The 144,179-nt window shown below is 40.7% G+C and overlaps 3 protein-coding genes and 2 long non-coding RNA genes across 8 annotated transcripts; 2 read left to right on the forward strand and 3 right to left on the reverse strand.

Moving 5' to 3' along the window:
- Positions 1–5,353: 5,353 nt before the first annotated feature.
- On the reverse strand, positions 5,354–16,044 carry LOC107306083. Of its 2 annotated transcripts, XR_004305698.1 has the most exons (4): positions 15,760–16,044; positions 9,346–9,526; positions 7,903–7,997; positions 5,354–5,462 (listed from the first exon to the last, which is right to left on the reverse strand). It is a non-coding gene; the product is annotated as an uncharacterized LOC107306083 (long non-coding RNA). The 2 variants fall into 2 exon arrangements; XR_001551972.2 differs by lacking the exon at positions 7,903–7,997.
- Positions 16,045–40,344: 24,300 nt separating this feature from the next.
- On the reverse strand, positions 40,345–43,661 carry LOC107306096. Of its 2 annotated transcripts, XR_001551983.1 has the most exons (3): positions 43,578–43,661; positions 42,452–42,682; positions 40,345–41,842 (listed from the first exon to the last, which is right to left on the reverse strand). It is a non-coding gene; the product is annotated as an uncharacterized LOC107306096 (long non-coding RNA). The 2 variants fall into 2 exon arrangements; XR_004305572.1 differs by lacking the exon at positions 43,578–43,661 and adding an exon at positions 43,168–43,275 and having other exon boundaries at positions 40,345–42,682.
- VLDLR (very low density lipoprotein receptor) lies at positions 43,295–58,530 on the forward strand. 2 transcript variants are annotated; one of them, XM_015848917.2, is made up of 19 exons: positions 43,295–43,979; positions 47,975–48,094; positions 49,054–49,176; positions 50,053–50,175; positions 51,514–51,885; positions 51,990–52,112; positions 52,193–52,315; positions 52,677–52,796; positions 52,872–52,997; positions 53,403–53,574; positions 53,900–54,124; positions 54,290–54,408; positions 54,794–54,933; positions 55,046–55,187; positions 55,496–55,642; positions 56,565–56,654; positions 57,044–57,118; positions 57,223–57,392; positions 57,871–58,530. In XM_015848917.2, exons 1-19 carry the CDS (start codon positions 43,310–43,312, stop codon positions 57,904–57,906), a joined length of 3,216 nt encoding a protein of 1,071 aa, XP_015704403.2. In that variant the 5' UTR covers positions 43,295–43,309; the 3' UTR covers positions 57,907–58,530. The 2 variants fall into 2 exon arrangements, with proteins under 2 accessions (XP_015704403.2, XP_015704404.2); XM_015848918.2 differs by lacking the exon at positions 56,565–56,654.
- A 37,259-nt stretch (positions 58,531–95,789) lies between these two features.
- Positions 95,790–102,203, forward strand: KCNV2 (potassium voltage-gated channel modifier subfamily V member 2). Its single transcript, XM_015848898.2, has 2 exons — positions 95,790–97,546; positions 101,516–102,203. Exons 1-2 carry the CDS (start codon positions 96,104–96,106, stop codon positions 101,792–101,794), a joined length of 1,722 nt encoding a protein of 573 aa, XP_015704384.2. The 5' UTR covers positions 95,790–96,103; the 3' UTR covers positions 101,795–102,203.
- A 16,259-nt stretch (positions 102,204–118,462) lies between these two features.
- Positions 118,463–141,765, reverse strand: PUM3 (pumilio RNA binding family member 3). Its single transcript, XM_015848923.1, has 18 exons — positions 141,630–141,765; positions 141,295–141,401; positions 139,278–139,454; positions 138,123–138,258; positions 137,336–137,411; positions 136,600–136,693; positions 136,339–136,405; positions 135,607–135,781; positions 133,964–134,067; positions 133,410–133,488; positions 132,131–132,229; positions 131,056–131,109; positions 128,805–128,885; positions 125,867–126,009; positions 125,097–125,319; positions 123,745–123,832; positions 121,833–121,923; positions 118,463–118,701 (listed from the first exon to the last, which is right to left on the reverse strand). The coding sequence occupies exons 2-18, from the start codon at positions 141,392–141,394 to the stop codon at positions 118,572–118,574; spliced, it is 1,917 nt and encodes a 638-aa protein (XP_015704409.1). The 5' UTR covers positions 141,395–141,401; positions 141,630–141,765; the 3' UTR covers positions 118,463–118,571.
- Positions 141,766–144,179: the final 2,414 nt, after the last annotated feature.

Genomic DNA, 144,179 nt, shown 5'->3' on the forward strand with positions numbered 1-144,179 from the left:
GCAAAGCAAGCAAGCTTCTCTCAAGCTGTGAGCATGTATAATGCAACAGACAGCTCTGAAAACCCTTGGCTAAACTGTTTTAGCATGACAAGCAATAATGAGAAGAAGGCAGAAGACCTGCAACAAACAATTTCAGAGCATTTTTTTCTGGATTCTGAGCAAAGGGAGTATCTGAAAAACTGTGTCTGATGTTTCTACAAATAAAGCTCATGTGATCTACAGTTCAGGGCTCATTGGGGGCACCAGAATATCTTCTACAGAAAAAAAAAAAAAAGTCCTTACTTAACACAACTTATAAAACACCATGTACAGAATGACATCCCAGAAATTACCTGTGAACATAGCATTCTCCTGTTGGTTGTGGAGACAGGCAAGACACTGAATCTGTTTTTCTTCAGACAGCAGTCTTGCCAGGCCAACACCATGTAAGCACCACACTTTTCATAGTACTTTACACCTTTGCAGAAGTTCTCACTAAGGGATGAAGGGCAAGGGTGCTATTCTTCATGTGCACATTAAGGGCTGGAGGAGAATTTCTTCCTAATACCACTAGCTTTTATCTCTGCATAAAGACTTATAGTTGGCTAGATGATACACAAACACTTTGCACATTGAGTAACATCTTAATTGAGTATGAACAGACAATACATGTTTTCAGAAGTAGGCAACACTACCAGGAGATGAAATGACCTAACAGATGAGACTACCCCGGACAGAACCTAATGATAAATCCCTTAACCTCAGTCAGAGACCCAGATCCTGCTTTACTCTTGCCTGATCACTGAGTCACATTGGTCTGTGCGGCAGTCTGTATTCAGCTATTCTTCTGGCCTGAATATAAAATACGGAATTTGTAGTATTTAAGAACAATTTTGAGGTTGTTTTAAGGGATGTGATTTAGTTAGAAAGTATTGGTGGTAGATGAACAGTTGAAATGGATGGTCTTGGAGATCTTTTTCAACCTTGGTGATTCTATGATTCTGTGATTCTGCAGACCAGAAAACCACGCAGAGCAAATCCTTCTGTAGATGAGATGTGATATAGTGATTTCCCTCCAGCTTCCAAAAAGAAAACATAGGTAAAGGTGAGAGGGAGCAAAATCATCTGCAGACTTTCAAAGCTAGTGCTGATGCTGCATTCTTTTGCATTCTCAACATTATCCTGTCAGAATGTGGGAAAAGCATGTGGGTACCTGCTTTTCCACACACTGTCTGCTCTACTGCATCAATGACATAGGACTGTGAACCTATAGGTCAGGCCAGCACATTCATACAACATTTTGCCCATGCAAGAGCCATTGTCAGTGCTGGAAGAAGAAAAAAAAATAAAATAAAAGACTGGTAAGATGCACAATGAATGCAAGGTAAGTGTGGGAGAGCAGGAGGTAAAGGTGGCAACAAAAGACACATCTAGGAAACCTTTCTCAGATAACATGCAGTTTCTTGGAATGACTGTTATTCTGCTCCTCTTTACCTACTGCAGCAGACACCTGAGAACTGGAGTAATAGCCATTATACTCCACACATTATTTCTTAGCAAAGGTCATTACAGCAAAGATTGCTCCTGGCCCAACTGCAGAAAAACATTATTCTTTGCCCTGCAAAAAGTGCAGTTATTGCTTTCTACAAGACAAGGCAGCACCTCTGGTCCCTAAGAGACCATACGTGGACTTAGAGAACTGACTAGTGCTTGCAATGTAATTATTTCCCCACACAAAATGAAAACAAACTATCCTGAGTGTGCAGCCACTTTGAAACTAGGGAGTAAAGTATGCTGATGAAAAGCTGTTTTGTCTTTAAAGTACAATCCAGTCCTATTGGTAACAAAAATTTTCAAATTAATAGTCATTTTTTTCGTAACGTTCAAACCTGATGAACTTGAGAAAGTGGGTGGGTATTTTTTGTTTGTTTATTTGTTTTTTAACAAAGATAATCTGCAGATTTCTCTCCAAGAGTTCCAGGGAAGAAGAAGAATTCCGAAGGCTCCACATCCACAAACATACAGCTTTTTCAGATTTTTTGGAAAGCAAACTGCCAAGTTTTGCAGTAATCCAGCTGGTCCGTGGCCAGGAAGACCAGTGTTCTTCGCTGACCTCTGGCAAAGGCAAACTCTATGTATTTACATGCAGAATTGTGCACTGAACAGGCAAAATCAAGGCCTTGCATGTAAGAAATAGTGTTGCACTGTTGCGTGAGCCTAATAGCAAATCTCAGCATTAGATCATATAGGTTGGCAAGGGATTTTTACTTTAAGATAGTTATGAAGCAAATGTGATTTTACTCTCTTACATCCCCTACCTCATGCTTAGTGTGACAACTGTGTCAGAGTGGCCTGCCAGCAGGCAGGCATCAAACCATCTGCATCAAGATGTCAGACCAGGACTCCTTGCAGTGTTATGGAGGATGGTTGGACACTCACTGTTGTCCTCCTCCTGTGCACTGGATTCTTCTGAGCTTGTAAACTGTCTGCCAGTTTGTGATCTGTTCTTCTGCAATACTTCCTCTCCAGCCTGCTTCATCTCTGTGGGTCATCAGAATTTTCTCATTGTCCCTCTTATTTATTCTGGTGTCTTTTGGCTTCTATTCCGTCTTCTGCCTTCTATCTTTGAATGTCTTGAGTCTTTATTATTCTAGCATAGGAGTAGGATCTCAATTATTTTAGAGTTTTCCTCACTCCTCACACTATGTGCTATAAGAAGCTGGATGTGCTGGTGCTGGAGTCTGGGTGCCATGATAATCTAGATGTCATCAACCAACACAAGCTACTGTTGTAGCCTTTCTCCTCCTCTTTGCTCCTTCTGGTGCTCTAACAGCCACACACAGACATTCATGCCAATATGCTACTGTTCATTTCTTTTATAATTCTCTACACAGCTTTGTCTTGGTAATGCTACCAACATTAAAGGGTCTTATGGATATCTGGGTAGGAAGGGAAAGCCTTTAACTTTCTTACAGATTTTGAAAGCTTACTTTTAGCACTCTTCAAAATCCTTAATCTTCACTGTAAGATGTACATAAATAAAGATGGCAATCAGTTTACGTTCTGTCTCAATTAACTATAAATGCCTAGGGAAACCAGCTGATCAGTAGGGTGTGACATGGCACTAGCACAAAGTACAACTGATTTTTAGCAGGTATGTCACAGTGCTTTGGACATACTGAGCTTTTGCCAGGAGGCAAAGACCTCCCTGGTGTGAGGTTGGACAAACCACACAGACCCAGTGGTTTTATTTCAAGGTACTACCATAAATGTTTAGATTAGATTAGTAAATACTGGCAGATTATTATTACAACTTCTGTGCAACCACAGCTTGCCATCCTCCACACTATTTTTAATTTAAGTTCAAAGTAACTTACAGTGTTACTCCTTTTACTTTCCTTGTTTGTTTTGTTGTTGTTGTTGTTTTGGTGCTGTTTCTCAGTATACATTCCAGATAGGATGTTTGAAATGTTCTCTTTTACTAACCACTTTTAATTGATTCTAGTATCTGAGTGTTAGAAACAAATAAAAAGACAACTCATCTATGTGATCCCAAGTGCAAATTCATTCCTAACCTTAAGAAGAAGCCTTCAAAGCATCAAGGCAGTGTTTATTTTCTCCACATTTGAGCCTGGAATTCTACCAAGGGGTGGTTCTCTGCAGTAGTCATTTTACTCTCAAGTCAATTGAGTGATAAGGAACAGACTGAAAGTACCTGATAATCTCTCTGGCTACTGAAAACTCATCATCAAGAACAACTTTTCATCACTGCCAACAGAGGCTGGAGGCAGACAACAGGATATCCAGGTTATGCCAGGTCCAGTCCCTCCAGTCATCAGCTCTCATTACACACAAGTTATAGCCACTAGTATTCTACTCACTAGAGATGGATGCCCACCCAAACCTTGCTGTTTTTGTAGAGCCTCAGGTATGGGGGGGTGGCAAGGAACAGAGAAAGGAGCAGCAAATAAAAGCAGTGACAGAAAAATCCATTTTGGGTTTTATTTGTTTGTCAGATATGTAGCATATTAGGATTTCCAATATTTTTTCTGTGTTTCTTAATCTTTACCACACTCAAACATTCTTCTCCATTTGAAAAATTTCAGTGCCATTTTCTATTGCAATGTTTAACTGTGATTTTACTCTTGAAGCCTAGAAAAATGAAGTGGTATAATTTTGACCATGCGTTGAGTTGGATGCAAAGTAGGTGTGAATCTTTCCAAGGTACTGGTGCAAAGGCTTGCAAAATGCAAGACTTGCAAATATTTGTGGGACCTCCCTGTCTGCACTGATTCACATGGTCATCCAAAGATAAAAATCTGCTCTGCAGAGTCAAAGTGCTCAGGGAAGGTCTCAATACACAAAATAACTGAAAATAATTGTTTTGGTTTTTTGTGTTTTTTTTTTTTTAATCCTTTCAAAGTATTGCCAGAGAAAAATTCAGAAGTGTCAGAATCACAGTACTTAGGGTGTAAGCAATAATTGGGTACTCGAAGCAGGAATATCTTCTGTGATACTGTCGAATAACTCTACTTGAACTTGAATTACGTTTATAGCTCCATGTAGTTAGCTCCACGCACTTAGTTCAGTGCAGCAACAGAATAACATTGCCTTACTGCAGCCAAAAATATATGCTGAGAATCTGTTGAACAAACTTGGTTTGTTCCACTCAGAATTGTTTTTGAAAGCTCAGACTTTGATTAGCATTCACATGTAAGAGACTCTACGTGATTTTTCTACAGGCAGTTCATCCTTATTAAATCTTACAGGAGTAATCTTCTGAAAGTTCAGCTTGTACCTGCACAAGTAAACACATACATAAATGAAGGCTAAGAAACAGTGTTCAGTATTCCTCATCCTCTCTTTGGCATCTGGAAGAATATCCAATCTGACCACTACAATTAAATGATGGATGACATGAAAGGAACTCTCTGAGTTCCCCTGCACACATACAGCATATTCAAAGTGTCATTATATGTATGCCATGGGGATACTGTGTACTTTATTTAGAGTTGTAATAACTGTTTCTTCATAGACTTTGAGAGGTGCACACATTCCTCTTAACATGAGTAATAACTTTGCAAATTTATTATCCAGAAGTAGCCGTGCAGACAAGTCTGACTTTTCATATAGCTTCTCTTGATGCAGCCCAGCATACAGTTGGCCTTCTGGGCTGCAAGCACACACTGCTGGCTCATGTTGAGTCCTTCATCAACCAACACCCCCAAAATCTCCTCAGAGCTGCTCTCAAACCATTCTCTGCCTAGCCTGTGAGTGTGCTTAGTCAGTCAGAGCAGTTAGAGAATCCTGCATAGGAATAGGGTATTACATTCTAATGCGTTTATATGTTACTACACTCCACAGTACAGAAATATGTGTTGCCAGTTTTATGTATTTGAGTGTTTCTTTCTCTCACAAAGTGATCTATCACTGCTGTTGGCACGGAGCAGATTCTTCCATCCATTTGCCGCACGTAGACAAGACTATTGAAAAGAAAGAAAAATAAGAATTGCTTTTTCAGTGATACTTTTCACCACTGCCTGCTCTGCCAGTGTCTCTGGACACTTATAAACAGAGAGAACCAGACTCAGTCAGTTCATAGCTCTCATTTACAGAACCTGAGACGATGCTTATTCTGTAGGAGTTCCCAGTGGTGTATTTTATGGTTCACATTCCTTTCATCTAATATCAACCCTTTTTCTAAATAAACCAGTACTTATTTGACATAATTGATCTCCCTCAGTGAAAATGCCAACAGGGAGGACAGTATGCTTTGTCTGACTCCAGTTCAACCTTCTAAATTGTACCAGAAATACATCCATGACCTAGAACATTTTTAGAGATCGGAACTCAAAAAAATTGAGTGACAGCACTTACAGAATATCCTTCCCTCATAAGATTCTCACAGGTAACATAGCTTTAATAGCAAAAGATCTGGAAACAACATTTCAGATGACAAAAATCATATCCTATGTAGCTCAGTGCTAGGTTATATTCACATCTACTACCTAAACATTGGAGTTCAATAGCTTCACTGCATGTTGATGAAGCACTGTACTTACACCTGCCTTCAGGTGTACGCAGAATAGTAACATAACTCAGTGTAGGCACAACACACAGGCATTATTTCTATTCCTTCTTTATCTCAAATGTTCATCCCTAGGCCATTTTCAGTTTTGTATTTATATTTATGACTAATGCTTCTGTTACTGCTCAGGTGGACAGCTTCTTTAAAGAAAGAATATAGAGAAGAGGTAATTATGTATTTTGTAATTACAGAATAATAGAATCACAGAATCACTCAGGTTGGAGAAGACCTTAAGCAGACACAGTTTGCTATTTCACAACCACAAAATCTCATGAAATATCCTCTAGAATGCCTTAGAGAACCTTAGAGTTGAGACAATACAGGGCATTAGATGTAAAAGTCTAATGTGATTTTATTATCCAATAATTTTAGCACTGATTTATATAATTCACTTAATGGTTATTTTATAGTAAACATAAAAGGAAACTGAATCTCCTCATTATACCTGGCCTTCCCGATGATTTAATAAGCATACCCTTTCTATTAATTTACAGGAACATTCATTGCCTTGATATTTAACATACACAATTGCAAAATTTGGTACACATATCAATTTCTTAGGAAGTGAATCATCCTTATCTTGCTATAGAAATTATGTCATTATTAAGAGAAGCCCTGGCCAAAGGGTAAACTCTGTACAAGCAGACACTGGTAACTCAATCTTCCTGGAAACCCTGCTCTCCTTGGAACACATGCTGCTTGCATCAGAACTCAGCTTGGGCAGAAATTCTGCCCAGTGACTAAAGTATAGCAGTATGCAATGGCTCAACACAAGGTTCACACAACACTTACCTTCAAAGCAGGGCACAAGAAGAGCCCTAGTCTTGTTCAGTGCCCTTCTGCAGAACAGACATTATCAGCACTGAATGGAGAAGAAAACTGATAGTCTAAATACCACATTTGATAATCCGCCTTCTCTTTTCCCCTTCCTACTACATTCCCAGTGCTTTCCCTTTAAAATCTGTCTCCTTGTGTCAAACTATTCTGACATCATTAAAAGCTGTTTTCTCACAGTAGAGTTTATATTATATTGAACAATTACGTCTTAGCAAAAACAAAACACATGTTTTTTCACTTAGCTCCTCAGTAATAAATTTTATCTTGTATTTGTAGACCAAAAGTCCTGATCTGATCAATTCTTTATCCTTTGAATAGTCCACTCTTCAAATTCATATCTCTCCAATTTAGAGATAAGGATGTGGTATTGGAGCATGACGAAGACCTTGCAAAATAAGTTCTACTGAAGCCATAATTTCAAACCTGTTTTGGTTAGTATTCCACTACTTATGAGTCTGACAAGTTATTCTGAAAATCATTGTCCTAGTCAAACACCAACCCATAAATGCGATAGTATAACAAACTTCGTATAATAAAAAAAAAAAAAAAGTGTATTTGACCATCTGAAGAATATATTGGTTCTCAGTCACCTGTTACAATTTTCTCTTCAGTACAAAGCATCCTTTACTTTCACAGGTTTTCCCAGAATGCAGTTTTAGACATAAGAAATGCTGGTGTCTTGTATATAAAACCAACAGTCTGTTCCCTCCTTTGATGTTGTCTTCAATGGCTTATCAGTTTCTGGAGGGTCAGTCTACAATGTCAGTTTTCAAAGGGTTAGTCAATTAACCACTTATTACCATTAAAACCAATTAACAAACACCCTAGTCTGCCTACTTTCTAGGATGGAATTTCATGAGTTGTAACAGAACTCATTTTTATTTTGATCTTTAAATATTTAGAAATTATGAAGTGCTCTACATGGAAAAATATTTGGAAATGAGTACTGCCAAATGGATTGGAAATTGATAGATGAAATACAAACTCCAGATAATTACCTGAATCAGTGAATTTGTCTCCCGAGAACTTAAAGAGACAGATGTTGTAAGAAGCTTATCAGATCCAGAATCTGGCATAACATTTGCATTATTGGCTGGAAAAGAAATGATAGGATGTACACAGCTAATACCGGTATTCATCACATCTATCACTTCAGTGAGGGCAGATGAAATGGAGGAAGACTGAAGAGAAGAAACTAAAGCAGAATGTACAATATCTTGTTTGAAAACAAACAAAACCAAGTAAGCTAATAAACACTTTCTATGTAGGAAGTAGCCCAGAATCTTTTACAGCAATTCCCTGAGGATGACCACAGTGCCTTAAGCATGGATTAATCAGAGAAAGAAAGGAAGAAAGTCTGGCTAACTTAAGTATATACTAACTCTAACTACAGTGTTTCCTTAGGGCACAGAGCACCAGTCCTGATACTGGCTCACAGTTGCATCTTCCAGTTGCCAGGAGAGAGCGCTATGAGGTTTAGTCTGGTACAGTTGAGGGATAAAATACTCCTACAAATTCCACTAGTAACTGTGCCAGTTGACATGCCATGAAAAAACTGAATGCTTTGGGAAAAGATCCTAAGTAGGTGACATTTCGGAAGGCAAATGGTATCCTGGGCTCCATCAGGAGAGGGGTGGCCACCAGGTATAGGGAGGTGATTGTCCCTCTCTACTCTGCCCTTTTGTGTAACCTGTGACACCTTGTGGGGCCCCATCTGGAGTACTGTGTCCAGGTATGGAGCCCTCAGAACAAGAAAGACAGAGAGCTGTTGGAAAGGGTCCAGAGGAGGGCCATGAAGATGATCAGGGGGCTGGAGCACCTCCCCTAAGAAGACAGGCTGAGGGAGCTGGGCTTGTTCAGCCTGGAGAAGAGAAGGCTGCGGGGTGACCTCATTGCAGCCTTTCAATACCTGAAGGGAACTTACTCCCGGGAGGGGATTAAACTCTTCGAAAGGGCTGACAATAGCAGGACACGGGGAAATGGTTTTAAGTTGAAAGAGGGAAGATTTAGGTTGGATGTTAGGGGAAAGTTCTTCACTAGGAGAGTGGCGAGGTCCTGGAACAGGCTGCCCAGGAAGGTTGTGGATGCTCTGTCCCTGGAGGTGTTCAAGGCCAGGTTGGATGGGGCCCTGGGCAACCTGATCTAGTAAACATGGAAGTCTGGTGGCCATGCCAAGCAGGGATGTTGGAGCTTCATGATCCTTGAGGTCCCTTCCAACCCGGGTTATTTTGTGATTCTGTGATTATGTGATTCTGTGACATCTGTCATTCGTTTGCTGTGCAGGCCATTGATAGTAGAGATGGACCAAGTAAAGATGGACAGGATTTCAAATAACCCTGAGTTCCATGTCATGATTGCTGTCTGTGCAACTCCACTCTGAGTGTGCACCACCACTCAGTACTGTTTCATTCTGGTCATGCACTGAACAGGATGTGAGGTACCTTGCTCTTGGTCCCAGATGGAAGGATGTAGGATTGGTGCAGAGGTACTGAGGAGTCCAGTAGAGTAGTTTGGATATGGTTGACTCAGTGACTCAGGTGTTGAAAGGGGTAGTGAAATTTAGAGAGCAACAAAGCATCTTTAGAACCGCTGACCTCCACTTTGTGGATGAGATGAGATAGCCTGGGAAAGAAAAAAAAAAAAAAAAAAAAAATTGGAAGAGAAGGAAGAAGGACACAGGACACAAAAGGGAACAGTTCTGCACAGTCTTGGCTAATTTAGCTGAACACAGTATCCATTTTTAATCCACACGATCGCTAGCTATTCTTGATCTCTTATGTCTCACTAGGGTTCCTTCACTTAAGGAGATATGCTCCTTTGGACCTAATAGAAAAAAAAAAAAGTAACTTTGTTTTTTGTTTTTGTTTTTCCTTTTTGGAAGGCCCACTTACATACCTGTAAGTCTTCAAGTACCTCAAAAGCCCTCAAGACCAATCCAACAGGAGGAAATAAAAGAACATTCAAGGTTTACAATAAACCTTTTCCGCAAGAATGGATAGAAACATCAGATGTGGATGCAGCTTTCAGTGCATTATTAATACAAACCACCTGGCAGCATTTGTTTCTGTGAGATAAGTCTGATCTGTGAACACAAGAGAAGGAAGACAGCTGGTCAGACTGGTCACAGGAATGCCTGCTGAGCCCAATCAAAAGCCAATATTTTTACATAGAGAACCGTGAAATATTGACATAAAACAAAATGAACGAAATGTGACCAATGGTAAATGTTTGAAAAAGTGCATTCTGTTACAAATCTGAAAGAACAATTGCAATGCAAACTACAGTAGAAGTTCAGCAACAGTGCAGACTAATTGAATTATTAATTCATTATTTATTTATTTATTTATTTATTTATGTCTACTCAATGAGAATCACTAAAAAAATAATGATGAAAAACTTCTGTCAGATCTCACTGTAGCATTTGATGTATGTGTGCCACACAGTGACTCTGGAAATATATCAGTTTAGGCTATAAATTAAGATCATTAGCCCTTCACCCTGGGTGAGGACTCCCATTTACTCTGTTGAAGTTGTTATTTGAACACAATAATTTATCCTTCCCTGAAGCTGGAGAAAACTGCTACAAACTAATAATATGTTACACCATAATGGGAACTTATACCACGATGTAACAAGTTTGGATTTAATACCTTATTTTCATACCCTCGGTCTGAGAGTAGCTTTCCTGAAAAGAAATTCATGTGTGAACTGTTTAAAACAGTGTCCTGCTTAACCAGATGACACTGATGTCTGTGTATGCAGAAAGAAGAAAGTGACAGGAAAAGAAGTGGATCACAGAGTCTGGAAGTAGGAGTGGATACAGATCTTCCTCCCCCCTCACAGAGAGGCCCTGCACTGTCTTGAGCTCTGCTATCTTTGGCAGAAGACATTGTTTGTCCCAGCACAGGTACTGCTGGTGCCGTGATAGTGCAATCTGCCTGTCTCACCAGGTCAGGGTGAACTGCAGCTCCACTATCTCCAAGGTCTGAGGAGATCTGTGGTCTGCCTCTGCCTGAAACAGCTTCGGGAATTCAGAGAATTAGAGAGGGAGAAAATTGCCCTAAATACTCACTCTTCTAGGATTTGTTCTGTATTTTCGTTTCCCTTACAGAAAGGGGGTAATCTAGGTCAGTTTATTCTATGCTGAATGTTTTGGGTTGTTTTTTTTTTTGTTTTTTTTTTTTGTTTTTTTGTTTTTTGTTTGTTTGTTTGGCTTCATACAGCTCATATCCCTGGTCATTCAACTGTCCTCCGGTAGCCATTTAGTTAATGGATCTGGTATTCATCTCCTTCCTCCTTCCCTGTGCTAGATTGCTGGGAAAAACTATCAGCTCAGTACACCACCCTACTCACACAGATCTTCTGCAAGCAACATTTACATAATCACCAAATGACCTATTCATCCCTGAGGGACCTCATGCTTTCTTTAATCAAGTCTGCAGTTCCTCTGTCATGTCTTCTTTGTTAAGCAGACCAGACTTATCTCAAAATGTCAAGAGCCACCATGACCAATTAATTATTCTATTTTATCAGTCTTATAAGAATGACTTCAAAATCATTGAAGAGTCTACTTTGAAACCATATTGTCAACCATGAAATAAAAAATTAGTGCACAAAAGAGAAGAAATAAGAAAACTTACTCAATACAGAAGTTCACTCAGGCCAAGAAATGTTGTCTAGTAGCCTATCATCAGCTTTACGTACATTATAAGATTTTTTGGTCCCAAATAATCCTGCTTTGTTAATTGTGGTTTGCTGTGTTCCACCTTGCTGAGCATAGATTTGAACTTACATTTGATACTGAGAACACAGAGCATCATCGCTGAGAACAACTGACAGAGCTTCTTTTTCTCTGAGAGGAGCTACCATTTTCTCTATCTTTGCAAATCTTTCCCATTCCCACATGATTTATTTATTTATTTATCTATTCCCTCACCCCTTTCAGGTTCAGGAAGCATGCCATGTGCTTCAATCATCAGTCCAAAAATCCCTTTATAATCCCTGTGTATTGAGAGCTATCAGATTCCAAATTGGATAAAAATAACGAGTGCATTTGTGCATTTCTCTTTTTCAAACCACTGTAACTAGCTAACTCGCTGGCTACGTGCAAAACCCGGGTCCATTCAGCTATACTTGAGGAAGGAATTCCATGAGCTGTAATGGTGAAGATGCCCTTTTATGCATGTCTGCCTTGAGGAATGAGTAAATGCAAAGACTGATACAGAGTAGAATTTCAGCTATGTTTAATAATGTTTCTAAAACATTTCAGACCAGAGGGTGTCTCACAAAATAAGGTGAATTACACAGATTTCCCCTTAAGTGGTTTTCACTGGAGTCCACTGAACCCACGCTGTGGCTGATACATGTTCATTTGAAAGTATCCTGAGCCATTCAAAAAGATCAAAATAAATGCCACAGCCTTTAACAAACATAACAGTATTTGCAATTAGTGTGCTATTTCATACTTCTCAGATTATTTTGTATTGATGATCTCAATTGACGGGGAGGAGCAAGGCTACGTTAGATACTCCGAAGTGAACATAACTCATCTTAGAAAATAAAGCAAATGATACTCAAACATTGTCAAAAACTAAAAGATTGTTCTTTTGTCTTTCCAGCTCCTTCACAGTGAAATTATTTTCTTTTTTATACGCAATAAGTATCTGGAAATATGCATTTTCTTCCATACAGAAAAATCTCATGTAGTCTTTGTGGAAAGATATTAACTAAAATAAACCTTTGCATCTGAACATTATTGCAAAGGGAATGCACTTTGTCCAGTTTCCTCCCCTTCTTCTCCTGTCATTGTCCACTGCTGTTTTTTCATATTTGCAAAATGCAAAAGCCTATTCTTAGATTCCCAAGAGATTTTCATGCTGGAAAATCACACTGCACACCGAGGACATTTCCACTGCCTTACAGATACCTGCAGTAGGAATCATCTGTATACTAAACAAAACACTACCCTTTTTCCATGCATGCTGGCACTGTAGAAATCAATATACTATGTTAAATTATCAGAGTTGTGTAGTATGTTTAGTTCACATACTGCAGCCAGAGGAAGCTGAACCAATGTCACTCTCCCTGCAAGTATAGACAAAAAACATTGACTGGACTGTTAAATATTTGAGAAAGAACTGAAAGCATTTAATTTAAAATTAATTCCCCCTGCTATACCAATTTGCCATGTGAAGTGATGAAAATATTTTCTTTAAATAATTAACAACCCATTTTTTGTTGTTGTTGTTTAGTTTTTTAACAGAATTAACTTAATTTCCATGATTAAGCCTGTATGTACCATACCCTGTTCTGTCCAGCTGCTCCAGCCTGTTATTGATTAGAAATGAGGTAAGCCACCTCTAGCCCTATGCTCCTGAGCAATACAGGAAAAAGGAGAGCAGTATATGCTGCTGTTCCCATTCACAGAACTTTGATGTGGAGTGAAAATGGTGCCTCACATAGCAGAAGAAATGTCTGTCCAGTAAATAATTGTATGCTGAGAAAACAAATTATTATGATAGGGCCTGTTAGCCCTACATGTGGTGGGAGTTGCAGAATGTCAGTGGTCTGAACATACACAGGACTGCTGGGACTGCCACGCTGACCAATGAGAGCAGCAATGGGGAACCTGAAAGGTAAGTGGTGAATGATGAGAGCTTAAGGAATGAGATGTTCCAGAGGAATGGGGAGGGGGACAACATACCCTTGATGGTGTGGAAAACTACCATATCTCTTGCCATGCTGGAATATTTCAAGCTGTGCTGGGAATAGATACATGCATCCCCTGGAACAGATGTGACAGGAAAACACCAGGCCTCAGGAGCATTAGTAGCCTTAGTTCTCCTTTGCTGCAGGGAGCATCATTTTGCTGCTGGCTGTGACTACCTTCTCAGTTCCACGCAGATGACCAACAGCTTGCCTGGGAACATAACTCAGATTTTGAGCAGAGTAACTGTCATGTAGGCAGATACTGCCCTTGTATGCAAAGACCTAAATACTAGTCCCAGAGGGAGCACAGCCAGGATTGCTTCAGGCCTCTCAATAATGGAGCTCAACAGGATCTATTGCTGCTGCCAGCAAATACTAAAGTGTGTTCATCACCAGTAATCTCCCGCAAGATTTCAGTATGCCTCCGAGGCTGATCTCAAGAGGAGCCAGTATGGCTGAGGTACTGCTGATTAGTGGGTAGAAATCCTTTGAAGAACTATACAAATGACAGACCTTATCCTCCATACAGCATCTTTCAAAGTACATCAAGTTAAGCCCTCAGGCTGCTTATATTAAGTCTGGAAGAAGGCCTTTTATCACCTCCAGCCAAGCAAGAGTCAACCCTTCTCCCCAGATAAGCAATGGTCACAATGACACTGGCATGAGAACTTTTGAGCTGCATTACTTTAATTCATTGTATCTGAGGCTCAACACAGACTGTACCAAACTATTCTGCTTCTTAGGATGTAAGAAGTAAATGAAGATCTTGCTCAGTTTTATCTGCTGAACTCCAGTCACCTTCGGAATACGATCTACAGCTTTTCTTCTTGTATTTCTCACAGTGAGAACATGTGAACCAAACAATTTATAAAGAGCAAGCATACCACAAAAGGTATTTTTCAGCCCACTATCTGCCTAGACAATTTCTCAAGGCAATGCAGCCCTAAACAGGCAGTGGACAAATGAAAACAAAAGATAGCCAACAGGGGACCATGGTCTGAACGAAACACTACAGAAATGTGGTTAAATGTGGAGTCTCATAGCTTTCAGGAAATATTAAGAAACTCATTAAAAATGTTCCCTATCCTGTCAGTGCTGGGGATATTTTGTGTATAAATGAGGAGCATCTTTTCATCAGAGATTTCACAGCCTTTTCCAGAGTTTGGGAGAGTTTGTTCACCCAGTGCAAAAGCCACCTCTGTGCATAGAAGTGGAATTATTTTGCTCAAGTAAGAAGGATTTGTTGAGACTGTTCAGCCTGGAGGAGACTCAGGAATGTCTTATCAATGCCTGTGAACATCTGAAGAGTGAACACAAAGAGGATGGAGCCGTAACATTTTCAGTGTTGTACAGAGCCTGAACAAGAGTCACTGGTCACAAACCGAAACACAGGTTGTTCCCTCTGGTCAGCAGAAAACACTTTGTTACTGCACAAATAGTAGAAAGAGCACTGACACAGGCTGCCCAGATGATGTCAGATCACCTTGGCAGTCTTCAAACATCACACAAATGTGGTCCTGGTCAGCCTGCTCTTGGCAGCCCTGCTTGAATATGTGTTGGACCAGATGAGTTTAGAGAAGAAAATCTCATGTTCTGAGGTTCCAGAGCACATTTTTACAAGCAGGAATGTAGCAGGCTGAATTGCAGTGACAGATTTTCTACCAGATTACTCAGTCCAACATTTCTGTGACTTGCAAGGGAAGGGCACATAGCATCTGGCAGGACTAGCTCATGTCTGGCCATTGACCCCAAACTGTAGATTTACAGGTTTCATTGGAATGAGCTCCAGGATCTCCATTAGCTGTGCAGATTACCTTATAATGGAGTCAAAACTTTGTCCAAAAAAATCATCTTCTTTGGCTAATATGTCTTCAGGACAGATACCTTCTGAGAGGGCAGGCTTTGTTTACCATTACCACACATCATCTATTCACAAAGAATTATGCACAGCAGTTCTTGATTTGGGAGACTTCAAGCAAGTAACAAACACTGCCTGTTTACTGCCTGTGAACATTTTACTTTTCATTTGCAACCTGAGAACCAGCTTTTTGGTATTTTCTCAAGATTAAGACTGTCTGTACCTCTGATTGTCCTAAAAGAGTGAGAAATGTCCATCATGCCCTTGGCCATAAATGCAAATAGATCACCTGCAAAGTACTCCTCTCCTCCTCACTCTCTTGTCTGCAAGCTTCAGATGCTACATTATGATGTCACAAGCTGAGAATATCATCGTCACAACCTGAGAATATCATCTTAAATGTGTAAGGTTTTTGAGTAGAGAAGCAATCTCTTCCTTGCCAGGTTCCAAAACCCATTTTGTTTTCAAATCTCATTTTTTTTTCCTGAGAAAAAAAAATTCAAATGCATCATTTACTGTGTGATTTCCTCATTCTTATAAATGATGTCACGCTACAGGAGCTTATGGCAGCACTTCCAAGAATAAAGTGTGTACTACCTTACTACTTTTCTTTCTTAGTACTTTCTTCTGTTGACTTTAAAAATCTGATGTATGTGGGTAAGCTGTGGCCATTTTCAGGTTTTCCTTGTCTTTCTACCCATTTAAAACATTTTAAATGTCTGCACTGTGAATGTCCTTTGAATATTTAAGAACCAAACCAAAAATGCTCTGCAACAGTCAGCAGCAGATACTACTAAATAAAGATGCTTGTTCCATATCATGATGATGCAGAATAAGCAGAAAAACTTACCCTGGTACTCAGATTCTTACTTGGTGTATGCAGGGGACTTCAGCAGATGTCCTGAACCAAGGGACACATTGCCCTGCGACCAAAGTGACTGGAGTTGCTCTGTTAATTGTGATTGAAAGATAGGGATTAGAGACAATTAGGTTTGTGTGATGTTTTAAACTGCTAGAGTTTTATGAAAATGTAATTGTACTGCAAATGTTCACATTTGGCTAGAAAAAATGCTGTAGATACTAGTTGGTCTACCAAATGCTTTGGAGTTTAATATCAATTATTAATATCAACCATCTTTCAGTTTAATTAAACAGGAAGCAGACTTTCAGGTACGGTTCCTGCATAGCCACAAATACTTGACATTTTAGCTGCCTACCAAATAAATTTAGCCAAATTAGAAGCAAGACAGATCCTCCTAGGCCTGAGTTACTGCCCCTCTGCATATATATTCAAAACTCTGTGTGCTGCTATCTCATTCCCAAAGGGTATAAAGAATATTTACAGCTAAGTACTGCTATCACTTATGCATTTAGCAAGCAACTTAATGGGTTACAGTTCAGAGAGAATGAACAGCACTATTCCCTGAACAGCTTACATCTGACCAGCTATCACACATTAGAGCCCATGCCACTGGGTGTGCTCTGTTTTTATTACTCTAGCATAGAGATTACAAAGCATTATCTATGCTATATCTAGCACCGATAAACTTTCACAGCACTGTAACAGCACCTTCATTCAGCTGCAAGGAGATTTTCTTCAGAACACAGTAAACAGCCCCTCTATTTCTTTTACAGAAATAAAGAGCTTAATAATAGCAAAAACCATTCATACATCTCTGCTTATTTTGACTCTGTCTATATTCTTTTATCTCATACTACTGAAATCAGAAAGGATTTTTTCCTTGGAGGATAAATACTCTATATATACTACAATTTTTCTTAGCAACACAGCTGTAGATTGATTACCCAACATTGCACTACTGTTAAGCAAAGATGTCTCACCACAGCCTAGGCTTGAATCCTTGGACTGAAGAAGTCAGGAGCAAATGGTAATCTAAGTGATCTAAACTGGTGGGGTGAAGATCCTGACTGCTTAAAGCACTGAAAACAGCACTTCCTTTTGCAGCTTTAGAAGGAAAATCAAAACTAATGACTGAAGTAGAGCAGTATCTACTATCATTATGAGCCTTGAAGCTTGTTTAACTCCAGATCCACAAGAAATGCTGTCTCCAGTCTGCTGACAGAGAATTAAGCACAAAGACCCTAAAAATGGATGGAGCCAGAAGTGTTAGTTAATTATTCTCAATGGCATTTTCAGCTGCTTTTAGGGTTTATACTGAAGATATCCAGCAAGATAAGCTGTATGGTGTAGGCACTGAACCATGCTCTGGTTTATTAGAAATGCCACTACATGAGGCAAGTGCAAATACTATGACTTGATCAGCACTAATTTGAACCATATGTTTTGGGAATACTCATAGGTCCACTTGTTCCAGAGAGGTACTTAATTACTGAATTAATTTATCCTACCAGTTAGAATTATATTACAAGCAATCTATGTAATGTAAACCGTACAAAATGGAAAATTAATGACTATGTTTTTCCTCACATTAGCTCTAATCATTGCTAGTGACTAATTTAACAGGCTGGCCACCACAAATGAGATTATATATCACTCTAAAAAAGGAATAAACAAACAAAAAGAGACAAGATAAGAAGATACAGGGTACCTTTCCAAAGTTTTTGGATCAATTATTTTTATGCCTGATCCTCATGTACAGTAATTTTTAGCTCTGTAGCTCAGCTGTTCATATGTCTTAGAAGAAAAGCCCCATGCACTGCATCAGCTTCCAGACGCAGCTGTGGTTTCCTGGGCACACTCACAAGGTCAGGAGTCACAGTTTATGTTTCCTCCCTGCTTTTAGTTCTTCTCTATCCAGGCTGCTGCTAAGCTTGTCCTTGGCTCTTGGTAGAAGTGAGAGAAACTCTGATGTTGTTTTGGCTTCACTAAGGTTTTCAGCCCTGAATTGCTAGAAAATGCTGCACTCTGGCTAAATTTCCCCAGCTGTTACGTCTTACCCTGACTGCTCCCTAATTTTTGGGAAGCTTTTAGCATTTTCTGCCAGATCCAAACCATCCAAATCTACTCTTCTTCAGGGGTCTGTTGTCCTGCAAATGTTAGTTATTTCCACATAGATTCATCATGTGAGAAATAACAAAAAGAAGCCAGTACTGAGAAATTAACTCATAAGGGTCTGATAAAGAGTCAGGTAAAATGAAGATCAGCAAATGGCTCACAGCCTCCTGGCTGATTATCTGTTTTGTCAGTATCTCAGTATTGCTCCACTTAATTATATATTTTAAACCATTTTTCCAGAAGTTAATAATTTATAGCTTCTGGTGCTGAAGGGTTGCAGTGCATCATCTGAGAAGATAAACATTTTATAGCAGAATCATTAAGATAAAAGTATTTTTATAATCAGTTCCTGGTCAATGCCCTACAAACACTGCAAATACTGGAACTGAACAACCAGTAGTAGGTTTAAATAACTTAGTACAGTGCAGTGGAACTCAGCAGCCTACAGTTCAAAAATCTGGTGAAAATTTTAATTTAACCTAAGATGTCTATCTTATAATACCATTTTTTTTAAACATGCTCTGCTCCTCTTTAGCAGCCATTTGGACAGTAGATCCTCACAGCTCATCAGATGTTAAATATTAAAGCAATGGTTGCTCTCTTATCATGGAGACTCCTATCACCCTGCTGTGAGTCCTGGATCTGGTCTGAGAAGCTTGAAATCATGATACTATTTTGTAGTTTACCACACTTACAAATGAAGACTGTATCTTATATGGCCTGACACGTAATTTGCAGTTTCCAGCACTCCTAAAAATAATGTGTGTTGTTAGCATAGGTGCCTTAAAGGTTGCACTTGACTAGTTCTTGTCAGAGTCTCTGATACCAGTCCAGCTACCTATTCTATAAAACAGAAAGGTAGCTTTGAATTTACTGTACTGCCATTCACATCTGTAATAGGTAGTCCTCAAAAAAAAAAAACCAAAACAACCCAATAAATAAATAAATAAAAACTGCATTTGACCCATCAGGTTAAGACTAACAAAGTTTATCAATCACAGCATGTAACATGTCTCAAAATCCTTAAGAAATGATGTGCATAACTAGCTCATATTTTTAATGGAGTTTTGTTTACCTGCTACCTTTAACTTTACCAGGGCACATGGACTAGTAAAAGCATATGGAGATATTTCATCATCCCTGAAAGAGCTGATGGTCAATTCTACTCTATGCAGTCAGATTCTTACAGACATTGTAAGAATTTAAGGATTTTATAATTAAAACAAGGAAGGAATAAGTAGCCACTAAACAGAAAATGAACTTGGAGAAGAAGGGACACTTGAAAATTGCTAGTTGAAAATATGCAATGACTTGCTCTTCAGTCAAGAGAGGAGGTATTGAAAAGGGAGGAGCAGAGAGCAAAAGCATGTCCCAGTAGCATAGGTAGCTCATGTACCTTTCTAACTGATATACTTCTGACTGGTTCAGTTATGCACAATAGAGGATAAAGAATGGTGCAGATATAGGCTTGCTGGGCTTGCTGTATTTTTAAACACATCCTTTTCTTATCCTCCCAGCCAGTGGCAGGTTTCACAATCAGCATAAGCATGAGCAGTGTGGAATGCTCACTAATGTTGCTGAACTGAATGGTTATCCCACCAAAAAAAAAAAAAAAAAAAAAGCAAATATAAAAGCTGCATTTTCACAGTACCACCACGTAGCTGCTAATGCCAGCACAAAAGAGATGGCAGGAATGCACAGTCTGGGAGTTAAGACTATTGTGAAACTGCACACTGCTTATGGACAGGACCATTGTATTGTCACACCAGGAACACTGCGTAAACAGAGAGCTGCATGACTGGTTTTTGAGAAGCTGTGATTTGAGTGCCATTTGCCAAAAGCTGCTTTGTTCTAGAGTAATCTTTCTCCTCACTTCCCATAAAACACATGAAAGTAGCATAAACTGAAAGGAAAGAAGATGGTGTATGTTTCTGTACAGTTCATTAGTGGCTATGTTTGTATCTCCACTGGTAGGACAGGACTCAGAAAATTCATATTACAGTTTTTGAGCACTTTTCCAAATAAGGTACTCTGCTCCATTCATCTGACTGAATAAGAGGGAACTAGTGTTTGAACAACACTTATGTCAGAAGTACAAACACTGACTTAAAAACCAATTTTATTGAGTGGATAATCTACCAAAAAGCTGATTTTGATGCTCCTGCTATGTCTGAACTTATCAAATGGATCACATTGTCAGTACAGAGGCATGAAAAACACTAAGTTTATTGCTGCTTAATAGCTGTGGTGGAGAGGATGAATTTAATTAAATTCAAAAATGAACTATGCAAGTGCTGCTTAACCTAATTCACTGAGAGGTTCCAAAAGTATCAGAAGCCTATAACCAAAAAAAAGTAGCGAATGCAGAAGCTTACTCACTAAAGGTTGTAGTTTGCAGTAGTCTTTTGATGTGGAAAGTATAAGCAAAACTGCAGTAGCATATATCTTGGAACTTCATGATGCATAAATCCATACCTACATATACACAATACATAAATAAATATATATTTACATTTGCAGATATAGATACACATTCATTTATATGAATCTACAATAGAGAAAATCTGTAGTGACTTCTGTAAAGTTATTATCTTAGCCAAAAGCAAGAAATGAGACAGTAGAACTAGGCATTTTTGTTGCGATGCTGCTAAAACAAAACTGAGGGCTGAGGAAGTATTCATGTGATGCCTGCATAATATAGCTGATATACAAGATGGTGAATTTCTCTCCTTTTTTGTCAACTTCACATGACAAAATAGCTTAGATCACCTCAGGTGAAGCAAATCAACAGCCAAATAACTTTGATCTGTCTCAGCATTCCTTATGGAGGCTGAGCAGAAAAATACCCCACAGCTTCTTGCACAGTCCTATTGACTGAAAATCATGGAGAAAGGTGCAGTAATTGATGAGCTAACACCAGAAACAGCCACAAACACCTCCACTTGTGGATAAGCTCTTAAAAAGGAATCCTTTATTAAAGTGTAGGATTTGGATGTCAAGCATAAGATATAGGACATGTACCATAGTTAAATATTTATTGAAAACTGGTATTCTGGAATCTTAGCAAATCAAGCCTGTGTGACACTTACACCTGGATTTGGAGACGGTGATAGGCTGTGGCAGAAAGCATCTGCTGGGCTCTGCTCCTGGGCAGAGCTTTCTGTCCTTTTGCATTTGCAGCCTCAGGGGAAACAACTGCTAGAAACTGCTTTTAGCACCATGTGAACTCCCAGTGTGAATAAAAATCAGGAGAAAAAAAAACAGCCTTTTGGCACTGCATCTTAGACTCCAGTTCCCCATTTAAAAAGTATTAAACACAATATAAACTCAGAAACATACAGGCTGGCACTTGGATGTTTTCTTCTCAGTCTTTGCTGGAAATGTTTTGTTGATGAAAAAACAGGAGTGGTATGTCACAGTCTGTATTAAAAACAAACAAACAAACAACAAAAAAAACACACTTCAGTAATTTTAATTTGGATGATTAGAGGTTTTTTGGTGTTGTTTTGTTTGTTTGTTTGTTTGTTTTGTTGTTTTTTTTTGAGGGGGGGTGGGGGGATGTGGGAGGGGAAGACAATATGATTTAAAGTGGCTATGCTGTTTACAGCCTACCTACCAAATCAGTGTGAAAGACAGCTCCTAGAATCAGGAATTAGTTAGTGGTTTTGGTTTTGTTCTGTTTTCTTTCCTTTTCCAGTAGAAATGTTGTTATCACCTAAAGCAGAATGAGTCTTTTAATAAAAAACAACTCCTTGCTCATTCCACCTATAAAAATTTTCATCCTTACTGTAAAGTCTTCTCAGGGAGCTAATTACAAATAGAAATCTCTTTAACTGATGAGCATCTGACCATTAGGGCATTTTCAATTTCTCATGGCATCCCAGATGACACTGTTATAGAAAAGCATAACTGAAAGGAAAGAGAGACTAATTGGAACAATTAATTGAAACAACGTACAGTTAATTTCAATTATAGAAATCCTGACTGCTCTCTTGTTCCTTGTTTTGTGGCATGATGCACTGGGGTGATGTTACAACAGACTTCTGAGCAAATTCTGTGCTGCACTCTCATTTGCTGCTGATTATTACTGTATTTATGATGTGCTCCTTGCTCTCAGTACTAGGTGCTCCACAGAAGCAGAACAGGAGAATTCGTGACTGTAGAGACAAGCATGACATTACATGCTTGAACTATCCACTCAGCCAGCAAAAACGTTAAGCCACTCACTTGAATGCTTTGCTTTTTAAATGTTCCTTAAGCAATGTAAAAGAACATTTCTTAGTTTGTTTCCAGATAAATATCCAGCTCTGATACTCACCAGACTGTGGGCAACAGATCTAAAATGTGTATTTTACAGGAAGGCTTTTCATGCTCCTTTATAGAGCTTCACAAACACTGAACCACAAAATCTACCACCTGTTCATTGTAAAATAGGAGCTTATCATTTCTCCAAGAAGAAACTACATACCACTGCTTGTGCACCAACACCACCATATAGGTTGGGTGTGGGTTCATCTTGAAGCAATTGCATTCCCTTGAGCTGAGCTTCTGCTACCCATGGTGATCAGTAAAGTTGTGATCTTGCTGAACACACAGCATCTGCTTCTTTGGGTGAGGCTAGTTTCATGCTGCATCTTTTAAACAGTGAAGAACCTTTTGTACAGGGTGCACTGATGCCATATTGAGGGGCAAAATTTATCCATATTCTATCTGGAAATTCTGTCTGACTCTTGCAAGACATACAGTGGGTTTACACTTCAAGAATTCATCTGGACTGCAGCTGCTTGTGGTAGAAGCTGTGTGATTTTTGATACTAGCAGTCATTTCATGGTGACTCCTAAGTATGCTACAGGGATCTTACATAAACAACCTATTCAGCAAGTCTGCACTCAGTTTGGGACATGACTAATTATAATTTTACATGGTTGAGTGAATCAGGACTGTATCATTCAAGAAAGGCCTGGCTGTAGAGTTAGATTTCCTCACAACATCCACCAATATTTCATCTGGTTTTGTCATGAACTGTACTCCTAGCAACAGGGAAAAAGCATTCAGTAAGGACCTCAAATTAATATTTTCTTCTGTGTTGTTTCGTATGTGCTTCTTGTGTAGGTTTTCACAGTTTCCTACTTCTATGTTTTTGCAAGAAATGCAGTATGAAACTCAGTTTTGTAGGCACATAAACCAATCTGCTGGCAGCAAAGTGAGCAACCCTCTGATTATCGGTTGTGTTAACAGTTTGTGGGCCCCTGAGTCACTGTTAAAACAGGATGTATGAAAAAGAAAAATGTGAAGACCTAGTAATTACACTGTCTTAGATGTGTATCAAATCTTTCATCTTTTATTTTGCAAACCAGCAACAGTCATCTATTGAAAAAGCACCATTTCCTTGTTGTTGCATCCTACACAAATGGGCATCACATTGAGATAATCCTACACCTGTACTGATTATCTGCATGAGCAAAAGCTACCCTAGTGCCGGAGTACTTACACTTGGAGGATGATTTGAACTCTGTACAACTAAGCATGCCAAATACACTCTGAGATCAGTTAGGCAGGTCCTATCTTAAAATATGTCTTTTTTAAGACAATTGTGATGAGTTGAATGGGGCTGGTTTCCAGATGTCCACCAGTTCCTCTCTCAACCCCCATCCATAACAGGAGAGAGGGAAAATTTAAGATGGAAAACCTAATGAGTTGAGATAAATGCAGATAACAAGAAAAGGAAAAGCTGTTCATGGATGCAAAGCAAAAATAGGAATTTATTGGCCAGCTTTCTGTCAGCAGGTAGATGTCCAGCCACTGCGAAGTAGGGCCTCAGTATACACAAGGGTTGCTTGAGAAGAAAAACACCATACCCACGAGTGTCCTTGCAGTGCAGAGGGTAGTTTGAAGACACAGTCTAGGTATTGTGCAAGCATTCTCAGATGCAAATAGAACTGCCTAACCACAAATACAAAGCGTAGCAAGTTGCCATGAGGAAAGTTAACTCCATCCCAAAAAGACACTATAAGAAATACACCAGGTCATCATGGACAAAAGTTGCAATATGCACTTTTGATGTTTCATAATCAGTAGAAATGACACAGTTGACATGAAATCAACGGGGCAACAGAGAAGTCCTTAACTTGCTGATGGAAGCAACCTTGGATTTTGATGGAAACCTGAACCAGAATATTTAACATTTTTCCTGCCTCAAAAACAAATGTATTTTCTGGAGACTGTCCTTACTGAACATCTAGCAGAGGGGCTATGTCATTCGTGGGCTCCAGAAGAGAATAGAAACAGTTCTTCAAAACCACAGTGTACAGAAAGACAACAAATTCTATGGGCAAACTCGTGATACAATAAACTTGGTCAAATTCCACTTGTCAGATTTAGCAAAAGGAAAAATCACAGAGAATTAAAATATGGGATGCAGGAGACAGAAATATTTCCCATTTTAATTAAAATGAGGCATTGTATAACAGGTCAAACAGATGGCACAATGCATTTTCAAATGCAAGGGAAATTTCCATTTCCTTTTTTCCATGATTACTCCTCCTCATGTTTTCCCAGCCTACTACATTTCTAGGGTTACTGAAGCCAGCTGCAATGGCTGATAGTTGACTTACAGATGAAAAGTTAAGATATCCAGAACTTCCAAATCATTAACAGATGCTGTTGCAAAGGCAACAAAATAGAATCATGAACTTAAAATCGCAAAAAACATACCTTAGCTTACATTTAACTTTTTTCCCCATCCTATGTGTTTCATTCAGCATTTTTCTGTCATTTGGAAGAGATAACATAAAACTGAAAACTTTTCTCATGCAAGCAGCAAGACAACATTAGTAAAATCTCATTTATAGGCATAAATGTATTGACTACTTACGGAAAGAGTTTTTTTCTGTGATGTAGTTCTGTTGCTCAATTGGTTAGATACAGACAACAACAGCTGTCTTGAACCTAAAATATTGATTATAGCTGCTAATGATGACTGGAATCAATAACGTGATCTGGCATGTCAACCCATATGTTTCTGTATCTCCAAGGCAAAAATATGTTTTAATGCTGCTCACAGCTTTATAATATTTTATGCTAGGTACTAATTCAGAGTAATGCTTTTTCTGTGTAAGGTAACCTAACATTTTTAGACATTAATTACTTGAATTATGGTTGTCTTTTATCAAGCTATCACAGCAGTCACACCTGTATGTGATTATCAGAAATGAGTTGATTGAAAGAATTCTGTAAGACTTACTAGAATATCTTCAAATCACATAAAAAGCTTTCATGACTTCTGAGTGTCTTAATCAAATCTGAATGCTCTCACTTAGTGGAGAACATGTCTTTGTTTCAACCTAAGTCCATTTTACTTTTTGTGTAGGCTGCATGTACTTCACAGACACATTTATTTGTATGTGAAACATAACCTGTGCTTCTGGTTACGTCACAAAATGGAACAAATTACTATAATGAAAAGCAATAAACAGCATAAGTAGATACTCCAGAACTGGGCCTTGAGCTCTATTTTATAGAAGAAACTTCTGCCACAGTGTAGTATATGGAGTGCCAGACCAATTTCTTGCTCTTCATTCATTCAACATCTTAGCCACTCTAACTAGCTCTAAATTACTGTTCCTTCTCCTCTCATGTGGGTTAGGCACAATTCCTTTATCCCTCTGTGATACACTGCACTGACAACACAAAAGACCTTAATGTAAAAGCTGTACATTTAATTTAAATTTAATTTGACAGAACTTAAATGCATCTTTCGTCACTTTCACTATGCTGTAGTGATACACAGTAAACTTGTCAGTGAGTGTTGGTTACTATGCAACTTCTGTGCTTCTAGGTAAGACATAAATAATAGAAGCTGGTAAAATTTGTCCGCAGAGACAGGCCAATATCCAGAACACAAGGCTAATAAGGACTTTTTGCTGAAATGTAATATAAATATGAACATTACTGTATCAAGAGTCACTGCAGGAACTCAAGTCTATGTGGAAAAGAACAGTACAAAATCTGCTGGAGAATCTGGGGCATCGTGCTGGCACTGCCATGCATAAAATTTCATTATTTTGGAGGGTTTCTACGCAGACCTATGACCCACTTCTGTTCCCACTGAAATCCATGGCAGATTTAATAGGTGCTCTATTTTATTTTCATTTTAATTGGCACTCTATTTATAGAAAAATGTGTAACTTAAAATCATGTGAATTCATCTTGCCTCATCTTTTGCTCCTCAAGGAATATTTCTTACTGAAGGACAAAACTCTGCACCACAGTAGTAATTCTGAAAGTAGCCATACGTGGTGTCTGCTGTCATAGAATGTGAAGCAGACTATCTTACATTGGAGGATAGTCTTTTTTTCCCTAACTGCCAGGATACCATTAGCACAGTTCATGACTAAGGTTTTGCCTGTATTTTACAGATTGCCCCTCAAAATAAGATAAGTAATCTTATACTTACCTCTTTTTGACTTCTTATCAAGCAGCATTTGTCAAAGTTAAAGGTTATCAGAAAATGCACTGGTGAGGTATGAAATTTGGAAAATGTGGAGCTCCTCTCCATTAGTCAGTCTTCATCCTCTTCTGTAATATCATATGTCAAAGGTAGATTCACAGATACACTCCACTCTTTTATTTTATTAAAGTGAGCTGAGATAAAACTCTTCATGCTAAAATGTTTGGAAAACATCAAGGTCATTTCCACTCAAAGGATTTCATTCCTTGATACCACCATAGCCAATATTCAGTTTTTGCAACAGATTTTTTGTGGCAGTCAGAACCTCAGAGCAGGAAAAGTGAAATGAAGAAACAAAAATGCACATCTGCCACATAAAATTAAGTTAAAAAAAAGGGTAACAGATAAAGTCAAAATAAATTGTGTTGTTACTCAGCACAGATTTAAGGGACTTCTGTTTGTTCCAGACCTAAGGTAGACGCGGACTCAAAAGAAGTGAGCTGAGGCACAAAACCTGAATTGTGCTGCCCCGTGGAAAGTGTAGAGGGATTTGATGCTGAACCACACAGGCATGCAGGGATGGTGTAAGAGGCAGCTCAGTGGGGACTGTGTAGTACATAGGTTGCTCCAAAAGTAATGCCTCCTATTTATCTCTATGGAAACAGATACAACAGGTAGAAAAGGCACAATAACAATATTTGATGGAGCACATTCTCAGCTACAGAACACTAGTATTCAACAGAGTCACCATCAGTAAGTATGCATTTTCACGAGCAATGAACAAGTGCTTGCATGCTGCTCTTTTAACAAAATTCACCAGTAAAGGTGACCCACTGTCACTATCACCACTCCTGAAATGTACCACCCACCACCTCACTGTGCTCACATCCCCTGTTTGGTTTCTATAATACTTCAGCAAGTGTCAGTGAATGTCAGTGGGTGTCATTTTTTCCACATGGAGGAATTCAGTAACACAACTTTGCTTCATTCACACTCCATGTCAGACACCATTTGTCAGACTGCCCCTTGGCTACCATCTGTCACACAGCAGCAACACATAGTGAGTTACTGGTGTGAATGTTCAACCTTTACTGCCATACCACTAACATCTGCCTTTGACATCACTGGCCAGCATCATAAAACAAGAGACATTACTTTCAGAGCAGCCCTTGCAAAACTGTTCTGTAGGTGAGGTGTGGCTGCTCACTCTACACTTCACATCACTGGCTTTGCAATACCCTAAATATATGCTAAACTCCCTTTAAGTACTTAAAAACTATCAACCTCCATTTCCATGACCTTTAAAGCTATTTCAATGATCCAGTCCACAAGTAATTTACAAGCTTGCTTAATTAAAGCACTTCCATTTATAAGAAGTTTAGAGTAAACTATTCCTGAGCAGCAACATTCATGGATGCTTATCCATTTCTGGCACCCTGCTAACTTATGGTGGATGCACTCAAGCTACAATAAGCAGATATGAGCTCCCTTTGCCAGCACACCAATGTAATGGGCCTCCAGCCAGCCAGCTCCAAACTGAAAACTTTTGTGACCTTGTTAGGGTGACACTGTGCTCAAGCTAATATGCTGTGCTCAGAGGCAGAGCGATCTGGGCTGGGCTTCACAAATATGCTTTTGAACTGGAGCTGGCTTGTGTCCAGGCAGCTGAATGCACATTCAGAGGGAATTTGTGCATGACTGCAGCCAACCATGTAGACACAGTTCAGTATTGTCAGGCTAAAGGCTATACCTTCTCTCAAAAAGACTTCCAATTCCACATGCATGCACTTCATTTCACATAATTATCCCTTCTGAGCCAATAGAGATCTTTTGCATCATTATACTAATAAACTATTACAATTATCTCTGGGCATTACTTACCCCTACCAATTCCAATTTAGTAGGATCTATTTGAAGTCTCTTATTGCAGAAACCACCCATTTCACTATGTTTTAAGGAATATTCCTGTAATTACTTTGGTTTTGCAGGTCATATGAAACACTGCTATGTGTGTTCCAGTCTTGTAACTGCCATCACACACAGAGCTAAAGTCTAGTCATGTTTCTTGTTCAAACTTGATATGAATGTCTGTGCACTACATAAGGTTGGCTCACTAAAGCTTGTCTTCTAAGGCATCGGTAAATACACACGTTTTGACCATATTACATAATTAATAGTTGTTTTAGTTGTTTGAAGTTGTTTACTTCAATCACAATTAAAGATGAAAAGAAAAAAACACAAAAACCTAACATATTTATAGGTAGTACTCAGTTCTTTTATGCACTTCAGAAGGGCTGCTGCAGCTATTTATCACAGTATATGGAAGCAAGAATTTGTATTATTTGCATAGTTTTATATCTACAGTTGGAACTTGAATTCACTCTTTCTTTCCTTCTCATCCTCTCTCTTCTCTATATAAAATTATTGAGAAAGCTGAATGTCCTAATGCTCTAGACCTCTAAGGACATGAAAGTCATGCAAATGAAAAGCAGAATAATTGTAGAAAACCAAACAGAAAAGCAAACCCAAGCTCTTTACAGAAGAGTAATAGACTGTACAAAGTACAAAGGAGAAAAAGGCAGTTGTTAAATGTTAGAAAGTACTTAGAGCAGCAAAGACAGATCTAAAAATCAATGATGAAGAGGGAATTAAGGTCCACTATTGAGTAACTGGCTAATAATTGAAGTGTGGTACTTCCATGGGACAGTAGGCACACTATACCATGTATCTTAGGCAGGTATTCTGACAATTTAGGTCTGTCTGGCAAGCATCTGCTTGAAATGTTGGATTTTCCTTGAGCAATGGAAGTGTACAGCTAAGACGTCTAATATATCAAAAAGAAATTCAAGGGCTTTTCTGAACATGTCATGAAATAATTCTGTACCTTTACCATGTTACATCTACCTACTGTTAAGAGTGGATAACATTAAGATATGATATTAGGACCTATTTAATTTCATACATATTTGGTCTGGAACATTTGATCCTTTGGGAGCAAATAAAAACTGCCCATATTTATTTATTTATTTATTTATTGTCATTAAGTTTATTACAACCTCCTCAGTATTCATAACAGCATATTTAAAATTGCATTAGGAATTTTGACACTGGACACTGTGAAAGATAGGCTTCTGTAACAGGTATCATTATTGATGTGCTTTTAAACAGCTGGAACAATTGCTGGCACAAAAAAAAATGGATTAAAGCATATCAACTGGCACAATGAAATTAGAAACTTTCAAATGATTTAATTAAGCAACTCAAGTTAGTGGGTAAATGTGGTTTGCCTGCAGTCAAGGAGACAGCTCATCTACCCAGAATTCAATAGCAAAAAAGAAGCAATCAATATTTCCCTCTTCCTGGAAAGGAAGAAAGAACCTGCTGTCACACCACATACATAATAGAGATCTGTCTCAAGGACCTGTATTCAGATTTTCATTACAGTGAGCAAGGAGTGTTATTAAATTGTCTGACTTAGGAATCTATGTTGCTCATTTAAACAACAATTAAACAAGCAAAGAGAACTTGATCTTTGAATCTCCTCTGGGTACCTTTACTCTAACTCGCTTAAATACCTTAGAAAGAATGCCCATAGGAGACATCTTCAACAGGAAAGGAGAGAAATCTGTGAGAACAATGAGGAAGCCTCTACATAAATGGACTGATTCCTACCACTTCCAAGGAGGGTAAGAGCAGATTATGGATAATCTAGTCTACACATGCAAGTGAACCAGTTCCCTATGGGATTTCAGTCATAGGACTGGGAAAAAGACAAACTCAGCTTCAGTTCCCACAGTGTTTGTTCTGTCACAGAAATCCTATCAGGGCATTTGGAAGGCTGCTTAAGCTGTGCCTTCAGGTCCCCCAACTTGTAAAATAGAAGCAACAGCATCCCACCTCCCCTTGTACCTGTGTTGGGAAATACATTAGAGACTGTGAGCTGTTCAGCTTGTGATATAGGCCATGACTGATCACTGCAGTTACACCATTACCCTTAAACTAGGCCGTTATGAATAAATTAAGGATCTTCTATGTCTTCAGTGCTTCAAGCAAGAAAAAGACTGTGAAGGTATTCCTTAATTAAAAAGAAGTTTTTCATCATTGTATGCTTTTAAATCTTTTTAACCTTAAATAAGAACATCAATTAAAAATAAATAAATAAATAAATAAAACATGTCTTGGCTAAGCAGTATCACTAAGGAAGATCCATTCAATCTAAACATTGTATCAGTCAGAAACAGCAATTCAAGTAATTCCTTTACAAACTGTCACATGTTCTTTTTTATTATTATTTATTTGTTCCTATCTATCTATCTATCTATCTATCTATCTATCTATCTATCTATCTATCTATCATCTATCTATCCATCCATCTATCTATTTATTTATTTTTGCCTTATAAAAACACATTCAGCTATCCAACTGTGCTGGATGTTAATATGTAGGTCTTTGTGAAACCTAAATTAGATTACAATGTTAGTAGGTCATAATGGATCTATTGTACTTCTACCATGTACATTCCTGTACAATTCTGCTGCTGATACTAATTCAGCTCCAGGAATCCAGGCTGAAGGAGAGTGCTTTATCTTTATGGCAAGTCATCTAATGAAAGCAAATACAAAGAAGTCATATACTTTAGAAAAGCAGGTGCTCAGATAAGTACTTCCTTCTCCCATTAACACCAAACACAACAATCTCAGGCATCTTTCATTTTGCCAAAACTAGTCAGTGTGGCCATTCAGACTGAAGGTGTAAGGCTCAACACTGGAACAGAAAAGAAGAGGTACTCTTCTACACAAGAGCAAATTTGTCTGTGAGCTCAGTATTTCCACACTGTACCTGCACATGCAGCATGGAATGTTCAAGTTTCCATGACAAAATTCTTGTTTTCTCAGTGAACTTGCTGGAGACACTATTTGCAAAAGGTGTGAGTAAGGAGGAACAGAAATGTCCATATAATCTATAGAACCAAGACAGTGCAGAGGGGAATTGCAGTCCGGGCCTGGGTATGTCACCAGGTGGATCATCTACTTGAAAACAATCACTGAGATCTTGCAGAAGGACAGAGGTATTTCCTGGTTGATTTTGCTATTGTTCTGTAACCTGCAAGTGAAAAAGAATCATTTCATGTAAAACTGCAAGGGAAGCAATTGCAGGAGACAGGCAGGAGCCTGGACAGGACCCAGCCCCTTGACCAGCAGCAGAGCCATTGTGTAGGTGGGCCCCAATGCCTGAGCACACAGGGAAAAAGTGAGCCGCTGGCAGCAATCCTATGCACTGCCCTCTGGTAGCAGATTTCATCACCTACCCATGCCATAACTTGTACGTGCATGGAGCTCAGCCAGCAGTGCACACACTAGGCACCAAGATCACAAGGGACTAGATCCTTTGACTTTCGGTGTGACTTTTTTGCCAGGTCAGACTTAGGTCAACTCTTAAGGTAAATTTGCTCATAATCCCAGGGCTGCTTCTGCCTCACAAAGCAGCTGTAAACTGAAGTTTCCAGCTCCCTGCTAAGTGTCCTTGAAAACTGCTCCATACATTAAGATAAGCAAGCTCTGTGGAACGTCTGGCTTGTTTAACCAAGAATAAAACTGTGTAATTTAAATCAGCAAAGATGTATCCAGAGCCTCTCATTCCTCTCCAAGTGTAACTAACTAAATGTAGCATACTTAGAATACTGTTAACTTTCTCCCAGTAAAGCTTAATTCCTCTTAAATACTGGGAAGAAAACTGTGGATAAAAAGTCAGTAGTATCTAGTTGTAGGAGAAAGCCTAGAGTATCCATTGTTGGAAGACTTTAAAAACACATTAGGCAAACATCTGTCAAGAATGACATGGGAATATCTCAGCCTTCCCTAAAGGAAGCAGGTGCATAAGATGACTCAGGAGAGGCCCTTCTAACCCAGTTTTTCTGTAAGTTGGCCTTAAACTACTTACCTCCAGCTGCACTTAGCCAGATGCCAGTTTACAGAGGCAAATGCTAGTGCCAGTCTTTGCTCACCCCCAAGTCTGGTAATAGTGTCACTGGACCCATGAATAACCTAGGTGAAGATTTTATGATTTTACATACTGCTATCACCAGCTACTAAAACTGTCATAAAACAATAACAAATACTAAGAGTTAATTGTGTCAGAGTTACAGTTCCCTACTCACTCATAGCACTAGTCCTTAGGTGTCTAAACAGCAGCTGCTCTGTATCTTTACAAATATTTCTTTTAGAAGCACTTCTTTTTGGTTTGGCTGACCCACCTCCATATCATACAGTACTTATGTATTTTCCCCATACAGATAGCTGAAGCCTGGGAAGAAAGTCTGTTGCTTCATTTATATCCACACCAGCAGCAGAATCACATCAGCTAGCTATACCCAGGCAGCTACCGGGCATGCATTGAGCAAGCTGCTACTCAAGAATCAATTAGGAGCTGTTACTGTCACTGTTACACCAGCAAAGAAAGTGAAAAATAGACACTTTTGCTGAAACAGAGGCCTGGATTTAGACACACTGAATTCTTCAGCAGTCAAAGTGAGCAGCAAGATGTTTCTACTGAATATCTAAATATAGTACATAAGCCCCGGTGTTAAGAACAGACTTAAAAAAAATATTTACTTCATTAAGTAACTGGGTTTCAAATCAAACTAATTGGCAAAAGCATGCCAGAAACTGCATAGAGTCTGCTCACATCTACTTTTCTTTAAACTCTGGTTCAGGTAAAACTTAGGTTAGGAGCTTGGTTAGAAAGTGTGATTCACATCAGCACAGGAGAAATTTACCATCACAGCTTTCAGGACCTGGAGCAGGGATTTGGTCCCAACTGTAGAGATGCTTGAATTTGACAAGGGTGCCTGGGGACATGCTCAAGGCCAGGCTGGATGGGACCTTGAGCAACCTCAGTGAAAGGTGTCCCTGTTGTGTGTATGGGGTGGCTGGAACTGTATGATCCTTGTGGTTTGTTCCAAGCCAAACCAATCTGTTTGGAAAGATTGGAAATCTATTTGCTTACACTAAAGCTGTTTTTTTTGTTTTGTTTTGTTTTTTGTTTTTTTTTTTAAATTTTATTTTTATTTTTAGCCACCAAGGCTTCCACTCTAGGATGTACAGTTCCTGAAGATCACTACTCCAGAACCACCTCTAAGACAATAACCACATTCAGAGTGAAAACAAATAAAACAGTACTGGGGCAGAATCAAGAAGTGAGGCAGAATGAAGTCGGTAAACAACCAGGACAGCTTACCATGGCAAATGCCTTCCTGCTGAACCAGTCCTGTGGGCTGTCCCTCTGGCTACTCTGCACAAGCTCTTCTACTGGGCTGCCTGTTGTAAAGCTTAAAGATACAAGCAGAGCACAGCATGCCAGCAGGAACCACGAATTCATTTCCAGAAAATTAAATAAGAAACAGAAGATTCCAGCCACCATGAGTCTGCTGATGAAGGTTTAGATCTTGTCCCAACATTAACCCTTGGCTTTTCATCTCCAGATGTGGAGCAGCATGCAGTACCAGTCAGTCATGTTCCCATTTTGTTGCAGAAACAGACACATTCCCTAGTTGTTGTTCACACAGACCATTTCTTTGGAACCCTAGACAACTTTTGAGCTAATTTTTGGGTTAATGGCAGGAAACCTCACTGCTGATTACTCCTTCACAGCAGTGCCACAACCACAAAGAACTACTCCAATAAAACTCACAGACTGCATGGAGACCAATGACAAGTGAGAGCCTGGAACTCACACATATTGAAACATACAGAAATGACTACTTAGCTAAAATGCCATAGATAAAATAGCAGAAGTTGTTCTAAGCTAGTTGGAGCTAAAATGTCAGAATAAGACATATCTTCTACTTCATGTCTTTCTTATCTGAAGAGTATTCTTCAGCAACTTGTCAACAGCATCAGTGATGCTTACATGTAAGCAGTACATTTGAACATGACAATAAGGATGATAATGAAAATTTGCTCTCAAAGGGCCGACTAAACAACAGTCAGAGAGAGAGTCTGGGAAAAACAGATTACACAGAAAACACACCTGATATCGATTTCAATTTCATTAATTTCATGCAATGAGTGTGACCCTTTTCTCACTAAAGTCTTTGGCACTCACAGTCCTGGCTGCAGAATGATTCCCAGCATGGCATCTTGTTGGAAGAACATGACTGGCAGCTGTAGAAGGATGCGGGATTTAATGAAGATAATGTAGGGGAAAAAAAAAAAAAAAAGTTTTGCAAGCTCTTAAAATGACTATAGCAGCTGGAAATCTTGCCTACGTCACCCAGCCTGTCAAGCTTCATTTTGCAGAAATGCCCCCAACCCCAGTAGCCCATCTGCAGTGACGCTGCACTGTTCTCTGCTTCACTGTCCAATTACTCTCACTGTTAGAAACACCTTCTTAATGATTTGAGATTTTCCCATTTCAGCTTTAGGCCATTGCACCTTGTCTTCACTTCTTCTGAGAATGTGAATAATTCCCTTATTTCATTTATACTATTATTGCTGCAATTATTTATAGTCTGTTATTGCAAATCTCTCAGGTCCCCTAACTGATATAGCTCTTTGAGCACCTTCTTTTCTACAATATATCTTACTTTAGTGGCATCACCCGTTACTATCTTTGTATCTTCCTCATTTTTAAAAAACAATTTTAACATTATGGGGGCTAGATTTCATTCACCATTCCAAACACAGCAAGATTACAGCTACATGAACCTGGGAAATCGTGGGTGGGCTTTATGTGAAAGTGACAGATAGATTCAGAAGGCCTTTACAACACTTTTTAAATGGCAATTTACACATTTTAAACATGGAATTTTAAGAGCAGAGCTCCAATTATTTGATATTGCCTTTTCTTCATTCTCATGCTGCAAAACATGGGGACAAGCCATCATTCTTAAAATTAATTTTTAAAAAGTAAAACATGTTTTTATCTATCAAGGTAGTAGTGATTCCCTTCTACACATATAAAGATGAAATTCAAATAATGAAGAATATTTCCCTAAAATATATCAAAGTCTTCAATAATAACAAAAATTAATTAAGACATCCACAAATTTACCAGAATTTATGGTACATTACTTGATAAACGGCATAACCCATACCAATAGGGCTCAGGTTTAGGTTTGTTTTCCATCAAGTTTTTCACCTCAGAAAAGATAAGATCTGACCTGTATGATCATAGCTGAACATGATGGCCCCAAGTTGTACCAGAAGAGGTTTAGACAAGACATAAGAAGGAACTTCTTCTCTCAGAGAGTGGTCAGGCACTGGAATGGCTGCCCAGGGGGGTGGTAGAGTTGCCATCCCTGGCAGTGTCCAAGAGGCATCTGGATGAGGAGCTACGAGATATGGTTTAGTGGTTTGCTGGTAATGGGAGGACAGTTGGACTAGATGATATTGTAGGTCCTTTCCAACCTTGTGATTCTATGATTCTATGATGAAAAACATTAGGTTAAAAAGGTTACTTATAACCTGTGATCAGCCATCAGACCAATTTATTTAATATCACCAATAATGTAGCCACAGAAAATAGAAAGTGGATAATAAAATTAAAGACCCGCATATAATAGAAAATCAGCCCCAAATTGAAAGGTAGAAAATGCCTAAAAACCCATCAACTGTCATGCAGGAGTTACCTCTCTCCTTTGATTATTCAGGTAATGGGTAAGTTCCCACCTCTTACACTTCAAATTAAATGCTGAGGTAGGGTGGATACCTACAATAAAGACTATAGAGCTATCAAATGAATCTGAGAAAGGGGCAGAGTCAAGGCATTTCTATCAAGGAGAGTACTTATATCAACATTAAAGGGCTGGGATGAGAGCTTCTTTGGAACTCTACACACCCTTCAACACTGTCTACTTTTCTGTTTTGTCAGTCTTGAGAAAGTTGGATTTGACAGGCACTGCCTATCACCAATAGAGTGCCTGAAAGTTCTGCTAGATTAGAGAAAGGAGGAACGAGAGCAGGGAGAGAAGGATGTTAAGTAACAGAAGAATTAGGAAAAGAAAAAAAAAAAAAAAAAAGAGCAGAAATGAATTTTGTGTAACAAGTAGAAAATAATTAGGTATCCCAGGAGCAAGACATTCAGGTAAACTTTGACAAAGTTTATAGCAAACTTCACTGTGGAAAGAAGCAAAATATATATACATATATATTCAGGGAATCCTCTGGGAAGGGTTGCAACATGATGCTCAACCACTCTATGGCTTCCTTATGACTTATATAGCATGACACCAGACTAGACTTAACCTTCCCTCCTAGCTTTCTGCCTAATATTATAAACAGATGCTTCCCCTTTTGAAAACATGTACAACAGGGGAACAATTGACCTTACAAGAATAAAACATATTTGTATCTATCCCGTCCAGGTATGTCCTAAAATAGCCCAGGCTCAAGAAAGCAGAATTTCAATCAGCAGAATGAGAGCTAGAGTCCATTCAATTCCTATAAAGACTGATTTATATTATATTCTCTAAATAGGCAGAGAAGCAGAATTTCATGGCATCATTTCATTTCATAGCAGCAATTCCCTTGTAAGCAAAATCTAACAATATCTCAACATGTAGAACAATGTTATCTTGTATATAAATTCAAAGACACCAGTGGTGACAAACTTCAGTATAATTTGAAATTTAAAGGAAGTGCTATTATACTGCATTTCCTCAGTTTGTAAATCTGTCTGCCACTTCTTGCAAAACACCACCTGCATCAGAAAATTTGACCATTTTCCTGTCAAATACTCCACCCCCTCTCAGAGGATGGTATCCAAAAAAAGACTGTGAAACTCAAACACATTGGGAAGAGAAAGGGCTAGTTAACAAAAATGGCAAGAGTTTACAACACCCTGAGGGATGAGAAATGAAATTTGCATTTAAAATATGAGTAGGAAACACACAGTGTGTCAACAGATCATTTTTTGCAGCAACCATGGGACATGGAAGACACAATCCACTGTCACTTTGAATAACTGATGAGCCCATTGTGTCTCACTATCCATGTCCTTAGCTTACTCCTTTTCCACTGCCAAGCAGAACAGTCTATCTGACCAACACAGACAACTCCCTAAGTACAGCTCTCCACTGCTTGCCCTTCTGCAGAGGAACAATTCTCTTTCACGCTTGCTACCATTTGTACAGATAAAGACCTGTTGGGAATTTTTAGTATTCAGACTAATCTTTTCCACGTTATTCTACAAATCTGAATGTCTCCAGAATGCTACAGATTATCTGTTTATGGGTTTGTCTTAAGGGAATATAACATTTCTTTTCATGTATCTGCAGCTACACCCTAATCACCTCACTACCCAATTGAGAAACCTCCCCGTTAGTATTCAAAATCATTATGGTCCACTGCAAACTCTTCAGTAACATTTCTTTCTATTCCTCATTGTACTTTCCATACTCTATAGGCACAACAAAATCTGAAACATAAATTTATTCTGTTTGTTATTTTTAATATACACCACAATTTTCTATCCTTTCCAAAGAACCCAAGGAACCTTGTCATCCAAACACAGTTTTAGAACACAGATACCAGGTGGGTGTGTACTCCCACAAAATCACTATTACTCATGAGCACACATTAAGAAAATGCAAACAAAATTCCTCTTTATTTTTCACCGGAAAACTTAATATACCTCTTTATATACCTCTATATACCTCTGGATTAATTTCAGTGAACAATTTTATTAATTGAAGTAGGAAAAACTCTCCAGAATATAGCTCAGTTCCTATTTTATATTGTTGGATTTATGATGGACTCCATGATCTTTAAGGTGCTTTCCAACCTGAGTGATTCTATGATTCTATATTGGCCTACTATGTCAGAGGCAGATGTCGATGATATGGCAGCAGAGGTTGAACCTTCCCACCAGCACCTTGTTCCATGTTGTTGCCATGTGACAGATGGCAGCAGAGTTGCTCTGACAAAACAGCAACTGACATGGGAGTGTGGATGAGGCAAAGATGTATCTCTGAATCCCTCAACACAGAAAAAATGGCACCAACTGACATTCATTGATGCTTGCTGAGCAGTGAGGTGTTGGGTGGTGCATTTCAGGAGTGGCAGCTGTGGGTCACTTCTGCTGGTGCAGATTGTTACAAGAGCAGCATTCAGGCTCTTGTTCATAGCTGATGAAAACGTACAGCTCATTGTGGTGAGTGTTGAAAAACAGTGATTTGTAGCTGAGAATTTGCTCTATCAAATAGTGTTGTGCTTTTTGTCATAGTGTCAACAGAAATAAATAGGAGGCATGGCTTTCAGAGCAACTTATGTTTATTGAAAATAAATTTTGAGGTATCAGCCATTTACCTTATTACTGGATTCCGCATTGCATGTCACATGAGGGAATGATATTTCTAAAGAATATCTTATTTCCAAAGATAAATATGAAAACTTGAAGTGCTGACATAGTTGCCAATGAGCTCATTGTACAGTGTGGCTGTATTTTGAAGCCACACTCCATCCCACATCCCCTTTCCCCATAGCGGAAATTTTACCATGCCCTAGCCGGAAAAAAAAAAAAAAAAAAAAAAAAAAGGAAAAAAAGGAAATTTTGGATCCAACAGGTGACTTTCTTGTACTCCTAATGATAACAAAGTACTGTAAGAAGTTGTATTAAAATCAAGAGCAACATATCAGTTGTCTGCTTCACCTTTATAACTCAGATGATGTTAATGGCAAGGGCAGGGGAACATGCTTGTGATTCTTATATTCTTATTTGTTAGTTATCCGAAGAACAACACAGGAAAGCTGTATTGTAAGTGTGAGGTTTTGTTACTATCACTATATTTTCTCAGGCTGCATGGAAAACACACAACACAGACCTCAGTAGCATTTTGAACAATGATATAAGCTTCCCAATAATTTGCTGAGAAACCTTGCAGCAATAACAAACAAACAAACAAAACAAGCCAATTTGTCCTCAGACACAGGTATGAAATGATGTGGGTCAGAGGGATTCATGCACATACCTATTTTGTATTATTCCCAAAGGATGCATTCTGTCTCTCTTGGGCTGTGAACAGCTCTATTGAGGTCAGTTATATAGATCCTGTCTCTGCATTTCAGAAATGCAGCCATAAGAACAGCTCCTTTAATTACTGTCAGTTCAGGCATACAAGGATTTTAGGAGCAAGTGAAATCTTTGGTAGCAGAACATTCTGAAGACAAAATTTTTGCAAGTGATCCCAAGGCAGGATGCCATCCTGTGATACATAGCTGTTGCTTTCTCTACCCATGAGGCTTTCCTTTTCTTTATTAGATTAAGTTACTGCTGTAGACATATTCTCACTTTGTGTCCTTCACCAAAGGAACTGGAGGCAAAAGTCTGATTTAAGACCTGAGGGTGAACTAGTAATCCCAGTGTGCTTCAGGAACTCGCTTGGAAGGGAGGCTATAAGGTCTTTAAGGCAAAAAGATAACGGAACACCAAACACACTGAGTTCACACAGATTATATGAACTCTAGAACTCATGTCTTTTATTTTCTTTTTTGACATTACACTCTACAATAAAAACAGCCAACTATCCCAAAGAATTCAGGCCTATTGTAAATCCAAAGGCATTTTCAGGTGAATTGATGTTGCAAAGTTTCTAGGTCCTTATATCTATCAGAATTCCCAAAAGGAAAGTTAATGTGATGCCATTTCCATTTTACTAGGGTCACTTTTCAAGGCAAAGGAAATGCCCGACTGGTTCACTAAGCTTCTTGGCAATCTTTTCCAGCTCTTTTTGCAAAGGGACATCACAAAATATTCATAAATGTTTACCAGTTATAGTGCATGAAACAAAATGAAGATGTGGAGACCTGTTTAAAAGAATGAGCGACTATGAAACTATTATGCATAATATTTAATACCATGTACCACTTGAGTCTTGACAGCTCTTTGCACATATGAACAGATTATTTGCAGAACACTCCACAAAAACAGCAGCTCTTCTCATCCCAAATGATGAAACCTGCAACAAAAAATTCCCTATCTGACGAAGCTCCACTGAAACTGCCTACTCAGTACTGCTACTGCTAGAAATAAATTTTCTGAATGCTCCTCTTTGGTCTTTCAGACAGTCTGATCTTAGCCCTGGATAATGCCTAAAAGCTTTTGGAAACATTAGCCCTGTGCTCTGCACATCATAGTGCACAATTAATAACATCATAGCAGATATGTAGTAATGTGAGCAACAGCTGGTGGACATATGCTGATTAAGTGAGCAAGGGAAGCACTCTCTGAGAAAGCTCTTGGCCACAGGACCTTGCAGAACAGCGAGGGTAATGCCAACTCTCTATCCTGATGCCATCCTGCACTCCCACCTTATCACCCACCTTGTACCTACAGCTGCCTGACCTCCTGATAGCTGAAGAAGTTCCACTCAAACAGATGCAGCAAGGTCTGAAAGAGACTCAGAGCCACACACAAAAACAAAGCAACATTCATGCATTTCCTGAGCACATGATGAAAGGTCTCAGTACTACAAGAGCCATCTCACACTCTCCACAAGCTTCAGCACTCTCACTGAACCCCAGCCTCCTCTGGGTGCTACACCCCTCCATTACCACTAGCACAGTAGGACTGCTTTTCTCACAGGTGTGTGTATTCTCAACAGAAACTCACTGTTTTATTCTGCTTCTCTTATATAGATCTATCTGGGCTTGAATATTCATGCATGGCCAAAGCCACACATGACTCACAGAAGGCACCACAAACCCTTCTGCTGCCATGTTGCCTCTGGAAGGCTATGGCTGTGCCAAGGCATAGAACCTCCATGCAGATGTTTCCTGGCTCTGAGGGCACAGAGATCACCACATAGCGAATGGCTGGCTCCATGCCCCTCCTTAAAGAGGCAGGAATCCTGTAAGGATGCTAAGGAGGGGAGAGACCTCTTCATTCCAAGATCTTCTTCTAGAGACAACACCAGATGTTCAGACTCAAGCACATCCAGCTGCATTTTAACTGAAATGAAACATAAAAAAACAAAACAAAACAAAAATAACAGTATTTTACAGTAATTTCTCCTTTGGAAGTCCAAATGGTTAGATGTGGAAAGCAATGGATAATGCAGGTGACACTCCTCTCTCCTCAAGTGAATCTATACCTCCCATAGACAAATAGGAGAGACCATCAACTACTGGCATATACTAAGTTATGTCTAACTGTGTTCTGCAGTGGAACTGGGGTCTTGCTGTGTGTTGCTGCACTCAGGTAATGAAATATTTCTATAATGGTAACAGGCCATTTGTGAAAATGAAGTTCAGTCTAGAGTACAGCAGACCATGCAACAGTGAGCACCCAACTGAAGGCAATTTGTCATGCAGAAGTTCTGCAAAGAGAACTATGTTTTCAGAGTACCAAGCCATCTTCCTGAGGACCCCACTCAACTCTCTTCTACATAATAGATTTTTCTTGTTTGACGAAGCATATGTTTGCGAAGACATGGCTGTAACAGCCAATGCCACATCCAAAGCAGAATGAGAAAGCAGAGTATCTTCCACCCTGCCTGAGGCCACGAGAAAGAAGGGCTGTAGGGAGGCAAACATAAGGAAGTGCTCTCTTCACATTTACCTATGCATCAGAAATACCATTTCCAGGTGGACTCCATTTACATGAAATTAAATCTTGCCCTTTTTAAACAGGTGTCTGTAACATCAACCATTTGCTCATTTGGATGGCCTGGATGATCATTTGTTACATGCTGACGTGAAATAATCCACTCCGAAGTCATTAATGCAGTGGTGTGATTTGGCTCTAGTGGAATCACGACACAACTGGATACGATTCAGAAAGGGCTCCACTCTGCAAAAAACATAAAAAGAAACATGTTATGACATTTAAGCAGCATGGAACATCAAACAGAATCACCCCATAACCAAAAGTGATCAATAATACCACACTAATACCAGTTTAATTCAAGGCTTTACTTCCAAGGAACAAAAGCACTCTGCTCCTCAACCATTTTTGGATGGAGAAGCTCACTGAAGCTTCTGTTGCCACCAAGATATTAAAAGCACAGAACACTCTATTAATGTGAAGTAGCGGGACTACAAAAGTAAATATGGAACAGAATCACAGGGACTCAATTGTAAATTTTATTAGTGCCGTGAACAAAATCACATTTGCTTCTTAAGGATCCATCCTTTCTTTCTTTAATTCACCAAGATAGAACTGCATGTTCTAAAGGCTACACGTGCATAACAAAACCACCAATTCTCCTTCCTAAAATAAAAGGTTAAGCTTGTAATTACACGACCTCAGGCATATCACTTCTTGCAATTACTAACCAACTGCAATCCCTGATCTGAGAATGCAGAAGTAGCGATTTTCCTCCTCAAAAAGCAGCACCCGCTTCGTTTAAGCCAACTTCTGCTTCGGGAGGGAGGAAACGCGCACAAGCACGAGGCGAAGGGACAACGAACTCAACAAATGCTCCTTTGGCAAGAGCCATCCCTCGGCGTGTGTTCCGGCACGCCTGGCGGTGCTGCCCAGCACGGAGGGCCCAGCAACACCCCCTCCCCGCGGCGGGGTGCGGGATCGGCGCGTGCAGGAACAAAGCCGCTGCAACCCGGCACAGCCCGCTCCCACCGGGGCTGCCCCCACCGCCGGCCACGCGCAGGGGCTGTCACCAGCAGGAGGAAGGCCGGGGAGGAGGGGGGGTGTCTCATCCCGCGGCACGCAGCTCGCCGCCACTCACCGCGCCGATCCGAGCCGCTGTACGGGCGCAACGAGGCGGCCGCAGGTGCCGCGGAGGAGGAAGCGGGGGCGGGCGGCGCTGGTGAGCCAACCGGGGCCCGGCGCGGCGCCGTGAGTCACCACGGCCGCGCAGGGCGGCCGGGCAGCTGGTATAAGAGCGCCGCGGGGACACCCTCCTCCCGTGCCTGTCTCCGGCTCCCTGCTCTCTTCATCGCCTCTCTGACCGCGACGTCTGCACGCCCACCCTCCCCGCCTCTCTCCCTCTCTCTGTCCCTCAGCGCGGCGATGCGGTCGAGCCGGCAGCTCGGAGACCGGAGCGCGGCGGCCGGCGGCGGGTGTGGGGCGCGGCGGTGGGCGCTCTGCCTGCTGCTCGCCCTCGGCTGCCTGCGTACTGCCACCGACGGTGAGTGCGGGACGTGGGGGGCTGGGGCGCGCACCGCCGGGGCTGCTTCCGCGGCTCCCTGGGATCACTTCTCTCCCTCCAGCCCTTTCGGTTGTTTTTGTGCGTGTTTCTGTGTGTGTGCGCACGTACGCGTGTTGTTCGGTTGGGGTGTGCTTTTTCCTTTGTGCGGGGAGATCGGGACTCCGCGGAGTGAAGGCGAAGCGTGGGGCCTCCGGGCTCTGCCTGCTACCGCCAGCCCCGCCGCGAGGCACCGCTTCCACGGGCGGACGGAGCACGCACGGGGCGCTGCGGGTGGGCCCGAGCCCGCGGCCGGCTCGCCCCTCCCCGCCCCAGAGCGGCTCAGCTGGGAGCGCCGCGCTGCCGCCGCTGCTGCGGGAGGTTTGGCGATGCCGGGCGGTGAGGGACGGTCTGCGCGCTGGGCGGCGGGGAGCGCAGCTTCGGGACGGCCCGCAGTGTCCGAGGGGTTGTCAAACTACTCGGCAACTTTGGCCTTGTGGCATCCAGCGGCGCTGGCGTGGCTCGTTTCGGGCCAGCTGTAGCCACCGTGGGGGATCTCCACCTGGCGGCGAGGTTGAGCCTTGCCCGCGCAGGAGCCCTCGCGAAGCGGGCCCGCACAGGTAGCTCAGACGGTGATTGTTGTCGATGTAGATGTGGTTCCCCCTGCAGCAGTGGAACTTGAACGTCAAGCATGCATGGTCAGTTAAAAATATTTTCCCTTTGACTGGAGGGGGTGATCAATGAATGGAACTTCTCTTTTTCTCCAGGAGCTGAGGTCTGCTAGGTGGGAGGTGGGTAGTTAACATGTGGTGTTGTACCTCATTTGAGCCTGGGAGCTGTGTGCCATAATGTCCTGACAAGCTCTCTGAAGTGTTTTGCTTTGGTTGTATTCTCAACGTTTGCTTATAGAGAGTTAGGCTTTGTAGTCCCAGTGGTGTGCTGCAGTTCAGACATGAGGTTTGCTGAGCAGAACCCAGCCAGGGGGCTGCCTCACAGTCCTCCCAGCAACAATAAGAAAGAAGTATATTTTCAGGCCATGCCTCCATTTCCCGTCCTGTAGGCTGCTCCCATGCATGTCTACAGTAGGCACAGGCCCCATGGTTATGCATCTGTAGCACGAAGGTTGGAACTTGCCTGCACTAAAACCACTGGTGCACAATAGTTAGAAATCATATGAGGAGTCGAGCATTGAAGGTAGCTCTAGTCCTCTGAGTTTCTTCATTCAGTTTGAGGCAGTGGCCTCTCAGAGCAGCTGGCTCTGCTTGTTCCTCTCTGTGGGTTTCCCAATCATTACTGCAAGCTTTTTTTTTCTGGTAGTTGGCGTCATATGACAGCATGCAGTGTCACATGTTTAGCTGGCCTTAGCGAAGTAAACTGATGATCCACTTAAGAAGTGGAGACAAGTGATGATGGCAGAGCTAAGGGGAAAAATTTCCTATGCTTTAACTTGGTTGGTAATGGTGACTGTTCCTTTACCTTGCTTGTAAGTTTGTTGCAGTTCTGAGTGGGTAACCAGGGAAACAGTACAGTGATGTTTCTTACTCTCGGCCTGTGTAGTTACTTGTCTTCTACCTCTTCCACCCAAAACTTATCCTAAAGTGGACAAAAGGTGTAAACATGCTTCTGATGAATGACCAGCACATGCTGAAAAGCTTTTGAATTAATGATTTATATCAATCTAAAAATCACTCGTGGTAGCATCTTGCCTAAATGTCTGCCTGGCACTGCAGAACTGTGCTTAGTGCAGGATGGGACTGTAGGTAGTGATCTGCTGGAGCTTGCTGCATGTGGCCTTCAGAGCTTGAGGGCTATCTTAAAGGAGCAGCAACAGATTATAACCTAGGTTCGTGAGTGTTTGGTGCTAGCAGTTCCTTATTTGTTCACTGGCTGTCAAAAGTAGTTGCAAAAGATCAGCTGCAAGAAAAGCAGCACCTTTTTGGAATGCCTCCCTGTAGTTTGTGGAGTTATAGCTTTAACTCCCAGCTCAGCTTCTGTTCCACTTAGCTTTGTGGGTAGTTTCCCTGTTGTATTTGGTCAAAGTGGTGTTACTCTGTAAGCCGCAATATACTGTGCAAGCCTTTACTAAGTTATTCTAGCTTGAAATAGCATAACTAAAGACTGTGGGAGTTATTTTGGTATCTCCTGAGTGGCAGGCTTAGTCTAATAGCTCTAGCGTGCTATTTTGGGAAGGGTTGGCTGTTCCCACTCCGATAGCCTGGATAAGAACATCTCAAAACTAGCTGGAGTCAGTCACTTTGTGTTTTAGCTAGTAATACAGAAATAACTGGAATGCTGTGTGACCAGGCAAGCAGATGTCTACTTCTGTTAGAGGCAATTGGACAGCAGAGTGATGCCAGCAATAGCAAGCTGATAGCTGTGTCCTCTGTACCCACTCAGCTGGCTGAGGTCTCCCCTCTGGCACTACTAGGCAAGCTGCTTTTTTTGACAGCTGTTGACCAAGCAGTGTTAATGTTGAAAAACAGTGCTGCTGGCAACTGCCTGCTGGTACAATCCCTACCCTGAAAAGGAGTGATGGAAGTACAGAGCGCATGTGCTGATGTCTGATTGCTCTGGCACTCCTTAAACAGTTCCCACAAAACAAATTGTTACAGCTTGATTCTGTCAGTGTTTTACTCAACCAGTAAAACTGCTGAAACTTCAGCAGAACTCAGTAAGCTGCTGTTTCAAATCATTTACTTATAGCATGAATTTACATTATACAGTTGTCAAGTAAAACTGCCCTTGTTCTCCTTACTTATGCTCTGTCCAGTGCTTGCTGTTATCTAGTGCCTGAGAGCTAATGATACAATGTGAAATGGATCCGTTTCAGAAAGTGGAATGGCTTCCCTTTATTTGGAAACAGTCTTGCATATTGTATGTTGTACACAGAAGATATAAAATAGCAAGTTGGGTTCCACTAAAATTAGATGCCCTCTCAAAGCTGTGGCAGGCGGAAAAAGGGCACCGCCATTACAGGAGATCAAGGAGGAGCAGAAGTTTTGCATCATGCCATGGATGTGTGCAGCCAGAATTCTTGCATATACTCACACACTTGCCTGGAAGCATTAAATGGAACAGCTCTGGCTTCTGTGCTGAAGAGGCACGCTGCTGCTTTTAATGATAGTTGTAGCAGGGCTTCAAGACAAAGCATATTCCCTTGAGGGACAGGGACATACCATTTCAGAATGGAAGATATTCTGGAAAGTGCACTTCAAGCATCATGCACAAAAGAGTACCTGACTGAAGCATAATAATAATCAGACTTAACAGTTTGGAGATGAGAGACTTAATTTGAGAAGGAAGTGATAAATTATTGTGCTCTCTTAGCATTACGCTTGACCTAGCTTTAATAATGAGAAAAAATCTGGATATGTCATCACACTTCCTTTTGCATCTACTAAGGAATGCCTCTGTGGGGACTGTTAGCAGTCAGGTGGTAGAAACTAACTCTGTCCATTATTGTAATTTTACAGACTTTGGAGCTACTACTGCTGGAGTAATTTACATGATGGAAAAAATGTTGTTCATTACAGAGCAGATATCTAAGCCACTGCTACAAATGTCTTGGGGTTGTAATACATTAGCTTCAGAGTACTGGAATGCCAGTCCAGTTTGAAATTCAGTCATGTTTAAAAGCAGCTTGCTCAAAGTCTGAGTAGTTTTTAGAATGTCATGATAGGCTATAGGCAGCAGGAGCCTGTTCGTGAGTATCCTTTTGCCTTGCAAACTTGACCCTGCCTTGAAAATAAAAGCTCAATATTGTGAACACTGAGACTGATTTACTGCTGTCTGCCAGGTAGACTGTTGAACTGCTTAATCTCTGCAGTTGTACAGTGAAAGAAAGCTTCTAGTTCTACTGTTGTGATTCACAAAGATGAAAACAGTAAAATAATACAGAACTTGGCATCAGCAGGAAAACATCTGTTTATTGGGCGTGGGGTGAAACAAAGGAAGTAGTGCAAGCAGCACAGGGGCTCAGATTCTTCTTTTCATTGAAGGTGCAAAAACAAAATGTGAAGAATCCCAGTTTGCATGTAGTAATGGACGCTGTATTCCTTTGCTCTGGAAATGTGATGGTGATGAAGACTGTTCAGATGGCAGTGATGAAAGTGCTTGCGGTAAGTACTCAAGCAGCAGTAATGTCTCTGCATCTGTACTCAGTAGTTTGCAGTAGGGGTTAACAGCAGGAAGCAGATAGCTGGAAAGATGCTTATTCTGACCAGCACTTTTTACATCTGTAATGCAGAGTAGAAGACAAAATGCCTAGAAAAGGCTGGGGGACAATCTGGGTGCTCTGTATCAGTAAGATACAGTTGAATTTCCTAGTTTGTGGGAGTCTTCTGGAACTGAGAGAAAGGCTCATGACTAAAACTTTATTTGCTGCAGTGGAGATTGCCTAGAACAGAACTCTCTTCAGTTTTTGCTTGAAAACACGGTAGAAGCTTGTTGTTATTAGTATGCAACTCATGGCTATTGCAAGGTTAGATGTCCTGTTACGTATGAAAGTGGTTCTGCTGCATTTCATATAAACACTGATTCTAGCTCTGGCTGCCAACTCAATGTTTTTTTTGCAGATGTGGAGGCCAGGACAGATGACTAGACATACTTGGAGACAAGGCAGAACAGACTTAATATCCAGCACTGGTGTGGCTGGACTGCTGGTCTGCTTGAGTTACGCAATTGGGTTACATAGTACCAAGCTTCTGTAATGACACCACAAATCAAATGCCTTGATAATGAGCATGAAGTTCAAAATCTTAAAATAGCTGTTAACAGACCTTAATTTAACTCATGTGTAAATGAAGTCACATCTCTTCTACCTACCTAGCTACTTTCCTTTAACATTAGCAGTCCATTAGTATCTGCTTATGGGAAGGCAAGTGTTGGTCTGTATGCAGCATAACTCTCTGGGAACTGTTAAGTAGTGTTGTTGTTAGACTGGTGGAAGAAAGCACCAGACATCCAAGAACTGAGGTGGTTGCAGTGGTTTCCTGAGAGCGAGGCAGCTTATCTCTAGTTACCAACAGAAAAACTGAAATCTGGTATAAAAAAAAGAGCCTGTCCTTTTCCTTTCCAGTGAAGAAGACATGTGCTGAATCTGACTTCGTATGTAATAGTGGTCAGTGTGTGCCGAACAGATGGCAGTGTGATGGGGATCCGGACTGTGAAGATGGATCTGATGAGAGTGCTGAGCTGTGCCGTAAGTACAACTTTCCCATCAGTGTGGGCAAGCCAGCAGGTTATAGCCATTTGACTTCTTGCCTGCTTGCCCCCTGGCTCTCCTCCAAAAAAAAAAAAAAGTTTCAGTTGTCTTGGAAATGCACCTTTATAAGCGCTAGCTTGGCTTTGGCTACATCAGGTTCTTGACAAGATTTACTGCTTCTTAAAAAGATTAAGAACTGGAAAATCTGCACGTGTACCTGGTTAAAGATAGCAAATATAAGGCTTTTGTTACAGTTAGGGACACTAATCACAGCACTGCAGGCCTGCATCTTGTTCAGAGTGAACACCATCCTCCAAGACAGCTACTTTGCAAGTTGACTGGGGTTAGCCATAGGACCTAAGTGACTGATTTTTGAGCTGGGGAGACAGAAGCAGAAGTACTAATCCCTGATTGTGAGGTTAGTAACCTTGGTCCTAAGTACAGTCCTAATCAAGGGATACAGGTCTGTGGGACCTCTGGAGTTTCATTCTTTATCTGTAGGACCTATGCTGAGGAGCAATCACTGTATTTCAGTCTGGAGTTTAACTTCACTTCGTATTCACTCTTGCTTACTACTGTGTGTTGCACAGTCTTCTACAGTTTAACAGTTTGTGATGTTCAATCACAAAAGCTGCTTTGACAGAGATGATTGTAAAAGATGCTTCCAGTTCTTTATTTTTTAATGAATTCTAAAGACTAGAATAACCTCTTCCTTGGATAAGCCATTGATTTCATTGAATGCTGGCATCTAATTCTGACTGTGATCAGAGCAGAAACCTTTCAGACTCAACTTTCAGGGCAACTGCTAAAATCCAAAATCAGTAGCTCTTAAATTTCAGAACTCTTAAATTGAACTTAAACTTTTTTCAATAGATATGAGAACATGCCGGGTAAATGAGATCAGCTGTGGTCCTCAGTCAACACAGTGTATCCCAGTGTCCTGGAAATGTGATGGTGAAAAAGACTGTGACAGTGGAGAAGATGAAGAGAATTGTGGTAAGGGATGAAATGGTGGCTGCATAACTCTATTTGAAATTGACTTGTCTGAAAAGGAGCTGGCTGGACAGTATACCTGGGAAGATAAATTCCTCATATTAGTATTTCCATAAACTGATTTGTATTGCAGCCCACTTGACAAAGCAGACCTGTTCTAAGAGTCTTCTATGCTTTGAAGTTAAGAAGTAAAACAGTATATTCAGCATCTATTTTGGTCTCTGGCTAGTTTTGGCAATAGCTGTAGACTTAGTTACATATCAGACAAACCATCAGAACTTGTTCTTTTCAGTGTTTCTTAACATGTAAATCTAGTTGCTGTCTATATTAAGTTTGTCTCCTAAAGATGTAGCTGGGATTTGTGGACAAGGAGGCAGCTAATCTACTACATAGCTGTGTTCTACAATATTTTGCACTTATTTGAAAGTGTAGACTAGGGAAGCTGGGTTTCAAGTGTTAAAGAGCAAATTCGAGTCAGTCCACAAGTAAAGCAGAAGCTGCCAATTAGAGTACAGTGTTCCTGGCTTGTTCTAATGTTTTTATTGCAAATGAGTTGCCTGAGGTGTCCTCAGATAAATTTGCTGTAAGCAGAGTTACAGGGCTCCCTTCTGCCACAGCTACCTTGCCTGGATGGCTTAATGAGTTACAGATCTTTGAGCTTGTGCTCTGCATGTGTGGGGTAGCATCTTTTCTAACAAGCAAATGATTTAATCTGTTAAGTAAATTTACAGACAGCATTTCTAATGAAGTTGATAGAGCTATCAGCCAAGGTATACTGAGCTGCTAGCTACAGTGCTATAAAACCACTGTTATCTGTATCAGTGTAAGTTCTGTGACTGCTTAATGTCACAGGAACAACTTTTGCAAGATCTCAATCAGCTTATCTTCAGTGGCCAAGGTAAATGGACCACTGCTGTCCTGAGGATCTGTACAAAACACTTCAATTTCAAACTACAGAGCATGCTGACCATCTGGCTGCCAATGTCTTAGACCATACTCCAGAGTTAGCAATTCTCTTACCTTCTGTCTCTGGTTCACAGGTTCTGAGCCTGTTTTCCTAAGGGCTAGCATGCTAAAGCAGAACAAACAGGAGGTTATTTTAGCTCAGTAGCTCAGGACTGATGTTTCTCACTCTTAATGCTTAAGACAAAGAGAATTGTTCATATGTCACGTGTGTATTGTAGGTGATCAATTAGATTATCCTAAAGCCTTCTTTTTGCAGAATGTTGACCTAGTGTCAACTCACATCTGATGGAGCAAAGAAACTGAAAAGCAAAATATGTTCATTCAGAAGTCTTCCTGTGATAACCTGCTAATATTTTTTCACTCCTGTTACTCCAGGCAACGTGACTTGTAGTGCAGCAGAGTTCACATGCACTAGTGGGCAATGTATTTCCAAGAGCTTTGTCTGCAATGGTCAAGATGACTGCAGTGATGGTAGTGATGAGTTGGAGTGTGCACCTCCAACATGTGGTGTTCATGAGTTCCAGTGCAAGAGCTCCACTTGCATCTCTGCCAGCTGGGTGTGTGATGATGATGCTGACTGCCCTGACCACTCTGATGAATCTTTGGAGCAATGTGGCCGACAGCCTTTGCCTCCTGTAAAGTGTTCTACCAGTGAGGTGCAGTGTGGCTCAGGTGAATGTATCCACAAGAAGTGGCGCTGTGATGGAGATCCTGACTGCAAAGATGGAAGTGATGAAATAAACTGCCGTAAGTTAGCTTGATTCCTCTTCTATAGGAGGTGTTCCTTGGCCCCTCTTTTTTTCCTTTTTGCAGACTGCAGGAGTCAAATTGTCTAATGGCTGTCCCCACAGCTTCTCGGACCTGTAGACCAGACCAGTTCAGGTGTGAAGATGGGAACTGTATCCATGGGACTAGGCAGTGCAATGGTGTGAGAGACTGTCTAGATGGCACTGATGAAGCGAACTGTAACAGTGGTAAGTGTGCAGATTAACAAGACTGAAGACTTGCATAGTTTCTGAAGCTGGCAGCCTCTTCATAGTCTTCATTATCTCAGTTATTCAGTGTTCTGGACCTGGCAAATTCAAGTGCAGAAGTGGAGAATGCATAGATGTTAACAAAGTGTGTAACCATCAGGGAGACTGCAGTGACTGGAGTGATGAGCCTCTCAAGGAATGTAGTAAGTGAACGAACTCCTTATGTAGTACTGACTACTAAACACTTCCTGAGCTGTCAGTTGTTGGAATGAAATACTTATCTGTATTTACTTAGTAGCAAAAATAAACAAGAGTAACCCAGTTAATAGGGCTGTCGTTATCATAGTCAAACTGACTATTGGGATGACTTTGTGACCTGAAGGTACTTGAGGCCATTAAACTCTGAAGGTCAGAGGAGCCTCAGCTGCTGCTGCCCACTTAGAACACAAGCGTATTGATAGCTGGTCAAATGTGGTCTTGAGCATCTGGTACAGCACTCAGTGACTAAGATTTCAGGCCTATATATGTATGCTGTTTAAGAAATGACCTGTTCTTCTCTTCCAGACATAAATGAATGTTTAGTCAACAATGGTGGATGCTCTCACATCTGCAGAGATCTTGTTATTGGCTATGAATGTGACTGTCCAGCTGGGTTTGAGCTTGTAGACAAGAGGACGTGTGGAGGCAAGTATCAAATTAGTTAATAGTGAACATATGAGTTGTACTGTAGATGAGAACAAAATGAATTTGTCTTTACAGATATTGATGAATGCCAAAATCCTGGTATCTGTAGCCAAATCTGTATCAACCTGAAAGGGGGATACAAGTGTGAATGTAGCCGTGGCTATCAGATGGATCTTGCTACAGGAGTGTGCAAGGCTGTGGGTAAGTATTGGCATGAGACAATAACCATAAGCCTGGAAGTCATTCACTTTTAAGTGAGACAGTTAGTGATGTACATTTTCATGCTGCTGTAGTTATGACCCAAACTATGCTCTTAACAGCATAACTTGAATAGGCCTGAACAGTCCTAACATTCTGAGTAGTGCTATGACATGCCACTTAAAGCTACCATGTCTACATGACAGGTTTTTTTTTTTCCCAGGGAGGAGGGTGCTCACCATGAAGGGAGAAAAGAATGGGGTATGATACAGCTAAGATGTTTGTCAGTATCCATTTCCAAGTGTGAAATAGCAGATACTAAATATGACTCCTAAAAAGCTGTCTTAAAGGCCATTGGTTTGTGACTTGATGTCTAGAAACATAGTTAAATAATTACTTTTTCTGCAGGGAAAGAACCATGTCTGATTTTCACCAACCGACGGGATATCAGGAAGATTGGCCTTGAGAGAAAAGAATACATTCAGCTAGTAGAGCAGCTAAGAAACACAGTTGCTCTAGATGCTGATATTGCTGAGCAAAAGCTTTATTGGGCTGACTTCAGCCAAAAAGCAATTTTCAGGTAAATGGACTTATCCTCTGACTTAGTTCTACCTTAAGCATCCTGTATTTTACCCAAGATTCTTCTGTAGGCTTTTGTGCTGAGAGCTAGATTACCAATGACCAAGACTAAGCACAGCAGGTACAATCTCCTGGAGCTAGCATGTGCATACTTGTTGCACTTCTTTGTATCTGTTTCAACTGTGACCTTTTCATAAGGTGCCTGATTTGCGAGTACATCTTCTAGATTGCATGCAGCTCCTTGGCAGGCAGCTTTTGCTGAGGTGTGCAGAGCTGTAGTCTGTTAGGACAAAGAGGGGTAAAAGCAAGTAATTTTTGTTTTCCAGTGCCTCTATTGATACCCGTGATAAAGTTGGAACACACACTAGAATCCTAGACAACATACACAGCCCTGCAGGAATTGCTGTTGACTGGATTTATAAGAACATCTACTGGACTGACTCATCTGCAAAGACCATTTCAGTGGCCAGCCTGAATGGCAAGAAAAGAAAGGTTTTATTTCTTTCTGATCTGAGAGAGCCAGCTTCTATTGCTGTAGACCCTCTCTCTGGGTGAGTGTTTGTCCTAGTTCTCTGGAAAGAACAAATCTACTATCTACTCTGTGTTCTGATAGTCAATTTACACAGCCTTTGTCTAGCTACTTGTTAGCAAATGTAATAATTAAGAGTGATGCTACAGTATCTATAGTGTCATATAACATAAATTATGCTCCACAGCTTTATGTACTGGTCAGACTGGGGTGAGCCAGCCAAAATTGAAAAAGCAGGAATGAATGGATTTGACAGACAGCAGCTTGTGACAACAGAAATCCAGTGGCCTAATGGCATTGCTCTAGGTATGTTGAGTTTGTCTCTGTGCCACAGGTATTCTGGAGCTTTAGCAGTTTGTTCACTACAGAAGCCAAGGTCATCGTTCAAATAACTATTTTTAGCTTTTGATATTGGGAAGTTTTTGTATGCCTAGAGACACTACAACAGGCACAGCACTTCAGATGCTGAAATGGTAACTTTCCCTGCACTGCTGTGTATCCTACCTAAGGCATAGTGCAATTAGGCAGCACTACAGCAGTTTTCTGTATTCCCATGTAATAAGAAACTATATGGTAACACTGCAACAATTCTTGAGCGTGTGGGTGTTGTAGCTTTTGCAGGAAACTCTAGTGGTCTTACACACATAGCCAGTAATTGGTGGTTTGTGTTTTTTTTTTTCTCCCATCCTAGATCTTGTAAAAAGCCGTCTGTATTGGCTAGATTCTAAACTACATATGCTGTCAAGTGTGGATCTGAATGGCCAGGATCGCAGACTTGTGCTGAAGTCTCATATGTTCCTTCCTCATCCTCTTGCTCTAACAATATTTGAGGTAAGAATGGCTTGCTGCAGTACTCGTCAGAACTCTTCTTCCAAGTATGTGGCTAGCAATTATGGTGCTGAAAGAAATACAGAGATTATGGGAGTTAATGACTATTTTCTAGGATCGTGTATTCTGGATTGATGGAGAGAATGAGGCAGTCTATGGTGCCAACAAATTTACTGGAGCTGAATTGGTTACCCTAGTAAACAACCTCAACGATGCACAGGACATCATTGTTTATCATGAACTTGTTCAGCCTTCAGGTAACTACTAGACTTCGTAGTTCTATCAACATATACTTGCATGAAGCCTGCTGTGATTGTGTGTTAGCAAATGGTATCTTCCCCCTGTATAACTATCTAATTCATTTTGGTACTTGAAGCTTTTAGTCTAGCACACCCACTGGGTTTGAGAGAGTCTAGTTGCAATTTTTCTTGCTTGGGCAGATTAGATATAACCTGCAGAGATAAACAACTCAACTAGAGCAACTACTGAGCAAAAAATTATGCTGTACCTTTGGAGCATGAAAGCTCATTCCTGTCAATCACTTAAAATGAACCTGTACCAACAGGCAGGAACTGGTGTGAAGAGAACATGGTAAATGGAGGCTGTAGTTACTTGTGCCTGCCTGCTCCTCAGATAAATGAACACTCTCCGAAGTACACTTGTGCATGTCCTGCTGGATATTTCTTACAGGAGGATGGTCTGAGATGTGAAGGTATGATTAAAAAACTTCTTTCAGGATGGACGATGGGAGAATTGGAATCATGATACTAAGCCTGTAAGAGGCAAACATGACAGTACAGACTGACAGCTTTGCATGAGTAAATCTTATGCAACTTCTCTTAGTGAGGGTGGTCTTCTGGCATGCATTGAGCTACCCTCTAAGTCTGCAGATATTGTTCAGAGTTCATGCCTGGCTTCTGTATCATCATCATTTGCAATAAGACCTTGTGCTTCCACAGCTTTCTGCAGACAGCAGGCATATGCACGAAGCCTACCTAGTCCTTTTGTTAGAAACCAGGGGTATAAACTAACATTGCTGTACAGTGATTCAATCCATTATCTTGAAATGGTCATGGGTTAATCTTGCAAGTTTGTGTATTTCCTTTCCAGTTCCAAGCAAACCTGCTGCTGCTTGTACACTGAGCTCTGGCTGTGTGGCAGACTTGTGTGTCCAATCTAGCAAGAGTAGGATCTCCAAAGTGTCACTCAATAAATTGCATGTTGATTGACTGCTACAGTCAAAGCAGTGAATGTGAGGACATGGTTCTCCATTGGCTGAAGGTAGTGGCTGCTCTATAGGATGGATGTCAAAGGCTGTATTTGACCTGCAAGCTTTATGGAATCAAATATTCTACAGGGAGCGTGAAATGAGTAGGGTGGCTTATATTTTCAATTACTTCAGATAAAGCTTATGCCTGTTTAAGTGGCTCACGTGGTTCATGCAATCATTTATTTTTTTTTATCAACACTTTCAATGGAAGCTGTACTTAGTAAAATAACTAATGTCAATGTTTCCAATAAAGCTAACAAGCTGCATGACCATTCTGCCATCTGCTAAACATTTGCTGCCATGGCTGTCATAGTTAAGCCATTGCAGAACTTCAGGATTAACTGGGTTCTTGGTCTATAATTAGTTTCAGGTACTGGAACAACTGTGACTTACACTGAGGCTAAAGATACCAGCACAACTGAAAAATCTCCAACTGTTGGACTAGTTCCTGGAGGTACTGGTCCCATTAACTCAGATTACTAAACAAAAGATAAGAGAAATGCAGACTAACCCACTAGCATACTTGAAATCTTCTTTGCATGCAAGTAGAAAAAAAACTACTTCATGTATGTAGTAGAAATACAGCAGCTGGAGTATGCGATAAACATAATTTGTTCTTTTATGACTGCATGGAACCCACAGGTTCCATGAAATGCCAAGAGTGCTCAGAGAAGGGCAGCAAAAAATCTTACTGCTAAGATAAGATGAAGCGTCTTAGCACTGTTCTTGTATAACATTAATAATGTTGGAGCAACTTTTAGGCTTAATGTCTTAGTAAGAAATCTGAATAAATCTGCTATCTTGTGATTAAGAAACCTTACTACCTTATGAATTATTGTGCAGGATTCAACATCAGTAGTGTGATGTCTGAAGTAGCTGCAACAGGAGCATCAGGAGCTTGGGCTGTTCTTCCTGTCTGTGAGTACCATGTGTTGAGATCCTTTTTGGTGGGATAAGCTCTTTTTGTTCATAAGTTTGACTTGATACTACTCTATACTTAAAATGTATGTTTCTCCCTGAAGTATTGCTGGTGATGGCTGCAGTGGCTGGCTACTTCATATGGCGTAACTGGCAGCACAAGAACATGAAAAGCATGAATTTTGATAATCCCGTCTATCTGAAAACTACAGAAGAAGACCTCACAATTGATATCGGCAGACACAGTGGTTCAGTTGGACACACCTACCCTGCAGTAAGTAAACTGATTGATATATGCCTGAGGTTTTGGGCTAGTCCTCAGAGTGGATGTAGCAAAGAGCTGCCAAGTGACTTTCAAGATGAGGCTGGATTGGGCCCTGAGCAACTTGATCTAGCTGTGCATGTCCCTGTTCATTGCAGGGCAGCTGGACTAGATGACCTTTAAAGGCCCCTTCCAACTCCAAGGATTCTATGATTCTGTAAATTGGGAGAGGTTTCTGTTCTGGAATGCAGAGACATACTGACTGCACTGAAACTACTGGGCTGAATCAATTCAGAGCTCATACTTTTAATCAAGATTTATGTCGTAGTCGGCAACTGCTACTGTATGACTGGGATGGAGTAAACCAGTGTTGAGTATGGTTTCTAGCCTGCAGAACTAGAACCTACTTCAGACTGCCCTGTAGTGAAGACTTGCATTGTTGTCCTTTATTGGTAAAACTGTAGTTAACAAACACTTTTTCTTTTTACAGATATCTGTTGTAAGCACAGATGATGATATGCTGTGAGCACTGGATTAGCAATCGCTTTCAGTTTACTTTGTGTTTTACACTTACGGGGATGATAAACATGCTTGTGGCTGAAAGACTTCCTCCATTCTTGGAAGAATGAAGAAACTTTCTCTGTGTATGGAACACTTACATAATTAGCTGTTTTATACAGCTTAACAACCAACTCTGTAAATACCTGTCCACAACAATTCAGCTTTTAGTGGTTACTATTTTATCAGTAACCCTTGAATTGGTCAGTCAGTAACACCAGTGGCCAAATACAAAGCACTTTCCATAGAAAGCCATATTCCAGCCACAACTTGTGCTATTGTGTAACAGCTGTACATATCTGTATATGCCACTTGTAAATATTATTCCTGGAAGATCACTACCAAGCACTTTGAAATACTTAAAATGTAAATTATTGTACACTGTCTTTTTCAATGGTTGGGGCAATGGCAATAGGAGAAAACGGGTTACTATGATTGCCAAAAATTTGTAAGCTAAGTAATTTTGTATGTATGACTGAAACAATCTTGTCTGTTATCTCTTAGAGCTCTACAGGTATGAATGCTCTTTGAGGGAACCACTGTAAATCTGAAATGTGGAGAAGGGGGGGAAATAAAAGAACAAGCACTTAAAGTATCGGTCTCTATTATTCTCCTCCCACTGAAATGGAACATATCTCCAGAGCTGGGCAGTGGGCTATACTGCGACTGCCAGTCAGAGTGTGAAGTGATGGCTGAAGTTATTTTAGCAGTACCCTTGGACTGTTAAGGAAGTACTGATCTGCCAGCTGACTGACGAGGGGTCTGGCAATGTCTTCTTTTGTAAGAGTCCAGCTGCACAACTAGAGTAGTTTGGTTTTTTGTTGGGTTTTTTGTTTTAGCCACTATCGCTCAACTACACTTCCATGCACAAGAGGTAGTACTGACAGATGCTGTGTGCCAGAGATGGGTATCAAAGCAGTGTCAGTCAGGTAAATGTATATGCCCTGTGCAGCGCAGGCTAGCAGTGATGCAAGTTGTTAGCCTTTATTATTGATGGCAGCTGCAGTGCAGGTGGCATCTTAGTGCCTACACTTGTGTGAAGAAATAGCAGAGATGTAGCTTCATTGTTCTCCGTGGCAGCCTGCTCTGGGACTCTCAGGGCCAAAAAACCCACATTGCTACATCTGTGAGATTGTGTTCCCTTCCCTTTTGGAGCAAGTGCACCATCTGATTTGGAGTAGGAGGGAACTGAGCCACTGTGTGAGTGATGCTGATCCTTGTGCTTTATGACTTCTGGTGCTCTGCCTTCAACAGATGAGGTAGGTGGATCTGTTGAGCTTTTCCGGCTTGTTAGCTTGTACCTTGGGAAATTAAAATGCAAGCTGAGTTAGCAGTTAACTTTAGATTGTTAGTTTATAGTAGTGGCTCTAGAATTCTGGTTGCCTTTACTGCTGTAGCCTTTCTCCTGGGTGACCACAAGAATGAATAATAAAGTGTACAACTGTTCTGACTCCTTAGAAGGTGGAATTCATTCCCCTGGTAGCTGTCTAGTGCATCCTGTTTTGAGTGTTTAATTTAGTAGCACCGAATCTATTCCTTGTACACTGGTGCAATAACGAACTGCAATCAAATTACCCTGCAGGTTATGTGGTTCAAGTATTTTGTTCTATGATTAAGTATGGAGTCAAGAAATAAAAAGATATTAGTATCCATGGTACTACTTTAGTAGTCTCCAAGTTTTGGCTAGGGAAGCCACCTTCTGCTCAGTCATTTTCATAACACTAAATTCATTTTTTTGGATCTTGGTCTTGAATTGTCACTCCCATGAACTATGCTATACTTCATTGTCACTGATTCTATTGCAGATGTGATAAAATGGTTAATTTCTCTCCCAAGGTGAAGGAATTATTTCTGCTTGGATTAAGGTTTGAGGCTGACATGGTCTGGAAGAAAGCTAACAAAGAATCACAAAGTTGGAAAGGGCTTATAAGGTCATCTAATCCAACTGGCCTCCCATTACCATTACTACAAGGTACTAAACTGTATCTTGTAGCTTTTCATCCAGACACCTCTTGAACACTGCTAGCAATGGTGACTCCACCACCTCCCTGGGCAGCCATTCCAGTGCCACTCTGAGAGAAAAAATTTTTCCTTATGTCTAATCTAAACCTCTGGCCATTTCCTTGGGTCCTTTTTGTTGTCTGGCAGAAGAGGTTAAGCCCCTCCTCATCTCAGCCTCCCTTCAGGAAGTTGTAGAGTGCAATGAGGTCTCCCCTGAGCCTCCTCCAGACTAAACAATTCCAGCTCCCTGAGCCATTCCTCATAAGACTTCCAGCTCCTGCTGGTCACACTATTTCTAATGCAGGCCAGGATACTGTTGGCCCTCTTGGCCACCTGAGCACACTGTTGGCTCATGCTCAGCTGAGCATCAACCAACACCCTCAGGTCTCTTTACCCTTCACAGTCATCCAGCCACTCATACCCAAGCCTGTAGTGCTGCACGGGATTATTGTTGCCAAAGTTCAGGACCCAGTACTTGGCCTTGTTGAACCTCATCCCATTAACCTCAGCCCAGCGATCCAGCTTATCCAGATCCCTCTGAAGGGCCTCCCTACCCTCAGGCAGATCAACACCACCTCCCAACTTGGTGTCATCTGCAGATTTACTGAGGGTACACTTAATCCCCTTGATTTGTAGAAACAAACTCTATAGCCTGTCAAGATATAAAGCAGGTATGTTTAATAAAGAGATGTGCACACAGCCATGGCACAAGGGGTTAACACTCCAAACTTGCACACCGTAAGGAGAAAAGCATGTTACAACTAATACATAATCAATATTCTCCTCCCCAGTTTGGTTACATATTTATTACATTCCCTGTGACCCCATTCCCTTTGCCGTTGTTTTGGGGTGAAATTCTTCTGTTTTCTTTTGATGTTGTCTGTCATTCTTGCAGTTATCGCCCTCACACATTGGCGTCATCTTGGCCGGGGGTATCTAATCCCTCTTCTTGTCAGATGTCTCCGGGCAGTTCCCTCTTATCTTTATTGCCTTCTTCCCTGGTTTTCTTTAGACTAAGTGTCTGTAATTCTCCCTTCCTCTGCCCTTTTTAATGTAAACTATCTGCAGTTACCCTTTGTCTTGGTTTCTGTGAAGTCCCCCTTTCCCTTTCTGTAGGAAAGTGTTACCTTTTCCTTTGTTCTGGGGTTTTTCTCACTCTTCAGCTCCCCTCTTTTCTTTAATCTAGCAGGCTTTTACCTGCTAGATTCTTAATGGGTCTCAAAATAAGCTCCACTCTTTACCTTTTGTCTTAGCTCATGTATCTTCCAGACCTCATACTCCCTTCCAGCACCTTGGTACAAGCACATAGAGCACTTTACTACTATACAGGTAAAACTTATTAACAGCACCAAGATGGCTATAATGATTCCGACCAAAAAGAGCTGCTTTACCCATCCTAAATTTGGTAACCAGCTAGTGAGTGTATCCCACAATCCTTTTTCCCAACCTATGTTATCCTGACTTGCCTTGTGCAACACCTTTGTTTGTTCCCAAATTTTCCTCAAGTCGGTTTCAATTCTTAGGTCTTTGTTTAGGTACACACAGCAGCTCTGATTTATTATTGTGCATACCCCCCCTTCTTTGGCTGTTAATATATCCAGTGCCATCCTGTTTTGAATCACCACCTTGGATAAGGAGGATACCTCTTCTTGGATTGCTCGTAATGCATCTGTTGTGGCATTTTCTACTATTTCTAAAGTAGCTGAGATATTCATACTGCAATACCCTCCTTTTCTTGGCAGTTCTGAGAAATCAATTTGCCACTGTTGCCCTGGAAGGTTCCCTTTCCCATTAGGCCCACTTGTGCCCTGTTCCTGGTACTGGGATCGTACTTTGTAGAGTCCATTTGCCCAGTGTATCCCCTTACCTTCCCTTATAACCAGTGTCCATAAAATACTAAGGGGCAGAAGAATGCGACCATCTGGGCATGCACCCACCTTTCAGCTTGCTCTCTTCCCTTCTAAATCATTAATTGGACTCCTGTCCTCTTTAGAATATTTTACAGGTTTTGACTTGGGTTCAGAGATTTTAAGTTTACCATCTGAAATTGAAGCCTTCTTCAACTGCCTGTTCTGCCACCTGATCTATCATCTTATTTTCTGTTTCCTGTACAGTGTTACATTTCTGATGTCCTTTACAACATATAATAGCCATTGGTAGATTTACATCATGCTGTTTTCCTTGTGTGCGAGCAATCCTTGCTCTTTTCAGATGGTACTATGAGCGTGTGGCACCCCAAACACATATTTAGCATCTGTCCATATAATTAAGGTTCTTGTCAAAGCAGTTATTTCAACCTTCTGAGGGGAAGTTCCCACAGCAGACGGTTGTGTTCTGATTACCTGCTCAGTGGCAGTTACTGCATATCCTGTCTTACAGATTCCTTGTCTCACAAAACTGCTGTCAGTAAACCAGGCATCTTCTGCATCTTCTAATGGTTCGTCCTTCAGGTCCGACCAACCGGCTGGAATGTGCAGCTTCAGCTGTTTCAAAGCAGTCATGTAATCTTGGTTCTCCAGGAGTTCCACTAAGGATAGATTCTGGATAAACAATATTAGTTACAATTATTTCTACATCACCATGCTCTACCAGGATGACCTGGTATTTCAGGAATCTTTGGGGTGAGAGCCAATGTCCCCTTTTTGTCACTAGTACAGTAAACACTGTATGAGATATTACAACTGGTATCCTTTGGCCCAGTGTAGATTTATGGGCTTCTTGAATATTGAGCACCAGTGCAGCCACCACCCTCAGGCACCCTGGCCATCCCTTACTCACTTCAAGCTGTTTGAAGTTTATCATCAGTCCGTAGCTGTGTATCCACAGTTGGCACCCTCCTGTCATTCCTGGGAACGTATGGAGTTCCTTGGCAGTTTGTGGCTCAGGGGTTTGGCAGATGGCTTCTTTCCTGGCAGTCCTTAAGGTTCAAAGTCCAGCTGTAATCTCATATCCCAAATACGTCACCTGCTGCTGAGTAATTTATGCTTTCTGTAAACCAAGAAACTCTACAAACTCTCAGTCTATTGTACACAGTCCTTTTGTTGCTGTGGCATCCACGTCCTGCAGTAAAGTTCCACTCTGGGATGGATGATCCCAGGTTTCAGGCTCATGAGTTGACCAGTTCTCAAAAAAAATCATTATGCTGTTCTCACAACCCTGGGTAACACTCTCCAGGTTAACTGAGTCTCCCCGTATTAGGGCTTTCCTATTCAAAGGCAAAGAACCTTAGGATTCCTTTGGCCAAATCAGGCCGAAGAGACATCCTTCAAATCCAGAAGGTAAACTCCACCTATTCATATCCATTTAACAATTCTACTACTTGCCCTCAACTCTTGTACCAAACTAAAGCACTATCCAAAAATTTGGCAAAATTGGCAAAATTGGAGTTTTGTACTTGGATTCCCATTCAATTAGTAATTCAAACTCCAAAAAATTATCTATTATTTCTTTTATCCTTCTACAGTCCCATATCCTCAAAGGGCACTGCTGTACCCTGACTGGAAGAGCTCTTGCTTTTAACTTCTTTGTAGGGCTTCGTTTTTGGCCCTGATGCCCACACCCCTAAATGTGTCTTATCTAAGATTGCACTAACTCCTGTGGGTACAACATTGTTTTTCCCAGTTTGTGTTAAAGCCAGACTTACAATTTTTAATCAGTCAATATTGTTTGACCTTTAGCTCCAGTTTTATTAAATTTCTTGCCAGAGTAACCTGGCAGGTACAAGAATTTCTGTATTCCTACTTGTTTTCTTAGCTTATATTTAATTAATCCCAAAAGTAAGCCTTTTCTTGTTGGTCAGTAGCTTCTACTACTGCTACAAAACCATCTATGGGTAGCAAAACCTCCTATATCCATCAGAAAATGAACTACTTTATCCTGCTTCCCTAGCTGCAGTTTCATCAGTGTATCTGCTAGGGTAAACTTCCCAAGTTCTCATCATTCAGCTTTGCAATCAGAGGTGGTTCCTTCTCACTCAGCTTGGCAGGATTTCTCTATCAGTGTCCCATTGCAGATTGCCCACTGCTTTCAATCCAGTGGGGCTCGTGGGGCTCTTCCAGTACCCCACCCTCTTCCCCCCCCCCCATTCTTCCTGGAAGGGGGTCCCTGGGTCCTACAGCCCTACTCTAGCAACACAACAGTAACAGCTGTTATTATTCTCAGTTCCCTGAACATCTCTGTTTCTCAATTGGGTGTTTTGTTTTGTTTGTTTGTTTTCTTCATATTGTACACCTCTCTTCAGACCTGGCATCTCTGTTATTATCTTTGCCTTCCTCAGCCTGTGTCCTTCCCAAACTTTCTCACTTTCCAAACTCTCATCATTACATTTCACCTCCTCTCCAGAGCTGTCCAGTGCTAACACTGGGATTTCAGGTCTTCTAGATCTCTGCACTTCCACTGCCCCATCCCCTCCACCTCCCCCTTCGCTATTTACAGCAGCAGTCTCTCTCTGACTGTGGCTCTCTCTCCCACTCTGAGAGTTCTGCTTGCAGGAGAACGGTGTGTGGGGGTTGCTCTCATGCCAGCACAGATAAACTCACTTTCTCTTTAACCCCTTTTTGTTTGTACACTATTCCACTATTTGTACCCTCAGTTCCACTTCCACATAACCTCAATTATACTTCCGTATACCATTAACAACTACACTTTCTTATACCATCAAAACAGTTTGTCCCATTCCCTTCAGAACCAACTAATCAAACAACACAATTCTTCAGTTTCTGTAAACATCCTTAATACCTTATAACTTTCCCTTAGCAATCCATATGGTTTGGTTATAAACATCTCGCACAGAACCAGCACTGACTGACCCACCTCCTTTACACCTCTTTGCAGGCAGAACACAATATCACTTAAGTGGGTTGATACTCATTCCACACAGAATCCCTCTATATGTTCATTGTCCCCATCCTCCAGCTTGTACACCAACCACCACTGATTACAATATTTAATCAGGGTTTTCCAGCTCAGGGTTCCTCCTGGTTCCCCAGCAATATCTCGCCAATGTGCCAGTATACACTCCAGGGGTGGGAGCTTAGGGACTTCTTTTCCCTGTGATAGTAACTTAATCTAAACCACTGTATTATTTCACAAGTAGCAATACCTCCTCCCAGCTAACCCCGTATGCGTTTTACAATAATGTACTTTACAATAACCAGTAATTTATAATACGAGAATAAACGCGTATTAAAACGAAGACAGAAAGTAATGGGGGACAACCTTCGCTTCGTCCGTCCCCCATCGTTTCCCTCGCAGGAGGACGGAACCGCAGGTCGGGACTCCGCACTCGCCCCGCAGCTGTGCTGCGTCTCACTCACACCACACTCACACGACAATTCAAACAGAATTACAATATATCATTTATTAAGTTTAACCGCAGATGTTAAGAACACCGGTGCTAGTTGTTGATTTAGGTCACTTATATGGACGGCGCTGTACGATACCAGTTATCCCAGGATTACCCAAATCACCCTGTAGGAGAGAGCAGACAAGCTCTGCCCTGTAAGCAATCACCTGAGGGCGAGCAATAGCTCTTTTACCAAGCGTACAACTTTCTGGCCCTTTCGTAGGCATTCCCAAGGGAGTCCTCCTAACCCAGACGGCAACCTAACCCGTGAGCTCACGTTCCTCGGGGGGGAGCACGCCGACTCCTCTGTGCCCTGCGTAGGACGTCTCCTCACGACTTACGGGTCTCCCGTTTCACATACCTTGTCCGCCGATAGATGGTTCTTGTCTGCTCCTGCAGTGATCAGATGAGGGAGGGGAGTCCTTCCGAGAAATCTCGGGTCGAGCCGAAGGCGTCCCCCTTCTCAGCTGGTCCTGCAGCCGAACGGAGGATGTCCCATCTGGGTCGTCAAACTGATTTGCGGAAACAAACTCTATAGCCTGTTAGGATATAAAGCAGGTATGTTTAATAAAGAGATGTGCACACAGCCCTGGCGCAAGGGGTTAACACTCCAAACAGGCACCGTAAGGAGAAAAGCACGTTACAGATATAGGTCAAACTAATGCATAATCAATAGTCTTCTCCCCAGTTCGGTTACATATTCATTACATTCCCCGTGATCTCATTCCCCGTGACCTCATTCCCTGCTACCCATCCCCTTTGCCGTTGTTTTGGGGTGAAATTCTTCTGTTTTCTTTTGATGTTGTCTGTCGTTCTTGCCTCACACATTGGTGTCATCTTGCTCGGGGGTATCTATTCCTTCTTGTCAGATGTCTCCGGGCAGTTCCCTCTTATCTTTATTGCCTTCTTCCCTGGTTTTCTTTAGACTAAGTGTCTGTAGTTCCCCCTTCCTCTGCCCTTTTTAATGTAAACTATCTGCAGTTACCCTTTGTCTTGGTTTCTGTGAAGTCCCCCTTTCCCTCTTTGTAGCAAAGTGTTACCTTTTCCTTTGTTCTGGGGTTTTTCTCACTCTTCACCCTCATCTAGGTCATCAATAAAGATATTAAACAAGATGGACCCAGTACTGACCCCTGGGGAACACCACTTGTAACAGGTTGCCAGCTCTTGGTCATGCCTTACTAATGACTTGTTAAGCATTCTCCATCAATTACACTCTAAAATAATAACCATAAAAATCAAGACAGGAATTGGATTAGTTCCTGGACTTGGTTTTAATGCCTATTCTCACTGCGCTTACATTTAGGGTCTCTTGATGCTGTTCTGTTTGTCTTGACAGATGAGAACAGTTTCCAACTTCTGCAGATTTAGGAAACTCACTACTCTTTGGGGAGCTGAAGCCTTAGCCAGCTATCCCTGGCAACTCCTGTGTGCCTCTAGATGTTTCCTGTATCTGGAAAGCATGTAAAATAACTTGCAAATAATAGAGTGCAAGGAAACCTCTGCAGTTTTTTGGTTAAGAACACTCTTTATCCCAGGAAGTACTCAGTCTTTAATTTCAGCCTAGAATGTGAGAATTATTACTTAGAGTTTGGCTTTTGTTGTTGTTGTTGTCTTTGTTTATTTTTCTGTTTGTTTTTTTCCTGTATGCCGTATAACTCAGAATGCTATGAAGTAGGCGTGCTGAAATGTGACAATATCTAAAGCTGAATTCTCATCCAGCAGCTAAATGCAAGCAAAAAGCTTTGCCTTTACAGTCTTTCTGATTTTATTTCAGTGCATTGAACAAAGCTGTCAGAACAGTACTTCGACACACTTCGACACACAAGTTATTTTTGTAGTCCATGGGAGGCCTAACACTTCATAATGCTTTTTTCAAATAGCTGGAAGGTGGAGGGAAAGGGGTATAACAGCCAGTTACATTACATGGTCTGAGGGTACATAAAATGGTCTGCTCTTAGTTACAGATAGTGTTCAGCTCTTTCTTCACACAGGTTTTTCTGCCTTGCCCTCTTCATATTTCTTTTTTGTGTTCTGAAATTGTTTATTTCTACTGCAGGCTTGGAAAGTAGTCAGGGATTTCTTCTCTATAAACCACTCCAACTTGCAGAAACAAATGCCTTACTATCTTTGAACAATTTTTTTTCCCCTGCCATCTGCAAGTCTTTGACTCTGTTTTATTGCTTTGTCATGTGACTCTTTTGGCACCTAATGAAGGTGGTGTTGCTGCACTGAGCAGCAGTCTGTGTCTGTGCTGATCGCTGCTAAATGGATTCTCAGAGCTCATCCTTGCCTGAGCTCCTCAGCTGTGGTCTCAAGGGCTCCCAGAGCAATGTGATATTAACAATGTCTTTGGTCAGGTTTCATGGGTAACTTGGCTTCCTATGGCTCCTGAAGAATGTGTTGCCAGCATATGCATAAATATGACTTCAATTGGTTATTGAAGTGGTATTTAAATGGTATAATTCTTGTTTCCTATCTGAACTCAAAGCCCTCTGGTTCTGAATGCTTTATTTATGTTCAGTGTCTGCTAGCCATTGTAAATGCAGAACTAACTACTAGGCTTTTTTTTTTTTTTTTTTTTTTTTTTCTTTCCCTTACAAATACTCACATTTCTTTTAATAGTGTCCCTCTGCTCCCACATACTTTTCTGCCTACTATTTGATTTGCCTTTGAGCAATAATGTAAAATATCTATAATGCCAGCAAAAGCTGACAAAGATGAATATAAAGGGAATTGAAGTTGCTCAGTGCCTCACTTCTTCCCCTTCTCTATTCCATTCCTCTAAAAATAGCTGCTATGTACTTTTCTCCAAGCCAACTTGTATTTTCTTACATTCTTAATTAAAGTACCTATCTTTCTTTTTCATCAAATCTTTGCTGAAATACAGTGAAGTTATACTTGTCTATTTTTACATGAGTTCTGAATCTTGCTAGGATCAGACTGGAAGAAATATAGTGGGAGGCCTCAGATAAAGGAGAAAAAGCTTGCAGCTGTAGCAGCACCCTTCCCTCAATAGGCTTGGGTGTGAGTGAAGACCTTCCAGCATGCTACAGAATGTCTATAAAGAAACACACTCCTCTTCATCTTGCCTTGATTCTCACAAATATTTGGTATTACCAGGTATTAGAAGAAGAGGCTTGAAGTGATCTGCTCTACTTAAGTGCAAAATAAAATACATCCCAGGTTTACTGTTTTTCACTTCTATTGTCCTGAAAAAAAAAAAAAAATAATCTCAGTTTTCCCCTATTGAATAAAAATTTTTTTAAAAATTTAAAGTTAAATTAAAAGTTAAAGTTTTAAAAAATTTAAAAAACTTTAAGAAGTGGAATGAGAGAGACTATTAAATCATACAGTGGGCTGCTGTATACCTAGGCAGTTGAAAATCTAAAATGTAGGTTGCATGATGAATGATACCGGTCTTGATTCTCCCTTGCACAGACCTATTCCAGATATGTACATACAAAGCTGTGAAAACTTGTTCTGTATTGGACCTGTTCTATGGAAAAAAAGAATCTAAATTCCACAGACTGTGAACAGATTACAGAAACCTAAAGAAACTAAGACAGCCCCTGGTGTATAATGAATTATTTGAACACAGGAAACAATGAGTACAAAGTCAAGTTAAAATATTTGGAAAAACAGATTTAGTAGGTTTTGTTTATTTGCTGTAGACATAAGGTCATGTTAAAGAGTTAATACCCAATTCAGTGCTACAGGTGCCATTGTGTGCAATGGAATTGTATGTTTACTCCCCAAGAAGTTTGGCCATGCCTGATGAGAACTGTTACCATTATGAATTCACTGATAGCATGGAGCACCTTCATCTAGCTCCATCTGAGTGGACTTGTATGATTACCTTTAAGAAATTTAGCTCAGAAGTTTTACACTCTGCTCTACTCTCCATGTATTCCAAGCTCCTCTGGTGCTGCTAAGCTGATGTTTGCAGATCTTGTGTTGCTTATGGAACTGCCACGGAATATCTTCTGTGGATGTTCACTGTGTTGCTCCCTGGAGGTTTCTTCAAAGCTTTTATTCTTTTAAGAGGGGAATACCTCAATAAGTTACTTCCAGTAATAATTCCGCGTAATCCACCCTGAAACTATAGTCACTTGAGCTTCACAATAATTAGAAGGAATTGAGGAGGTCACAAGCAGTCTTGTTCTGAGATTAGAGTTCAAGGGGCTCTTGGGCTGCTCACTGTTTGTAGGATAAAATGTTAATTGTGTTTATCAGTACAGTGTTAGCAGTCCTGAGCAAGCCTTGAGCATAACAGCCAGGCTGGAGAAGGAGGCTGGGGGTAGGAAGAATCACACTGTCATAACATAACTTCTGCAGAAAATTAAGTGGTTTTCAGGTACTTTTCCCCTACCTTCTACAGACATGAGTTTTTTTGTAGTACAAACTTCATATTATTCATAAATGAAAATGTTTTATTATTCCATCAGTCCATAGATTTCAAGCTCAAATTGTTGGATAGCAACTTGAGAGGGTTAGATTAATGTTCTGAACAGCATTTTCCCTCCAGTGGAAGGTATTCATTGTTGAAAGGTCCCTTGGAAATGGCCCCTGATCACTGAATACAGAGATTGCCATAAGATAATTAGTTTGCTTGGAGTTACCAAGTGTTGATTGCACCTTACTAACTTGCCTGCTTTCAGGCTTTCTACGCTGTCTTCCACAACATTCTTGTGTACAAAGTGGGATACACTGCAGCTTGAAGGGGAGGACAAAAGGAAGGGGAAAAACGTGGTTAGCTGCTTGTGTTGTGAGGGACATGGTCAATGAGTTGTTCACTATGTGGAGGTGGGTAGCAAGAAGGGACCATAGATTCATAGAATCACCAAAGTTGGAAAAGACCTCCAAGGTCATCCAGTCCAACCATCCACCTGCCTCCAATATTTCCCTACTAAACCACATCCCTCACTGCAACACTCCTTGAACTCCTCCAGGGACAGTGACCCCCTGGGCAGCCCATTCCAGTGCCTGACCGCTTTCTCAGAAAAGAAGTATTTCCTAACACTGAACCAGAATCTCTGCAACGTAAGGCTGTTCCCTCTAGTCCTATTGCTAGCTGACCACCTCTCCTTTCAGGCAGTTGTAGAGAGCAATGAGGTCTCTCCTGAGCCTCCCCTTCAGACTGAACAATCCCTGCTCTTTCAGCCTCTCCTTATTAGACTTGTGCTCTGAACCACTCACCAGCTTCATTGTCCTTGTCTGAATACACTCCAGGGCCTCAACATCTTTCTTGTAGTGAGGAGCCTAAAACTGAACACAGTACTTGAGGTGCAGCCTCACCAGAGCTGAGCTCCTGCTAGCAGCACTATGTGTGATGCAAGCCAGGATGCCATTGGCCTTCTTGGCCATCTGGGCACCCTGCTGGCTCATGTTCAGCTGAGCACTGACCAAAACTGCCACATCCATTTCCTCTGCACAGACTTCCAGCCTGGAAGGCTTCCCTTCATTCCCTCTATCCTGCGATGAGACCTGATCAACATCTTTGTCAGGAATTCTGAGAAGTGCATAGAGGATGCAGTTATCAGGTTTGCAGAGGACAACAAATTGGTGGAGAGGCAGAACACTGGTTATGCTCAAGAGCAGCAGTGCTGTCTGTTGAGAACTGAACATGTGGGAGGAGAGGGCTTGGTAGAGACCCCATGAACAGCAGCACCCAGAGTGATGTCTCAGGGCAGGATGCAGCCCTGAGAACCAAAGGAGGGCAGAGGCTGTCTATTCTGCTCAGAGCTCATCAGATCGCATCTGTGTACTGCATCTGGTTCAAGGCCACCAACAGAGGAAGGATATTGATAAACACAGCCTTACTCAGCAAGCAGACAGCAAGATGGCTCTAGGAGAGAGGTCTTGCTCTGAGAGAACAGGCCTCAGAAAGAGGCCACTTCTGCTGGGAAAAGCATAATTTTGTTCTCCAGTTACACTGGAAATGAATAGCTCAATAATTTTACACTTCAAAATATATTACTGCTTCAAGCTCTTGTAGTCTGCAGGTCAAATGAAGCTTGAAACTTACTTACTCCCTCTAGAAAGTATTCTCACTGTCTAGGAAATAGTGATTTTCTGAATTTCAGCTTGTTCCTCAAGTGCTAGAAGAAGTTCCCTCATGAACCTTTCTCAAAAAATGACATTCACTGAAATCTCAGTATGAAAATTCAGATTAGATGCACAATTACTAATGCAAGAATAACTTAGTCACTCTAGATTTCTGTGAAGAAAATATTCTTATCTTTTTCATTAAGAAGCAGTAGTACGGATGTTTTGGTGGGTTGTTGGTTTTTTTTTTGTTTTTCTTTTTTTGTTTGTTTGTTTTTGTTAGTTTTGTGGTTTTTTGTTGTTAGCTACTTGTTTGTTTTTGATTGAAGAATAGGACAAAGTAATTGAGGGAGGGAGTGTTCTCATTGAATTTATATCTGAAATATTTGCTATGACCCCTTCAAATTGTGAAGTTCCTGCTACCAGGTAAATCTTGCCTAATAATAGAATTTGCACAATTGCTTGGAAGGAAGTAGGTAGTGGACAGATTATTAAATGAGCTGCCAATAGAAGAATAGTTAGCTCTGTATAAACCTTTTTATTCCTTGGACATCTTCATTGCTGATATAAATTATGTTAAGTGAACACAGTGAAAGAAAAGCTGAAAGCTGCTTATTTACAGGGAGCAGGGTTGAAATGGTTTCATGAGAGAAAAGAAACAACAACAACAACTACAACAACAACACATGCTATAAGTGATTTTTTAAGCTGGCAACCTGAATACAAATCACCACCAACTGGTGAAGAATATCATTTTTTGGCCATTTCAGTAATTTAAAGATCACTTGCAGTGATCACATGTTCCTGGTTATTGGATACTGTCTGAAGGTCCTTTATTGACCAGCAAGAATCCCTTGCTGTTGTATGAGGAGGCTGTTCACTGTTTCATGCATGAAGGTAGTTTACTCTGACATAACTTTCAGTAGGAACTATCTCAGTGCTTTCACCTGGTGTTCAGCATTTACAAATATTCACTCTGGAGCTTGGCCACTGCAAGCAGCTGTGAAATAAATCAGCACTAATAAAAAATAATCAGCACTCCTAATGATTTGTTGTTGTTGTTCTATTCATTGTTTGACACTTTGGTAGCATTCAGCTAATTTAACAAAAAACAATGTAGCACTTTTCTACATGGTGCCATAGGGACAACAGAAAATGAATCTGCCTTTAAATTATTTTGGAATGGGAGGAAGCAAAGCATCCAGCCTGACCATGCATTCAAAATGAAAACAGGAAAATCCCAATCCCTGAGTCAGGGTGGGATACAGCATTCACTTCTGGCTGTTCTAAAGCTTGGGTTAGTTCAGAGTAACATTCACCATCCATCTCCTGAGACAAAGGAGAAAGAATAAGCAAACTAAAGTATATCCTGTATTATTCTGATTTTCAGAAGCAAATAAAAATATAGGAGCATTTGATTACAGAGAAGAGCATAAAAATCAATGAGAGACAGAGGTTAAACTGGCCACATTAACTTCTCTTGTGTGGAATCACTCTTGGATCAGACTGTTACTTTATGAGCTGCAGTGAGTACAGAGAAGAGAGGGAAAAAAGATTCCCAGTCCCTAGTTTGAATATGAATGAAAATCCAGAAGGTGAGTCCAGCACAAGTCAGAAGCAGGGAGTATATTTTTCAGTGCTTTAATTCACTTTGGTGCTTTTCATTTGGTCAAATTGGAAGGAAACTAAATCAATGACTGTTTTCAGCTTGACAAATTTATAGCTTTACTTGCTTAAAACTTAACAATTTGCTTTTAAAAGAAGTACACAGATAAGTGTATCAGGAAACAGTCCAGTTTGCTCTGTACAGTGTGCTTGAAAGAGGGAAATAATTGTGCAAAATTCACAGAAACCCTCTGCCTGGCACAGAAGAAAATGCCTCGCTCAGCAATTTGTCTTCTTAAGAGGACAAGCTGACACAGCTAGATACAAAGAGGTATTGTCACTGGGTCCCTTGGTTTGTTAGAGTTTCTGTGCTCAAGTCCATCATGTTCTATTGTTTATGGTTCATGGACCTTAGAGGCATGGCATGACAACACAGTCCTGTGCTGCATAACGAGTCACAGCTGCTTTTGGATTAGGTAGATATGAAAGGCCATTAAATAGGTCATGGTAAGCAAATGGAAAGCATATTCCATCCATTCTGCTATTTGTCTCCCATTTCATTTATGGCAAATCTCTTTTGTATTTATCAGTTTTTCTACCTGTAACTGCCACAAAAGACTGGTGAATATTAACTAGAGCTTGTAGAGCTCTAGCAGACTATAGAGGGGATGGAAGTGCATGTATGGACACTTGCAAATATAAGGAAACATATATAAGCAGATTTCATTTATGGATGGCCAATGATACCTCTTTCTTAACCAGATTTACACAAAGACTTAAGCTGATTTCTACTGTTCTGCTACTTTGGCTTTTTCATTAGGTCATGTACCCTGGTGTGCATCACAAGAATGTTTACTTCACTGTTGTAAAACTTCTTTTTCAGCATGTTGTGCCTAAGGAGAGAGAAAACCAAAATTACATAGGAAAATAATTATGCAAACACTTAAATTGTCTTTATTCTGTGAGTTGTAGTGTCTGAGATGTAAACAGCAAGTCTGAATGTTACCAGACAAATAAAGAGAAAACGGTGTGTCATTAACTGGATTCTAAATGCAGAACCATATAAAACTCCCTGGAAATCATCTAATCCACTCTCAGAGCAGAGCCAGTTTCAAAGCTACATTGTGTTGCTCAGGGCCTTATCTGGGCAAGTTTTGAACTTACAGGGAATGGAGTTGCTACTGCCTTGAGGCAGCTTGGTACAAGGCTGCATTGCTCATGCCCAGAAGTCTTCTGAGGAACTGTTTCCTATGATGCAGTCAATCTACATTTTCTTGTTGCACTTGATTACAGTTTTTTCTAGTTCTTTTGCCCACTCTAGTACAGAGTAGTAGAGAGTACTAAGTACAAAGTACAGAGAGAAAAAAAAGACCCGATGATCTCATTCATTCCGAAAATCACAAATAAAAATCAAACTAATGCAACTTATATCACTATGCTTCTTTTTCTTAATGGCAAAAGACACTGCCTTAAAGCCAGTATGCACTCTACCAGCCTGCCTAGCTGTTACTGCATTGAGTGGACAACTGAGTAAAACTTATTGTTAGAAAGCTGTCTGATGGCATCAAAAATAAAAGCCAGAAACTTGTCTGGTCCTTACTAAAACCACACTGATGAGCATATAAATGGCTCCCTGATTTGAGAAGATTATTTTCATTCTGCAGATCTTAAATCAAATCCTGCACTGCTTGCTCCCTGAAAGTGGGCATGTTTCCACTGTATTTGGTCATTATTAAACTAGTCACAATTACGAGTTTTGCTTCTATGCTAATATTGCCCTCATCAATCTTTCATTTATAATTTCTCCACTGCTAGCCTTCTCAACAGGCTCCTTGGGTCATTAGCAATCATGAACAGTACAGGATAATAAGCAATGCAGGAAGCAAGGGACAGCCTTCTGCTGGAGGCTAGGTCATGCCATACTGTTCAAGATGTCAGTAAAGCAGTTAGAAGCTCTTTCTTTATTATTATTTTTTATTCCACTTTGGAAAACATTGCTAGGCATTCCCATTGTGAGGAAATCTATCTTGTTCGAAAGCTGGGAGAGACTGCAGCCCCTCCACACAATCTCCACTCCTTTGCTTCTGAAATGCAGAAGGAACATCCAGCTTCCCAGTGCAGAATTTCACACGTTTCTCACAGGGTATGAGAGGTGCTTCTGTGATACTGATCTGGCTGATGCTGTGGGACTGGACCAGTCCTGATGAAGCACGGAGGACAAAGCTTGCACAGTCACTGGGTTCTGGGACTTGAGCCAAGCACAGGAGAGCTCTGAGAATATGTGCAGCCTCCCACCCTCCTCCCCACAACTGATGTGTGCTGCAGCACCCAAATGAATCTTCATCACTCCATGGTGGATCTTTTGTTTAGCTGCTTTTGCATGTGAAGACCCAGTTGTGCCATCAAGTTAACACAGGACTCAGAGCCTGAATCTGCATTGCTGTTGACTTTGTGCAGTAATTCAGTGGGCATGCCAAACAGCAGTCAAACAGCTCTACATGTTGACCAGCATTTTGTCTGGCTTTTGTGTGCAGTCAAGTGATTGCACAAGAGGCAAAACAGAATAAAATCCATCCTCTGAAGAGGGCAGTCATTTCACAGTGAAAATAGCTTACTTGTTGCAGAACAACTGCAGATTTAGCCATATCATTGCCATTTCCATTGTAGCTACAATTAATTAAAAGTCCCTTTGTGCAATTAAAATGAAGAGGTGAACACTCAGATATATTTGTGATTGTACCTAGACATACAAAAACCAACATTATGTGTAGCATCATGCTGAACAGGAAAAGGTATTTTTAAGAAATACTTTCAGTGACACAAACAAAACTTGCTAAAATTTCCACTTCTTACTCTGCTTTCAACAAATTCAAAGCAAAGCTATTTGCTCTGGATAAAGGGGGAAATAATAGAGCATCACAAATCACTAAAAATGTCACACATTTGGAATATTTGTTTCATGGCTTCAAAGTTGGGTATCATTTTCATTACAGAGATGTAACAGCATAAGAATCTAATATTCCTTGTCTGAGACTCCATAATTCTGATGGGTTTGCCTAGAGTTTGGAGTACAGCCTTTCCTCAAATGTCTGTGGGGAATCTGGAGCTGGGACTGCAACCCCATTTCCTCAAACAAACAGCTTCACAAAAACAGTAATAGAAAGAAACTGCCTGCCAAGTTCAGGTCAACACAAATTGCAGAAGAGCTGTCTCCAGGACCAAGATAGCCCAAATGTTAATGAGAGTGAAGAGGTTGTTAAGATGGATCAGCTAAATTTGACAGTGAAAGTTTTCAGTTTTAATTTGCCAGGTAGCTTGTTGACTGCTGCGTGTGGGATACAAGTGGGAAGCTTCAACAATGCAGTGAGAGCCTGGAGTGTGTATCCATTGCATAACAATTTAATCTTCTTGATTTGATGGGCTTTGCCACAGTTACATGAGCTTAAGAAACCCATGAAGCTTTAAGGTCACAACCTGAGACCAGGATATACCTCAGCCAGATGGCAATTTTCCATCCTACAGAAGAGAGGCTTTTACTTGAAACTACAAGAAGAAAATGTACATACACATAAAGTGTTTTCATAGTGACATCCTTACATTCTGCCTGCCTCCAGGGAAAGAGAACACCTATGGTTTAAAAAATTTGATTAGAATTATCCATGTTACTTAAAATAAATAAATAAAATAAAGCAAACAAACAAACAGTTAAGTTGCAGGAAGCAAATTTTTATCCTCTGAGTTATTCAGAAACACATCTGTCCATCCAGCATTTTGAGGATGTTTTGGCCACACAGGCAGAAAGAACTGTGTAAGTTTCAGGGTTCCAAAAAATAAAAGCAACAGCAATAAAGAAAAAGACCCAAGCCAGCATATCAAAACACGTGAAACAGAAGATGATGCAATTGATTTAAGGAAATCATATTATCACATTTTGTAATAGAGCAGTATAAGCATTTAGTGGAAAAAATAAATAAATGTAATAGTGCAAGCCATTAAACTTCCATTAAGTAGAAGTTTTACAGCTTTTATTTTTCTGTGCCATCCGTATATCAGAGTCTGAAACGATGACCTCTCAGATGTTTTGCTTATGACACATTGTTGTGTCTACCCACGAGAGGGCAACATGACAAAGCTCCATCGGCGAGTCTGTCAACCAGCTGACAGAGACACTGAAATATAACGGTGCCAGAAAGCAAACAAGTAAAGATGTAAAGACTGAGAGGAAATTTTTTCTGACATATGACCACCTTTTTATGTACAGTAATTCAAGAAATTGAATGAAAATCCACTTGAAAGGTGATGTTATGTTCCTGGTTCGCCTCTTCCCCCTCCCCTGCACCACCTCCCCCCCCCCCCCGAAAAAAAAAACCAAAAAAACAAACAAGCAAAAAAAAACCAATGACAACCAAAAAACAAAAAACCAAGAAACTGCAGTTTAATGCTTCTTCCAAAATGTTAATGTTTTACCCACTCCCTGTACATACACACACACTCAAAGGTTGTATCAAACTCAAAACTGGTAAGTTTGCCATTTAAGGGGAACTGATTATGCAAGCTAGTGAATTAGTGTATTTAGGTCAGCTGCAACCAGGTTTCCTCATTCTGGCCTTTTAAAGTTGTTTGTTATATTGCATTAATGTCCTTTCTTCCTTCTCAAGAATGAAAGGGGGAATAAATAACGAACTAATATATTCCCACCTTGGCTTTTTTTCACTGACTTTCATATTAACGATTTTTCACAGGTTCAGGGTTCTACCTTTTGCTATAGGGCAGCCTATAATAGTCCTACTCAGCAACTAATATTTTTGCTGGAATATCAACCTGCAAGCTTATTTCTGCTGTGGAAGAGAGGTGAAAGCAGGTAATCCTACAATAGGCCATACAGATAGGTGTCCAGATGGGTCTTGAATACCTCCATAGAAGGAGACTCCACAACCTCTCTGAGCAACCTGTTCCAGTGCTCCATCACCCTTATCATAAATTATTTCTTCCACATGTTACTATGGAACATCTTATGTCCAAGTTTTAGGCCATTACTCCTTGTCCTATTGCTATGCACCACTGAGAAGAGCCTGGCCTCATCCATTTGCCTCCCACCTCCCTTCAGATATTTATAAACATTTATCTGATCCCTCCTCAGTTTTCCTTTCCCCAGACTGACAGACCCAGATTACTCAGCCTTTCCTCATACAAGTGATACTCCAGGCCCTTTCTCACCTTCATGACTCTCCTAGGAGATTCCTGTCTTTTTAAAATTGATTCCATACAAGTATAATTTTAGGTGAATTCACTGCATACATTTACAATAATATGGTTTAGGTCTCTTCATGCCATTAGCATGGGAACTAAGAGGCATTTCTATGTCTGTTTCCCTTGACTGCTAAGGGAAAACCAAAAGTCCCCAGGGAAAGAACAATGCAAGTGGTATGATTTAAAAGCTCTGCTATGGCTTTTTGAATTGGACACAATGTGCATTGCACTTTGTGGGCAGAGAAGCAATAAACTTGCCGTAAGCGCCTCTATGGTCTTTGGTCTTTCTTTTTGGCATGTAGTCAGCCAGAGAAAATTACAGCAAGTTTGACACACTATTGCACCCAGCACAACCTTTATGGTCTTTGTGTCTCGATGAATTAAACTTTCTTGGGTTAATAAGAATGTTGAACCTCTAAATTCTATGGCTTATTGCTACACCATGGTTCATCCACACAAGTCCAGGCCCTTAAGAAAGCATTACGACTGTTAACTATACCTACACTCCCTCAGCCTTTCAGACATACCTTCCATATTCTTACCTCCTCAGACAGACAAACTGAACATCTGCTTTCAGGGAATCATGCCTTTCATTATGCAGCTTTTTAGCAAATGATTGTAATTTTTTATCAAGAAAAACTTTTTCCATAGAAGAGAACTTAACACTGGTTAAAAAATAAATAAATTCAAGTGGTAGCTGTAAAAACTGAAGTAACTTCCCTTGGCACATATTTAATCCAATGATGTGATTTTCTACTTTAATATCAATAGACTCCAGCAATCAAACCATTGCGCACTCACTCTGATGTGAGTGATTGCCAAAGAAAGCAAATAAACACTATCCAGCATTTGTATAGCTCTATTTTTAAGGTTATTGAACTGTTAGGTTTACCACATGTAAACAAAACACGTAGCTATTGAAGTCAGTGCCTAATTTTTCTTGCCAAAACCATTAATACTATCAGCCCATCTCATCTATACGTACGTAAATTGTTTCAAGTGTCATTTTGAGTTTAGCCTCTTGCTACTCTGTGCAAATAAAAAGTAAAAACTATTCATAAAACTGTGCCACCTGTCTACGTTCATCCAGCGTGCTTAATCCTTGTAGAGACAATAGGCAGTGCATTCTTGTGCTGCTTGTTCCCTGCAGAGGTGGTGGTGTGGGAGATGGGCATGGAACACACTTGTGCAAGAAGGTGGAAACAGCAGTGAGAGCAGCTGCAAGAAAGCTCACATGAAATCTTAAGTACTGGTGTCACAGGTTGAGATACACCTGCTTTACAGACACAACCTAAAACAAGATGTGGGCTGTAAAATCTGTCTACATGGGGTACTGGCTAACCACTGAGGAGCTGGTGGCTGTTTCCATTCTAACAACTAACATAGGAGGGGAAAATAGAGGATGTGCTTTTTTTCTTTCATTTCCCTATCCTGCCAGTCCTCTTATATTTTAATCATTAAAGTAATGTCCCAGAAAGCTCCTGGTTGGGAAAGTTCACATGAGAACTTCACATTTCAATATGGCAAATCCACAGCAAGCTACCTTCCCAATGCTGAAGGTCAAAAGTCAAGAGAAGGAATTACGAGCCTGAGGTAAGAAATCACGCCAGGGTTTCTGCAGTTATAAAATGCATTTATGTTCCAGGGTGCTTTAAAGTGGAACATTTTTCTTTCTAGTTCTGTATTAATCATTACAATCCTCCTCAATAAAAATGATAGGCATTTATTTAATTGGTTATAGTCACATCCTGCCAGTTGAATATTGCTGGTTCCTTTGTGGCTATTGTATGAATTTATGTAGGGCATGTTTGAAGTCTGTAAGTTTGAAGGGCCACTCTCCAGGGCATTAAACAATGGCAGGCTGACAAAACAGTACCTATCCTGCAACACAGAAGCCACATACAAGAATGTAATCTTTTTCTTTTTTTCTTTTTCTTTTTCTTTTTCTTTTTCTTTTTCTTTTTCTTTTTCTTTTTCTTTTTCTTTTTCTTTTTCTTTTTCTTTTTCTTTTTCTTTNTTTTTCTTTTTCTTTTTCTTTTTCTTTTTCTTTTTCTTTTTCTTTTTCTTTTTCTTTTTCTTTTTCTTTTTCTTTTTCTTTTTCTTTTTCTTTTTTTAATTATTGCCCTAAGCTGTTATAAAGGTAAAGGCAACATGGTAATAAATAATAAATAGAAACAACAAAAAATTATTCTGCTTTACAGAATTTCCAGTCTTCTGGGAACAGAGTGTAGTGTAACAAATAATACTGAGGCAAAAAAATATACTAATAGCACTATTGAATAAAACGTCCAATATGCTAGTTTTATTACAATAAGAGCCATACTCTCCATACACAGGTCTAAATCTATAAACAGGACTGTTATCACCACCCTCAGAGTCACAAAGCCAAACCTCCAGACAGTTTTCCAAATGGCAGAGCCCTGAGTAGAGACTTCCTCCCCAATAAGGGTAATTCTGTGTGTCTCTGGTAGTATTTCTCCCACCTGCTTTCTCCCAGTAAAAGTGTGATGATGATTACAATGACACTGAAATTCTGCAGTTTCTTATTACATTTTGAAGAGTCCATAGGTGCAAGTCAGTGTATGTTCAGTCAAAAGGTAACAGAGAAAACACAAACCAGAAAGCCTTCAAATGGGAATAAACATTGGAAAATGGAGTTGGGAGAGTTTTTCAGTGCCAGATCAAAATGTTCTGAAGTCTGACAACAACAGAGCACAACCAGATAACTTTTTTTGCCCTAGCTGTATTGATGCAATTGTGTTTTAGTAAGCTGAACTGATAGTAAGCTAAGGTACTTTCTTGAGAACGCATCTCACAGTAATCTCCTGTTCTTCCAACTTACAGGTGCAGCAAGACACTCTCTCTTCTGATGAAGTCTCCAAAGCTTAGAATAGATCTGTCCTTTGAGGACTACCCATACATGTTACTTAGACTTAAGTATGTAGGATCTGTTATTAAGCTTTAAGGGGATATAGTAAGGTCATTCTATAGTAGACATTCTGCACTACATAGTATTTTCTTCATGGATTATATTTACTGCATTGATCCTTATAAACTTTCTGCCTTTCTGTCTACTATTGAAAGTACTTTTAGGTCTCAGTTGGAAGAAGTTGGTTTTGTAGGCATCATCTGCTCCACACTTTGTTCCTCAAGCCAAGTAAGAGAAAACTCAACAAGCAAACACATCACATGTCCACTCCACCTCTTGTGGGATGACCTTTTCTTTCTGCTTGAAAATTTCAGCCTCCAAAGCTCCTCCAGCAACTGAAAAAAACATTATTATTATTATTATTATTATTATTATTATTATTATTATTATTATTATTATTATTATTATTATTATTCGCTAAATTCCTCCAAGATCTCAAAGATAATATGCCTTATAGACATAATATTGTTTTATATATCAAGATCCTGCAGAGACTTAAACTACTTTTCTCCAATCCCAAGACCAGTGGCTGAGCCACAGAGCATCCTGGCCAAACTCCACACAGTATTCCAAAGACATACTTGCACCACAGAGTCCCACAGGAGTCTCATGTTCTTTTTCATTTCCTGCTTCACTCTGCTTTGTTGCACAGTGTTACAGAGCTGAAGAGGTGCACCTGGCCAGCTGGAGACAGCTGTGACTCTGTGATGAATTAAACAATCCGTACACTGTGGGAGTGTGAGTTTCCTTGGTTGTATCCTTAGTCAGTGTGAATTAGCTTGAGCCCATTAAAGTTAATGGAGTACTGATTTATCCCCTGGACAAAACAGAGACAGTTTAGAGCAGGATGGCTCTCACTAGTTCACTAGCGGGATCTAATGTCATCATATTTTTATACCTTACAGAATCCAGATCTGAATGACTCACACTCATTTAGCAGCCTTGTTTTAATAAATAAATAAATAAAACAATAAAATAGGGACGTAATGTGTGCTGTAATTCCTATAGTAACTTCTTGTCCATGGAACTGTTGACTCAGACTTGAGTTCGGTAGATGAAGAAAGACCAATGATGTCAGACTCTGCACATTAATCCAGTTCCCAAGGGAGCTAAATAAATGCACACACATTCAAAGACTCTCCACCACACTGTTCACAGCCAAAAATTCTGTTCTCAGAGGACAGGAGGACTCTGAGGCAAAGATGTCAGCTGAGATTCTACAGCTGGTGAATCAGCATTTACTGGAATTCTTATTCTCTTCAATTTCTCTTCTTCTTCTTCATTTCCCCCCCCCCCACACAGTTTATCCAGAGTTTGCTCACGGTGATACCAGCCATAACATTTGTCAGATTATCTTATGTCCTATTGGTATTCACTTGTCTGTTTCCAAATTGCATTTGAAGAATTTTACATTTTGGCTCAAAGAAAGAAGAAAGGTTATGATTGATTGGGAAACATTTTACCTCAAGAGTTCCTGCCTTTGCAGTTCTGTGCCAAGCAGATAATTGCAGCAGCATATTGTGAGTAGACTGCTGGAGTGAATATTTTATTGTTCTCTTCTCCATATCCTTCATGAATGCAAATGCAAAATCAGGCATACTTCCACAGTCACAGTTTGAGTCCCTGAGCAGATTGTTACTCTCAGAAGCAAAATCAAATACAGTGAATTGAAAGTGTTTCTGATTCTCTCTTACCCTGAGGCACGTGAATGGCAAGTCTGCACCTGTGATAGGAAGCACTGATTACCACCATTTTTCCAGTAGTGTTTTTTGAAATACGTTGTGCTTTCACTGCATTTCTCAATAGTCTAAAAAGCTGGAACTGCATTTCCCTCAAGCCATAATTTGAACAGATTAGGTGGATAAAGACCACTTTATGCTAGGAGTGCAGGCTTGTAAACTGGCTCTTTGCTTAGGAACAAATTTCACTTCTGGACAACTGCCTCAGTTATTTCTCAGATATAAAACAATGAATGTACATCCTCCTGTGAATTGTTTATTTCATACCATGATGCATGCTGAGGTGAAATACTTTTTTTGCTGTTGTTGCTCTTAAGTGTGAAATTCAGATGGGAACATTAGGCAAAAGTCCCCAATGTGTCTTTTGTTTCTCCAGCAGTTCATTTCATTGTGTCATTCCAGTAACAGATCCTCGGTATGATGGTGAATGAGTTGTTACATATCTAGGTTACACTATGCAAGAAGGAGGAAGGGCCATCTGGAATCTCCTGGTAGCCAGCTCCTATGAGAGTACTTCATCTTGGCTGCTGAACTCATGGTATGCATAGCAACTGACAAGGTGGCACACTTGCATATTGCAAGATATGTGCTTCATTTTTCTGAACTGCCACATGGCTTAGGTTTTACACACCTGCAGATGTTTTACCTCATCATATAAGTGTCTTAAAACCATTTGGGAGAGCTCTGTGTTCTTAGTGCAACAACTGAAAAATGCTGTAACAAGGACACATTCCCTTCTCTCAACTACATTATGCAGTACTTATTCCAAATGAACGTATAAAACATACCCTCTCACCCAATGAGCCATCCTCAGGTGTAAGTCAGTTATACCAGGCAAAGGTAAAGATAAAGGCAAAGACAAAGACAAAGGCAGTGGTTTCCTTGTCTTCCCGCTTCATAGCCATTGGCAGTTGTAGGACAGTTTTAGCATGTGCAAGCTATAAAATATGTCCTCAAAAGAGAGATATACTCCCTTTTCTGTTTAAACTGTTTTTAATAAACCTCCACAACATACTTGCTGAGCAAGGAATTGCATGATACCATCCATTTAAAAGTCATTAGGGCACAAATGGAGCTGTCATTACTGCATTATTTCCAGCCACAGAAGAACACATGCTCTGCAACATCTAGCTCTCAGCAATGCTGTCGGCATTGTTATTTGTTTTGTGCCTTACATAGGAACCCCAAACAATTGCTAAAATCTCTGATTTTATAAATGCAGAACAATAAAACTGTTTCTGCCCTCATAATTTCCTGTCTTTGTGCAGATTGGAGGCAACAGACATAGCAGATGGACAAATTCATAACAGAAGGAAATATCAGCTGTGCCGGAGCACATCAGAACTCCACCTAACCTACTGTCTGGTGCCTGGCAGTGGCCATCTGCAGGTTCTTAGGAAGAATTTAAGGATACGCAGAAATACTTTGCCAGAACACTCAATCCATCTCTGCTGACTGGCAAGTCAAACACTTCAAAACACAGAATCATAGAATCACTTGAAGACACCATTGAAGGCCATATAGTCCAGCTCCCCTGCACTGAAGGGAGACATGTATAGCTAGATCAGGTTGCACACAGCCCCATCCAGGCTGACCATGAATGTCTCCATGGACAGTGCATCCACTCTTCTGCTCCACTGCCTCATCACTCTTGTGGTAAAAATCTTCTTCCTTCACCCTGCTGGCCACTCTTAATTTGATGCAGCCCAGGATACGATCAGCTTTTCACAGGACTGTGCTTCACCCTTACATCTCCCAACTTGTACTGATAGTGGGAGTTGCCACAACATAGGTGCAGGACCTTGCACCTCCCTGTACAAAGTCAGTGCCTTCACCTAAAACAGCCCTTCATATTTTCTTCTAAGAATTAGCCTAGTCCCATTTGTTAGCCATTAAAATTTTAGCAGCCACAGGATCTTTAGCCTAACAAGCTGTTGTGCAAAAGGAGAATCTCTCCAGTTTCCTTGGTGCCCTGAACTTAAGAGCACCCCGCACTCATCATCACTACACCATGCACAATCTTGTAATGACTCCACAACTTCAGTCCACTTCTTTCTTCTCCTCTCCTTTCCAGGATGAGAATCATGTTTAATGCAGCCACTCCTCAGAATGAAGAAATGCAGTATTCTTTCACACAGACAACAGGGTCCACAGGATGGCAAACCAATTGCCTAGCCCCAGATTTAATCAGCCTGGGGAACATCAGGCTGTTTTTGCTCAGGGTGAATTATTCCCAGGGATAATACATATGTTGGTGAGTGCAGCCATTGGCAGTGAAAACAGTCTTCATCCAGCCCAGCAGCATTTAGGCATTCAGTGAACAGCAGGGCCTCAGGGACAGTGATGAGCAGAGCACTTAGCAAGGTCTGGGATGAAGGTGAGTTTTTCTGTGGAAGGTGAAGGAAGGGAATAGCAACAAAGCAAGCTGAACCACACTGCTGACCTGCCCTGAAATTTAGTTCTGTCTCATCACACCACTGCATCTTTCTTTGTGTTTCCACATGGTGCTCACCACTAGGAAACTGCAAGTTCTTGCTTTTAAACCATGCCACTAAGTGCTCTGAGATAGTGAGAAAGATTGTGTTAGGTCTCATCATCATACTAAATATCACTTATCTCACAGAGAGCAGGAGTAACTCCAGGGTGTTTAATTACCTAAGGTACTCCAGTGCTAAGAAATGCAGTAAACAATTAATATAATTTAACTTTACAGCTAACATAACAAATTAAAATGCAGAAACAAATCCATTTTTTTCATTTTGTTAGACAAGACATAAAATCTCCTGTGAACAGGCCTGACAAATGGGATTTCCCTTTAGGGCATTACTTATGAAAAATGACAAGTAGAATATTTCTATCAGCACTTTGCTGAGATTCTGTCAGCAAATTCCCAAACCTTGCACTTCCGAACTATACTGAGAGAGATTTTCTCTTTCATTGCTCTTGTTAGGAGCTCTTTCTCACCTAACACATTTTGGGGTTCTGACATGAGTCAGTCTCATGTCAGTCTGGAAATGTTCTGAAACCCATAAGGTAAGGCCCTCTTCCTAAGACTGGCTCCAGTTCATTAAAAATAAAATTTTGTTATCTCATGTAGTAGATAAATGTGTTGTGCAAGCATCATACTGAAATGCAGAAAATTCTTCATCCAAACTGACACTTTTTTTACCATAAAGAACCAACATTTCTATCCATCCAATCTGTCTGCCTATTTATACCTCTGATCACTCTGGCATTCAGTCAAAACAGGGAAAAACAAAACAGAAAGAACGCTTCTTTATCAGCAGTCACCATCAGCATGTATGAGCCATCAGATCCTGTTTGCACTGCTCATAGCCTCCATAGCTCCCTGGGAGCTGCGTCTGCAGTCTGAATGTGCAGCACTCACTTCAAACTAGAGACACCACGCAACACTGAATACTTAAATACTTCCTCCACTGAGTGTGTTTGTTATCATGGGTTAAGGTGGAGGTCCCCTGGGAGTCTGCATTGGCAAAAGGTCAAAGAGGGATCTGTCTGCCAGTGACATATTAACACCTACTGATGTACATCTTACATTTTCTGAGTTTCATGGCATCAGCTTGACTTAAACAAAAAAAAATCTGTCATGCCAGACTCTCCAATAATGTGAGCTGTTACAGATACAACAAAGGCTGTATTGCCTTCTAGTGTACGTAAGAGCCTGATTTACTTGGTTTATTTGGATGGCTGAATTTGCCAGGTTTTTTCTCCTACTATCACGGGTAAGTAGGGGCAGGATCTAGCTTACCTAAATCCTATCAAATCTGTAATGCATGTGCTTAAAATTCAGCTGAATTTCAGCAAGCAGTCTAACCCATCTGCTTTTCTTTACTACCTAACACAACACCTCATTAGCCTACTGGCCCTGTGCTAACCTGACTGTGCTGCTGGTCCTCCTCTTGCAACCAGGATTAGGGACTGAGCACACCCTACCGATCCAGAGGGTATTTGGGGTCATGGGAACAGCCACCCATCTCCACACCAGCCTGCCAGAGATGTGTGGAGGTGGTGGTGCAGCCATGATGGTGCTGTTGTGTTGCCGCTGCCTGGAGACAACACACCAGCCACAGGAAAAACACTGGCTGAAAGCTGGAGGGACAGGATTCCCAGAGCTTCTGGCTGCTTGTCATCAGGTGCTGCCAGCATGCAGGGTCCACTGGGACAGCAAGAGGGCTGAAAGCATAAGAGCAAATCTCCATTGTCCAATGGACAATCTAGGTAAGCACGTTAACTTCTTCTCAGGAAGCAGCGCCTTATAAATTAGGTACTTAAATTAAGTGGACTGATTTATACCATCTGTTGTTAAACACATTATTTGTGTGTGCCTGTGTGTGTTTCTTCAAGTTATAAATCAGGCTACAGTCAAGTAGGCGGTATTCCTTACATGCTGTTTCACTTACCAAACTGACTATAATGTCTCTTCTGTAATCATTACCATTTAGCTGCTCTGGACCTATGCCAGCATAGGGCTAGTATTCAATTGCTTACTTCTGAGGAGAAAAAAACATCAGAAAGAGAGAAGTAAAAAGTGACTGGAGCCTCAAAACTGAAAGCTTTCCATAGGGTTAATTTAAGTTCAAGATTTAATTTAAAGCATAATTCACAGTAAAATAGAACATATTGAAGTCCATATCCCTGTGAACGCAAGAGAAACAGCAGTTCAAGACACTGTAAGGTTTGCCCACATTCCCTTCCATTCAGCAGCATAACCAAGTCTTAGAACATGCCCCCTGGAAATCTGCACAGTTAGGTATTACAGGCTCCAGGAAGGGCTGTAACCTCAGTGGTGGACAGCAGCAAGAAGTTCAGCATATGGCCAAGTAGCAAGAAGATCTGAACTGCCAGAACTCCAATGGGCACTGTCACCTGGTGATCTAATACTAAAAATGTACTTTATTTGAAGTCAAGGATGTCCCCGAAATATGTGCGTGGCAAGTTTAGAGCTGCCCTGGGATACCTTGTGTGTGTCATGTGCTACCCTACCTCCAGCAGACTGTATGCACACATTGGTTTGACTCATGGGGACATGTGGAGGAAGTGCCAGGCCTCTGAGAAGCTGCTCAGAAGAAAATAGATGGGAACAGAGAGTTCAGGGAAATACCTTTGCCTGAAACACTGTCCCTTCTTTTAAAATTAAGCTTTTTTTCTCAGCCTACAGTGCTAAGTCTCAGTTAATGGGAAGCTGCTTACAAGCTGTGGGTACTGCTTGCGGTACTGTCGTAACTGTTTCACTCTCACCTTGTTTTCTCCTGTTTTTGCTTTGCTTACATTATCTCTTGCCATAAACTGCAATCTTAAGTCATTTTGGATGAGTCACGCTATTTTCCCATTCTCCTGAAACAAGAATTTCTTTAGTTACTCTTCATCATCACCAGTTGTACAGTTTTTAGTTCATCAGAATCTCTTATATGTAAATGACTATTACAGTATTTCTTGTTACCTTCCACTGTTCTGCCTCTGGCACACAGCACCTGAGCAGCCTCTTGCCTCAAGGCCTGGGCTTCCCTACTGCTTTCAGTCAGGAAAGAGAACAAGCCGGGAAGATGTCATCCCTGGTTTGTCTCTCTATTTCAAACCTTTGGAAGGTGCCACTTGTGGTGATGTGTTTGTGTTTCTGGTGATGTGTCTGCTTGCACTACACCCAGCAGGAGTTGAAATCCTGTGCACGATGCCTTGTCTTTCTAACAGAATAGTGTCAAAACACAAAATAGATCATTTCTTCTTTCAGCAAGGACATTTCTGCAGGTAAGGAAAGAAGCACTATGCTTAAACACACTCTTATCATTCTCCCAGGTTTTAGGGCAAGTCAGTATGATCTCTCCCTGTTCCCCTGCCTGCCTGGCTCCCAGCAAAGCAATTAAACACAAATGCATGCTTATTACTGCGTCTGTGGTCTCACTTCAGTGCTTAAATTCCTGCTACCTCCATCCCTCTGACACACAGCCACTGCCCCCTGCTGCTTCTCCTTCACGCTCATTTCCCTCTACAGTTACCTGGTGCATGGCATCTCACACCTTCTACATCTAAATTATGTCTGACAGGTTGCTGAATGCTTTGACCCCACAGTGTCAACTTTTGTGTTGATGAGCCATATAATCACGTAGGAACTATACTGACAAGCTAGTGGAGAATTTAGATTGTAACTAAATAAAAAGAGATGACAGATAATAAAGTAAGACATGGCACAATACAGTTAGTGAAGCAGAATGGTTGCAGAAGACTGTCCTTCAGGACCCACTTGCCCTGTGGGGAATTTTAGCAAGTTACTGGGAATGAAAACTGTTTTGCACATACTGTGGAAATCACTAGGAGATGAGACTGAAAACGCTTATTGGGCTATATGGTCACACATTCTGGAAAGCTCCTGACCACCTACAAATGGCTGAATAAACCCTAAGTCAAGTATTGTGCTGGAAGAGACCTCATGGTCCCAGACCACTGATCCTGCATGCATCACCAGAAACCATATCAAAGAATATAACATGCAGCATAACTACACTTTTTCTGAGCTTTCCAGCTTCCCACATAGGTTTCAGAGGTGCTGACAACTTAGCCAAATCACTCTGTTTGCTACACTGTCAAGATTAGCTATTATCAGTTAGTCACGTTTGGCTTGTTTCTTCTAAATCTTTGCCATTTCTGAATAAGCTGGGAAACAGTTGCATTTCTCATCCTCCTATTCTCTGCCTCAGGCCACACCATGATATCTTGTCCTGGGAAGATTTTCCTTTCGTTCCCCCCTTCATCCTATGCTGCCCATGAGGAAGATAGCAGGGAGCACTACAGCATGCCTCTTTTGGAGGTTTTTTGCCTTTAAACACCTGCAAAGAGCAAGGAAGACAAACATAAGCCTTTATTGAAAACAGGCAGGGAAACTCAGCTAACTACATAAGAATTTGTTTTTCCTTCACCTTTAGGTCTGTTGAGGTAATCCAGTTACCCATGATGTCAACATCATCAAATTCCTGCTGAACAAATATTTGCAAAATACCATCTTCCACACAGATCTGACAATAACCTAATAATTCCGTTCATACAGAGGTTTTAAAGCACATGGATTTTGTGACTAACTCATTTTGCATAAAACGTCATGTAACTAACCTGTCGTTATATCCCTACCTAAAAAAGTTGTTAAATAGGGATTCCTGACCCGCTTTTGCAACAGTGCGTTTTCTAAAATAATTAATCTTTAGGAATATTTTCCAGAAATAGTGTCTGACAGAGGCTGCGGGTAGGTTTAAGTGACACTGGGTGCTCTGTTACCTACAGAACACTTCTGCAGTTCAGAACATTTCCCCGTTCCTTTATTTGGGTGAGGAAGAAAAAGGGAGGCACTGATGTTCTGCCAGAAGTCAAAACTAAAAGATTTTCAAAGGTAAATTCATTATCTCTTAAGACACAGTATCAGTAAAAGGACCATTCTGTGTCTTCTTCAGCTCTCCAAACAGAGGAGACAAAGAAAAATCCTGGGAACACCAAAGAAAAAGAAGTTTTGGGCATTGCATTGCTCTGAGCAGAGGAACACAGGAAGTTTAACCTGTAAATCAAGCCAGTGCTGTGCAGCGTGTGGAGAGAGCAGAACAGAAGATAATGCTAATAACCCGTTAAAACTGCTCAACCCTATACTCATGAAATGCCTGACAAGCTCACTCTATTAAAGTGATTTACAAATGGTACATGGTTGTGATAAGGACAGCAATCTTGTTGACAGATTTTCACACATATGCATAAATATATGTGTGTACAAACAAACACATGCAGAAAATCTGGCTAAAATCCAAGCGGCAAAGTCTTTGTCTGCCCCTGAACTGATGTGTTCTTCGGTATGCAACACTGTAGATAAGGTTTTAGTACAAAACTCTCCTTGTGTTATGCAAATGCCTCCTGGAATGTGAAGTTAGCAGAGACAGATGTAACTCAGCAAAATCTCTTCTTCCACTGCTAAGTTATTTAATATCATCAAAAAGTCCCAGGAGTAGTTTGCTTGTTTTTAACCAGCTTTTCTATTGGTAAAGAAATGCTAGTAATTTTGCAGCAAAACATTTCAATTTGTTCACCAAAAGCAGAGCACACAGTGAACTACATACTCACTGAGCACACTGTACTCTCTTAACAGACCTGAGAGGGAGGGTCTCCAGCACTCTGCAGTTGGGAGCATCTCTGGGGTAGGTATGTGCCTGAGTCAGAACTGAAAAGTGCCTTTGCCAAGGACTGCTGCTGTGGACCATGGGGACAGACTGGGCAAGCAGAATATGTTGCAGGAGACAGGATTTTACTGTGGCACACCCTTCTGAGATCCACCATAGGTTATGAACTTTAAAATGTGGGTTCAGAAAATCAGTCCAAGTCACATTGTACTGCCTCTCTCTCTCCTCCAAGACAGTGTTCAAGCTCAGGTGTGAAGCTGGATGTGCTTGTGATGAGGAGGAGGTACATCTTCATCCCCCACAGACCTGGCCGATCACAGGATGTTCTTTCAGATTTGGGATGCAGCATGTAATGTAAGCTCTTTCCAGTCTCTTGAATGCAAAGTGCATGAACTGACATTTTCCAGCTGCTAGCTGGTTTCAGTAAATCCTACATAATGTATCACCATTTCTACTGATGCTGTGTGAGAGCACATAAATCAGGAGAAATGGCTGTCCCAAGGCTGTGGCACTTGTATATATCTTATCACACTGTAACTGAAACCAGCACAGCTCACCATTGGCCCATCACTAGGGATCACTGTGCTGCCTCCAATGGCTGTGTAGTGACTGTCCTTCCTCACTGCAGAGTTTCACCTTCAGTTTTCTCTTTGTGGAATTACACTGAAAACCCTAGCCCTGAGAAAACACAGCCCACTGCCCAAAACCCACTTGGAGGTATGTGAGCATCATGGTGTGGTCTCTGCTTCCATAGTTATCTCCATCTTCCATACATAGAGCTGATATTCATTCCCACACAGTAAGTACAATTTGTTCTTGTTGATGCCATTTTCTGTTTTTTTAAAGTTTGCTTGTGTTCACTGCAGGGCTGGTACCAACTGCCCATGTATGAAAAAACATCAGTATTTATGAATGATCCACTACAAGCGACACTAAGCAGTGGAAAGCCTGGCAATATGCAATACAAAAAATAGTGGCTGATCCTTCCATTTTATATCTCCTAATTTGCTCTTCATCATCCCACCTGAAAAAAAAAAAAAAAAAGGTAGTCAAGGGGAAAAAAAAGTGAAGGGGAAAAAATGTCCCAGCTAACTAGACTGGGGATAAGTGACTGCAAAACCTTATTTTACCTGTTTTGTTTATTTGGGCAAGTTCAACCAGAGGCCATGAGGTGGAAAGCAAATGGGATCCTGGGCTCCATCAGGAGAGGGGTGGTCAGCAGGGATAGGGAGGTGATCGTCCCTCTCTACTCTGCTCTTGTGAGGCCCCATCTGGAGTACTGTGTCCAGGTGTGGAGCCCTCAGTACAAAAAAGATATGGAGATTTTGGAAAGGGTCCAGAGGAGGGCCACAAAGATGATCAGGGGGCTGGAGCACCTCCCCTATGAGGACAGGCTGAGGGAGTTGGGTTTGTTCAGCCTGGAGAAGAGAAGGTTGCGAGGTGACCTCATTGCAGCCTTTCAATACCTGAAGGGAACTTACTCCCAGGAGGGGAGTAAACTCTTCGAAAGGGCTGATAATAGCAGGACTAGGGGAAATGGTTTTAAGTTGAAGGAGGGAAGATTTAGGTTGGATGTTAGGGGAAAGTTCTTTACTAGAAGGGTGGTTAGGTCCTGGAACAGGCTGCCCAGTGAGGTTGTGGATGCCCCGTCCTTGGAGGTGTTCAAGGCCAGGTTGGACGGGGCCCTGGGCAACCTGATCTAGTAAATGTGTATGTTTGGTGGCCCTGCTAGGCAGGGGGGTTGGAACTACATGATCCTTGAGGTCCCTTCCAACCCGGGTAATTCTGTGATTCTGTGATTCTGTGTCTAAGAGTTTCCCTCCCAAGAATATCTAGGTTAGAGTCATTAGCCTGCTTGAGGCCTTTCTTGTTCTCCTAGTAGGAATGTCACAAAGTGCTGGCATCTGAGAGCCATCAGTTCCATATGCTAGAAACTGATGCTGCTGCAGTGCGAGTAGTGAGCATCAAGCCTTGCCAGAGACTTCTCAGAACTGGGACCATGCAGTCTGGCAAAAAGCAAAACAAAATTTGCTTGAAGGCTGGGAAAAGCAGTACTAATATACTCTCACCTGAATCTTAATTATGAAATATGCAAGAATTTTTGGTAGTGAAATGACAGCATTTCTGATTAGTGTTCTTATGTCTGAAGTAATTTGAGAAGGAGAAAGAAACAGCATTGAAGTGTTCATTTGTATTAAGACTGTTAACAAAGGACTAACCATGGCATGTTTTAATGTTCAAAGCAAACTGCAGAGCAGATGAGAGTCTGTGATAATGAGGCACTGACATTCCTAATTAATATGATTATTACATTTTTTTGAATGAAGGAAGAGGATGGGCAATGGAGAAGAACTCATGAAGCAAAACATCTCCAAGCACACTTGAATATGAATTGATAATTATGCATGCCGTAAACAGCATAACCTGAAGAAGCTTTAGTCTATCCAGTGTGATCCATTTATCCATCAGGATACAGCCTGAGAACAGATGTAGTGCAAAAATTCTCTGCTATTACGTCTTTCTGTTCATCAGGACCAAGTAAAGCTACAATCAGGAGGCAGGGAAAAGGGGGTGGGGGAGGGGAGTAAGTAGTGAATAAGTCTCGCAGTAAATGTGATTGCATAACAGAATGCCACCAAAACAAAATAACTGGAGTTTGCAGGAAAATACTTGAGGTTAACAACACAACAGCAAGATTGAAGAACAACAAAGGAAAAATACTGCTGCAGGTGGGCTGGGATAGAATGTCCTGACAGCTTGTGAGAAAGGAACAGAAGCTGTCAGAGAAGACAGGTTAAAGGACTGCAGATGGAAAGCCCTTAGCAACACACAGGTTCAGGCACTGTGTAACACTTGCTTTTACAGATGGCAAGCTATGTGTATGCATTACTTCCAAGGGGCACACTTTCACGGTTACAGTACCACTAAGGATATTAATGAGGTGAGATATGGCAAAAGTAACATTTGCTACTCAACAGCTGACAAAAATCAGACCCTGAAGGAACACTTGCTAGAAAACAGCTCTTTTTTTTTTTTTTTTTTTTTTCCTTTCCCAGTTGTATCAGTCAAATTAATAAGCCTCAAAATTTTTTGCTTTGTGGCTTTTTCCAACAGCATCACTTTGCATTCTGTGTAAGGTCTCAAGCTGGGGCAGAACTCAGCCACATCAGTTTAGAACAGCTTCTTGGAGCACCTGCTGCCTATGTCTGAGAAATCTCTAAATTGCAGCAGCTGGTCCATTTCCAGACCTCACCTTTCTCCCAGGGCCTTATGATGAGCATCCAAATTTGCTCTGGTTATGTCTGTCCCAGGTGCAAAGACAGAAGGTTCTTGCTGTTGGCAGTGGTCTTACCATAGCAGCACTGCAGGCCACATCACAGCACTGTTGCAGTCCAGGCTTACCTGCCTTTTTGTCAAGCACTCATCAGCATGGGAAACTGAGCCTGAATTAGCTGCTGGTAGGCCTCTCACTGACAGGGAAGCCAGGCATGATGAAGCTGTGACACTGAGCAGAAAGAAACACAATGGTAACATGGCCAAAGATGAAAAAAAATGTGTAACAGAAACTTGGATGTCACTCTACAAGACTGAGAGACTTCTGTACTGTAGGGAATGCTTTTGCATTGAGATACTTGGGAAAAGGCATATATGCTTAAGGAGCAAGGACTGAAACCAGGATAGCTTCCTTTATTTTTGGTGCCTCGGGTTAGGTTTCAACTTGTGTCAATGTTTTAATAAAGCTGCTGTTGCAGGATTGCTGGGATGGTTAACACAATAGTTCAAGATTCAACAAGAATTTCTCCTGACTTAGAAGCAATAAAAAACAAAACTGAATTTTCAGGTGCTTCAGGCAATCTCTGCAGCCTTCTGTACCAGTGAGGGTGCTGCCAAATCTAGCAGTTTTATAGTGTCTTCTCCTGTTCTGTGTCAGCCTGCTTACACAGAGAGTAACAAGCTGGTATCAGGACAATTTACCTCAGAGGCTAAAACACAAATTTCCCCTGTGTATCCTCTGCTTTAGAGGAGCACTAGCTCAGATGGATTGCTTAAAGCATCATGGGAAGCAACCTGGTTTTCAGGATGCTCGTTGTTACTGGAAGTGTTTGAGTCAGTTCTGCCAGAGCTGAGGTTGAAGCTTCCACCAAAAACAAAAAAAAAAAAAAAAAAAAGAGAAAGCATCACTACTGCCCTATGAGGTACTTCATCTAGGCTTTCCGCTGACAAACGTGCATTGCAAGGAGAATGGCTTTACACCCTGCTCTGTTTTGCAGCATCTCAAGAAGAGTTTGAAGTAAAGCAGCATGCTAGAAACTCATTCACATGCCCTCCTTCACTTAAGCTGTGTCCAGAAGAGCATGAGACACAGCCTCACACAAGGCTTGCACACAAGGGTTGGGCAGATGCAGATTTCCTCAGCCCACAACCAGGTAGAATGCAGACATGCTAACCAAGATTGAATAGAGTTTATATTTATTTTCTTACCTTTGGAAAGCATTTTAAGACATATGATAATGAATTCCCACACACTATCTGTGTTTTAATTATTCATAATTTTCATTAAGGAGAACTAAGACCCCCCCCATATACTCATGTAGATGAGTGTTCCCTCTCTCTCTTCTATTTGCTCCTCCGATATTTTCATTTTCAGATTATTCTTAATCCCTATAATCTTGAATTAGGGAAATGTATGTTTTTTATTATCAATAGAATTTTAGGATTCTGTTTCACCATACTGATTTTTCATAGGTTTATGGATCCATAATCATTCACGTCACAGCCTGTGGGAGATGAGGCTGAAACAGGATAATAGCCCTTAAATCCCCTTCTCTAAGCACTCAAATCTTCCCTGTCAGCAAGATTAAAGCGGTCAACAGCAGTCTTCATGTGTCTATATCCCACACTCAGCTCTCATAGCAACTGGAGTGGCAACTGGCAAGAGGAAAAATGCAGAACTGCTGCTGTGATTGATACCAGCAAAGAGAAAAGAAAGTGGTACTCTCCATCCTATTAGAGCCAGAAAGGACTGATGCTAATTTCTCAACCAGGTGAATGAAAACAAGGGAGAAAAGCAAGGAGAAATAGTTATGTTGCAGTTTAATATGAGGAGACAATTTCCTTTCCTTAAACATAAAGGAAGAGAAAGAGAAGTATCAAGTGTCCTCACACAGCCCAACATGGGGAAGGATAATGAAGGTGTATGTTTAAACAAGCAGAGTGATTTTTCTGGTACTGCTTCACTGAGCTCTCAACCCCTGTTGCTCCTTGGACCGGAGGGAAACTACAACTATTACGTGGATGATGAAGATGAGGAAGAAGAGGAAGAAAAAGACCAAGGAAAATGGTCAACAGGGGACCCATTTGAAGGAGAAAACAAGCTCTCATCATCCATTCCTTTCTCTCCAGCCTTTTCACCTGGGGCCCCACCCAGACCTTCCACTTCATCCGTGCTGAACATTAACGTTGGCGGCCAAAGCTACCGTCTCACTTACCAGGCAGTGGCCACCTATCCCAAGACCCGTCTGGGCCGCCTGGCCACTTCCACTGACCGTCGCTGCCAGCTGGGCCTTTGTGATGACTATGCTGCCCAGGTGGATGAGTATTTCTTTGACCGTGACCCAGCTGTCTTTCAGCTGGTATACAACTTCTATGCCTCAGGAGTTCTCCGTGTGCGGGATGAGCTGTGCCCACGCAGCTTCTTGGAGGAGCTGAGCTATTGGGGTGTGCGGCTAAAATACACACCCCGCTGCTGCCGCATCTGCTTTGAGGAGCGTCGTGATGAGCTGAGTGAGCAGCTGAAGGTCCAGCGCGAGCTGCGCTCCCAGGCAGAAGCTCAGGAGAATGAGCAGCTCTTCCACCACATGCGCTACTATGGGCCCCAGCGCTGGCGCCTCTGGAACCTCATGGAGAAGCCCTTCTCCTCTGTCACTGCCAAGGTGATGGCAGTGGCCTCCAGCTTCTTTGTGCTCATCTCTGTGGTGGCTCTGGCACTCAATACAGTGGAGGAGATGCAGCAGGTAGACAGAAAGAGTGGAGAGAGCCGTCCTGTCCTGGAGCACATTGAGACCCTTTGCATCGTGTTCTTCACACTGGAGTACTTGCTGCGCTTGGTCTCCACCCCAGACCTGCGTCGTTTTGCCAGCAGCGCCCTCAATGCTGTAGACCTCATTGCTATCCTGCCCCTCTACCTACAGCTGCTGCTCGAATGCTTCACTGATGACGACCAACCCCGAGGTCGGGGCTCTCAGCATGAGTACGATATTGAGAAGGTGGGACGGGTGGGAAAAGTGGGACAAGTGCTTCGCATCATGCGTCTCATGCGCATCTTCCGCATTCTCAAGCTGGCCCGCCACTCCACAGGGCTGCGTGCCTTTGGCTTTACCTTGCGCCAGTGCTACCAGCAGGTGGGCTGCCTTTTGCTGTTCATTGCCATGGGCATCTTCGCCTTCTCTGCCATGGTCTACACTGTGGAGCATGATGTCTCAAGTACCAACTTCACCAGCATCCCCCATGCTTGGTGGTGGGCTGCCGTAAGTAAACTCAACTCGCCTTGCTGGGTAGTCAGAGGTCTTCCCCTTTCTTCCTCTTCCCTCTCCTCCCTCCTCCTTAGTTTTTCCTCCCCACCCCTCCCATGATAGAGATTCTGACAGAAGACCCAGATCAGTGAACATCTGCTCTGAATTCTGAGCTTACAGGACATATGCACTCACTCACGCATACACATGCATGCACTCATTCACCCCGTTGTAAGCTTTAATCAAGACTTAATCAGGCTGTCGGCACTGGCATTCCCATCTGACCAAACACAGGCAGCACTTGCCTTTCAAAGAAGTGGACAAAATAACAAAGAAAAGCATTTTTCCACTAAATTCTGTTGTCAGTGTTACCAAAACAAGCAAATCAGACAGTTCATATCAGTCTATCTGATTGCAGGTTGACGTGAGACTTTCATTCTTGCTGTTTTTGAAGACATACTGTGATCCATCATGTAACTACAAGAGGATAAGACATGCTTTTTGTTTTTCACAAAACTCTGGACAGTCTGAAAAGTTCAAACCAACCCTGAGATCTGGCCATAAAATTCATTAGGACCAGAAGTTGTTGCATTCTGCTCCTTAAGTACCACTTTCATGATACGTTTGTACATGTAGACACCTCGGTGGCTATTTCATGTGTGTCAGCCTTGCAGAGGAATAAATTCAAAGTAGGCAGAATGGCTCAGGGAGCTGAGACAAACTGCTCTATACCTCTAGTTTATCTGTCTGCACCCCACATCAGTCAGAAGTGAGGACTGGTTGGTGGTTGGTTAATGTCATCTTGGATATTTTTTGCAGCCTCTGCCAGAAAGAGTGCAATCTTAGCCCCCCCCCGCCCCGAAGCAATTGGGGTGGTGATAAGTGACTGAGCTTCTGCTGACAAGCCTCAGAAAAAAATGCAGAATGACCTCATTTCTAGAGTCTGCCACTGGGGTGATGCACATCTGAGCACATCACCTTGAGGTCTGAAATATCACTGACCTGTAATTCACTGTGTTATGAGAAGAGATGTTTCTAAGGCAGTGTCTTCCAGGCTGGTAAGATCACATCTTGTGGGGCCACGGAGATATAGCCAGGAACACAGAACTGTGTGAGCTTAATGCCTTCTCCCTTGCTTAAATGCTTCCTGACTATTGCAGAATGATTCAGCTTCCCAAGCTCACCTCAGAAGTGCCTGCCATCAAGGATGGCCATGCATTTACTTACAACAGTTTAACCCTATTTTCTCAGTGTACTGGAAAAATAAAATTATAGTTATATCCTTCAAGATGAGTTGCAAATACAAAAGAAACACCTGTGGGTTTATCAGGACTAACAAAAAATGAAGGCTGGGAGAGGGAGTCAGGGGCTGTGAGTAAATGCTTAGCAGATAATCTTTATGCTCAGGTATGGCAGTTTCTCAATTATCATCTCTACAGCACTGTTTTAGCAGGGAAAGGGAGGTGGTTTTATCTGTGGTGCTGAGGTTAGGGGGATGAAAATCCCTCAACCAGTAATGTCAATAATAATAATAATAATAATAATAATAATAATAATAATAATAATAATAATAATAATAATAATAAAAGGAAAACAACAGCTCTGTTATGCCATAGCAGCTGTGCATATCTACAGCAGCCTGAATCAAGTTCTGGATCAAGTCAGAGGGGAGCTGGGTGTGTCTTGGCTTCCCATTGCTCTATATCTTGTTTTATCCCCTTGCCATCTGCGGGGTTTCTATATTTCATCTCATGGCAACTGATCCTGACCTGCATAATCCACATTTATGGCATCACTCTGGGGCACACTTGGCCTCAGTTTCCTTCCAGAAAAGGAAGCCCAGGCAAAAGAACTTGAAAGGAGTCAGGAGACCTCCACATCCTGGATGATCAGACTGACACAGGGCATCCAGGACAGCAACACTAACCTATCTGAGAATATTTTTCCTAGGCAGCATCTGGGGAGACCATGGCCAACATGGTGGCTGATGAAATGTGGAAGTTTCCCACGTTTTCTGTGATTTTCTGAACGTGCAGGATACATACATCACATCTGCAAGCTGGTAACACCATGATTATTTAGATACCGCTCTGAAACCCATTTAACAATGACTACTTAAGAAATTCCTACTTAGCAAAGCAAGTGCCTCCAAAAGGGATGCTGTAGCTTGCAAATTGAAGTTCTATGGCATAAAACTTTTTATTTTTTTTTATTTATTTATTTTTTTTAGCCCATTCATTCATTAAGAGTAAAAACTGAGATATCCAGATCACTTAAATTTCATCAAAATCCAACAGCATCTGCAGTCTGACCCACAGGAGAGAGCAAGTATTCCTCCAGACTGTCACAGTGAATAGAGGACTGTGCCAGTGGAACAGAACCTTATCACAGGATAATGGTTTTGTCCTGGCTGCTAGAGATAAACATCTTGCCTTCATCTCAGTATTTATTTTTGGAGATATTTATCCTGTATTATCATTCAAATCCAGTGACTTAATTTCCATTAAACCAAATGACTAATCCTTTTTATTCTGCAGGAAGCACAAGGTGCATCCTACAAATACGCTTATCCAGTGCTGTCTCATGTACCCTAATGCTTCCTTCATTTGAAATATCATTTTATTTAGCATGTTAGAAGATGGAAGGCTGCACCTCATGACCTTCAAAAGACTTTTATTCAGAGCTAAAGCCACAAGGGCATTATAGTGAAACTCCTATTTCCAGTGGAATATTTCTACAGAAGTTTTATATTACTATTTTTTTCAGATACATACATCCTCTTCAGGTACTGCAAAAAAAGATTAAATAAAGTTCATTGGCTGAAAAGCACCTCTTGAATAGGAATAATACAAGGAAGTGACACATAGCAGAAGCCTGTGAGTTTTAGCTGACAAAAAAAAAATTTTTTTTGCTAAATTTTAATTATTTTTATTAATTAATTTGCTAAACATTATAGAAATTCAAGTTGTGTTGTGTGGGAGAGTAAAACTTAGGAGTGACTGTATGTTGGCTGGTTGGTGGTACATCACTCTTTATTCTTCTAACAGCCTCATAAAGAAACATCCAGGAAATCTGAAAACAAAATTTGTTTACAGAGTTTTCAAATTTTACCTTAGTACTTCATACAGTACTGGGCCCACATGCATCAAAGCTTCTTCATGCATGTGATCTAAAAAGAGAAAATCTTGAAGGCTCAGAAAACAAACAAACAAAAAAAAAATTGCAAAGTATATTCATGTAAAGCAGATATATTAAATACCACCCCTCCCACAAAATAAAAATAAAATAAAATAAAATAAAATAAAATAAAATAAAATAAAATAAAATAAAATAAAATAAAATAAAATAAAATAAAATAAAATAAAATAAAATAAAAATTTTTAACAACTCCCAAAATTTCTTTAAAGGAGTGAATTCAGAATAAGCTTCTTGTATACCCATCAGCTGAAACAAACAGGAACATTCCCTACTGAAGGTATGCATACACTACACTTGTTTAACCTCTGACATAAAGAGGATGAGACGGATCAAACAACTTATCACTATAAATATATACATACTGTAAGCATGCAGTACCTTCAAGGCAATTGAGTAAGATCTTTACATTTTTCCATAGCTCCTCATATAATTCAAAGATTCAGTCAATTGTATTATTACATATATATGCTTCATTCTCCTGAGTCACTTCTTCTAATAGTGCTAACATTACAGAAACACATCTCACAAACAGCTTTTCATGTGTTTTTCATTGTACATAGTATATGTATATATTTGATAATCAAAATTAATACTCAAAATAAAACCTACACAGTAGATCCCAAAATACTGGCTTCTATAAGCATGCCAGATTTAGACACAGAGAACATCTGTTCTCATCAACTTCAGAACTGCCCCTGCTCTCTATGCATATCCAGGTAGATGCTGAGGAGGGAAGTGTGTGTATGCCTCCCCCTGCTAATGAGCTGAATGCTGGTTTGCCCATAGGTCAGCATCTCTACTGTGGGATATGGAGACATGTGTCCAGAAACTCACCTTGGCCGCCTGTTTGCATTCCTGTGCATTGCTTTTGGGATAATCCTGAACGGCATGCCCATCTCCATCCTCTACAACAAGTTCTCAGACTATTACAGCAAGCTGAAAGCCTATGAGTACACTGCTCTCAAGAAAGAGAGGGGGAAGGTGGACTTCACGAGGAGAGCCATGAAGAAAATCTCTGAATGCTGTGGAGAAGGTGGAGCTCGCTCCATGCCGCAACAGCGATAGGAGCCGCCTTTGGATAAGAGGCTGAAAAAGGGAAGGTGGAGGAAAAGAAATGAATCAGCAAAGCGAACTAGAGACAAACTGAAAAGGCTGGAAGTAACAAAAAAGTAGGCAGTGAAATATGTCTGCAAAGAAGCTTTTTTAAAAGGCTCAGATTCCAACAACATATATATGTATATTTTTTATTGGTGATATTAAGTTCATGATCTCATGTACTCATGAGATATCTAAATGATGTTCTTCAGATATACTGCCCAGAAAATCTGAATTAGACCCACAAGAAGATGAGACCCCTGTGACTGGCCAGACCCTTGATGAAAACAAACCAGACTGAAGAGAAACAAACAAAAAAATACTGTAATTAAGGGCTGGCCACTTCACTGCTGCCAGGGCAGCCTTAAAAATTAAACTTCCTATAGAATACTTACTACATTGACTGCATTGCTGAAATCAGTTTTGCATCAGCTTTCAAAATAAGGAAAATAGCCTACAATGCTTCCTTGAATATTAACAGCATCTGTACTCCTTAAGATTTCAGTTTCCACTTGCACTGATAGCTATGCTTCAGTGTCCCAATTGTATTTTCCAAATGTAGCACTGCAAGCAACTCCTGTTTTCACACCTAGGTGAGCAACATGCTGGTTTTACTATTTCCCCCTCTACCACCTCTGTAATCATCTTCCATTATGTCAAGAATTAGTGGGGATATCTGGAGTATGAGCTGATAAATGCCATCAGTTTTGCAGACACTTCCAAACCAAAAGCTTCTCTAGGTGTAGGATTAAGTGATAAACTACTTTCTTATACAGCATCTAATGTATCTGTTTATTGAATTGTTAAAATAATAATGGGTCTGTCAGAGGACATAAATGACAGATAAACATTCTGTAAAAACTCTCAAATGAAATGTGTAATAGATAATATCTCATAAAGACTTTTCATGCAAAGGATCTTATCAGAGCTTAACTGCAGCCAAATTTAAATACTAAAGACAAGCCACTATAAGGACACACATCTGACACCTTGATTCACCTCCAGGGGCTCCATATTTCCTGTAAGTACTGAGCCTTCTCACATGGCTGGGCTTCTGCACGTGTCAGAATCTCATCCCTGAAACTAAATAATAAATAGTAACAAGAAAAATACTGAACAGGATCAGCATTTCACACATGAGGTGGTTGCATATTAGGAATATTCTTTCTACCTAACAGCAGCCCTAGAAGTTAAAGATCAGGAATCTGAACAATACATCTAAAAGTTATTTAATTTACACTCTGATCCACATAGAGTAAAACACAGTAAAAAAAAAAAGCAATGGAAAGGACTTCTGCTCAGCAGCACAGCACCCCCACTGTGAAACAGCCCAACAGCAGAGGTGTATTTTAGTATTTCTGAACATCCACTTTGTGCTGCCCTGCTGAATGTAAATGTCCATATTCAAGGCTCAGTCATGCTGGAGACAATGGTGTTTGAGCTTACTCCTGGGACAGCTTAGGGTAAAAAAGTTCATTATTTTTACCATATCCATGCACAGTGTGTCAAGCATGGGGCCATTCGTCCTTTCAGTGATGAGAAGGTAATTAGTAACCAAGTTGCTCTTCTCATTCTCTATCCCCAGACAAAGGTATCATAAGCCCATCTGTCATTTTGTTCTGTCGGAATGGCAGTCAGCACTCTGTGCACTGATCAGCTGTTAAAAACTAAACCATGACTTTAAGGCACAGCTGAGCCCCATGAGTTGAATACAATAGATGTTTGCTGTTGTGGACTGCACACAATGCAGCAGACACAGTCCTGGTACTCACTGAGAAGAAGATTTATTTTTTGGTTGTAAGTTGGCAAGAATTTACATCATCTTCTGCAAGCAATGCCAGAACCAAGAGCATCCTGAAACCAAAGGAAGTCATTCTTTCAGACCCCCACTTCCTTTCAGTGAGGTGGTGGCAGGTAAAAAAAAAAAAAAGAGAGAAAGAACTGTGCTTCATTCACAATATGCTTCTTAGTCTGTACATCCATTCAGTTAGATCCATTAAAAGATTTAAATGTTGGTGACCACCCAACATTTCAGGATATGGAACATCCTAATTTCCCTGTCTGAAGAAGGTGACGCTTGCATGTGCCACACAGATGAGATGTTCATGCATGCAGCTCAGCAACTTTCTGCCACATAAAGAAATCCAGAATACGAGCACCTCCTCTGCTGAGGTTGGTCTTCCTTATGGCCTCAGACCCCAGATAGACTGCCAGCCCTATTTTCCACCCACCTTCCTCACATGCAGGACACATTCAAGTAGACAAGCACTGGAACAGACTTTCTGCACAAAACACGAGCAGAAGGAAAGGGACACTTCTCTCTTTTAAGCAAGAGTTACAATTAAATGTCCTCAATAAGTGCTTGTTTACCAGTTCAGCAAGATTTTTACACGGGCGCACGTCCCATAGTGCTGCTCTAACTATTCAAATACAGCTTGACGGATCTTACCTCTTCAGCTGAATCTGTCCCACTGTGTATTGAGCAAATAGTGACCCACTATTGACAGAGAAGGAAGGTCTGTGCAGCTTTAAGTTAGTGTTTGCAGCACTCAGCAGGCAGAAAGGCATGTGTCACAGGCTTTGACTCAAAAAAGACCCACAAAAACTGTGACTAGGCAGCAGAATATTCCCAAACACTCTCTCTTCACTGACAGAAGGAATCTTTGGACGAAGGATACAGTCTGTTGGGCCTCAAGAGCCAGTCAGTCCCCACATACTGCAGCTACATAAGGCAGGACTTACAGTGCCCCATGGGATAATGATTACAGACCAGAATGCTTTCAGACATGGAGGAGACTAATTTCTTATCCTTCAGAAGATAAGACTGCCAAATCTCACCTATCTACTTTGAATACTAAATCTACCTTACCACTAACAGCCACAGCATACTCCTATTCCCCAGCAAATTATTCACTCTTCTCTCCAAAACCCAATCCCATCTTGCTGATGGCAGTTTTGGTGCCTTCGTGATTCCTCTGTCAGCTCATTTAAAGCCCAAATGTGACTAATTAGGGGAGGGTTAAAATTTTGACTGGTTTTGTAATAATCTGATGCTTGCCCTGTTATATGCAACAGGGAAGCAGGTTCCTGGTGGAGTAGGGTGTTTTCCAGCAAAACAGAAGTTAGAGTTTGGTGTTTCCTTTAACAACTTATAGTTTCATTTTCCAGACTATCTCCTGCAGCTTTCTGCCTTGTGGCTTGTCTCATTTTATTGCAGGTGTGATAAGTTTAAGTCTGTGAATTCCAATATACTATACCTAAAACAGAGGTCCCTCAGTGGCAACCTACTCTGAATGCCCATAGTCAGTACCAGCAATTTCTGTAGAAGATTGGTATGGTTCTCCCACCTGCCCAGCTCCTGCCTCAGGCTTTTACCATACAAATTGGCTTAGATGGTCTAGCCAGCTCAGAGGAAGGAAAGAGTTCATCCTCACATGGAGGAAACTCCTGACCACCCACAGTGGGCTGTGTGTGCCTTTATCAGCTGATTCTGAAACTGGGCACTGTATTTTTGCTGTTGTGGTTGTGGTGTTATTGCTGCTGACATAACAGTTCCTTCTAAGAAAGACCCTAAGTTAATTTATTCTGCTACATCCAGTAAGACTTTAAGTGGCATCAAAAGTGCCCTCAGATTATAGCAAAATGAAACAGCCAAGTGCTACACGCTGATATTCAAAAATTACACAAGATAGCTTTGATAATTTGATTACTTAAATGCCATAGGGCTTTGACAATCAAAAGATTCCAGAATAACCACTTCAAGGGAAAATATGCTTAGACACAACAAAGATGGGTAATACTATTAAGGATTTACAAATAGGGCTTGTTTTATGCAACGCTAATTTGGTATAACTAAGGTTTTGGTGAAGCAGGGTGGAAGTTTTTCTCAAACCACAAAGTAGAAATCTTAGAATGCGTCCATATTCATGTCTTTCATTTTAAGTAACTACAGATATTAATGAGTCATAGAGGGAGAAGGAAAATATGTTCTGTCATTATATTTCACCTCATACTTAACAAATATTGTCCCTAGTACACAAAGAAACAGACCCTTTATCTCGATGGCCTGTCTTCATTTTCAAGCTCAGTGTTGCTTGTTCTACTCATTTTAGGTCTTCAAATGATTGTAGTAAAACAAAACAAAACAAAGCAAGAAGCAAACAAACAAACACCACAGCAGGCAGGGATGCTGGAAATCTGGAGAGACTGTCCCTACGTGAGACAGTGAAAAGAATTCCAATTAGAATATGATTTTGCACAAATCCATGTCTCAGAAGAACATCACTTTTAAAATGCAAATCAGCAGCTGTTTGCTTTTCTCATTCACAAAGATAGCAATTAAAGGGGTAGCTGGTGCACAGCCGGAGATTAATATGCATCTGGTGCTATTCCCAGGCTTCTAAGGAAAATGGCAATATTCAGTCTATCTATACATATAATTGTAACGATTATAAACTAGGTATGCTTTAAGTTTTCTGGAGAAAAATAATGACCAACAAGAAACCTAGAAGGAAGAAGAAGAATCTACTTGCTAAAAAGTAGCTTTGATTGCTTAGAGTGTTCCATTTTTTTGTTGCTTAAAAGTACTTGATTCAAGCTTATCTGTTATTGACAAAACTTCTCCTAACTTCTTTATTCAGTAGTAGAGAAATTACAAGGCATTTGACTGTAATCCAGCTCTTTATCTTGGATTTAAAAATGTAAAGGTCAGGGGCACTAGCTTTTTATGTACTTAGGTAATTTAATGGAAATATGCTGAGAAAAATGAAACTGTTCTCCAGCAATTTTCTGAGACAGAGATTATGGAAGCTTTCAAAATAAAGATGATCAGAGCTCATTTTAACTCTGTCAAATGAGTCTGTATTGTCGCTCTAAATTCTGAACCCAGTTTGATCTGTTTAGAAGGAAATCATTTTCCCCTATTAAGAACAAGATAAACTACTAACATGTCTGCGAGTCAGCCTTTCACCATCACTATTAACAGTTCATCAAAACCTCAAACACTCATACAGCCCACTAGTTCTGGCAGAACAGACTGCCTGAAAAACTACTGCCTGGCAAAGAGTAGGTAGTCACTGAGGACAACTGTGCAGAGGAACTTATCCATACCCGTAACAAGAACAGCCTTGCTTAACAGGAAAGTCACGCTTTTCTTATTTCCTCACCAAAGCCAACAAACGAAGGCAAAGGAAGAGAGTACAGAAATACAGATAAGCCCACCTGCAGCAGCAAGGCTGAACTCTGAAGAGGAGTTCTGCTTGACAAGCTGAGCTACATCTGCTCACACATCAGCTCAGGCTGCTCCAGGTTAACTCCTGAGGGTCTGAATGGCCTGACATCCAAACTTCTTAACATCCAAATATTTTATTTGGGTAAGCAATCAAGATACAAGCAAGCAAGCAAGCAGACAAAAACCAGAAACAGCATGCTTTAGGAGTTCAGGCACACTCCTTCATCACACACAAAACGTGACGGATGTTGCACCGCGATGTGGCGAGAAAGGAGGGATCCCGGGGAGCGCCGTCCCTGCGTGGAAAATTGTTCGCTGCTGCCGCCCGCAGGGCCGAGGCTGCCAAGGTCCCTGCATGCACACTGCGTGCTGCGTGTGCTTCATGTAAAGCATCTTTAGGCACCGAGCACGCCGAAAGCCTGAGCCTCCACAAAGCGCTGCCAGCAAGAACACCGACAAGAAAGGAGTAATTTAATAGAACTGTAAAACTAGTGTTAATGCCACTCGGGGCTAAATGGATCTTCAATCTAATGATACCTCAGCTGCTGCTGATTCATTTTGCTAAATTTAATCTTGGAAAGATAACTCCAAAGTTTGAAGTGCTTCCCACAAAGTCACTATGCAGGAAGGGAACTGATTCTGGGCAAATCTATGGGATGTATGGTTAATAATCAGTACACCTATGTCCAAGACAGTTTAAGCAAACGGAAATATCATCATTTACACCAGAAATTTAGCCACTGAGGACTAAGTTCCCTTTTCTTCATGCTGAATGGATCATTTATGGAGAAGAGGAGCCTCAACAGAGACCTTATCACTCACTACAACTGCTTGAAAGGAGGCTGTGGAGAGGGGGAGATCGGTCTCTTCAGCCTGGTAACAGTGACAGGGCAAGAGGGAATGGCCTCAAGTTGCTTCAGGGGGAGGTTCAAGTTTTGGTATTAGGAAAAATTTCTTTTCTGAAAGAGTGGTGAGACACTGGCACAGGCTGCCCAGGGAGGCTGTGGAGTCACTGTCCCTGTAAGTGTTCCTGAAACATGTAAATATGGCACTGAGGGACATGGCACAGGGCAGTCACAGGCATGGGTTGATGGTTGGACTAGATGATCTTAGTGCTCTTTACAACCTCAGTGACTCTGTGATTCTATTTTTTATTAGTACTGAACATATTATTAGCAGAATGAAAAATAAACAATCAAAGAATTGGTCCCAACCAGTTTTCATTCCACTGTAGGGGGCACAGTGAGTTTAAAATAATGCTGATTTTCTGGGGGCATTTCCCCAGACAACACAGTGTGTGCTTTGCTTCATTGCCACGCTGTGATGAGGCCAGTGCCATTTCGTACACAGATTTGGAGAACAATTTGACTATGAAGCAGAGCCAACCCGGAAGAATAACGTGAACCCCCTCTGAAGGGAAGGTCTGATCTTGGCTGTTACCAGGCTTTCTGCTGCCCACTCATGCAACTCTGCTGCTTAGCTCATGCTCTGGTGTTCAAGCATGCTCCATTTGTTTAGCAAATGTTATCAGATCATTAATAGAAATTAATTCAACAGCACCACACAAATCTTTAATGGGTATGCAGAGTGATTCAGCTGAGTGAATAACCTGAGAAATGCCAGAGCCTCTAGGGGAGGCAGAAAGAAAAATCCTTGTGGTTTATGTTGCAGCAAGCATACTGCTGGACTGAACGTAACAGTTACCGGATCAACTGACGCCAGAGGGACTGGGAAAGAAAGACACAGAAGCTTCTAAGTACCTGGCTCCTGCTTTGTCTCTGGTCACAAGCCTTCCCTGCTCTTGGGCAGCTGCACTAGCACTGTCCTAACACAAATCCCTTTGGAATTTTCCTTCTGTACCGGGTGCTTTTCCCCAGTTTCTCCCCTTCTGGAAACTGTAAATGCCTGTTGGTTTATAGCTTTGGTTTGTAGGTGAGGGAGGCCACATCCTCATATGTATGCTGATGTTTCCTTTTCCACACAAACCATCACCTCCACTTGGTATTCAAATTCTCCCACAAAATCCACCTTCAGAACAAACCAGACCCACCATGTGAAACTCACCATTAAAAGTTCAAATTCACTATGTTATCCATAGACACTTTGCTTTACTGTCTGAAAAAGAGCTTCCATGTATTAATATGGTTTCTAATTGTGGTCAGTCGTACAGAATCTTGACCAGAACAGTGGTCAGTCCAGCACTAATGCAGTTTCCTTTGTGAAAATACTTCCACCCTCATTCATACCCTTTGGACTCTACTCCCAGCCTCTTCTTTGTGCTTAAGAGCACTGAGGTGAACAAAAGAATATTGACCTTAAGAAAAAAAATCTGAAAATCAGTTTGGGTAAATGAAACAGTTACTGTGCTTATCTTCCTCCACTTCCACTAAAACAAACAAACAGAAAACAAATAAACAACAACAACAAAAGCAAACAAACAAACAAAATCCCAACTACACAATAAAAAAACTTTAAATGGGAAACCAGTTAAAAATGAATGAGAGGAAAGGAGAAGGAGAAGAAGCAAAATAGGTATTCTAGGTATTGTAACAATACAAACTACTTGACAGAAAGCAATAGCCTATGCACTGAAGCAAGGGCAGTCTAAGCAGCACCTGACTGTCTTGAAGCAGACACTTTTTCTGCTTTGGTGCACCATAAGATTACAGAACAAAACAAGATCAAGGGCAGACACTCAAAGTGCATCCACTGTGGACATGCTTTCTTGTGGTGGGGGGCCCAAAACTGAGCTCTGTTCTTTAGGAGTGGCCCCACCAGCATTAAGTACAGGAGAACGATCAGTTCCCTGCTTCTGCTGACAGCATGATACAAGTCAGGACACCACTGGCTTTCTTGACCACCTGGGCACAGTGCTGGCTCATGTTTAGCCACGTGTCAACCAACACGCCCATGTCCACTTCTTCCACACAGTCTTCCAGCCACTCTGCCTCAAGCCTGGGGCACTGCCTGGGATTATTGTGGCCAAAGTCCAGGGTCCAGCACTCGGCCCTGAACTTTCTCCCACTGCCTTCATCCCAGCTATCCAGTCTGTGCACAACCATCTGTACAGTCCTCCTACCCCAAGCAGATCAACACTTCCTCCCACCTGGTTGCCATCTGCAGGCTTAGTGAGGATACACTCACTGCCCTCATCCAGGTCATCAATAAAGATATTGAACAGGACAGGTCCCAATTCTGACTCTTGAGGAAAACTAGTTGTGACCCAATACCAGCTGGATTTAACTCCACTCACCACCACTCTCTGGCCCAAGCCCCTCAGTGAGTTCTTTACCCAGAAAAGAGTGTACATGTCCAAGGCATGGCCTGCCAGCTTTTCCTGGGGAATGCGGTGGGATACAGTGTCAAAGGCTTTGCTGAAGTCTAGGTATAGTATGTCAACAGCCTTTCCCTCATCCACCAGGTACCTCACTTAGTCAAGCAGGACCTGCCTTTCATGGACCCATTCTGGCTGAGCTTGATCTCCCAAATGTCCTGCACACGTGGTGTGATCTCTCTTAAGATGATCTGCTTCACAACCTTTCCTGGTACTGAAGTCAAACTGATGGGCCTATAGTTCCCTGGATCTTCCTTCTTCAAGACTGAAATCATACTGGCAAGTCTCCAGTCCTCTGGGACCTGTCTGGTTGACCAGGAATAGTGGTTGTTGGAAGAAAACTGCTTGGCAGTCACCTCTGATAGCTCCCTCAGTACCCTGGGAGGGATCCCATCCAGCCCCATGGACTTTTGACAGTCCAGATGGAGCAGTAGGTTGTTGCGAGACAGCAACACAACGCAGGGTTCTCGTGCCAGGAAGATTTATTTATTGCTGTGAAGATCATAATGTGTACCTGCATCATCTTGTGTATCCCAATCATCTTGGACATCCCAGGCTTATTCTTCTAAGCAAGCCTTTTACATTCTATGACGTGCATTCAGTACACTTGTACTAACAACCCATTGGCTTGACTTGCAGAAACAAACTCCATAACCACAAAGCAATTATAAAGTAGGTATGTGTTGGTGCTCAGTCGAGTTAGAGGTATGTTTAATGAGTGATGCACATACACCCTGGTGCAAGGGGGATAGCTCCACCTCACTTGCACACCGTTAGGAGAAAGCGTGTGACAGATATAGGCTGAACTAATGCCTAATCAATAGTTTGCAGGAATTTGGATACATGATCATTACATTCCTGAGACTCCATTGGCATGCAGTCCCTCCCCCCTTGCGCGTGCACAGTGAGTCGTGGGGGTGGTTGATGATGAAGGCTCTTCGTCTTCCTCTCTGTAAACTTTCGACCCTGCGGGAGGGGCACCTCAAAACTGGTTCCAGCTTACCCTGTGGACATCTAATCACCACACTGTTCTTGGGCTGTTCCACCCTTATCTTCATGGCCTTCATCCCTCTTGTTATTCCAGTCCCAGTGTCTGCACTCCCCATTCTTCTAACAACTTTTTCATAAACTATCTTTTCACTCCCCCCTGTTCCAGTTCCTGTGACAGTTTCTTTCTCTCCCTTGCTGTGGGGCCCTTCTATCACCCATCAGGCTAGAAAGCAAGCAAGTTCCATAACAAGCACAGAGCTTTTCTTATGTGTAGGTACAAAACACCCCTGTTTATTCAGACCATCTGTCTCCTTTCCAGAGCCTCATTATCAGAGAGTTGACATTCAATGAGGCTGAGCTGACCTCTCCATCTCCCACATCTCACCCTTCTTTACTAATGAAAAAGCATGATTTAAAGAATCTTGTACCACTTCTAAACACACTGTAATAAGCAAGGAATGCAAACTAAAAACACAGAGAAAAGCAAAAACTAACCCTATTTTTAACACATTCTGTATCCACACTCCCAGGCTTAATTACACAAAGCAGAGTGATTTCTATAAGCAGCTAAACTAGAATTAACACACTGAACTAATTATTAATTCTCTCCACTATGGTTACAATACAAACAATAACCCATTTTAACCAAACCAAGCAGTCTAACGACAGTTGCTGGGTCATCTTTGAGATGGCAAGATTTGGTGCTGTTGTTGCTGCTGGTGTCAAATGTCATGGTGATGATAAGTATGGATCTCCTTCCAGTAATCTGAAGAGGGGGTGAAGATCTTCTGTAGGAATTCCCACTAGGAGTCGCACCCAATTTATGGCATCTAATAACTACTGCAGATCATTTAAGGTGCTAACTTTGGTGCCCAAAGTTAGAGTCTGAGGCTGGATTTGGGCCTGTAAAATCCTCCAGCCCACATACAGCCAAGGTGGTGTCCTTTGGATTTTGTCCTGTGCAATCTGCAATCCTGCTTGAGTTGCTGCTGTTATGATCACTGACACAACTTCAGTGTCACACTTTTCTTGGCATGGCAACCAGGATATCATCCATGTAGTGGTGTATGCAGACACTGGGAAACCTTTGGCGTACAGGAGATAAAACACTGGCAACAAACTGTGTGGACAAATGGTCAAGCTGTTCTTCATGCCCTGGGGAAACACAGTTCAATGATACTGATGATGGGGCTCCCCACTGTGAATGGAGGGAACCAAAAATGCAAAACGTGGTGCATCATCAGAGCACAGTGTGATGGTAAAAAAAAAAAGTAGTCTTTTAAGTCTATTAATATAAGCAGTTACAACTGTGGAAGCATAGTGGGGGAAGGCAGCCCTGGTTGTAAAGAGCCCATATTTTCAATAACTGCATTAATCTTTCTGACATCATGTAACAGTCTCCATTTTCCTGATAAACAGGGAAATTCCATGGGCTTGTAGTTGGCAGTGTATGTCCAGCCACAAGCTGTTCTTGAACAACAACATTTCACGACAGCAATTTTTAATGGGACAGGGGCCTCTGGTCCACCATCAGGATCAAAGGGATTGTTGACGCCCTCAGGAGTGGAGGTGGAGAGCCCCCCATCATGGCAGTGGTAATGAAGGAACTGCTGGCACAGCAGGCAAATCAGGATGAGCCTGCAGCTCTTTCATTCTTGGACAGACTGGGGGTACAATCTCACCCCAATCTCTTCCCAAGTCTTTGGGTTGTAAACTGTGTGACTGGTGATGGAGGGATCCTTCCTGGTGGCTCATGCAAGCATTTGCTGTAAATTAGGGGAGGATACTGATGCTCCTCATTGTTTGATGATAGATTGAAAGCTAGCAAGGACACGTTTCTGTTCAGAGATCATTTAGTTCCCCATAGTGTGCACACTTACCTTTGTTCAGCAAAAGGCAATCGAAGCAGTTAGGGATGATGAATCCTGATTGTGCTGCATTTATCTCAACGCTCCCTTGTACTTTCCACATTTTCCTCAACATCTGCCATGTTCTTCTCAATGCATTTAGCATTGAGCTAACACCAGCAAATATCACAAGTATAGAAAACACTGAATTGGACATACATAAGAATTTGCTGCTCATAACTAAGACTGGGAATACCAGGCATATTTTCTACCATCAGTGGTTATCCCTTCCCTCAACGCACCTACCAAATACTGCTTTTTAAATGACACTGTACTTGCTGTCCTGGGCACTACAGCTAAATGGGTCTGGAACCCTGCATGCACTGAGAAGTAAAATAAACAAGGGCTTTAAAGAAAACAAAAGTTAAAAGTGCAATTCAGAGAATAAAGCTCTCAGGAACCAACCTGATAAAAGAGCTTTCAGCTCCAAGCAGAAAATACAGAAAGCTGCTGGAAGGGCTATGTTTAGAGTAAATAAACTTCTTTATTTTCACATAGAAGTTGAGGAATGCCATATACATTAATGAAGGACTGGTGTTGACAGTGATTTTCAACTTGAATTTGTGAATGGTCTTATGAACTTTACAGGCTTCTTCAAAGAACTCAGAAGGAAATGTGCCCTGACTAATGCAGCAACATTTTAATGAGTCAACTTTTAAGGTGAAAGAAAGAAAACTCCAAGGCAAAAAATGGCTGTAAAGACTATTAGTACTAAATTACTAGATTAGTACCATTTTTTTAGAACTGCCATAGGAATAGTGATAACACTTATGCAAAAAGCCCTTGCATGCTATGTGGTGTACCCCCATAGAGATGGCTGTGTCCATTCTGACAAGTCTGAACTAGACAAAACATAGATGGGATAAAGAAGCAAAATATCACAACTGATAGGTTTAACTGCAGCATGTCTCAATTCATCCTCCACTTCCTTTCCAGCTACTCCTATTACTTGACAATTCTAATGACCACACTTTGTTCTCAGATCCCAGGAGGACATTCAGAGTACTGAGAAGCAAAGTCAGAATCACTCTGTACATTTTTTTCTGCTTTTTGAATAAACATAAACTGGTGAAGAGTTTGTGGAAAAGTGAAATATTCTTTGTTACTGGTACCTGCAGCCAACAGCAAGAAGGGGGAAAATGTTCCTTTTGTACTTTAAATTATGGGATACTGAGATGCAGTAACACCTGTCTGGATATCTGTTTCTGAAGAATGGTACACCAAGGTCATCTGACCTCTGAAAACAAAAAAATAATGACCTTCACCACCTTTTCTTTGCTAGACTGTCCTAGCCCTTGCAATGATCAAGCATTGGCTGCTCACACTCCAATGTCTGCCACACAGAGCACCAGATGGAAGTGCTGGCTTGGAGTACAGTTTAGACTGTCACTTCCCATGACAACAGCTTTAAAATAGGTGCTCTGTAATTTCTGGAAGACGTTCTCTTCTGAGCAAGTAGCACATATACTTGCTGTACATGTAGTTCCATTTTCTTCCTGTCAAGAAAAAAAATACTACTAGCTCCATTAAGATGCTGACAGTAATTTAAATGGTTTAGAGAGTAAGAAGGTGGTAGTAGTTTAGATAGAAAGGAGGTCCTTGTTAAGTGCCTTTCAGACAAAAGAAAAATAGATCAGAAAAAAAAATTCCAGAAAATCTGCCCCTCATCCTTTACAATCATAGTCACCTGGTGTGAAAGAAACAGCACTGTATCATCACACTCACTGTGGCTGGAAAAAAGAGTTCACTCAGTGAGGTAACCTAAGCAGATAGGCATTTCTTCATGCATCTCTCCATCTCCTCCTTTTTTCTCCTCTTCCAGCAGTACTTTTCAGAATTTGGCTTCCACTGACATTACTTTTATGTGTGTGAAGAAAAGTTTTGTCACCAAATTCCTTCATAAAATAACAAAAATTGTCTGGATGTGAGCACGGTGAGCCATTGGGTGGTGCATTTCAGCAGTGGCAACAGCAGCAGGAAAGACAAGCCACATTCCAGATGGCCACACACAGTTGCCACACTGCAAAATTAAGAGCATCTCTGTCATTTTATCTGTGCAAAGTGGTAGATTATGGCCATGGAACTGAGTACAGAGTTTGATACCAGCTTCAATGCACTGGAAACAAAAGCAATGTTGGACTATCACAAAGTTTGCACTTGGTTAGTCCCACAAATACACAGGAACAAAGAACACCGTATAAAAGTTTGTCAGGACCTACTGCACTAATATGAGGTTAAAGGTGACGGTTTCTTGGACCACATTATTACCATTATTATGATGAGATGTGGTGTCAACAATATGAGCTAAGGCAAAGTGGAAGTCCATGGAGTCCATGTGAATTTCCCATCAAAGTTCAGGATGCAGGCCTCAGTGGGTAAGGAGGTGTGCACTGTCTTTGGGATAAAAAGAGGCAGACCTTCCAGATTTCCTGGAGCCTGGACAAACCATCAGCTCTGACCACTACATCACAATGCTGACTAAGCTGAAGGCTTGAACTTCCAGAGTCAGGTCAGAGAAGAAGGCACCTTTCTCTTGCAACACAGTAATGCCAGGCCCCACATGTTTGAAGACCATGGAGCGTATTGCCAGTTGTGGATGGACTGTCCAACCGCACCCACTGTACAGCACAGAATTGGAGACTTCTGACTTACATATGTTAGGGCCAGTGAAAGAAGGACTGCATGGGCAACGTTTTCCATGGCAAGTGTGCCATCCTACCTGCTGCACCTTCACTGGTGCAGATGTTTACAAGTGTGGCATGTGGGCTCTTGTTTATTGCTGGTAAAAATAGTGGCCCCTATATTGAAAAACAGTGTTTCATAGTTGAGAATTTACCAAATAGTGTTACTATGCTCTTTTGTTGTGGAAATAAATGGAAGGCATTAGTTCAGCACAAAGTATGTATTTAAGTTCTATCTCTGGCAGAAAAATAGTGTCATCTTCAGCATAGCCATAACTAATGTCTACTTAATTCATCAAAAGCGGTGTTTCTTAAATTTGGTAAGAAAAATCAGCAGTCACTCCAACTTACTACATCATTTAAGAATTCAGAGAAGGAACACAAAACATCCAATCAGATTCACCCAAGTCGATGCTCTCACAGAGCTTTTTCCCAATCTGTTTATTGAAATAATCTTTAGGTATGACTTAGTTTCACTGCAATGTTTATTTCTCTGAAATGGAAATACATCTGTGCCAGATTTCAAGCTTTAGTTTATTCTTCTCAGTAACCTGAAAATTGGAAAGGCATATATCATACTTTTTCCCAGATATTTGCTTAACACTCCCACATGTTTGTTCCATATTTCTTTTTTTTTTTGGTTAGTAAATAAGACTTATTTAGAAGCTGTTTACTACATCTTAAATTCCTTATCTGTTGCTAATTAAACTTATCTGTTTCATTGTCACAGGAGAAAATCCTGTTACAGAAACTAATGAGCTGCAACCTTCAGTAACTGATCCTGGAGAGGATATCTGCTTACAAGCATGAAGGTTTTATGCCAGTGCCAGTGAGGTCTAATTGGGATTAACCTTTAAATATTCACTATTACTCAAAAGCTTAGGTGGAATTAGATGGAAGCACAGTCAGCAAAGTACCAGTAAACGAACAGATGCAAACAGAAACAAATGATGGAACTGCTTCAAACTGTAATGCTCATATATTAATTAAATTAGTCTAACATTAAGTAATTAAAATTAGGTTCACTATCTTAAAAATCTGCTTACTCATACAGCATGGCATTTCTCACACTAAAAAACACTCTCCCCATGGAGAGGGAACTGCAGCACAGGACCAATGAGCAGCAGGAGGTTACTTCTTATTAAGACGAAAAAACGTGTTTCTTTGTTTTGTATAAACTACTAATAATTTATACATACAACCTTGAAATACACTTGACAATTCCAAAACCTGTAAATAGGTGTTCTCTAGAGAAGCACAATACTTTACCACATGCTAAGCATACAAGTCTACCAGATGAGGTTTAACAAAAGCAAGTGTAGAGTCTTGCACCTAGGGAGGAATAATTGCATGTACCAGTAGAGGCTGGGGGATGATCTGCATGACCCAGCAGTGTACCCTCATGTGCAAAAAGGCCAATGGTATTCTGGGGTGCATTAAAGAGTGTGGCCAGCAGGTCGAGGGAGGGCCACAAAGACGGTGAAGGGCCCAGAGCATCTCCCCTATGAAGAAAGGCTAAGTGAACTGGGTCTGTTTAGCCTTGAGAAAAGACTGAGAGGGGTCCAGGTCTATAAATATCTAAGGTGTGGGGGGCAAAGTGGCGAGGCCAGACTCTTCAGCTGTGAGTGGAGAACACACACTGCTGAAAGGGGAAACAGGATGCAGTGTCCACTAGCCACTTCCAATTAGTTGCAATGTATTCTATGTTAAGGAAGCTGTGTTTCAGGAGAAATAATGTCAGACTACCCACTACTAATAACTGAGGCGCCTTATCAGGATAAGCGACAGGAGCAAATGACTCCTACTGCTAGGAACTGTTTTATTTTCTGTCTGGATCAATCTAGCATGATGGCATTAAACACCAAGTTGTAATATGAATGCCTCATCAGGAAAGTTGCCTAAGATGAGAAAATAAAATAAGGATTATATTTTTCTAGATAAAGTACAGTAAACACTTATTGGATATTACGCAAACATAAACTCATCCTTTTTATTACAAGGAAGGAACCAAAAAAGCAGACTGGCTTGCTAGGGTTTAGAAGTCTGTAATTTTCAGAAGACTGAAGAAAAAAAGAACTGTATAATCCAGTGAGAGCAAGCCTCTCATTTTAGACTTTGTCTAAAAAAGGTAACAGACAACATTTTCTTTCTATTTTTGTCAGTTCATGAAAGATGAAAGCTTGCATCACTCCTTCACAGGCTGAGATTTCTTTTCCTGCTTTGTTTATGGAAAACAAAAGAGGGAAGGGTATTACGAACATGTGTATTTACCTTGTATACAACAGTAGCTCAAAAACAGATGCTTCCATTTCTGTGGTAACTAGGACATAACAAGCACACAGATTTTAACAGGTATGAAAACAATTTTGTGCAAGTTACTAGGATTTAACCTCATCAAGAATGTCCACAAGTTTCCACAAACACTTAGATCTTGAGACTTCTATCTCCAAGAGCAACCATTTACCACACACAGAACAATGAACACAAGAGACAAACTGATCTCAAAATGATTTAATTCACAAATGCTTCTTAGAACATGGACCAAAATCTTACCAAATGACAGTTAACTGCATAGTTGTAACTGATCTTCTTAGCTTTGCGTACACTAAGAAGTCAATTTCTCCAGCAATGCTTCTATTCCTTTTACATTTTTATTAAGCTTCAACTCCGGAACAATTTTTTTCAGTCCTTTTTTGACTGCATTTGTCACTTTTTGATCAGTGCTTCGGAGAAGGCTTCAAGAAGAGGTGGCAGGAAAAAAAAAAAAAAAAGATAACAAAAGTCAACATGTAGTTCATATGAAAAACTGTCCCCATACAGATACTAACTACTTCAAGAGACAATAGAATATAACAGTTTGCCCTGACCTATTAGAGAAAGGTGTAAAACTTTCAGAATGCATGAACGTAATTACTCCTTCTCTCAGCTGAACCAGGCAAGGCTGTCAGCCTGTGTCTGGGTCAGCCAGTGTCAAGCTCACGGTTGCTGTCTTTCTTGCAATTAGGATGCTAAAAAATGGATGCAGTGTAATATATCTAATACAGATCAAGTACTTTTAAGTATTCTACTTCTGCATGTCCTTCATTGAAAGACTCAGAAACTCAGTAGGTCTGTTCTTTACTAGACATTAATTTTGGAGAATAAAAGATAATCTTTCCTAGCTAACTATTCCTCGTAACAAATGAGGAAATCCATCATAAGCTATAGAACTTTATTAGAATTGCATAATTGTCTCTGTCTCCAACTCAACCTAGGCTGAGGTTGTCTTTCTCTCTCCTTCTTTTGAGGTAGTACTAAGTGTTTTAATGTAGTACTGAAATGTTTTATTATAATATGAAGTAGTAGAGAAAATGGTACACTTAGTTTGCCAGTTCAAAATTGTGAGTTAACACTGCCTAAAAAGCTTATTATCTTATTCAATCCATGTAGGCAATCCAGAGGAGCATTAGAAGTTGCAATGGCAACCAAATAAACCAGGCATGTCCAAGCTGAGGTCCACTCTCCATCCCACATCTGATGTACAGTAAGCCCTCTTCAGAGCTCTTGTACAGTCTTATGATGCTTCCCATGTTTCATGCTTGTCCTAGGTCAGAATCAGGCACCAAATTCTTTTACAAATGTCAAAAGCAAATACAGCAATGGAAGGATGGTGTCTAAAGTGTACCAGGTATCTAAGCAGGTTGCTGCACTCAATGAGCTGCACATTAATTAATCAGTGTGCTTAAATTACCAGGAAGCCAAAAGCTTCATGTGGACTGAGTGGGCAGTTCTGAAATTTTGATAAGCAAAAAAGCCAAAGACTGAACAAAAAATAACTGTAGTTTCAAGAATTTGCAGCATCTGCAAATTAGCTCTGTAAGAGGGATCTTAGCTCCTTTATGATAAAAGGACTTGAGTATTTATTTTTTTTTTAATATTAGAAAGTAATGATTTTATTTAAAATACCAACTAAGTGAGGTATATCTTCGGAGTAGGATTTAGGTAGGTACTCTTTACTTCTACTTACAGAGTGAAAAAAAACAACAGAACTAATTACTACGTATTCTTGTGTTAAGTAAGTATCACATTAAATTGAACAAACAGCTGGTTATGATCATGCACCCAAGGCAGACTAAACTAAAGGGCATCCTGCCTTAACAGTCTTTAAAAGGACTTCAAACTACAAAGGATTCAGATGAAAATAAAATTCCAAAATAGAATAAAAACTCCATACACCAAATCAAAACCACACCTCACAAATACTTTCTCTTCATTCAGTTAGGTGAGGTTCACTTTTTCTGAAAACTGTCTGATAGTCTAGGGGATAAGTTCCCTTACTTGGTAACAGGGCACTCTTGTCATATCCTCACCCTATAGAAACATGTGTAATACCAGAGAGAGGTAAAAGTTCACATTTCTAACAGAAATTTGCATAAATTAACATACATGGGCATGTTCCTGTGCTGTCTTCTAGAATAAATCGAAAACTAATATTTATGTATTAGCAGAAGTGTTTAAAAGCTACTGAAAACCTGTTGTCACACAGACAGCGGAACAGCTCTTCAAGTGTGACTCATGGAAAAAATTCCACTAACTTAGTTTAAAATATTACTTGGACAATCAAAATATATCTATCTTGATTGACATAAAGCAGCAACATCACATGTTAAATGACTGTCCTCAGTCTTAGTTTTGAGAAAAAAGTCAAGCATTAATACACTGTCAGTGCACAGGACTTTCTAAAAATCTCTACTGGACATCTGTGCAGGGGATTAGATTACTTATAGGCTTTAGATGCATTTATTGAACTTGCAAGAGGCAAAAAAGCATTACAATTTTATAAACAGATTTTTATCTTTACAGACAGATCTATAAGTCTACTGTGATATTGTGTAAACTGTTTTTTAATCTGGATTGCAACTACTGTTCTCATACCAATTCTTCTCAGTAATAATCTGAATGGCAATGACAAAGTTAGTATTAAACTCAGATTTCAGCAGTAGGACTCATATTAGTTAAACACCTTTTGATTCACCTTGCTGACGTGTACGGACATCAAAGTAGCCTCACTCAAAAATAATAAGAAGCAAGGATGGGAAGCAAACATCAAAGAAACTAAAGTAACTGTAGGAGAGGGAGTAACTGTGGAAAAGGGGGGATGATGTTTTCATTTTCAGAATCATGTTGTCTGTTTGAATTGTTTGCCAATTCTGGCTCAGACTAAGCCTCTATGAGGAGGTCTTACGGCAAGACCTTTGGTTTCCATGACCTGACACTAACATTTAGTTACAGTGTGAAAACAGCAATGATTAATACCACTGTTGGCATATGATAAAGCAACTGTGTTAGCAATCTCACTCTTGTGTGCTCTTTTTTATCTCCAGAGTTGCATCTTTAACTAACTCCAAGTTGCAAGCCAGTCAGCTCATCACGCACAATGGCCTATTCTGAACACTTACCTTTTTATGGAAACATCCCTGGCCTCCATAATTAGGGCATCAAGACAAAACAGCAAATTACATAAAAAAGAACCTGCATTTTGTGCATGCTGACCCCAGTCACAAGTACTTCAGGGTAAGCTATTTTAATGTAGCTATTCATGGCATTTTCTTTTACTCCTTTTGTGCTTGTAAATACATGACAGGTACACTTAAAATTAATTTTTTAATCTTATTATTTGACAATATTGAGTGGCTTCCCAGAACTGTAAATGCCCAAGCTCAAAGAAAAACCCTTGGAACTGCAGCTTTGAATTTTTCCAGCATCTTTTTCCGCTGCAGGCTCACCAGTGGCAAAAAATGAAATTTCTGCCAGCATAATGCCAACTGATAGTTGCTGAAGAAATTACACTAAGAGCTAATAACAAACAGGCATGAGCCTTACATACCAACAAAGAATAATGGCACCTCGATTTACTTCTGCCCAGGTCTTCAAATTCTCAATACCAACACATTCCACCAATGTTCTTCCAAAGCAGCCTTTAAAACACAGATGGGGAGAAAAAAAGTAAAATTAAGACAGTACTCTTATATAAAGAAGCAAAAAAGTTAAAAGTACTCTTCAACTACAATTTAAGCAAATAGTTTTTAGCCACCCTGCATTCATGAAGTTATTATCCTTCAGAATAATTCAATGCACTGATATACTCATAGTTTTTTGACTAGTTCCAAGTATTGCTTAAAATTTAGCCAGTTGCAACAACAGGCGACAGCTTACTAGTATAAAGTATTATCTATTTTTCTTGTTTTTACAAATGATTTCAAAGGCTATCTATACAAGGCATATATTCCGAAGTAAGAGCACCTCAAATACAGGAGGTAATTACATGCAATATCGCATACAAATATTTGCTGAGAAATGCTGTTTTCAGGCTTTCAACTCTACAATTGAAGAAACAGAATCTGTACAAAGTTATTTAAAACTCCAGAGCAAATATTCTACTGACACAAGTAAAGTATGTTTCCTTCAACTATACCGATGCTACAGGGCACTAATTCTCCAGTAGGATTGAAAGCCTAAGCTTACTTACAGATCCATTACACTAATGATGCATGTTAAAAAAAAAAAAAAAAGAAAATAGAACCAGAGCTGATCACAGGTACTCAGCTGAATTTGAAGAACTGAACTTAAGGGTAAATTAATTGAGCTTGCAATCTGTCAGATGAGCAAATTTAATTGGAAGTAACCAGGTTGAATACCTGCTTAAACAGTTTTGGTTAGTTTTTATTCCACTCTTCCACGCATTATAATATTTTGATTGTTTTTTAATGCTAATGCCATAAAAATCATGCCAGTAATAGTCAATGACACATACTTCAGTGAAAGACATACAAAAAGTAAAAGCCTGTGTTTAAAGTGGGAATATACTGGTAGCATGAATAAAGTCACATAACCATCATAATCTCAATTAGTGTAGTCTCCAAAAGATGTTCAGATAAGATACATCTTTGAACATATCCAGTAATTCACTTGCAAAAAGAAGTAGCAAAACAGCCTCCTTTCTGAAATGTTTAATGAAGCTCAGTGATCTCTCTTTTTTTAAAGGAAACAGCAAAAGGCTGAACAAAGTAATTATTAATAGGTATTTCAGGTCTGATAATTCTACAACAAAGAGGCCTCCACAAACAAGAGAAGTTCTCTCTAGTTAACCCTACACCATACATCTCCATTCATTTTTCAAGGTTTTTATATAGTGGAAGAAGTAATCTCTATTAGGATATGGTGATACACACACAAAGATTTTGTAGTTATATAATAAAATGAGTTCCAAAAAGCTAAATTAAGATGAGAACATCTGTGCCCAATCTCTGCCTTCTGGGATATAAAATAGCAAAGATGTCCTATTTTTGTGCCTGAATTATTGTAGCAACAGTTATAAAGCAGTACCTTAGCAGCTCTAATGAACACAGTATGGATTACTGCTTGGCTCAGAAGCAGCAATGAAACAAGTCTTTCTGTCAGAAAGGCTTTACTTTCTCTATTATTATCCTTTAAATTGCTGTGTGTCTGAGCAAAGATAAAAATATTTTAAGAACAGAAACTAATACTGCCCAAATATGCAGTAAACTCAAAAGTGCAAACTACACATCAGTACTTGCTTTGTAGAAGAAAAATGTACCCTTTATATTCTGTCCATGAAACAACCAGCAACAGCAAAAAAGACAAAACCAGTGATCTTAGAAGATATTAAATTTTCATTAGTATGTTTGTAAAAATAAACAGAGCAATCTTATCTAGGCTATATTACAGATAACACAAAAGCACAAATTTGATCAAACTAGGCTGAATTTCCAACATACCTTCTTTTCCATTCTCTCTCATTTTTTCATCTTGCTCTATTAACCATTTCAGCACTAGATGACCTGCCGGGTGCTCTGCAATGTGAAGCTTTAAGGGAAAAAAAACCCACAAAGAAATTATTCAGTGACATTTCAAAATACAGTTATACTATAATGCCTGCATGCTTTACCTATATTTTCCTTTGCAAATATATGGATATATTTTTTAAGAAGTTAGCTGTTTGTTTTTATTCTGTCTTGTAGCATCTAACTTTCAGTAGTATTTAACTAACTTTCAGTAGTATTTAACTGTTTTTGCTGCTCCTCATCAGATAATATCTCATCCACTGCTCTCAAGGCTTCATGCTTACTTAGCAGAATCTCTAGTTCTTCTCCAAGAAGATCTAGACTTTCTGTATTTTCATAGACTTCAAAAGTCACCACAGTACATCTCACAGAAAAATAAGAGAAAGCATTAGCTCCTGTGAAGTTATACCATATGTCTATCTTAAAAAACAGAGGTAAGTGGTTTTGGAAACAGGAGCTTGAAAACTGACGCTCCTAGAATGTCTGGGTATAAAGCCCACATTTCATGGGGGTGGCAGAGAAACAAGAGATCTAGTTAACTTGTGAATAATGGATGTTATTTTCAACATTCATCCTTCATCTATCAACTGTCTTGATAGTTCTATTCCTACCTGAAGTACCTATATTGCCATATTCCATAGGCATTATAGAGGGAGGGACACTGCAAAACTCAGGAAGGTTGAGACAATTCAGCAAAACAACAGAAATCTGGAGGGTACCTTACTGACATACCATTTTCCATCTTCTAGTCTACAGAGACTTTTGTCACCTACGTTAACTCAGCAAAATTGGAGAAAATGTCCCACATATATTTTGAAGACAAGGTCATACTTCAGAGACAGCTACTGGCTACAATCTTCCACTGCATGAATATATTCATTCCTAAAAGCTAAGAGGCCCTATCATTCTCAGTGTAAACAGCTAAATGAACTACAGTAGTTACTAACTGCTTAATGTTAAAAGAGAGCCCGTGTTACATGACTGTCAGCTACTTTCCCACAAAACATTTAAATAAGTTCTGGAAGACCATGAGTTCTGGAAGACCATGAAGTATCTTGCTTCCCACTTCAGATGAAATTCTAGCTCAATCTTTCACTATTACAGACACAATAATAAGCTATTAAAGGAACATATCAGAAAACCAAGTGAGAACACTTCTAGTGTACAAGTTTATTGTGGAAGTTCATTGGATTCTTACATTAAGGAAATGTGCAGACTACATGTTAGTAACAAAGTATAACCAAATGAACTGCAAGATGTCAATGTCATATGTCCTGTTACATTACCTGCCCATCACGGCCACCTGGAACCAGCTCTTCTGCTGCTAGATTAGCAATTGCATTTAGTGTGGGCTGAATGTCACCAGTGGCTGTTCTTAAGATATCAGCAACCAAGACAAAGGCAGCTTTGTCCATTACCACTTCTTGGGTATGTTCTTGCAAATACTCAAGCAAAGGCGGGGAAATGGCTTCCAGGAGTTCCTGGCGGCGGAGTTCAGTATTCTTCTTACTGATCAAAGAGACAGCAAATTAATGCAGAAGACTTGCTCTGTACGCGCATCAAATAAAAAGAAATTCAAAACACAGACACTCTTTGAGACAGCTAAAAATTACTGAAAGATCAAAACTGTCAGTAAACTTCACAAGAGGGAGTTTTTCATTAACAATGGTAATTTAACCTCCATCTATTGTCTATTCATTCTATAATTGCAACTACTGAGAGAGTCTGATTAAACAGTTCACTTTATAGTTGTAGCAGCTTCAAAAGCTGACAAGCATCAATATCAGTACAAGATAAGGGACTTCAAAATTAATGTGTTTTAATTTTTATTGCTTTATCTGAAGATCTAGCCAACAACCTGAATCAAACAATCACCATACACAAACTTTAATGAAAAACAGAAAAACAAGGACTTCAGGTTGGTATATAATAATAGTACTTTTACACCATAAATAACATATTATTGTTTATATTTCAACAAAATTAAATTTATCAATAGAGAAAGCTGCAAGGACTCCTCTGGACTCAGGAAAAAAAACAACTTCATCTCAGTTACCTGTAGGCATTTCCATCACCCTGTTTCAAAAGTGTGATGATTTCTGGAACAAAATGTGCAGGGTCTCTAGGACTTAGCAAGTACAGCAGGACCTTTTTTCCATGTTTGTTGGAAATTAAACTGGACAAGGAAGCATTTAATTCCTGTAGCAGTGAACAAACAGAAATAAAATGTTAATGAAATAATAGTTTTGAATCACCAGCAGTTATGTATTTTTTCAAATGCAAAGCTTAGGAAAGGAAAGTTGAATACCACAAGATTCACATCTACTTGTGAAATTTAGAAAAATAATATGTCATAAGTTTGTAGAAGTGAAAGAAATGGAAGAAATGTTAATGTTTAAAACAGGTTCTTCAACATCACTGATTAGAAAACACTATGAAAGAACAAGTTTGTTAATACATACATGTACAAACAACAAGGCATAATCTGGTATGTCATAATGGTGAACAGACACAATTTGAGAAGTAATAACCTCAGCAGACCAAACGTACAAAAGATCATCTATCACATCACCCAGGAGTGATCACTGATACCACACTGACTTTCAAATAGCTGTATAGTCAGTGATGACAGTCAATGAGAAGGGAAATTCAATCCTAAATTGATCAAACATCCAATAGCAAAAAGGAATCCATTAATAGAACAAATCCAACTTCTGCTAGCAGCACCGTCAATATTACTTGCAGTTTATGTAAGCATTAGCAGAAAACAGAACTTTCCCCAAAGACTAGCTGATGGGTAGGAATAACCACTTTGCAATCCTCAGAACGAGCATCTCTAATAGTCTGTATGTACTTGCATTTTTATCATCTTCTTGACAGACACCTTCATACAACATTATTTTACACAAGTACTCTGAGACTTCTGAGACCTCTGAATACTATCAATTTATTCCTGATGATTACAATTATCCATTCCTTTTTGAAGTATACATAAATGTTAAGACTTTAAAAATTGGAGGACTCTACATGGTCCCCCCCTCTTTCCTCCCCCCCAATAAACACCAGGCCTGGTTAGTTGCCTTGGAATCATAAAATATCCTGAGCTGGAAGGAACCCACAAGGACCATCAAGTCCAACCTGTGGCTCACACAGGACTGGCCATATTTTGCAGACCCTTCTTGAAATTCTATCAGGAATGGTTTCCTACCGTCTAACCTGACCCTCCCCTGACACAGCTCAAAACTTAGAACAGGTAAAGAAAATATTTAGTTTAGTACAACTAAAAGCAAAACACTTTGAAATCAAGCTATGATGCAGTTAATTAACATAACAAAAACATTTATCTCTAAATCTCACAAAAGTTCATTTTCCCCACTATTTTCCTGACTCTGCTTTCAGTGCCAGAAATGTAGACAGTACCAGCAGAAACTCTAAATGACACAACTGCACTCCTTTAACAGCAATCCTCTCCTTAATGTCACTTACTCAGAATTCCCCACCTTAAGAGGTGGTTTTGATCTCATTTGATAAATTTTTCACTTTCCCTGATGTCTTTTTCCTCTTCCTGGCCAGAAAAGCTACTTCTGTGAAAGAATAATTTGCCTACACACCTTCTCCTCCACTGCTCTGCCCAGTTTGATGACCAAACAGTAAACACTCAGTTATCTGGGATATTATCAGGAAGTCTCACGTGGTGCAAAACATACAGATTATTTAGGTGTTAACTGACAAAATGGAAGATAAAGCCAAGCACAGCATCTTGTTTAATAAACCCTCTGTAAAGCAGAGTGCTTGAAACACCACACAGAAATTTATCAGTTATTTTGATGCAAGATAGCTTTAATCTGTCAGGGCCTATTTGCCTGGAACTTGCCCAAAAGTGTTAGATCATTCAGTGGACTCTGGAGACCACCTGTGATCCCAGCTTCTATACCAGAGAATCACAAATCACCTCCATGGTGAGATGCTTTTACCTTAGCACAGTCAGAGAAAGGAGCTCTGAGAAGAATTTCCATGGTAGGGTAAACAAACCCAATATCCCCTGCACAAAGTTCCAAGCAAAACCAAAACATTTTCTTAGGAAAGCGTTATGCAAAGCATTTCCCTCTTTTTTTTTAATCTCTGCCACCAGCTCCCAATTCACATGTATCATTTAATGTTGAATTATGAATCTCACTGCATGACTATGACCGTAAGCACATTACAACCTATATATTAATATAATTTTATGTTAGAATGAATTGTGCACTATTAAGCACTTTTCCTCAGTGTGAAAACAGTTAAAGCAACTTAAGTATTTAGCACTGCATGTATGCATGGCTTAAGTAAAAATAAATACTTCATGAAAATCCATGCAGACAAGATCATACTATTTTTATGTTTACTGTGTAATTACATGCAGTTGCTGCTGAACTGCTCTCATGTTTCATACACCTACATCCACTTTCAAGACTGCATAAATATTTCAGGGATTTTTATCCTGAATATTAGTTATTGTTTAACTATCAATATACTAAGTAAAACGTCAAGCTTTGAGAGTTTATGTCAGCCTATGGCATCAGCAACCAACCAAGAGTCTCCAAGTACTTATTTCTTTAGTGCCACACCACCAACATCCCATCTGACATCTTGGGCCAACATAATGATGTTGGAGGCATTACTTTCATAGCAGCACTCATACCAGCAGAGCTTAAACTTACGACATCGACATCTTAATTTAAAGAGATTTGGGTCATTCATTGGTCTGGATGAACATGTACAATTCTTAGCAAGTAACGAATCCAAATGAATTCAAATTCAGTAAGTAACTGAAGAGAGTTCTAAAGTGAACTGAGTTCTTCTATGACAAGAAAAAAGTGACACACAAAGAAATAAAGTTGGAACAGCGCTTAAATGATTTCTAAAGAGTAGATGGATTCTTACTGTCATATTCTTGTACAATGAAAAATGAGACAATACCTGATACAATGATTTAGGAAAAAATAATTACTTACAGTTATAATTAACTGTTTCACAAGTTTAGTGTCGTCAATGCAATCAAATGCTGCCAACAAGACCAAATGAGAAAATTCACCCTGCAAATATGGGAATAGAAAACGTTGATGACACAGTCCCTTTCTGTGAATATTTCATTTTGTAATAATTCATTTTGAACCAACACTTAAGACAATTCAACATGTTCTGAGCATACAAGCAAATTCTTCCTACTGACACAGAATGAGAAGCCTAACAAAGCTGAAATCCAGGCTTAAGAGAAGCCTGTTTCTGCAAATGTAGATTGATTTGATATGCATTATACACTGGTGTATTGCTTTATCAAATGCTAGCTATCAACTTGATCTGACTGTATAATCATGATCTGAAATCATAGGATTAACTTTGTTGGAACATTGTATACAGATTTTCTTTCACAGAAATACAGAATAGTTTGGGTTGGAAGAGTCCCAGTCACCGTGTCAAATGCAAAGATGCTTCCCACTTAGGCAAGCATGCCGAAAGCCCCAGAGAGCCTGGCCTGAATTGATTAAGCCAAAGACATCAATGGCTTTCTAGCCACCTTATTTCCAGGTGATATCAAGCTTTTCATCCACCCATACACAAAGGACTCCTCTGCAGGGTGGATATCTGCCCACTCATTGCCCACACATCTGGGGTTGCCCAAGCACAGGTGTAAGTCATTATTATGACTTATCCTGCTGAATCACATTCACTAAGTCTCATCTCCTGAGCCTGAAAATATTCATCTAGTTAGCACCTCTTCCCCTCCAATATGTCAGCTGTACCTCTTGGTTTAGTACTATTGGCAAAGGTGCTGACAGTGCACTCAGTTCCATTGTCAAGGTTGCCATCAAACATGGTATGTACTAGTGGTCCCAGTAATTAATGAAATTAGCCCTGGTTTCCACCTGAACACTGAGATGATGTGACCACACCTTTTGAATGTGACCATCTAGTTAATTCCTCATTCACCCAGTGGATCACCCATCAAATTTATGCCTCACCAATTTGAAGACAAGGATGCTTTGCACAAATACAGGCAGATGACACCATCTACTTATCAACCAACATTGTAAGCTCTGTCATAGACAGTAAAAATTTTCAGGAAACTGTTTTGCCCTTAGTGAAGCCACACTGATTGTCACCAATTATCACTCTATCCTACGTGCCGTAGCGCAGCTTCCAGGAGGCAGAGGGCTGAGACTAATGAGTCTTTAGTTCCCCATGTATTCCTTCTTTCCCCTTTCTAAAAATAGGGCTATGTTTCTCATTTCCAGTCATGAGGAACTGGGTCTGTTTAGCCTTGAAAAAAGAAGACTGAGAGGGGACCTGATCCAGGTCTATAAATATCTAAGGTTTTGGGAGCAAAGTGGCGAGGCCAGGCTCTTTTCAGCAGTGTGTGGTGACAGGACAAGGGGAAACAGCCAGAAACATGAACACAGGAAGTTGCGCACGAATGTGCGCAAGAACTTCTTTAAGGTGAGGGTGACGGAGCACTGGAACAGACTGCCCAGGGGGGTTGTGGAGTCTCCTTCTCTGGAGATATTCAAGACCCAACTGGACACCTACCAGGTGTAGGGAACCTGCTTTGGCAAGGGGGTTGGACTCTATCCCTGGAGGTCCCTTCCAACCCCTATGATTCTGTGATTCTGTGAAAGGTCTTTTCCAACCCAAACTATTTTCTGATTTTATGACTCTTACAGACCTTCTCCATTGTATATCAGTTCAAGATTAGTTCATTTTGAAGCTCCCAAACTTAAAAATCTGTAATGCTTTTTCTTTAAAATAACAAATACGCTTAAATAACCTTACCAATGACATCCCCACAGCACATCATAATTTTAATCTGTATACAGAAGAGGAACTATTTCAGTCACAACCAATTGACCAAAGAGCAGTATAAAGACACAGTATAAAAACAGGCTTAAAGATACCTGTTTTCTTTCTGTTTCAAACAACTAATTCTCCTATACATGAATTAAAGAAAAAAGCATTGAAGAAGAATTACAATGAACTCTGCTGCCTGAAGGAATAATGCAGTGCACACAATGAAGCTTCTCCGTGTCTTCAAATGTATTAGTATAAGCTGTTGATAATTTCCCACACTATTTAGTACAACAGCAGTATTGCAAATGTAATTCTGGGATCTCATAGCTGCTTTCAATAGCAGAGTACATAAAAATCAGCCTTTAACCGTACAATAGTTGTTTCTGATACATTTTATATTTACAACTAATTAACACTCACCGTAGCTATTTTTTCAATGTATGTCTTCATAGTTTTTACAATAACTTTTCTGTCCTATCCAAAAAGGAAAGAAATTCAAGTGAGTCCATAATGCCAGTAACTCTGAACAAGTGTACTGTTATTTACTCCTTCAAAAAGACAGCTTTCACTTTGCTTCCTAAAACAAAGAATAGTCACCAAAGTCTAACATTTGTAATATTAGTCAGCACCCAAAAAACAATGTAAAGGGTTAAATATGAGTCTTTTTTCACACTACAATCTCACAGGCTCTCTGCAAGGTGTCTACATTGTTAGTCCAGGAAGGGGGAGATCCCAAAAGGAAACAACTTAAAAAAAAATAAAATAAATCTATATACAAACACTTATTTTCTGTCAGTTACTTACAGAATAGGATGGCCCTTCAACTCTTCGGAAAGAAGCCTAATCAATATGACCAGAAACTCTGAAGCAGAGATTCTAGTTGCAAAACCCCTCAGAGCAAGATTCATTTTTAGAGGAGGATTCATCTGTGTTTCTTCTATCAGCTATTAAGACCAGTTATCACTCAGTTATCACTAATCTCCAGTATCTAGCAAATTTTTTTAAACTGTCTTTTTATAAAGTGCATGCTTTCTTTGTTAAGCATAAAGATGGAGATATTACAGTATTTTCAATAACTGATGGGACACACCTTGAAGAATCTGAAGAGACTATGTCAGCAAAAGCAGTTCCTTTTAATATTTTTATTTTTTTATTTAAAAAGTCTTGACATTCTAAAACCAAGTATTGTTTCTTCCTTGCAATCATTTCCCTACTGCCAGTTCCTCCTGCATTAAGAAATCTGCAGGACTAATGAACAGCCAATAAGAGTTTTATGTGTTAATCCAAAAAACACTGCTGAGAAGAAAAGTAGATGCTTCTCTTTTATGAATTATCACAATACCATCCAATTCTCAAGTTCTACTGCTTACACTTGCTTGTGTAAATGAAACAGGGCTACTTGTAAATAGAAGAACCTATGTGAACAGTAAAGCAGACCGGGTCTAAAATCAGATTATTATCAAATACAGTTAGACAGAAAAGAACTGAACATTACCTTGGGGGTACCATGCCATAAACAGTGCATTGCTACTCTGGCTCCATCGTGAGTGTGTGCCAGGTAGATAACAGCCTCCCTGATTGCTTCTATCATTTCCTGAGGAAGAAAAGGTGATTAAGCACAAAAGGAAAAAGAACAACATGAGGAATTTTTCATGTGGAGACATCAAAACTATTTCTGCCCACAACACTAGAAAGAATATCACTAGGCCTACAGAACCACTCACTGACTTGACTTATGAAAAGCAGCCTCCAAAAGAGCACCGAAGACAAATAAACACAAGGATAAATGACACAAGCCTGCCCCCCCAAAACTATACTACTTACTGTACTAAACTAGAACCACATTGAAGCTTGTCAGTTGTCCTACTAGTGAAAATTCTCAGAATGGTGCTCAGAACTGACAGAAATTAGAAGAGACATCTACATACAGCTATGAACTTAGGGAAAAAAAAAACAACCACAAGGGCATACAGTTTATTAATGCACACAGGGCATCAGAGAATATGAAGAACTAAAGGTCATTTAAGTATCAAAAACTTCCATCCATCTGCCCTGCTAGCTCTAGCAGCTTCTAGCTCTCTAGAAAGAGCTCATTCACATAACTGGCATCACGAGCTACATGCACAGGCATGGGCAGCTCTACAGAAGGAGTTTGCAAATGATGACGTTTGTGGAAAAACAGAATTAAATTCAACAAACTACCCTTCGCATTAAGAGATCATTCAAGTGGTATCAGGACTGCACAAAAATAAAAACAAAGACGAAGAGACACATTCTTACTTTTTGGAACAGAAAAAGCACTGTTAATTCAGAGCTATTTTCTGTTGAATTACCATAGGAAACTATACTCAAGAATCCTGAATTTGATGAAAACTTGATTTAGACTAGGCCACAAATAATCTACCTCACTACTCTTATCTTTGGCTTTGTTCACGATAACAAGGAGTTTGGTCTAGGAAAAAAACAGAAGACACACAGCAAGCATGGAAAGCTCCAAAAAGCCTGGATTTGGATGGCACTGAGCTGCAGAACAAGGACAACAGACTACACTTGGAGACAGGCCAAACTAGGTAAGATACTACTGCATTAGTGTGAAAGCTCACTGTAACTAAGCCTTTGTACAGCAACACTCCCCAGTCGCATATCTGGAATCATCAGATGTACAAGGCTGGCATTTCAAGGTGTTTTCTTTTAGTAACAATGCTTTTACAACATAATTAAAAACATTTCATTGAAAGGCAAAAGAAAACAGAAACTATTGAAAGAATACTTACAGATCTTTGCTTTGGAAGAGCATGAGTGAAGAAGTCCAAAAATACTTTATGTACCAGTGAGTGTTTTATCACAGCCTCTCTGTATTTGGAAAGAGGAAAATAAATAAAAGTCCTCCAAGAGCAGCAGTTCTAACACAAGTTAATACTACTTTCTCTCTATTTCCAAAAAAAGAAAAAGCACTGTGTGCAGAAAAAACAAGCAATGTGTATGATGTTTAGTATTTACAATACGTGGTATATTCTACCAATAGTAATAAATTCAAAAACCTAGCAAGATATTTTCTTTTAAAGACCACTCAAGAAGTTTATTCAGTACCAAAATAGAAAGGCACATATTCTTTAGTTTGATTTGGGCGGGTACTTCACAGAACTTAAGATACACATCACAGCGCTAAGGACAAAACTGTTTCTTACTACCTAATGCAGAAATATTACACGTGAAAAAGCAGCAGTGTTAGTGTTATTCTTCTACATCAGCAGACATATACAAGTATCTCCACCTCAGAAACAGATACATGCTAGATTGTCACCTGTGAGTCAGTTTTGGTGCTTACTTTTGTGCCATTGGTGTAAGTATCTGCTTCATTTCATCTAGGATGGCCTCTCTCTTCTCTGGCTGAGCTTCTAATACTTTATCCAATGTTGATACAATTGGTGTCTGAAATGAATGTCCATTCAGAGTTTTAATCATACCCTCTCCAATGTTAGAGTTCGTAGAAAATGCTTTAGTCCTATGTCAACCAGCAATTCATTAACAGTATCCCAAACAAAATGAAATGTCTGCAAACTATCAGCGTAGCTACTTTGTGTATGTCAAACTATACACAAAAATACATTTACAGATCTGTCTAACTGTTATTAGCAAACAAAGCTAATTCTATGGTCTGAACTGTTTTCTGACAATTACAGCCAGCTCTTCATGAGGCTGGTGTGTACCTGGTAAAAATCACACTAAACTGGCAGTGTTTCTCTAAGGAAAAAATTTGCAGGATAGCAGACATAGATGTCAGAGGGCAATGCGCCAATGAACTAAATTAGAGGTCCGAGAAATTCCAGGCCAAGAACAGCATGGGAAAGAAATACTAAATACATCTTCTACGTACTGGTTTCCCAGTATCTAGTCTAAACACTTACGCTATAAATCATAATTTCTAAGACTATACTCCCAGAAAAATTACAGTTCATAAACAGAGAAAGTAAGTCTTTTGTGTTAAAGTGTTGTTAAATGCTTTAATTAAACTGAAAATAACCTGAAATAAAAATGACAATACAGTTCAGAAGTTGTTGTTAAAATCCTCTAAAATTTTTAACAACAACAAAAAAAATACACACACAGTGAGATACAAAATTCACTCAAAAGTTGTTAATAAATGGGGAAAGCAATTTAGTACTTAGTAGGAAATATTTACTTATCCATTAAGAGGAAACAAAAATCTATAAGTCAGCAAGGAAAAAGAAATACTAGGTCAAAAGTAAGCAAGCGGTGCTTTTTAAAAGATCTGCCACTATTTGCTAGGTATACGCATCTAAATGGTTTCAAGAGTTTGGATGATTCAAATCCAATTGGAAAAATCCATTGGAAAAAGAAAACAAGCCAAAATTGCATGCTGTATGCAATGCATCTTACTCACAATCAGTTCTCATAGTATAAAGGTAGTTTTAATATAGAAGCCATCTACAGCATTAATGGGGAGTTAAATCCAAATCTTATCTCAGTAAGGATGACTACTTCAGGCTAGACACTGCAAAACCAAGAGAGTGGTGAGGTGCTGGCATAGGCTGCCCAGAGTGGCTGTGGATGCCCCATCCCTGGAGGTGTTCAAGGCCAAGTTGGATGCGGCACTGGGCAGCCTGGCCTAATATAAGATAAGGAGGTTGGCTGCCCTACATGCAGCAGTGGAGCTGGAGCTTGATAACCCTTGAGGTCCCTTCAACCCAAAACATTCTATGATTCTATGATAAACACTGGACTGCAGAAAAAGCTCATACGTGAATTTCACACAGCTCAAGCTGAAAGACACAACCTTAACCTAAAGCAGAAACATGCAATTTACTCATGCATTTACATATGATAAATTAGAATGCATCAGGACATAGAAAGGAATTTTACTGGAGAATACTGTGGATAAATAAACTACCAGTAACACAGGGCATTAGATGACAGGACACCTTAAAACAAAAGTAAGGAATAAATCACCTTGTAAACCTGAAAAGTATTTCCATATAGTTCTTCTGTCAGCATATTTCTCTGTTCTAGAATGGCTTTGTCATTATATGCATATTCCACCACAGCAGATGCTTCAGCATGACGCAGCATTTTTTTCACGTGACCTTTGAAACTTTTTATTATTTCAGCAATTTGTTGTTTTGTCCTGTTTCACAAGGAAAGATTGATAGCAGGAGTTGAAACATTAGCGAAGATAGGACTTAGCAATAGTTTCATTTCTGGAAGCTTAAGCAGGTGATAAATATTAGCAGACAAACCAAGAAATACAACAGGATGCATAATCTTTATGATATTAATGAAAATATATAAAGAAAGGTAGGCATCCACAGAAGTTACAGAGGATGATGAAGGATACATAAGAAGCCTGTGGATAACTCTACAGAAGGATGCCTTCCTGAAACACAATGTTTCAGTGAACACAGTCTTTACAATCCAATTATTACTCATAGGGGGCAAAGAGCACATATTTGAGGGCTTTAGTGGCATGTTTTCCTCAGTGATATGTATTGCTGTACCTTTACTTCTTGGCAAAAAGGAAATAGCCATCAGAAATACCAAATACTCCTTTCTTATCACTGTTACAAACACATTTCCAGAGACATAGCTTTTTTTAAAAATCACTGATGCACTATAGATTAGGAGGAGCACTCATACTGGAAATGAAAAATGCAAAACGAACAAGCAAATTCACTTCATACTCACCCATACATAAGAAACTTTTTCACAATATTCCTGGAATATTTTGACTTACTCAGCTCCACCAGGCTATCTAGGAGAAGGGAAAAAAACACTCAGGCTCACTTTTATTTTTCTTTATATCAACACTTAAGTAATGGCTTTGGGTTTTATAGTACCTTTCAAGCCCTCAGTGGGAATAACACATCATGTCACCATAGAGTTAGCAGTATTCATAAGAAAACAGCACAATATCATACAGGTAAAAGGCAGATAGGAAAAAAATACCTTTTAATTCTTCAAATGTCTCCTGCCTTTGCTTGTCATTACCATACTGAATAAAGCACTGGATCACTCGAGTTGAATCATGCGCAAACGCTAGCTGCAGGACAGAAACGTTCCATTAGTCTAGAGCATTTGTATGACACTATGCACCAAATTTATTTTAACATTTTATCTCCAACAGAGCTTTATGCCACATGCAGCACATAATGCCAGTTACAATGATTACCTGTTAAAGCATACTCATTTTTAAGGTGTTCTTATTGCTTTAAAAATATTTTATAGAACTATAGAGAGAATGTTTGCAGTTGCTGACAATTAAGAACACCTGTTACGCATATGAAATATTTAATACCAAATAAAACTTCATTTTCTCTTGTGTCCTATGGAATCTTAGAAGGTTACCACACTGTTCCAACCCTGCATGGCATACCAAGAGCCACTTTAGAAGCCAGCACCATACATTTCCAGGCAAATTTACATGTTCCGTGAATTAACTTTTTTGCTGAAGTATCAAGACAATACTTCTGCAAGGCACTATCATAAAGCAACAACCAGAACACTGAGCAACTCATTGCAAACTTCATTTTAAATGAGTTTCATTAGACTTGGCAAAGCATCCTTGCACTACTATCCTCAAATCTAAGAGCCAAATGCAGCCTTTCAATCCTGGGTTGATTTTGCGAGTTTTTTTTTTGGAAGACTTCAATAGCATTTAAGGAATGGAATTGGCTTTTCTTACATCTTTTATTTTTCCATGAAGTAGTTTTTGTAGCTCATTCATCAGCTTCTCCCGCTTCTCCTTATCACATTTCTTCCTACAAGAAGAGAAGTGAAGCAATCTTAAGGAAACCACAGTTTCATAGTTTGACTCAATTCTATCTCTAAATTAAAAAGCAAGGCATTAAACATGGTTATGAGATTAACTCCTGCTAATCCACATTACACTGCCATTAATTAAAGTCAAGGCATAATTAAGTGGTTTCAGTGCCTAGAAAGCAAACTAGATACTCAAACTTTAAAGTCATTTTCTTAGTAACAACATAATTAGCCTGGAAACTCAACTCTACAGTCACAGCTGTTTGTGTCCCTAAGATACAGAAGACCTTTAACTACCTTATAGCCAACCATAGAAAACATGCAATTAGAGCACAGCAAAATTAACTCTTCTTTCTGTCATGAGACCATGGTCCAGAATTACCCTTGCCCAAAGAACACTAACCTCCAGAAAACACTAAAAACTCAGTAAGCTTGCAGTGATCCAGCTGCAAGGAAATATGTGGCTTATAACTCAGAAAATAAGACAAATCCTTAAACATCTTTGCCTAAGATAAAGGTGAAAAATCTACATATTTCTATAACTGTGAAAGATCACACTTTGCTTGAAGTCTTTGAAGACTTGCATGTAATGGTATCATTCAGTGACAGTTTCACAGCAAAAATATAGCTGCATAAAAGTTACCAAAAGACAGTACTGCAACTTATTACAATGAAAGACAAAAGAAAACACACAAAAAAACCAGAATTACCTTCTCACACTCTCCCATATTTGCTTTGATTTTACAATTATGTCATAATTACTTTTATCATTAAGTTGTCTGCTTTGCTTTAATTCCTTCTTTTTCTTTTTGAAGTCATCCCATTTAGGCTTCTTAGAATCTGACTCTGAAAATAAAAATATTTATTTTCTATAATTAAAAAAAGAGGAGCAAGGGAACCCTTCACGTGCGAGCTCTGGTAGCTCTTTGACTTCAATTCCTAATACACCAGGTGTCCTGTCTGTATTCTCCCAGCACAAATAATTCATACACATGCTAAGCTAGTAGCTTCCAGTTTTAGAACACCAGAAGAATGAGGCAAACAATGACTTCCCCCTCAAAGTCACTGAAAGGATGCATTACAAACCTTTTCACAGCTTGAACATTGACCCTAGATGTGAATTCCACTCTGTGACTGTACAGACCCACTTAAATCTCACTTTGGCTCTTCCATGCAATTCTTCACATTCACATTGGAAAGAACCCTAAAGACCAACCCCCAGACACGGATAGAGCTGCCGACCAACAGACCAGGCTGTCAAGGATCCCATCTAACCTAGCCCCAAACTTCACCAGGGATGGGGCATCCACAACTTCTCTGTGCAGCCTATGATAGGGCCTCACAACTCTCTGAGTAACAAATTTATGAATTAATATATACATACTTTTTGTACTGGGGAGCACAGAAATGGGCATAGTACTCCAGGTGAGGCCTGACCAGGGCAGAGTAGAGCGGGAGGATCACCTCCCTTGACCTACTGGCCATACTCCTTTCAATGCACCTCAGGGTCCCATTGGCTTTCCTGGCTGCCAGGGCACACTGCTGGCTCATCACCAACCTGTCACCCTCCAGGAGCCCCAGGTCATTCTCTGCATTCTGATATCATACCAATTACTTAAACTCAATACTGCATCTTTATGTTTGACCTCAAGAAAGCTCGTAACTGTTTCATGAGGAGAAATAAACCATTACACAGGAGGAACTAAAAGTAAACTTGGAGTCACTGAGTCAATTAGAAAAGGTGATTACAAGATGTTGGCTGAGGAAGACATCGAAAGTGAATAAAGTGAATATCAAAATCTCACTTCCATTTAAAGCAGGCTTAAGGAATAAAAAAAGAAAAAAAAAAAAGGCAATCTACTCACCTCCTTGTGCACTATCCTGGTATTCCCTCTTCCTTGCAAGCTTTTCTGATTGCTGTTTATTCTTGACTTGTTTGACAGTAGCCCTTCCAGGTCTTACATTTCCTTTCAGAGGCTTTTTGGAAATGAATTTAGGTTTTTCCTCCTCATCTCCTTTACTGTGAAAAGTCTTTGAAGGAACTGAATCAAATTTTAAAAAAATCCATAAATTAAAACATTACCCCAGAACCACTGTTGCTTCAAAGTAACAAATAATTATTAAAACAAGAATCACGCTATCTTAAAGTATGTCATACCACACTGTTTTTTTTGCTTCTCAAAGCCAGTGTTTTGGTTTTCTTTTTGCAGTTCCTGAGATGTCCCCTTTCTCCCTCCCACCCCCCCAGTTATCCCAGGAAGATTTGCCTTGCCCAAGCATTATTTTCAGTCTACAGCATAATGGCCCAGGCCTAAAAAGGATGAATCTGAATTAAAGATACCAAAAATCACGAGTGCCAGAATTTCTTCACAGTTTACAATCAGAGCTGTTTTGACATCAGTTCTGACCATATCTGAATATGTCAGTTGAATAGATACCATCTCAACACTGATCCATAGTACTCTGCACACCCTAGCATCAACTCTCTAGTAATTCTTGCTTTTTAAATGAAGGCAAGCATAGAACAGAGCAAGAAAAAACAACAACTTACTTCATATTTTTAACAAGAGTATTTTAGCTCAACCAAATACAGCTGAAGGGTTTACAATTCTTCAGCTTTATTTTTTTTCAGGCTGTTTGTTTGATCTTACCATTAGTACAGTTTTGAATGGAAAACAGAATCATAGCATGGCTAAGCTTGGAAGGAGCCTCTGGGTCATCTGCCCTATATGCTCACATACAGTGACCCAGAGCACAGTGCCCAGCACAAAGTCCAGATAGTTTTTGAAGATGCCCAAAGAAGAAATGCCACAACCTCTCTGGGAAGCCTGAGCTAGTGCTGTCACTTGCACAGTAAAGAACTACTTCCCAATGTTCAGACAGAACCTCCTGTGATCCAGTTTTTCCTGCTACCTCTTGTACAGGCACTACTAAAAATACCATGGTTCTTTGTCTTTGTACTGTCCCCTTAGGTACTTAGGGGTGCTGAAAAGACCCCCTCCAAGCCTCCTATTCTTCAGGCTAAACAATCCCAGCTCTCCAAGCTTCTCCTCACAGTAGAAGTAGTCCAGTCTCTGTCATCACGGTGCCCCTCACTGGACTCTTTTCAGTATGCCTACATCTCACTTCTAACGGGAGGCTAGAAGTAGACCAAGAACTTCTTCTCAGAGTTGCTAAGACAGCAGCTGAAGAAGCATGTCTCCTGACATGCTGACAACTCTTTGCTTAACAAAGCACAGTATATCATTCACCTGTTTAGCTGCAAGGGCACACAGCTGGATCATAGTTTAACATACTGCCAAATGGAACAGCAGTACTTCCTCCATACAGCACAGCCTTCCAATGATGTGGCCCTACCACGTCCTGATGTTGTTCCTCAACATCTGCAGAGCTCTGCACCCCTTTCATGAGGTTCCTGTCAGCCCCCTTCTCTAGTCTGTTCAGGTTCCTCTGGATGGCAGCACAGCTTGCTAGTGAACCAGTGACTCCCCCTGACTTTGTGTTACCTGAGAAGTTACTGGGAGTGCACTCTATTCCACCATCCACACTAACAAAAATGTTGAACAGGCCTGGACTCAATATGGATATTAGAGAACTCCATTTCCAACCAGACTTCACACTAACGATCACCATGCTTTTGCTCTCAGCACTGAGCTACATTTCAACACACCTCACTGCTCATCCAGTACTCTGATCAACTTATCTGTGAGGACCTCATGGACAAGGGTGCCTTATTAAGCCCAAACATAATATAGGCCCTGCTTTCCCCTTGCCTACCAGGCCAACTGTTTCATCACAAGGGGTCATCAATTTGGTCAAGTCAGAAATAAAGTTCACACATACAAGACAATAATCACTTAGAAAGAAGCTCGGCCTCCTTACCATCATCTTTCTTAAACTTTTTCTTTCCATGCAGCTGTTTTCCACGAGACACTTTCCCACTCTTCCCTGGAAACTTCTTTTTATTCCAGGCTTTCATCATGACAACACTGCAAACAGAGAAATAAACAGCGTTACGCCGAGCCTACACCACTAACAGCACAAACGAGGCAGGAGATGAATCACCACCCGGCAGACCCAGCGGCGGCCCTGACCACGCACACCCTCGGCTCTGCTCCCCACAGCAAACATCCGCGTCGGTACCCAACTCCCGGAGGATGGTGGACAACACAGCCCCAATATTGAGGGCCGTAGACAGCTTGTGCCTCCGAACTCACCCGGCTCTTCCCCGTGCTGTGCTGCCCCGTCCCGCCCGCAGCCTCTCACTTCACGTGCCGCCCTCGCTATAGCCGCCGTGCTTTGAGGCAGTGCGCTCCTCACGCATTGGCTCTCCAGGCCGATGTCGCGCTACAGTGTCGTAACAGGAGGCGCCCCGCCGTAAAGCTGCCAACACCCCGCCCGTGCTTCTTATCAGTCCCCGCTTATCTTATCAGTCCCCGTTTATCTTATCTCTTACACGGCGCGGCTGAGATCACGGCTCACACCCGCTGCTGGAGCAGCAGAGGAGCGGGAGAGCGGCAGGCGGGGCTGCTGCCACAGCTGTGCGGCCTTGTGGGGCCGTGTGGGACCCTCCCTCTGCCACGGAGTTGGTGACATTCATTAATATCCAAGAAAGCGTGTGAAGTAATTCAGAACGAAAGAGCAGCCATAGGTGGAATGATGCAGTCATTTCCCCCACAGCTCGAAACACCGACATCATGTGCATAAGAATGACACAGAATCACAGAATTATCAAGGTTGGAAAAGACCTAGAAGATCATCTAGTCCAACCATTACCAATACTTCCCGGCTAAATCATATTCCTCAACACAACATAACGTTTGTTGAACACTCCCATGGTCGGTGACTCCACCACCTCCCTGGGCAGTGCATTCCAATGCCTGACTACACGAACATACACGAATGCCTGACACGAACATGGGGAGCGTGGTCTGAGCCTGGCACAGAGCAGGGGTCACACGTAAACTGTGTATGCTCCTAAATGCTCTGCATACACCCTTGGCAACCCTTCACATAGGCCTCCATGTGAAGTAGGACAGTGCTGGAAATAACCCTTAAACAACCCTTTAGATCACGGTAACAGTGAGTGATGCAGCTCTAAGTACTACAGAACTTTCAAATCGCTGCCTCTAATTGGGTTTGGAAAAGAAACGCCACGGGGAATCCGACGAGCAGCATGGGGCGCTGACCCTGGCACTGCCCCATACACTCCACTCATACACCCCGCTCACCCACATCAGCTCTGCTCCGCATCCCCTCCCCCCAAGCCGGCCCCATTCACGGTCCCACAGCTCCACCATGCGGCCGCTGCTCCTGGGCCGGCCCGCTGCGCTCGGGACGGGGAGCTGCGGGAGCGGGGCCGGCTGTGCGGGGGGAGGAGCCGCTGTGTCCGCAGCCCAGTCCTGCTGCGGGCACGGGGGAAGCGCAGCGTGCCCGGTGTGCGTGCAGGGTGATCTCCTGCTCGTATCCAGCCTCGTGTGGGCGATCAGTGCGGCTTTGATGTTAAGGGGATTTCTGCTGAGACGCAGACAGCTCGGTGTTAGTGACTTAATGACTTGGGCTGTTCGGCTGTTGTTTGCATTTGTTTGTTTTTGTTGTTTGGTTGGTTTTGTCCCCTCGCTGTCCCGCCCTCCGCTTTATTTCCTGAGTGTTTGCTTTATTTCCTGGGTGTTGAGTGCGGCATTAAGCTGTAGGTGTCGCTCTTTCCCCATAAAAGATTTTTCTGGCAATGGTTTGGGTTTGTTTTGTACTGAAGCGCCGAGGTGGGGGAAGAACTGTCTGGTTGTTCCTGTTTGTTTGCCTCCGTGTTGAGGAAACACCGCGAGGTTTGATTAATGAAGGCTTGAGAAGTGCTCCGAGTGTAAAATGCTGCTGAAAGCTTAAATGAGCCTCAGCTCATTTTCCAGACGTTACTGCAATATGAGTGTCTTTTATATTTCGGGACTGTGACCTGAGGTCCCTAAAAGGTCCATTTCCTAAATAATCCTCTACCGAGCCTCCTAAGCTACGAAGTCTGGAGCATGGGCTTTATGAGGAGTGACTGAGGGAGCTGGGATTGTTCAGTCTGGAGAAGAGAAGGCTCCAGGGTGACTTTATTGCTCTCTACAACTGCCTGAAAGGAGGTTGTGGTGAGGTGGGGGTTGTCCTCTTCTCCCATGCAACAGCAATAGGGTGAAAGTTAATGGCCTTATGTTGTGCCAGAGAAGGTTCAGGTTGGATATTAGGAAAAATTTCTTCAGTCTTCACTGGTGACTGCTCTTCATACACAGCCCTTGGGCAGATGGACTGGGGGATGAGAACAGGGAAGGTAATGTTCCTCCTGCAGGAAGCAGAAATCACATTTACGACCACCTGAGGAACCTGAATATCTATAAGACTGTAGGTTCCAACAAGATGCAGTCTGGAATCCTGAGGGAACTGGCTGACATAGTTGCCACTTTATTTGATATTTGGAAAGTGATGAAGGCCAGGTGAAGTCCTGGTAATTGGAAAAAAAGACATCATGGCACCCATTTTTTCAGGAGGATGGCAAGGATGACCTGGAAAGCTTCCAGACTGTTAGTGTCACCTCAGCGCTGGGAAATGTCATTAAGCAGATCTTTCTGGAAGCTCTGATAAGGAACATGGAAAAGAGAGAAGTGGTATGGGATAACCAGCAGGGTTTCACCAAGGGCAGGTCCTGCCTAAGCAAACTAGTGGCCTTTTATGGTGGTGTAATAGTGTCAGTGGACAAGGAAAGAGCCACTGATGTTATCTGTCTGGACTTC

The sequence above is a fragment of the Coturnix japonica genome, chromosome Z (assembly GCF_001577835.2).
Source record: "Coturnix japonica isolate 7356 chromosome Z, Coturnix japonica 2.1, whole genome shotgun sequence".
Lineage (NCBI taxonomy): Eukaryota > Metazoa > Chordata > Aves > Galliformes > Phasianidae > Coturnix > Coturnix japonica.

What these genes read in the sequence shown, in the direction of transcription:
- PUM3 (XM_015848923.1), bottom strand. Translation starts at nt 141,394, where the DNA reads ATGATGAAAGCCTGGAATAAAAAGAAGTTTCCAGGGAAGAGTGGGAAA. An exon ending in GAGAGAGAATGGAAAAGAAG is followed by an intron (nt 121,924 to 123,744) that starts GTATGTTGGAAA and finishes TGTGTTTTAAAG; the next exon opens with GCTGCTTTGGAAGAACATTG. An exon ending in GGTGCCATTATTCTTTGTTG is followed by an intron (nt 118,702 to 121,832) that starts GTATGTAAGGCT and finishes CTCTTCTTGAAG; the next exon opens with CCTTCTCCGAAGCACTGATC.
- VLDLR (XM_015848917.2), top strand. Translation starts at nt 43,310, where the DNA reads ATGCTCCTTTGGCAAGAGCCATCCCTCGGCGTGTGTTCCGGCACGCCT. An exon ending in AGACAAGAGGACGTGTGGAG is followed by an intron (nt 52,797 to 52,871) that starts GCAAGTATCAAA and finishes TTGTCTTTACAG; the next exon opens with ATATTGATGAATGCCAAAAT. An exon ending in TGTTGGACTAGTTCCTGGAG is followed by an intron (nt 56,655 to 57,043) that starts GTACTGGTCCCA and finishes ATTATTGTGCAG; the next exon opens with GATTCAACATCAGTAGTGTG.
- KCNV2 (XM_015848898.2), top strand. Translation starts at nt 96,104, where the DNA reads ATGTTGCAGTTTAATATGAGGAGACAATTTCCTTTCCTTAAACATAAA. An exon ending in ATGCTTGGTGGTGGGCTGCC is followed by an intron (nt 97,547 to 101,515) that starts GTAAGTAAACTC and finishes GTTTGCCCATAG; the next exon opens with GTCAGCATCTCTACTGTGGG.